Below are 135081 nucleotides of genomic sequence, written 5' to 3'. Positions count from 1 at the left end.
CTCGTAGTTAGGAAGTGTTTGAGGTCAGATTTGAACTCGGGTCCTCCTAACTCCAGAGCCAGTCCTCTGTCCACCGCCCTACCCAGCTGCATCTTTTTTCATTTACATTGATCAGGTCAGAGTGTGTGGGATGGTGGAAGAATCCATTAACCTTCACCTGTAAAATGGAGATAGCAGCAGTGTCTGCCTCTGTTGGAGGATCAAATGAGATGGGGTTTGCAAAGTGCTTTGAAACCCTTAAAATTGTTAACTATTATTATTACAAGTCAAGACAATGAATTAGAGAAACAATTCTAGAATAGGAAAGTGAGATGCGGGTTTGGGCGTTATCTCTCCCTCAAATGAAATAGAACTAGGGAATTTTAAAACAGAAGAGAGGAAATTAAGTCTGTTTTCATGCCAAGAGCTGGAAGCATTTTCCATGCATTTCTAATTTTGCATCTGATATTTCAGAGTAGAAAATGTCACAAATATTGAAATCCTCCCACAAAGGAAACTCCTCTTGGCATCCTGCAAAGCTGTACTTAGGAAGGGTTCAATGGCTTCCACTCCCCGTTACAGATGAGGAAACTGAGACCCAGGAAGGGGAAGGACCTTGATGAGACAGGGACAGAGCTGGGCCTTGGGCCCACGACTCCCAGCCCAAACTCCCTTTTGCTTTCCCCCTCTGCAGGCCTCTTCTTCTTTACCTTCCTCTTCTATGGAATCGCCCTCACTGCCATAGCACTCATGTACATCTACTACACCCATTCGGGGGCCTGTTATGAAGGCAAGGTCTTCATCAGCCTCAACCTGGTCTTCTGCATTTGTGTCTCCATTGTGGCTGTTCTACCCAAGGTCCAGGTGAGCCGTGCTCTACCCCTCCTGGGCTTTAGAACAAAGTTGGGAGGGCCTTAGAACCCGGGAGGTCAGAGGTGAAAGGGCCCTTAGAACCCAGGAGATCAGAGCTGGGAGGGCCCTTAGAACCCAGGAGGTCAGAGCTGGGAGGGCCCTTAGAACCCAGGAGGTTAGAGCTGGGAGGGCCCTTAGAACCCGGGAGGTCAGAGCTGGGAGGGCCCTTAGAACCCGGGATGTCAGAGCTGGGAGGGCCCTTAGAACCCAGGAGGTCAGAGCTGGGAGGGCCCTTAGAACCCAGGAGGTCAGAGCTGGGAGGGCCCTTAGAACCCGGGATGTCAGAGCTGGGAGGGCCCTTAGAACCCAGGAGGTCAGAGCTGGGAGGGCCCTTAGAACCCGGGAGGTCAGAGCTGGGAGGGCCCTTAGAACCCGGGAGGTCAGAGCTGGGAGGGCCCTTAGAACCCGGGAGGTCAGAGCTGGGAGGGCCCTTAGAACCCAGGAGGTCAGAGCTGGGAGGGCCCTTAGAACCCGGGAGGTCAGAGCCGGGAGGGCCCTTAGAACCCGGGAGGTCAGAGCCGGGAGGGCCCTTAGAACCCGGGAGGTCAGAGCTGGGAGGGCCCTTAGAGCCCAGGAGGTCAGAGCTGGGAGAGCCCTTAGAACCCAGGAGGTCAGAGCTGGGAGGGTCCTTAGAACCCGGGAGGTCAGAGCTGGGAGGGCCCTTAGAACCCGGGATGTCAGAGCTGGGAGGGCCCTTAGAACCCAGGAGGTCAGAGCTGGGAGGGCCCTTAGAACCCAGGAGGTCAGAGCTGGGAGGGCCCTTAGAACCCGGGATGTCAGAGCTGGGAGGGCCCTTAGAACCCAGGAGGTCAGAGCTGGGAGGGCCCTTAGAACCCGGGAGGTCAGAGCTGGGAGGGCCCTTAGAACCCGGGAGGTCAGAGCTGGGAGGGCCCTTAGAACGTGCACTGAGAGAGCTAGATGCAAGGCACAGTTGAGATCATGTGTGTATTGGGATTTGGGAAAAGTCTTCATGATGACAGCGACTGGAGCATTACCAGCGTGGTTGTTGATTAACAGGAAGCCCAGCCAAACTCGGGCCTGCTACAAGCCTCTGTCATCACTGTCTACACCATGTTTATCACTTGGTTAGCTCTGAGCAACATCCCCGGTGAGTAAAGAACTGCTGCTGCTTCTCTCCTTCCTTCCCCTCCTCCCCCATTCAGCAGGACGCCATGGTGAGGTGGGCCCCACTGGGTAAAAGCTCGGTCTAAGCTTTGTTGCCGCTCGGCTTCCCCTCTCTGCTGCCCGCCTCCCAGTAACCAGCCCTTCTGTCCTCAGACCAGAAATGCAACCCGAACCTCCCCATGCTGGCCAACACCACTAGCTCAGATCCTTCCCCGGACTACGCTACCCAGTGGTGGGATGCACCCAGCATCATGGGCTTGATCATCTTCATCCTCTGCACCGTCTTCATCAGGTAGGGTCTCTGGTCACTCTGCCCTCCCCACCCAGTAGGTCTGCACGGACATGGGCCTTGCCCCTCGGAGCTCTCGGGCTCCGTTGATTCATCCCTGGACACAGCGTTAGCTCCCCTGACATTAAGCTTTGCTGCCAGCCCCTTTCTGGGGGGACTTCTTTTTCCTTTCCTAATCCAGATTCTTCCAGCTGTTTTTGCAGCTTACTCCCTCCTCCAGCCGTCAATGACAAGCATTCCTGCCTTATGCCTTCCATTTCACAGTGGATCCATTTCCTGTGGATCAAGTCCCTGCTTCTTTTTAAACATTTAGTATTTTTAAAATTTATTCTTAATAGTATTTCATTTTTTCCAAATTCATGTAAAATTAATTTTCAACATTCATTTCTGTAAGACTTTGTTTACTGAATTTTTTTCCTTCCTTCCTTTTCCACTTCCTCAAGACAGCAAGCAACTTGATGTGGGTTAAATATATATACTCCTTTTAACCTATTTCTATACTTATCATGTCATAAAAGAAAAATTAGACCAAACTAGACCACAAGAAAGAAAAACAAACAAAAAAAGGTAAGAATACAATGCTTGGATCCACATTCAGTCTCCATAGTTCTCTATTTAATATTATATTTTAACAAATAATTTCTGTGTTGATCTAGAGTTACAGGAAGCTAGATTCAGGATAATTAGAAAATAATGAAAGTAGGGAAAGCATTGAAGTTAAGAGAAGTTAGGAAAGGCTTTCTGTAGAAGGTGGGATTTTAGCTGGGACTCAAAGGGAGCCAAGGAAGTCATTGCCAGAGTGGAGAGTATTGGAGGCGTGGGAAACAGCAGGGGAAGGTCCTGAGCTCAGAGATGGAGGGGCTTGTTTGTGGAAGACAAATTAAGGAAAGGGCTAGAGGCCAGAGGCGTGGACGTGTATGGGGCGGACTACGGTGGGAAAAGACTGTAAAGTTAGTAGTTTTGGTTGGGAAGGACTTCGAGCATCAAGCTGAGAGTGTTGTGTTTGCTCCTGGAGGTGATGGGAGTTGGGGGGGGGAGGGGAGAGAGAGAGAGACAGAAGGACAGACAGACATGACCAAAGCTGTTCTTTAAGAAAATCACTTGGGGCAGCTCGATGGTGCAGTGAGTAGAGCACTGGCCCTGGAGTCAGGAGGACTTGAGTTCAAATTCAGCCTTTAACATTTAACAATCACTAGCTGTGTGACCCTAGGCAAGGCACTTGATCCCAACTGCCTTACTAAGGAAGGAAGGGAGAAAAGGTGAGGAGGGAAGGGAGGAAGAAAGGAAGGGAAGGAACAAAGACGAAAATCACTTTAGTGGCTGAATAGAGGATAGATTGTGATTTATTGTTTGGGCAGCGGAAATTCTTTATCCCCTTGGCTTTTTCTATGAAAGTGTTAATGCAGCCTTAGCCTTATTAAGCTTGCTAATAAATATGATTAATTAAACCATTAATTCATTTAAATTGTAATAACCTTACCCCATGCTAAGACTTTTGAGATATTTTAGCACTCATACATCATAATATTCATGTTGTTGTTGAATAGTTTCAGCCCTGTTCCACTCTTCTGGACCCCATTTGGGGTTTTCTTGACAGATACCAAACTGGATTTTTTTTTTTTCAGCCCATTTTACAGATGAGGAAACTGAGGCAGACAGGGTTAAGTGAGTTGCTCAGAGTCACGCAGCTAGTAATCGTCTAAAGCAAGACTTGAACTTGGGAACGTGAGACTTTTTGATTCCAATCCCAGGATTCTTTCTTATTATAGAATGTATTCATCCCCTGGGAAACCAAGTAGATGGAGTACAGCAGTAGAAACTGCACCTGTGATTTTGTTGGCCTGAGGAGCTCTGGGGGAGAGCTTCCTTCTCTCCGCACCTTTGGGGGCACTGAGAGCTTGTGTGCCCCAGGTCACCAGCCAGTACAGGGCAGATGTAGAAGCTGTGGGAATGTTATACAAGCATAGAGGCTCACGCTGAAACTTTAACGATTGTCTCTTGTGATCTGGCTTTAGCAGCTTCCAAAACATCCAGGACACTTTACAACCGAGGGACGTTTCATTTGTCTTTTTAGCTGTTCTGTTTGTAATTTGAAATAGCTGTTCTATTCCAGAGGAACACAATGAGCTCCCCCTGCCCTTTTCAGTCAGATCCTGAGGATTCATTTCTAAGGATGTGTTAGAACCCCAAAGGGTATGATTGACTTTATAAAACTCCAAGCGTGCTTCTGAGACAGAACGTGCTTTGTAAGTAGTGGCCATTTACTTAACAAATATTTGTTAAATGGAATTCGGTGATTCCATTTTTCAGGACTACCAATAATGTATATGTGTGACCTTTTCCCTCAAATTTTGTTACTGTTTTTAAAAACCAACTTGATGGGTACAAAGTGTGATATCTCAAGTCGTTTTAAATTTGCATTTGTTTGATACTAGTGTAATTTTTTTAAACATATATTTACATCTTGCACCTTTGCTTCTGTGAATTGTCTGACCCCCTTCTTTGAGCACCCATAGTTGCTATAATAAGTGCATTATGATCACCTTTGTTCTTGCCTTCCTCCCTGCTCAGAAGTGCTCCTCCCTTCCAAGAGGAAATTGGAAATTAAGGCTTGGCCTAGATTTCTCAGGCTCCTGATTACCTGCCCAATCTCAGGACCACCTTCAGGGTCCCATGTCTCAACCCATTCCCCTCTGCCTCCTCTGCAGTATCCGCTCTTCTGACAACAAGCAGGTGAACAACTTGATGCAGACGGAGGAGACCCCCCCAATGATGGAGGACCAGCAGCAGGTGGTTGAGGGCCGAGCCTATGACAACGAACAGGATACGGTCTCCTACAGCTACTCCTTCTTCCACTTCTGCCTCTGCCTAGCCTCCCTGTACATCATGATGACACTCACCAACTTCTACAGGTGAGTGCTCCCAGGAAGGCAGTCCCGACTCAGTATCCCCTCTGAGACTTAAGGCTTACATCCCACATGTATTATCTGCTTTGATCCATACAACAGCCCTCTGGGGTGACTTTTATTTTTATAACCCATTTACAAAAGAGAAGGCAAAGGTAGACTGAAATTAAGTGATTTTTCCAGATGTCACGTAGCTAGTAAATGTCCAGAGCGGGTTGTGGACCCAGACCTTCCTGATTCCCTGTCCAGCTCAGCATGTGCTGTGGCCCCTTTCCGGATGGAAGATAGCTTACCCAGCCTCAGGCTCCCAGACCTGGGGGTGTCCAACCCAGGCTGAGAGGGCAGAGTGAAGGCTAGTGGGAAGGGCCTGGGGACCTTCCCAGGGCTGTTGGGAGAATCAAATGAGAATATTTGTTCAGCTCTGTAAATCTTCAAGTGTTACACTGTTAAGCTGGCTGGCTGTTGAACTGTACTGAGACTTTGGGGAGCTTGTAGTGTGTGTGAGGGTGCATCAGCACCAGGACGAGGTCTCGAGTCTTCCAGCCGTAGCAGCTTCTAACCGTGGTTCTTCCTGGGCTCCATTTCTCTATCTCCCCTGCTTTGTGTCGCATCTTCCCTTCTTTAGCAGTCTCTCAGTCTCCATTCCTTTTTCAGAAGGAGTTGGACCAGGCCAGGGCCTGATGGGGGTTCTTGGGGGTCAGGTACGGGGGACAAGGGCTAGGGAGTCCAGATTTGTGCTCCAGAGGGTGCCTCTCTTTCCAGGCCGGATGATGTCACCAGGAAGATGGTCAGCACCTGGACTGCAGTCTGGGTGAAGATCTGCGCCAGCTGGGCAGGGCTGTTCCTCTACCTATGGACCCTGGTTGCCCCGCTCCTCCTGCCCAACCGAGACTTCAGCTGAGACTGGTCCAGTCCCCAGTGCCATTCTTGCCCAACCAAAGATGCCTTGTCACCAGGGTCAGATGACCTCGGTCCCTCTTCTAGTCTGGCTCCCACAATCCCCCTCGTCTCCCCTCTCCAGACCTCCTGCCATAGAAGTACCCATCCTCCCTTTCTCTCCCCCCTTCCCTAAATCCAGCGCGGAAGGAGGGAGGTGGGGAAAGCGTCCTGAACCTTGGGGCCATTGGACAAGAGGACTTCTATGAATCCTTTCAACTGTAACCTTCTGTGAGTGAGCCTGTGAACCCCCCTGGTTGGGGTTGAGTTGGAACTCAGCTTCTTTCTTCTTGGTGCCTTGGGGGGCTTGGATGGGACCTGGAAGGGCCGGGTGAGGGTTATGGGGGCATCCGCTCTCCTCCTGTCCTGCTGTCCCCTTCTCCCCCTGCCCCCAGACTTCTCCCCCGCTCCATGCCTTGTTACATAACTTTCAGCTCTCCCCCCTCAGAACGGGGCAGGTCAGGAAAGCGCGAGTCTTCCCCTCAGCTCTCGGGCCGGCAGGGAAGCCACTGGGCTGGGAGGAAAGGTTCCCAGGGTGGGGGCGAGATCGTTCTCCATCCCACATTCCCCTCTTCTTCTCTTCCATTCCTGGGCCCAGTGTCTTTTAGAAACCCTCCCCTTTTTAATATTTAAAAACACCATAATAAACATCCAGTGGGTTTGCCTTACTGAGCTGCCTGCCTCTGCCCATTTTCTTGGACTCTTGGGCCTGTGCCTTTTAGGCCCAGTGGGGCCGTGTCTGGCTGGTTCCTCAGCTCTCTGCCTGCCCAAAGCCTCGGTGCTGGAATCGTCCTAGTGCCATCCTGACGGGCTCTTTTCCCCTGATAAGGGGAGGCAGAAGCCCTCAGCTCCCTGGGGACAGCTACCGCTGAGCTGGGAATCCGCCCCGACCATTGCAGATTCCTGGGCCCGGGCCACCTTCCCACCAGCTTCGGCACCCAGGCGGCTGCCCGACCTCAGGGGGCTGGTCTTGGAAAGGGGCACGCTGCCCCCAGACTTCTGTGCTCGTCTTTCATGGGCTCTTAGGGTGGGAAGCGGAGGATGCAACCAAACCTAGCTCCCGGTTCCCATCCCTGGGTTAGCAGGAGAGCGTCTGACAGAGAATAGCTAGCTGCCAGATGTGGAGTCAGTGCTACTAGGAAGATGGAGACCCGCACACGCACCCACAGGGAGCCCTGGGGGCCATGGGGAAAGCAGGGCCGGTTAAAATTCTCCTGAGAGAACCCTCGGCTTCCCTGCTCAGCCTACCAGTGAGCCACCTCCGCGGGGTTCTCCGTTTCATCTTTTGTAAGGTGGACCAGCCAGCGTCCACTCTCCTGGCCCAAGGAGAGATGTACCAGAAATTTAATAATCAGATCCAGTCAATGGAACTAAAAAAGTTACTAACTTGGCATGTGACCCGGGGCAAGTCATTTCTCCCTGGGCCTCAGCTCATTCCCCTATAAAATGGGGATAATAATAATAATAATAAATGTATATATGTATCCCTATATACATACGTATTTTCCCCTGAGGCTGGGGATAAGGGACTTGCCCAGGGTCACACAGCCAGGAGTGTTAAGGGTCTGAGCCAGAAGTCAGGAGGACTCCTGACGTCAGGGCTCGTGCTCTCTCCACTGTCACCTAGCTGCCCTGAGATACTTCACAGAACTGTTGTGATCCTCAGTCTGATAGAAAGTATAGGAGGGTCTCTGCAAACTAAAGTTCTGTATAATTCCTGTTTATTATATATAAATAATTCTTAACACACTGACTAAGGGCACCTCCCTTAGGCCAAGTGGTGTCCAAAATCAGCCCCTAAGTGTTTTCCATCAAAGCTTACTCTATGTCCAACTAAACTTTTACTAAGTACCTGTCAAGAAGCTTACAATCTGTGCCCAGAAAATGTGCTGTGATTTCATTGAGATTGGGCTCTGGCTGCCGGGGAGACGGGAAGATCCGAAAGATCCTGGCGAAGGAGAAGCTCCTGGCTGAGCTTGGGAACGTCCGAGGAGGAGACGAGCGGTGGGGAGGGAGGGGGGCGGACCCGCGTGCCGGCGAGCACATTGGTTTAGATTCTGTGAAGGGAACTTCCTGCAAGATCATACCTGGGTCTCTTTGGACCTTGGATTGTTGACGCTACACTTGGCCCTGTGGGCCCCTCTTTTCCCAGGGTTTTCAGAGCCCTGCTTTCTGCTGGTGCTCACTGAGCTCTTTCAGCCCTCTGTAAGAAGGGAGAGCTGTGATCGACAGATGGCCATAACAAACATTTAATTTTTGTTTTCATCCATCCATCCATCCATAGATCCATTTAGGCTCTAAAAGCCGTGCTCCTATAAATCACCTCTGCCCAATTAGCCGGTGCTCTCAGTACTTATGCTGTATCATCAGTAATCTTCTCCCGGGGTGGATTCAGCCCCTTCTTTCTCCATGATTTCACCCACCAGTTCTATACGAGGTCTATAGAGCCAGCTCTTGCCTTCTGAGATCCAGGCCAGCACCACCACTGCCTTTTGGACATTTCTCAGCGGAGCTCCTACAGACGCTGCAGACCACTTACCCCAGATTACTCATTACCTTTCCCCTAAAGTCCTGCCCAAATTGCCCGTTTTTGTACAAGTTGCTGAATCCTTCTGGTCCCAATTAAAGAAATGTCTTTATCTTTGCCCTCTCCCTTCTTACCCCTAAATATTCTTAGTGATTCCCTCACAGCGGTCCCCTCCTTTCCAGAATCAGGATCGGAGTCTGAGCCCTTCCACTTCTCCCCTTCACCGCTGCCCCATCTTCCCAACTGGTTTCTGCCTTCCAGCGTTTCCATCCTCCTTTCAGCTGCCAAAGTGATGTCCCTAAAACACAGGTCTGACCGTGTCGTTCCTCTGCCCCAGAACCCTCAAGGACCCCATTCTTTCAGCCACAATACAAACTTCTGTCCTTTTAAGCCCTCGGGGCTTCCAGGTTTAATACAGTCTACTTCTCACACACGCTCTGCTCCAGACAAAACTGGTCTGTTAGCTTTTCCTTAATCAGGAAGTTCCATTTACCATCTCTGTGCCTTTGTAAAAGTCCTCCTCCACAGCTGGACTCAATACCCTCCTCACCTCTCCCTGTAGGATCCCGTGCTTCCTTCCAAGCTCACAAGAAGGCCGCCTCCTTCATCCTGACAATTACTTTAATTCCTCCAACTCCACCATTATATTTATAATTTACTTAGTATTTTTTTGTATTTATGTATCTATTCATATTGTTTCTTCCATAAGATTGTAAGCTCATCGAAGCAGGTACTGCTAGATTACTATTAATTTTTTTTTAACTTCAGAGCTTAGCACAGTGCCTGGAATTAAATAAACACCAATAAATGCTTGTTGAATAAATAAATGCAAATTGATTAACTCTTCTGGCCCTCAGTTTCCTCATCTGTAAAACTAGAGGGTTGAATTAGAGCTCTAAGATGCCTTTTATTTCTAAATCTTAGCAACTTGAGCCAGGCCTTGAAGAATGGCTGCAACGTAGATAAGTAGAGGTGAGAATATATCTGTGCTCTGGAAAACAGATTTGTCCGAGGGACGAGAAGTTCAGGGAAGCAGAAAAATGGAAAAAAACCCAGTTTGGAGCGAGAGCATAAAATGCCTTTATTGTCAGGCCAGGAAGTTTGGACTAGTTCCTGGCCATAGAGTGAGTCTGGCAGAATGGGAATCATTAGTTTTCTCAGCAAAGAACTGACATATGGGTCCAATTACTAAAAGTTTTCTGATAGAAATTTGTATGTGTGTGTGTTGGGGGTGGGCAAAAAGTGTTCCTTTAATAGAACAATAACAGTATATAACTTCTTAAGGTTGGAAAATCACTATACACTTTTAAAAATCTCATCCTTACACAACTTTGTGAGGCAGATGCTATTTTCCGTATTTTACAGAGGGGGAAACTGAGGCTTAGAGAAATCAAAAGACTGCCCAATGTCACATAGCTAGGAACTTTCAGGAATGGATTTTGAATCCAAGTCTTCCCTGTTCTAAGTCTACAGCCCTATCCATTACAAATGACTTTTGTGTCTCAAGATTTATGTGGGGGCTTCCCTCAAGCACCTGCTCTCAAGGGGAAGAACTGGGAGCCATGGGGGAAAAGTAGACTTTTGGGGAAGATGCCCTAAGTTTGAGTTGGGGGATTAGAGCGGGGTGTGGAGGCTTCTGACACTTCTTAACTCACTAAGGCTGTTCCTTATCTGAAAAAGATTTGTATTATATGCTTCATAGACTCTTGAAGAAAGGCAATTAAAAATTTCAAAGCACTCCATAAGCCAATTTAAATCAATCCAGCAAATGCTTATTAAATTCCTACTATATACTATGGATGCTTTATACTAGGCACAAGATTTCCAAAGAAAAAGGGGACAGCCTCCATTCCAAGAGCTTGCAATCTGCTGAGTGAGCTGCAATATGTCTGCAGAAAAGTAGGATCAGGATAAAGATTATTGGGTAAGAAAGAAATCTAGACAAAGAGTATTTAAGGAGGCAGAGTTTCCTTTCAGCTGGGTAAATCGGGGAAGGAGGAGGGGGCAGACACCCCAACTCAGTCTTGAAGAAAAAGGTTTCTTGAAGGTGGAGATTAAGGAATGCATTCTAGAAGGTGGAACAGTTGCAAATACGCGGAGACGGGAGATTCAATGTTGAGTCTACTTTAATTAGAACAAAGAATGAATCATACTTAACTCTGACCCTAAGTATGAGTTTTTCCGTCTGTCTGTCTCCTCTCCTCTCCCTTTTTCTCTCCCTCCTTCCTCTCTCTGACCCTCTACCTCTCCAGTTTCACTGTTTCTCTCCCTCTCCTTCCTCTTCTTTCCCACTCTTATATCTCTCTGTTCCTTTGTCTTTCTCTCTATGAGAATATAAATCTACAGAACCATTTCTGCTTAGGGGACTGGCCCTGGATGACATGGGAAGGCAGAACGATCAAGTTGCTGCCAGGAGCTGAAGGAGCTTTAGGGACCCTTAGGAGCCAGAGCATCAGTCAGAAGGGACACCGAATGTCTGACCTGGGAAGAGACTTCCGACCTAGAATGACGGAGCTGGGAGGAATTTTAGAATAGTCAAACTGGAGGGAATCTTGGAGACGACCGTTAAAATTTTATAAAGGGGGAGACTGAGCTTCAGAGAGGGAACTTTCCCAAGCTTACTTGAAGCACATTAAGGGACTAGACCCCAGGTCTCCAATATTTTTTGCACAGCACTGTCCTGTTGTGGGCATCCCAAAAATGGATTTCCCCCCTGGAAAGTAATGGAAAAGGAGGAAGACTAAATTGCAGTCATTATAAAAATGTCCCCACAGATTAGCCCTCTACTCTGTCCAAACCCCCCGCCCTCAGGCTCCCATCTGCCTTTCAGTTGCTTTCTCCACCATCTCCTTCCAGCCTTGCTACCAGGTCAAGCAGAGCAGCTCCTTCCAAGAGTCCCTGCCCTCCAGCTTGGCCCCTGCATCAGAGTCAGGGCGGAAAGGACTCGGCTCCCACATATCACATTGCCAGGAAAAGCTCAGGATCAGGAAGAGGGAGATCTCCGGGCTGACAAGGGTTCTCTCTGACCTGAGAGCACCCGCCCCTTTGGCTGTCGGGGCCCTCGGCCTCCCGCTTCTGCCTGGAGCTTGGGGGTGAGGCGGATACCATTCTCCTGAGGGTATGGGGGCCACACTGTTGACACTGGCAGGTTCCTGGCAATACCCGCTCACCGCCGAGCCCGGCCCACACCTGCTGAGATAAAAACCAGGCAGGTCTGTTCCTGGGAATTCCGGGAGCTGATAGCAGCAGGGGGCTGCCACAGGTGGAAAGCTTCTGTTCCCACCACACCTGGCCCCTCCCTATTCCAGGGACAGCCCCGCTCCTCCCCCCCCCCCCCCAGATCCAGCCTTTTTCTCCAATGTAGGTGAAGCACCTGAGGAGAGGCCCCATCCCCAGGATGTTTGGGACCAGAGGTTAAGGTGAACTGTGAGCAATTTAAACTGAAAATTTGGGAGTCCTGGCAAAAAGACTGTTTTTGTTCTTATTTTTATTTCTATATAGACTGGAATCAGAACTCTTAGAGAATGGGGGGTGGGCGGACAAGGCTACAGCTTCTGGAAAGCCGAGGCCATAGAGGGTGCTCCCATAAGATCCCAGGGCTCCTCCTTGGAAGAAAGGCCTCCAAATCGGTGGGGAGGCACAGGGCTCACAGGGAAGGAGGGGGAAGGGCAGTAAGAACAGAACACAGAGGGGCAGCTAGGTGGTGTAGGGATGGAGCACCCGCCCCGAAGTCGGGAGGACCTGAGTTCAAATCCTGTCTCAGACACTTAACACTTCCTGGCTGTGGGACCCTACACAAGTCACTTAACCCCAGCCTCAGGAAAAACATACAACCCCAGAACACTTCTGGTTTGTGGGGCGTGAGGAAAGAACATTTAGAAAACCCTGGTACAGAGGGCCCAGAGAGGACTTCTAGGGAGCTAAGAGAATATCCAGAGGAACCTGAGGAGCAGGGAGAGAGTATAAGGGGGTGAAAAGGCTTCCCTCAGAGAAGGGACACATCTCAAAGCTGGAAAGGTGAGAGAGGCCCCAGGGCCGAGCTATCGGAGGCACAGGGCAGAGCCTACAGGAACTCACGAGGAGAGAGAGCGCGCAGGGAAATCGCTTTGGCATCTGTGTAACGGATAGACTGGCGAGGATGACCATTGGAAAGAACTGGGAAGACGGGGCTGAGGACTGGATGGGGAACAGAGGCAAGGAGGAAATTCGCGCTGTTGTCGAGTATTTGAAGAGCCATCCCGTGCTCTTAGAATGTCAGATGGGGATACAGGCTAGCTAAGGGATCTTTTGGACCGCATGGAGGAAGCGTCAGTCAGAGCTCTGCAACTGGTAAGAAAGTGACCTCCTTGTTGTAACATGAAGTGGTTTTTCCCATAGCACCGATGCAGTGTTAGGTGTGAGGCAGGCCGTAGCGCTCTCATTGTTGGCACAATAAAACACACTCTACAATGAAAAAAATCTTCCTGCGCTTGGTTCCGGAGGGCCGAAGTAGGAGCCAGAGAGGAAAGCCTGAGCTGTGGGGAAGCTTCCTAACACTTAGAGCTGTGCTAAAGGAAACCCTTATTTCCTTTACATTTTTTTATTATTATTAAAGCTTTTTATTTACAAAACATATACATGGGTAATTTTTCCAACATTAACCCTGGCAAAGCCTTCTGTTCCCCTAGATGGCAAGTAGTCCCATACATGTTAAATATGTTAAAGTATAGGTTAAATCCACTTGAACTTGAACTCAGGTCTACTTGACTCCAGGCCCAGCACTCTATTTGCTATGGCGCCACCTAGCTGCTCTGTGCTGATATTAGGTTGGGGGGGGGGGGGACTCCATCCTAAGATGCTACAAAAATCCTAGAAAGGCATCTCATACAACAAGTAACATTTCAAAGACAAAAAAGAGGAAAAAATTAGCACAACTGATCAATACATTGGGAAAAAATCCGAAAATACATTTATGCACCTGTTTTAACTCTGAGTTGGTTACTGAACTCCTTATGTATGCATTCTTTCTCTTTAGAGGGCCGGCCTTTCCTTACCCTGGGAAATATTTCTCTGCACCTTTGCAGTTTCATTCTTAAATCTTTTCTTTCTCTTTTGATCTAACTTTCCCTAGAAAAATTTAGGCAACATTCTATTATATCCTTTCTTGAAACCCTTGGAAATCCATTCTTTGTAAATCCATGATGTATGGCAGACAGAGGTGCTTTCAGTGATCTTTGAAAAAGTCATAGAGAAGGGGACTGGAGATGGCAAAATGTCCCAATGCTCTCTAAAAGGAGAAAAATAAATCAATTTAGGAGAATCCAGGTTTTTTTCTATTAAATCTGACATTAAAGAAATAGGTAAAAATATTAAAACAAGTCATTTTCACACTAAATTTTTATTTTGGAAAATATAGTTATTTTTCATGAAAAGTTTATGTGAATGTACAATAGGCATGATTTTAAGTGAATTGATATTTTAAAAATTTACCAACTTTAATTTCTGATCAGTATCCATAGATATAATCCATATGACCAAAAGTTCTTTGGGATCCTCGATAATTTTTTTAAGTGTGAAGAGGGGAAACTAAAAAGTTTGAGAAGTACAGTTTTAGAATATACTATAAAAGGGATAGATTATGAGTATTTAGAAAGGGAAGCAGTGATCATGAAGAGCCAGCAAGGCTGGGCTTCATCAACTGCATCAATTAAGGCTGGGGAATGTGTTCATGTGATCATGTGAAAAAGATCTTGGGATTTTAGTTGATCGTAAGTTCTAAATAATATCCATGATTTAGACATAAAGGGTGATACCATAAGCAAATTATGAGAGCAAGGAATATTTTATCTGTCAGGTCTACGAAGAAGGGAAGAAATTACGACCAAATGAGATAGATAACATTACAAAATGCAAAATAGATAATTTTGATTACATTAAATAAAAATATTTTGCACAAAGTCAATGCAATCAAGATTGGAAGAAAAGCAGAAAGTCAGGAAACAATTTTTACAACAGATATTTCTGACAAAGGCCTCATTTTTAAAATATAGAAAAATTGAATCAAATTTATAAGAATACAAGTCATTCCCCAATTGATAAATGGACAAAGGGTATGAGAAGGTCATTTACAGATGGAGAAATTAAATATATTTATAGTCATATTAAAAAATGCTCTAAATCACTATTCATCAGAGAAACTATTGTTCTGTAAGAAATATCCCTATTAATTAGAGAAATGCAAAAAGTCCCACTTCATATCTATCAGATTGGCTAAGATGATAGGAAAAGATAATAATAAATGTTGTAAGGAAGGTATGTGGGAAAACTGGGACATAATGCACTGTAGGTGGAATTGTTGGGAAGTGATCCAGCCATTCTGGAGAACAATTTGGAACTATGCCCAAAGGGCTATCAAACTATGCATCCCTTTAATCTCTACTGGGTTGGTATTCCAGGGAAATCATAAAAAGAGGGAAAAGGACCCACATGTGCAAAAATGCTTGTAGGAGTCTTTTTGTGATGTCAAAGAATTGGAAAATGAGGGGCTGCCATCAGTTGGGTAATGGCTGAATAAGTTGTGGTATAGGAATATAATGGAATATTATTGTTCTTTTTAAAATGATGAACAGGCTGATTTGAGAAAGCCTGGAAAGACCAGTATGTTCACACGCCCAAAAAACTATTACAGTCTCTAGGCTGTATTGAGAGACATAGTAATTACATCGAGGGACATACGTGATCATTGCACTGTATTCTATTTCAGTAGAGAATTGTATTCAATGTCTAGAAGCCACTTTTTAGGAAGAATATTGAAAATCTGGAACTTATCCAGATGAGGATGACTGTATTATATATTGAGGAGCCTTCATTTATTTCAAAGGACCCAGGGAAGAGAAGATGGGAAAGTTGACTTTTTTAAAAAAATTAATATAAATACAGCAAAAATTCTAATAGTGAACAATGGGCTTTCAATGACCAATATCTCCCTTCATACTTTCAATTAACCTGCCCTGGCAAAACAAATATTTACATTTAATTTTGTAACATAATTTTTTCCCCCCAAATTAAAGTTCTTTTTGGAAAGTTAATTCCAATCTGAGAATCCATGATAATAGACCATTTTAGGATCATAAGTTTAAAGTGAGAATAGAAGTCGTTTCTTCTTCACAAGGCTCAAATGAAATATAAAGTTTAGCTGTGGTTGCATTTCTAAATTAGAAAACTTTAACGTATGAGAAACATCCTAAAACAAATTCTAATTTAGCTACTACTTTTCTATATTTTTCAGGACACTATTCTATCCTGGATCTCCTTTTATCTAGTTGACTCCTCTTCTATCATCTCCCTCACCTGGTTCATCATCTATGTCACAGTATCTCAGTGTGAGTCCTTTGCATCCCCCCACTCTCCAAGGCTTTGTCCTGGGCCCCCTTCTCTCTATAGACTCATATAATATCCTCACACTCTTCCTAAGGGCTTATCATCACCAGGCCGATGACTTCCAGCTAGGGCCTGCACCAATCAGCTTGCCTAGAGATAGTTAAATGAACTTGTGAATGGAGCTCCAGGCCTGGTGTCTAAAGATCAGGGTTCAAATTTGCCTCAGACACTCACTAGCTGTGTGACCCTGGACAAGTCTATTTGCTTCAGTTCCTCATCTTTAAAATGAGGTCAAGAATAGCTTAATACATACCCAGCATACAATAGCTGCTAAATAATGTTTATTCTCTCCCTTCTAGTCTCTCCTGAGCTCTAGTCCTGTATCATAATTGATTCTTGGACATTTTGAACTGGATCTTCTGTAGGCATCTCAGACTCATTCTTTTTACACCCAAGTCTCTTCCTTCTTCTGAATTTCCCTATTCGAGAACATCATCATCTTTCCAGTTACCAGTCATCTTCAAACTAGACTCATCATATTTCCCACCAAATATCCAGTACTACTACTACCACCACTTCTTTCTCCTCCTCCTCCTCCTTCTTCTCCTCCCCCTCTTTTTTCTTTCTCCTCCTTTCTTCATTTTTCTCCTCCTCCTTTTCCTCTTTCACTTCTTTCTTCTCCTCCTCCCCCTCTTTTTTCTCTTTCTCCTCTTTCTCCTCCTCCTTTTCTTCATTCTCCTCCTCCTCCTTTTCCTCTTCCACTTCTTTCTCCTCCTCCCCCTCTTTTTTCTCTTTCTCCTCTTTCTCCTCCTCCTTTTCTTCATTCTCCTCCTCCTCCTTTTCCTCTTCCACTTCTTCCTCCTCCTCCTCCTCCTCCCCCTCTTTTTTCTCTTTCTCCTCCTCCTTTTCTTCATTCTCCTCCTCCTCCTTTTCCTCTTCCACTTCTTCCTCCTCCTCCTCCTCCTCCCCCTCTTTTTTCTCTTTCTCCTCCTCCTTTTCTTCATTCTCCTCCTCCTCCTTTTCCTCTTCCACTTCTTCCTCCTCCTCCTCCCCCTCTTTTTTCTCTTTCTCCTCCTCCTTTTCTTCATTCTCCTCCTCCTCCTTTTCCTCTTCCACTTCTTCCTCCTCCTCCTCCCCCTCCCCCTCTTTTTTCTCTTTCTCCTCCTCCTTTTCTTCATTCTCCTCCTCCTCCTTTTCCTCTTCCACTTCTTCCTCCTCCTCCTCCCCCTCTTTTTTCTCTTTCTCCTCCTCCTTTTCTTCATTCTCCTCCTCCTCCTTTTCCTCTTCCACTTCTTCCTCCTCCTCCTCCTCCCCCTCTTTTTTCTCTTTCTCCTCCTCCTTTTCTTCATTCTCCTCCTCCTCCTTTTCCTCTTTCATTTCTTTCTTCTCCTCCTCCCCTTCTTTTTTCTCTTTCTCCTCTTTCTCCTCCTCCTTTTCTTCATTCTCTTCCTCCTCCTTTTCCTCTTCCACTTCTTCCTCCTCCTCCTCCTCTCCCTCTTTTTTCTCTTTCTCCTCCTCCTTTTCTTCATTCTCCTCCTCCTCCTTTTCCTCTTTCACTTCTTTCTTCTCCTCCTCCCCCTCTTTTTTCTCTTTCTCCTCCTCCTTTTCTTCATTCTCCTCCTCCTCCTTTTCCTCTTTCATTTCTTTCTTCTCCTCCTCCCCCTCTTTTTTCTCTTTCTCCTCTTTCTCCTCCTCCTTTTCTTCATTCTCTTCCTCCTCCTTTTCCTCTTCCACTTCTTCCTCCTCCTCCTCCTCTCCCTCTTTTTTCTCTTTCTCCTCCTCCTTTTCTTCATTCTCCTCTTCCTCCTTTTCCTCTTTCACTTCTTTCTTCTCCTCCTCCCCCTCTTTCTCCTCTTTCTCCTCCTCCTTTTCTTCATTCTCCTCCTCCTCCTTTTCCTCTTTCATTTCTTTCTTCTCCTCCTCCTCCTCTTTTTTCTCTTTCTCCTCTTTCTCCTCCTCCTTTTCTTCATTCTCTTCCTCCTCCTTTTCCTCTTCCACTTCTTCCTCCTCCTCCTCTCCCTCTTTTTTCTCTTTCTCCTCCTCCTTTTCTTCATTCTCTTCCTCCTCCTTTTCCTCTTCCACTTCTTCCTCCTCCTCCTCTCCCTCTTTTTTCTCTTTCTCCTCCTCCTTTTCTTCATTCTCCTCTTCCTCCTTTTCCTCTTTCACTTCTTTCTTCTCCTCCTCCCCCTCTTTTTTCTCTTTCTCCTCCTCCTTTTCTTCATTCTCCTCCTCCTCCTTTTCCTCTTCCACTTCTTTCTTCTCCTCCTCTCCCTCTTTTTTCTCTTTCTCCTCCTCCTTTTCTTCATTCTCCTCTTCCTCCTTTTCCTCTTTCACTTCTTTCTTCTCCTCCTCCCCCTCTTTCTCCTCTTTCTCCTCCTCCTTTTCTTCATTCTCCTCCTCCTCCTTTTCCTCTTTCATTTCTTTCTTCTCCTCCTCCTCCTCTTTTTTCTCTTTCTCCTCTTTCTCCTCCTCCTTTTCTTCATTCTCTTCCTCCTCCTTTTCCTCTTCCACTTCTTCCTCCTCCTCCTCTCCCTCTTTTTTCTCTTTCTCCTCCTCCTTTTCTTCATTCTCTTCCTCCTCCTTTTCCTCTTCCACTTCTTCCTCCTCCTCCTCTCCCTCTTTTTCTCTTTCTCCTCCTCCTTTTCTTCATTCTCCTCTTCCTCCTTTTCCTCTTTCACTTCTTTCTTCTCCTCCTCCCCCTCTTTTTTCTCTTTCTCCTCCTCCTTTTCTTCATTCTCCTCCTCCTCCTTTTCCTCTTCCACTTCTTTCTTCTCCTCCTCTCCCTCTTTTTTCTCTTTCTCCTCCTCCTTTTCTTCATTCTCTTCCTCCTCCTTTTCCTCTTCCACTTCTTCCTCCTCCTCCTCTCCCTCTTTTTTCTCTTTCTCCTCCTCCTTTTCTTCATTCTCCTCCTCCTCCTTTTCCTCTTCCACTTCTTCCTCCTCCTCCTCTCCCTCTTTTTTCTCTTTCTCCTCCTCCTTTTCTTCATTCTCCTCCTCCTCCTTTTCCTCTTCCACTTCTTTCTCCTCCTCCCCCTCTTTTTTCTCTTTCTCCTCCTCCTTTTCTTCATTCTCCTCCTCCTCCTTTTCCTCTTTCACTTCTTTCTTCTCCTCCTCCCCCTCTTTTTTCTCTTTCTCCTCCTCCTTTTCTTCATTCTCCTCCTCCTCCTTTTCCTCTTTCATTTCTTTCTTCTCCTCCTCCCCCTCTTTTTTCTCTTTCTCCTCTTTCTCCTCCTCCTTTTCTTCATTCTCTTCCTCCTCCTTTTCCTCTTCCACTTCTTCCTCCTCCTCCTCCTCTCCCTCTTTTTTCTCTTTCTCCTCCTCCTTTTCTTCATTCTCCTCTTCCTCCTTTTCCTCTTTCACTTCTTTCTTCTCCTCCTCCCCCTCTTTCTCCTCTTTCTCCTCCTCCTTTTCTTCATTCTCCTCCTCCTCCTTTTCCTCTTTCATTTCTTTCTTCTCCTCCTCCTCCTCTTTTTTCTCTTTCTCCTCTTTCTCCTCCTCCTTTTCTTCATTCTCTTCCTCCTCCTTTTCCTCTTCCACTTCTTCCTCCTCCTCCTCTCCCTCTTTTTTCTCTTTCTCCTCCTCCTTTTCTTCATTCTCTTCCTCCTCCTTTTCCTCTTCCACTTCTTCCTCCTCCTCCTCTCCCTCTTTTTTCTCTTTCTCCTCCTCCTTTTCTTCATTCTCCTCTTCCTCCTTTTCCTCTTTCACTTCTTTCTTCTCCTCCTCCCCCTCTTTTTTCTCTTTCTCCTCCTCCTTTTCTTCATTCTCCTCCTCCTCCTTTTCCTCTTCCACTTCTTTCTTCTCCTCCTCTCCCTCTTTTTTCTCTTTCTCCTCCTCCTTTTCTTCATTCTCCTCTTCCTCCTTTTCCTCTTTCACTTCTTTCTTCTCCTCCTCCCCCTCTTTCTCCTCTTTCTCCTCCTCCTTTTCTTCATTCTCCTCCTCCTCCTTTTCCTCTTTCATTTCTTTCTTCTCCTCCTCCTCCTCTTTTTTCTCTTTCTCCTCTTTCTCCTCCTCCTTTTCTTCATTCTCTTCCTCCTCCTTTTCCTCTTCCACTTCTTCCTCCTCCTCCTCTCCCTCTTTTTTCTCTTTCTCCTCCTCCTTTTCTTCATTCTCTTCCTCCTCCTTTTCCTCTTCCACTTCTTCCTCCTCCTCCTCTCCCTCTTTTTTCTCTTTCTCCTCCTCCTTTTCTTCATTCTCCTCTTCCTCCTTTTCCTCTTTCACTTCTTTCTTCTCCTCCTCCCCCTCTTTTTTCTCTTTCTCCTCCTCCTTTTCTTCATTCTCCTCCTCCTCCTTTTCCTCTTCCACTTCTTTCTTCTCCTCCTCTCCCTCTTTTTTCTCTTTCTCCTCCTCCTTTTCTTCATTCTCCTCTTCCTCCTTTTCCTCTTTCACTTCTTTCTTCTCCTCCTCCCCCTCTTTCTCCTCTTTCTCCTCCTCCTTTTCTTCATTCTCCTCCTCCTCCTTTTCCTCTTTCATTTCTTTCTTCTCCTCCTCCTCCTCTTTTTTCTCTTTCTCCTCTTTCTCCTCCTCCTTTTCTTCATTCTCTTCCTCCTCCTTTTCCTCTTCCACTTCTTCCTCCTCCTCCTCTCCCTCTTTTTTCTCTTTCTCCTCCTCCTTTTCTTCATTCTCTTCCTCCTCCTTTTCCTCTTCCACTTCTTCCTCCTCCTCCTCTCCCTCTTTTTTCTCTTTCTCCTCCTCCTTTTCTTCATTCTCCTCTTCCTCCTTTTCCTCTTTCACTTCTTTCTTCTCCTCCTCCCCCTCTTTTTTCTCTTTCTCCTCCTCCTTTTCTTCATTCTCCTCCTCCTCCTTTTCCTCTTCCACTTCTTTCTTCTCCTCCTCTCCCTCTTTTTTCTCTTTCTCCTCCTCCTTTTCTTCATTCTCTTCCTCCTCCTTTTCCTCTTCCACTTCTTCCTCCTCCTCCTCTCCCTCTTTTTTCTCTTTCTCCTCCTCCTTTTCTTCATTCTCCTCCTCCTCCTTTTCCTCTTCCACTTCTTCCTCCTCCTCCTCCTCTCCCTCTTTTTTCTCTTTCTCCTCCTCCTTTTCTTCATTCTCCTCCTCCTCCTTTTCCTCTTCCACTTCTTTCTCCTCCTCCCCCTCTTTTTTCTCTTTCTCCTCCTCCTTTTCTTCATTCTCCTCCTCCTCCTTTTCCTCTTCCACTTCTTCCTCCTCCTCCTCTCCCTCTTTTTTCTCTTTCTCCTCCTCCTTTTCTTCATTCTCCTCCTCCTCCTTTTCCTCTTCCACTTCTTCCTCCTCCTCCTCTCCCTCTTTTTTCTCTTTCTCCTCCTCCTTTTCTTCATTCTCCTCCTCCTCCTTTTCCTCTTCCACTTCTTTCTCCTCCTCCCCCTCTTTTTTCTCTTTCTCCTCTTTCTCCTCCTCCTTTTCTTCATTCTCCTCCTCCTCCTTTTCCTCTTCCACTTCTTTCTCCTCCTCCTCCTCTGCAATCAGTATTAAGTAACCTGCCCAGAGTCTCACAACTAAGTGAGGGTCAAGTGTCTGAGGTCAAATTCGAGCTCCTGACCCCAGGTCTCTGTCCATTGGCCACGTTGCTGGTCCCAAAAGGGCCAGAGTCTCTCTATCCAGGACAATTTCCAGTCGTCCTGATCTATACCCTGCCATTGGACGTAGATTTTTACAACGGACAAAATGCAGCTGGTGACTTTGCGTGCCCTCCTTCAGTGAAATTGAATTTGCTTGCATGTCATGGCAGCACTTGCCCAATGTCATGGTCCTCTTCAAGGAGGGAGAACAACAGAACAAAACAGAGCAGATTAGTCAGTTACCAAATCTTGTTTCTATCTCACAGAATCTCTCAGACCCGTTCCCTTCCCTCCATTCACATGGTCCCAACCCTAGTTTAGACTCTTCTCACCTCTCAGGACTATCGCAATAGTCTTCGGATCGGTCTCCTCATCCCACCTCAAACTCTCCCCTTCCAATATTCCCAAATGTTTTCCCTAAAGCACAGTCCTGCTCATGTCACCCCCTTACTCCATTAACTGCAATGGCTCCCTATTACTTCTTGGATAGAATATAAACATCCGTTTGCCCCTAAGGCATTTTTGCTATATTTCATATTCTCCCTCCACAGAGCACGTGGTCCAGCCAGACCTCTCTCTCCTCCCTTCTCTCTGTGTTTCTATTTGCCATTTCCCATCTCTGAGCCTTTGCACAAGCAGTCCCCCATGCCTGCATGCACTCCCTTCTCATCTTTTCCTCTTGGGTTGCCTGATTTCCTTCAGGATTCAATTTAAGTGCCGTCTTCTGTCCAAGATCATTCCGGATTCCTCCAGCTGTTGGTACCTCTAGGCCCCTCCCTCCTGCAATGCCTTAGTGCCTCTTTAGCTGTCTCTGTTGGAATGTAAGTTCCTGTTCTAGTCTGGCTTCAAGCTCCAGCTAAATCCCAGACTCTGTAGAAAACCTTTCCAATCTCCTTTAATTTCCCTATATTGGTTCTTTCCATTTCACCCTGTACATAACTAGTCTGTACATAATGTTAGGTATTGTTTCCTTGAAAGCAGAAAATATCTCGCACCTTTCTCTGCGCCCCCAGACTTAGGCCTGGCACACAGTAGGAGCTTAATAAATGTTTATCGACTGACTAATTGAATAGTGCTCCACCCAGGATGTAGGCTGTATTCAGACTCCTAGCTCCAACCCCTCCTGGCTCTGCAGATGTGGAGGGAGGCCCTGTTAGGGTGAAGTGCCAGAATGAAACTGGATGAGTGGAGATCTTCTATTGGGGAATGATTAAAGAAATTGTGGAACACAAAGGAATATAACTTGTGCTGAGAAATGATAAATACATAAAAGAATAAAGAGGATAGGAGGAAAAATAATGGTACTGATTAATGCAAAGTGAAATTAGTAAAATCAGAAAAATGGTGTACATGATGGGGACCATGTAAATGGAGGGGGGGAGGGGAAGGGAAATTGAATGCCCCCAAAAGCAAAAGGGAAAATTCAATATTAATCTGCTGAATTGGGAAACTATTATGGAATTTTGCAGATACTTCAAGTTCTGGTAGAAAGATTGGTTAGTTTTACCAATTGCTTTTTTTCTTTCATTTGTGTTATTGCCTCTTTCACGAAATTGAATTGGTATTAGGATCTATAACTTACATGAGCAAACTGGGGTTCAGAGATATGACCTTGCTTGTATTTAATAAAATACCGGAGGAGAGATTCGAACTCGTATCTTTTCTACTTCAGAGACTCCCTCCATTGTCCTCTGATTGAAAGGCAAAGGGGCGGGGTTCTTTGTGATCTCTGTTCCCGCCACACCCAGTCTGGAAGCTGAGCACGCGAGACTGGAGTATGGGCGGGGGATCAAGGCAAACGGCTCTTTGTGACGTACGAAGAAAAACAGTAACGCTAAGCCAATAAGCATTGAAGTTTTGAAGGAGGCGCGGCTTTTTGTGGAATCAAAGCTCGACCATCGTGATGGCCGCTGTACTGTGAGCCAATTAGCTCCCAGAATATTACGAGTTGTCCCACCCCGCTGCTACTCCAAGCCAATGAGCATGCCTATAGTCAGAATGGGGCGGGTCCTTCCAGATAAAGGCTGGAGGAGGGGCCGGCTTTGGAATTGAGGAATGCGAGTGTAGGGGGAGTGTTGTGGTACGTGCATTGGCTCGGAGTTAAAGAAAGAAAGAAAGAAAGAAAAAGGGATAGGGTGGAAGATAGTAAATGGGAAGTAGGACAACGGGGGCAACAAAGTCCTCCATCCGAACAAAGTTCCATCTGAAGAAACAGGAAGAACGTCAGCGGAAATAGAGTGCGTATTCCGCACGCCACTTCCGGTCCTCCCAAAGATGGAGACCGAGACACCGGACGTGAGGTGACGTTCGCAGTTTTAGGGAGGTTGGGCCATGGCCCCCCGCTTGTGGCGCTTTAGCTCGTTCTCAGCCTAAGACGCGTCCTTGGGAGAGCCTCAGACTCGTCTTAGGGCACTCCCCCGAGAGAGGGAGAGGAGGAGGTTGGTCGCCTCAGCTCTTCCTCCGCTCCAGACCTGCGCAGTCTCGTTTCTTCTCGCGGCCTTATCAGTTTTTTCATCTGGCGAATGGGGCCGTCTCTGCTCAGCTTTTCAAAAACCCACAAGCATTTATTAAGCTCCCCCTTTTTAAAATTATAGTTTTTATTTTCAAAATATATACATGGATAGTTTTAGACGTTCACTCCTACAAAACTCTTTGTTCTATTTTTTCCCTCCTTTTCCGCCACCCCTCCCCCGATCGGCGAGTGATCCAATATACGTTAAACACATCTATGTGTATTTCCACAAATATGCTGCGCACGCGCACACACAATCAAATCAAAAAGAATTAAAAAATGAGAAAAATGCAAACAACAACAACAAAAAAAAAGTGAAAATACTGTGTCGTGCTCCACAGTCGGTTCCCACAGACCTCTCTCTGGCTCTCTTTAAGAGACTAACGGAACTGGTCTAAATCATCTAGAGACTCGTGAGCAAGAGAACTTTAGAACAAACGTGCTTTACGCGGGAGGCTGGGAAACGAAAATGAAAAACTGCCACTTTTCCAGAAAGGAGAATCAGCCTGGTGCAGGTCCGCCACAAATGCATGTAAAAGCTGCCGCTAGATGGTGAATTGTAATCAAAGATTCCGGCTTCCGATGAAGGAAGGAGGGGATTTGTTTGGCTGGACTACATAGTCATTAAAAGGGTTTTGTTTGTCCAGTGGGGCGGGGGAAGAGTGAGAGGAAAAGAAAATAAACCGAAAAACTGAAAGCACGAAAGCTCTAACTCGCTGCCGAGTCCCCCAACCATCCTTGAACGTTCCACCCGCGTCTGCCTTTCCAAGGGACCAAGAAGGAACGTCTCTCTCTAGATGAGTCCTCAGGGACAAGGCTAACCCTTTATTAAGGGCCTGTTATGTACAAGACACGGGGAGCCAACAAAAACATGCGTCCTGTTCCACGGAAGAAGGGGGAGTTTTGGGGAAAAGCTGAATTCTGACTTTTAGGCCTTGGGGAGTCTGCAGAGATGGGAGAAAGCAAGGGGAGGTTGGGAACAGCTGACTTGACTGGGACTTGGAGGTTTACACAGGACACAGTCCCGAGCAATAATTCTGGAAAAAGTAAGGGCCACAGCTGCAAGTCCTTAAATGCAAAGCCCGGGATAACCTCTCTGAGTAAGGCAGTACTACAGTCACACTTGTGTATTGGGAAGAAGAAAAAAATTTTGATAGCTTTGTGAAAAGTAAAGTGAAAAGGAAAAAATCGGGAGTAAATACCGCTAACAGCATTCACAGAGTGCTTTAAGATTTTAACTTATTTGGTCTTCATAGAACTCTGGGAGAGAAGTGCTCATTTTTACAGATAAGGAAACAGGCTAATAGGTTAAATGAATTAAGCATCTAAAGCATGTTTTGAACACGTCTTCTTGGCTTCTGTTACATTATGACAGGGTTCCAGAAGAAGTTATGAGAACTAGAAATGGGGTGATCTAAATGGAAAGGGAGGAGGGAGGAGATGATGTGTCAGTGTATGGATAAGGCAACTGATGAGATGACGTGGGGGAGGTCCCAGGAGACGAGTTTAGAAGAGAGAATAAATGTTCAGGTTTGCACATGTCCGGTCTGAGGTGCCAGTGAGAAAGACACCCCAGTGGAGACGCTATGGATTTGGATTTCGAGAGAGAAAATAAGGGTTTAGGCATTAGAAGCTTAAAGAGCGCAGCTGAACCTCTGGTTATAATGAAGGCAAAGTCACCAGATTTAGTGGAATGGGGCAGAAGAAGAGATGGAAATTCTGATCAGCTAGGCAAGGGACTGGATGTTTTGTTTATATGCCCATAAAGTATAGGAGAATCTTTTATGAATGTAAAGATTAGAAACGATGTGTTTATCTGGATTTTATTGTTAATCCCCGGTGGGTTAGGTTCCAATAGATCCCTAGCTAAGGTTTACGAGCTCAGTCCAGAGAACCCAAATTGTCCAAACCCAGAGCCACTTTAGTGTAACACTGGGGAGATTTCTTGTATACTTACTGGTAGTTCTCTCCAGGTGTAGCATTTCTGGATTCGTATATATATTTTTAGTTAATAAACTTTATAAAATGTACTCATGCTTTGGAATGTTCAGGTATGGGTTGAAGGGAAGACCCTTAAGAATAACATTGTAATGAAACACATGGTTCTGATAAAGAAGAAAAGGGAGAGGAGTTTAAAGAGACTGAGGAAGTTGCACTAGAAATTTATCAATTTAGATTTACAAATAAGATCTAGAAAATGAAAGGGAAGGACAATAACAGGGTGAAAACACAAGAGTGACACCTTCTTGTCTAAGTATCTGGGTGTGCAATTAGCTGAAGATGGTACAGGAAGTACAGAATAAAAATGAGCAAAACATTAAGATTTCAAGACCAGGGTACACCTTATGCTAAATCACATTGTCTCTCCTATATGGGTGGCACTAAATTAATTTTTTGCTGAGAAAATTAATGCACACATGTAGCATCTTTTGGCGGTAAAGCAAGACCCTCATCAGACTAGGAGAAAAATGCAGAGAGGATAGAGAAGTATGTGAGTGTTGGATAGTAATAGAAAGGACTGGTTTAGCATCCTTTATCAACTCAACAAATGTTTGTTGAAAGCCTAATATATACACACACACATATGGATGTGTGTCTATGTTCTATCTTGCTCAATAAATATTTGTTGCGGTTTACAACTTTTTGCCTTGCCTGCCCCAGGCAGAAAATGAGGGTGGCAGATGCTGATTCTTCAGGATTGTCTCTGTACTTGCTGGTTCACATTTGGGCTGTTAGTCCCGGTGGAAGGAGGTGTTGCTGCTAGGGTCCCATGCTGCTGCCATGATGTAGTAATAGGCCCAAGCTGGGCAAGAAGCAGGCAGGCGGTTCCAAGGAAGCACCAAGCTGTCATCTCAGGCACCTACAGCAAAGGGCAGGCAGGTAAAATTGTAAAACGTTCAGTTCTATACAGGACTCCTGCAGCCATACTCCCTCCTTCCTTTCCTAGCAGCCTTAAGACTTGCTCACTTAGGTTCCTTGTTTAAATGGAGATCAAAGCATATATCCCCTAAAGCTAGAACCATTTTTTTTTAACCTTGTGGGCTATTGGATTTCTGGCTCAGCCAAATGCAGAGAAAAAAGGAAAGTGAGAGGGAGGAAGGCAGCCAGAGAGAATTCAAGGATACTGCTATTTTCTATTTCCTAACCAGGTTTTCCCCCAGTTTCTCTGCTATTAACGGATAATTTGGAAAATGTTTTTTCCAAGATCTTTTTTTCCTTAAGCAAAAGCTTCTTTTATTTTCTCTTCCACCCAAGGGGACCATATTACAGATAGCCTGTCATAATAGGGCACACATGAAAGGCTGAAAGTGGAAGAGGTGGGGCTGAGTGTGGAGGAGTGTTCTCAGCGGATAAACTGACCAGGGTTTTCCCAGTCAAAACTGTAGTGGAAAGAGCCAGAGTTTATGAGCCTGCAGATTTTGTTTCTACTTCCAGGTCTGTGTCTAAATGGGTCTTTGACCTTAGTTAAGTCTCTTCTCCTCATGAGTCTAAATTTCCTTTTTTATAAAAACAAAGGGTTGCATTGGATGGTATTTTAGGTCTTTTGAAATCCTAAATGCTATAATGATTATGATTTGAATACTCAGAAAAAATTTAAACTATAAAAATAGTCTTGAAGGAATAAAGATATCTCAAAATACTCTGAAGGGAAAGCCTAAATTAGAAAGCAGAATCCTGGCATTCGTGGGATTATTTGGGCTGATTGTATGCATAGAAACCAAGGCTCATTTATTATTTTTTAATTGTAACCTGAGTCCCAAAGCCCACTGGTGAGAGACTCTTTCCTCATTGATGACCATCAGTGGTTACCCATATGAGGGGCAGGTGGGAGGAAGAGAGGAATGGAGACATTAGCTTTCTTCTAGTTGCAGCGTCTCTTCAGTCTCTCTGGGGTTTGAGAGAAAAGATGGCACACATCATCTCAATCTTTTTCTTCAGCAAAATGAAGTAGGAATGAGATATTTATTGCTATCGATAAAGTCTCATACTGATGAGCTTTAGGACTATATTCCATCATCAACAAAGGAGTTACCTCTTTATCCAGCCAATTGTGGGTGTCTTTCAAGCTTGAAGTGGGGAGGGCCATCATTTCTCTATTTACACTTATGGCTTTGACTGTGGGATAGGATTAGAACAGGAAGATTGAAGTTCAGGTAGAGATGGAAGAGTGGGACACTGGAAGAACTGAGTGTCACTGAATGACTCTAGAAGGGCCGGTGTACCTCAGGAATGGAGGCAAGATGCCATATTAGAGAAAGGTTGAAAAAATATTGAAATCCAGGAGAGAGCTGGAGGACAGTCCTGATTTTGTCATTAAATAGCTGGGATTGGGAGATGATTAAATGACAAAAAATAACAAAAGCAGGTTATATTTCTTGTGTGTTTTACAGCTTGCAAAAGTTTTTTTTTTTTTTTAAGTCAAAACAGTTCAGTGAGGAGAGGCAATGAAGTACAGTATTTCAAAAAGACCCACAGTTTCATCTTCCTCCTTCAGCAAAAATTCAGATGGCATTCACAGTCTCTGGAGACGGCTTCATCATTTACTCTGGACACCTAGATGCCATGCTCCTGGTTAAGAGCATATGGAGACATAGCTCAGTTGAGGCTCAGGTGATAATTCATTTGAGGCTGTCCTTATAGCCTTCGTAACTTCGTGGGAACTTAAGATAAACTGGCAGAGTTTCCCAGAATTCAAGATTAACTCTATGCCAAAATGATATGATACCTCCCCTTTTACAGATGAAAAAACTGAAGTGCCAGTAAAGCCATGTGGTTCAAGTCACATAGCTAATAAGTGGTGGGTCTAGAAATTAGACATACGTCCTTTGATTCAAACTCCAGTAAAAAGTTTTTTTTTTCTTTTATTTTACATCATGCTTCAGGTAAACCTTTCTCAGCCTCAGTTTCCTCATCTACGGAAGTGAGGAATTGGGAATAATTATCTCTGCCCTATTTATCTCAAAGGGTGGTTATATAGATTATATGAGATAAAAGACATAAAACTGCTTTATTGTAAGCTTTATTATACATGTGAGAGACTGGTGTAAGTTACCAATACTATTACTATTACCTCCAGAGCTGGCCTGGGCTTACCTGTCACTGGGAGGGGGGGCACTCCCCAGTAGTCCTCCACCTCCGGCATGTCTTCCATACGATGCAGGCAACCACAAGCAGGGTGGAGGAGGACAGCAGTGCCGGAATGATGATCACTGGGGCCTGCAGACTAACCACATCTGGAGACCATGGGAAGAGGGGAAAAGTCTATCAGAGAAAGGTGGAATGGCCTCTCTAGAGAGGGAGAGAAACCTTTTTCTATCAGTTAGCAAAGCCTTGTTGGTGTCCATTTGCAGGGCATCAGCTCTAAAGAAGGTAATGATGTGCCTGAGAGGTCACCTATGCTCAGGCCCTTTTTCTTTAAATGCAGTATTCCTCCCACTGCAACTTTCTGTTGTGGAGGATTTATGGAAAGACAGATAGGAATTGCCCATAATGATACGTCATTGCATGTATGTGTGACAATGGTTCACACCAATGGAGAAGGGAGCCACATGGATGAAGTCACAGCAGCATCGCAACAGTGTTGATGTTAAGTGCTAAAGGAGGGAGGAAAGGAGGAATTCTGTCCAAACTGGGATTGTCAGGGCAATCTTCCCAGACATGTACCTGATCAGCCTTGACATAGAATTCAGATAAAGAAATAGAAGGAAAATATCACAGGTGAAGGAACTAGGTATGTGGTAGGAGTTTATTAAGCTGAAGAACAGAAAATATCCTTGGAAAGACAAAAACTACAGAGATAGGATTGACTGCTAGCTGGGTTATGGTTTGTATCTATAGCTCAGGGTTAGATCAGTGGATTTTACTGGTGACCAAGGCCAACTGTACCAGGGACTGTCAATACTTCTTACTTGGGTTACTAAGGCTGGTGCCATATAAACAGTAGCTAATGATTATTTACTGAGAATTCCTCCAAAGTCAATATGGGTCTTGGTGCAGGGAAGGGAGGTCATACCTACCTTCTGAGCCCTCAGCTTCCATGGCCTGAGCTTGAATGGAGCAAATAGGAGCTCCCAGGAGCCTCTGTTTTTCTCTTTACCCTGCCCAAGATCTTGGCATCAGTCCAAGAAAAAATAACTATGGCCTGCATGATCCCATGGGGCCTTTCTTGGTTCCCCTGCTCCATGGCTTTCTGGATTCCTTTCCCTTCTGTTCTCTCGAGATGGGGTCTGGTCCAGTAAAAAGAAGCCCAAGTAGGAATCAGGAGACCTGAGTACCTGCTTGGCTATTAACATGTTGTACAAATTAAGTTAAGTCCCTTAATATAGCTCAGTCTCATTATCCTCTTCTATAAAATGCAGATAATACCTATATTTCTTTTTTTGTGGAGATAAATTTAGACAATGTAGGTAAAAGTACCTTGGGGAAAAAATGAACATGAGCTATAATAATTACTTTCTTAGAGAAGAGAATTTTGGAGTCATTGGGATGGGCATTGAGAAGAAAAAGCCCAAAGAGCTTCAGAATCAGAAGCTTCATTCTTTGTGATGTTTAGAACACACCATTGGTGCTTGCTGATTGACTGATAGAGCTGAGACGATGAAGGGAGGGCAAGGAGTACTATGAATGTTTTATAAAACACATTGGTCAGGGTTATTAGACTTTTGCAGCTGCTATATACCATCTCCTGGATGTCTATTTCCACCAGCTGGGATCCTGGCATGAGAGCCCCCAGGATCCAGAGCCCTCACTTAGATTATTGGTGCCCCCATGCCTAGATACAGTGATGACAGAGGAGGGGAGGTCCTAACCTCTTGCCAACTAGAGCTGGTGCTCTAGAACAGCTGGTGATGGGGACAGAAATGGTCACTGACCCTTGGCCTCACAAGCATAGACTGAGGTAGAGTGAAAACCCCTAGGAAACCTAAACAAGGTGGGGATCCCTACTTACTGCATCGATAGTCGACACTGGAAAAGTTGCATGGATGATAGATGCTCATTAGTAGAGGTGCTCTTCAACAGAATTGTCAGGTACAAGGTGGGGATGAAGCCTGATGTTCTCCACTCCAAGCCTGTGAATGATCCATTAGCCAGAGGCAGAAACCCGATGTTAGGATTACAAGGTGCTAACTCAGGTTGTCTAAACAATTCTCTAGCTCAGAATTCACACCTTTAGTTCAAACTTTTAAAAGGAGTTTACACCTTTAGACTTCTGAAAAGGAGTTTACACATTTAAAGGAGTTTACACCTTTAAAAGGAGCAAGTTCATTGGCTGTAGGAGTTCTCACAAGCCCATTCTCTTCGAGGATAAAAGAAGGCAGCATTGAGTCTGAAGAGCAGTCTAGATTGGGACATTGAGTTGGGAAGACAGTCTGGATTGAGTCAAAGAGAAGACGTCCTGTGGATTCGCAAATCCAGCAATCCCACACTTTTGGAGGGGAAGGCTCCAGAAGCCTCCCAAGAAATCTGCTCACAGAGGAAAAGATTCTACAGAAAAGAAACCTCCCAGAGAAGGATTACAATTGAGAGACAACCGGGCATTACAATTTGGTGCCCGACGTGGGGCAAAGACTTTTGCTTATCCTGACAAGGACTTATTCTGAGCCCTTCAGAGGAGCTAGCCCGGATTTTTACACCCAAGACTTTCCCAGCTCTGGCTTACCCTCACCTTTTTCCATAAAAGCCATCCGAAGCTGGCCTTCCTCTCAAGTCTTCCCAGACCCTACTTAGAATCTGGCTTCCAAAGTCTGATCTTCTTCCTACTGGGCCTTATTTCTCCAATCTCAGATTTGAGAGAGACCAGAGGGATTATCTATTTTAATCTTCCATGGCATTCAAGACCTCTTACAGCATCCTGATGGTGGTTATCCAAGCTGTGTTACAACAAACCCAGTGATGGGGAGCTCATTACCTTATATGGCAGCTCATTCCCTTGCGGGACAGCCAGGTGGGAACGTTGATTCTCCAACTAAAGGCTATCAATGGATCTTGATTGGCATTTTTAAGGCAAAACAAAGTACATTTTGTCTTTGTCATTGTATACAGTGGTGTGTTAGGAGAGGGAATTCATGAGTTTCTGGAAACAGAAATAGCTTCAAAAGAAGTTCAGCTAAATCATTTTGTGGTGCAGAATGATCCCTAATAGGAATTACATGATTTCCTGTGTTCTCAAGAGTGACATCAGGGAGTGCAATCCTGGCTCCCCAAAACTTTCTCCTTATGCTTGAATTCTGAGCTGTAGGGATGTTAGGGCTAACTCTAGGACACAGGCGATGTTTTAGGTATTTTCTATGTGATTCCCTTCATCCTTATACCTATGAGGTATAAGATCAATGAAGATTTTCATGTATGCCATCTTCTTTACTAGGTTTTGAATTCCTTAAAAGAAGAGACTGTCTTTGTTCTCTCTTCCCAACCATACCAAGCACAGATTCCTACCCAGAAAGGGACAGTGCTGTATAGTCAAAAGAATGCTATTTTGGAAGTCAGAAAGCTTACAAACTTCCTAATAACTAGAATTATTCAAAAATGGAGTGGGCTACTGTAGTAGGATTCCCTTCATTGGAGATCTTTAGGCAAAGGTTAGGTATGATGTCGAAGGTTTTTTGGGGGGGTTATGGTTTGGACTTCTGAGGTCCTTTCCAATTTTGATATTCTGTGTCTTGGGTTCCAGATTTAGTTTTATTAGTCATTAACCATGTGACTTTGTGCAAACCACCTTTTCTTTCTACAATTCCCTACATTGCTGTCTCTCTAGTCTATTTTCTTATTCTAGCTCTTATATTCTGTAGGTCTATGATTTTATTCTATTCCCTTCTCAGAGAAAGCCTATGAAAGCAGAAGGCCTGTGAGTTTTGCAAAATCAGTTGCATTTTCTCTCTGCTTTATGAGAGGAAGGAATCTATCTTTTTCATTCCCAAGCTTGGTCGCACAGCAACCTGGATTTTTGGTGGTGTGGAAGAGGGATAGAGTAAGGAGGAGATATAGTCGGGTTGGCCTTGAAAGCTTGCTGAGAATTAGAATTTGATAGTCAAAAAGCAAAGGCAGGTTAAGGTCAGACTGAATGGGACAAGAGAATACATTAGGAAAGCCGTCCCCTTTGGTTTCTCCATGTCCAATTTGTGTGAAACCTCTATTCTAACAACATTAACTACTTCTTTGGATTATGGCAAAACAGGTCCACATTACAGTGGCTATAAGGATGGGCTGAACTCTTCAGAGGGCCTGGATTTGGAAGGGACCTTTAAGATGATCTGATCCAATCCCTTCATTCCCAAGGAGGATAGAACTTTTCCAAAGTAGCTGGGACTTGTACCCTGGTCCTCTGACTCCATAGCAGTTTCTTTGAGACCATTATTCTAATAAGGATAAATGTGAAACTCTTATGTTTTAGGTTCAAAAAATCCACCAAACAGGAAGATTGAGGAAATGGGTCTGGGCAATAGTTCACATGAAAAGACCTAGGGCTTTAATGGCCTGCAAGCTTATTGAATAAATAGTGTTAATGTGGCATCCAGAAATGTTCATACCAGCAGACAATGTTACTAGAAACAGTCTCCAGAATAAGAGAGGGGAAAGCCATACTTTCATCTACCTTAGGCAGATCAACTCGAGTATTATGATCAGTTCTGGCTGCCACCTTCTAGGAAGGACATTGACGACTGGAAGGCATCCAGTGGAAGGTGAACAGGATGTTTAGGGACTCACACAATGAAAGGAACTGGGGATGTTTGGCTTGGACTTGGGGGGAACATGTTAGCTGACTTCAAAAATTGAAAGGGCAACCATGTGGAACACGGATTAGGCTTGTTTTGTTTGGCCCTGTATAGCAGAATTAGGAGCAAAGGGACCTAAGTTGCTTGAGAAGCAGATTTGGGCAGGAAAAAAAAAAAAAACCTCGTAACAATTTGAGCTGTCAGAAAGCAAAAGAAAAATAGGAACTTTGGGAGGCAGCAGCATCCCCCCTCACCACTGGACAGGTCACATAGTAGTTAGCTGAACACTTGTCTGCAATTAGGACACTGGATTAGTAAACTGTGACTGGGGACATTGGGATGGGAGAGGATTACAGGCTAGCCAGGGAAGATAGAGCCAGATGGGGCGCTGTACTGGGAGCTATGGGAAAACATTGGGGATCTGAATGGAAAAGGGAGAAGGACATGGAAAAGAAAGTGGCCTTGAAGATTCTGGAGACCCTTAGGGACCAATGTCTAGTGCCTCTTACCATAATCCTTCTGCTTAAAGGGACAGCTGTTCTGCACTCTATACCTAGTTAGAAAAGAGCGCCTTTGATCCCATAAGGGATAAGGTCTTAGGAGTCGCTGAAATTAGAAAAGGGTCTAATTCTGGCTGCTGGCTCCTTTGTTGGGAAAAAAAAATCCCAGGTTCCAAATCAGTCTTGAGATCCCAGGGCTTACCTACTCCAGGACTATGGACACAAAAAGACTCCAGGGTCTAAATCCACCACTTCTCCTCCATCACCCTAGCTGACCTTATCCCCAAGGTTTCCCAACACTCACCTGGGAATCCCTGAAGCTTCAGTGAGAGGGCCACGCTAGGCTAGGGATGAGAGTGTAGTCCCCTTCTGTGGCCACTGCCTCAAGTTTCTGCTTTTGCTCTGGCTCTAGGCTTGGTTACCAGTGTACCAGGTGTGGGCAGGTACTAATGCTGTCCTTGGGAGGAGGGAGGGGAGGAGGGGCCTCGCTAAGAGTCAGGTCTGCCCTCTGGAGGAGAAGGCTTGGAAGGACCTGGTGTAAGGACCAGTCAGCTCTTAAAAAAAAAATGCAGCAGAGAAGGAAGGACTGGCTGGACCTCTGTGGCGGCGTCCCTCTTGGGAGCCTGGACCATGGGCCTCTTACCTCTTTAGAGGTCTCCTATCTCAGCGCTCTTTCAAGATTTCCCTGGGGTGTGAAAAGAGACTCAAGTGCTCCTAGCACTAGCTGTCAAATCACCTAAGGCCTTAGTGTCCTTCCTTCCCATCCCCACACCCACCTTTTGCCTTTTCTCTGAAACATCACTAGGAGAGGAAACATTGACAATTTCTAACTAAGAATTAGGGTAAATGACTTAAATTAATTAGGGAGGACCTTTATATGGCTACAAACAGCTTGGTTATATCTCTTTTGATCCTTTCTCCCAGCAATCTTATAAGGAAGATAAGGATAAAGATTATATCCCCATTTGTAAATGTAACGGAGAGAGTCATCAAGCTAGATGGTCTCTTAACTGGATAGAACAAAAAGCAGTCCTCTATCATAGCTCATACTGGGCAGGAATTTCCTCCATAATATTCAAGACAAGCAGTCATCTCACCTATATTTGGAAACCCCCATTGACAGGAAACCCAGTACTTCTTGTTAGCAATGTTAAGAAGTTTTTTCTTGTATCGATATGAATTACTTCGACATTCTGCCCATGACAGAACAAGCTTAATCTTTCACTCCCAGCATTTATACTTCCCCAAATATCTGCCTTATTCAACATCCCTAGTTCCTTAGGATGATTCTCAGATCACCTGCTTTTGAGTTACCTTGTCTTCTTCACTCTTCTGAAGATGTGTTCTACTTTGCCAATGAATGTCCTTTCTAAAACATGTTGTTAGTCTATATGTATTACTCTAGTTGGAGTCTGATTATGGAAGAATACAATTCTTGATTAGAGTGAGGGTTCACTGGCATTCATGTGATATCAAAGACCTGTAGCCTTGTGGAAAATTTATGTGAGGACACTAACAAGTTCCAAGGTATGAAAAGGCTGCCATCCATACCGATTGGAGAGAGAACTTGCATCAATGAGATCACAAAAATAAAAACCATTGCAGTATGGAAGTATTCCACTACTCATAGAAGCATTATACTGACCTTTTGGGCTATTCATACCCAATAATGAATAAGCAATTTATTACAACCCTTAGGTCTTTTTCTGTCATGAAAAGTTAGCTGTGTGGTTTAGTATTTGTATGTTTATTTACCTAAGTGTAAATTTTACATTTATATGTAAATATATATAAATATATATATGAAAGGTCATCTTATTGAAGGTTGGTACTTTGCATAAAGTCATATTTAGCTGGAATTTAAACCTAGCATTATGGTCTAATATTCTTTCCATATAACACGCCAATTCTTAATCTCATAGCCTGTCCTGAGAGCAGAGGCTCCCAGGCTCCTGAAGGAGATAAGGAAGGGTAAGAATGCACACCAATGATTTATTGTGATGGGAAGATTACTAGGCTAAGAATGGGTAGACCTGGGTCTTTCCCAAGCCTATGATTTCTGTCTAACTGTAAAAAAAGAGGGTTGTGGTAGAGTTCTAAAATCTTTTTCAGTTCTAATATCCTAAGTGCTATTATCCAATGTACCAGTATCTTCTGTCTCTATATTCTAAGGCTTCTTCTAGCTTTGACAATCTATGTTCAAAGTTCCTGTGACTTTTTGATATTCTATATTCTAATACCCCTTCCAGCTCTGACATTATTCTATGATCTGAGAGCCTTCTCAGTCTGATAAGTTCCCAGTTCTGATATCTTATATTCTAAGGGTCCTTCCAGCTCTGACATTCTGTATTCTAAGAGCTCTCCCAGCTCTGGCATATTATATTCTAAGGGTCTGACAGCCTGTGATCTAAGGTCCCTCTTGGCTCTGACATTTTTCATTCTGAGGTCCTTTCTGGCCCTTTGGCTTCATGCTTTTGCCTCTCAGTCTCACCTATGCCTGGAATTGCAATCCCAATCCTCAGAGCAGCCTAGGGCAGGATCAGGAGGCAGAACACTACATTCACCTTTGCCCTGACTTCAGGCTGGCAAAGTTTTAGAAAGCCCTTTTCCTGACCCGATGAACCCCAAAACCGAGCTTCCTGATTCCAGGTTCATAACTCATAGAAGCAAGTGTGGGAAGTGGGGGAGAGGCACAGAGTTAAGATTCTGGGACAGAGATGAGGGAGCAGGGGAAAGGACCTTAGATCATGAGCAGTCAGCTCCAAGAGAATTGAATTCTCCCCAGTGGGAAGCTTCTTAGTTAACAGCAGAGAGTTCTCTCCCTAGAGTCTGTTTTTGTTTTGCTAGGTGGTTAATATAGGTTGTTTTCTGCACTTGCAGAACCTCCAGAGAGAAAGTCCCAAAGTTCTCTGGCCCTGTCCAGCTCTAAATCTGTATGATCCTAGAATCCCAAAACTTTTGGCAAGATGGTAAAATGATCCCAACTGCTTTGGACTCTTGTTATGCAATCTGAGAAATAGAATCAGCAATGAAATAACGAACAAAGCTAGCCCTCCTCTTCTGGAGGAGGAGGATTGGATGAAACTGGTATAGTTACTTCCCTGGCCCTGCTAAGCATGGAGGCTGAGAGATAAAACAGTTCCATCTCTGCCTGTTTGGCAAAATGGTTGTGGGCTCAAGCTTCTCCAAACCCCATCGGGTAGACTGGGGTGGGGGAAACAGTGATGGTGGATTTTCTTATAGAGCCACCTCTCCTTCTTGGGTCAGTGGATCCCAAATAGATTTCCAGTGCCATCTAATCAATACTTGCAGACAACTAAGGCTTTTCTGCCCTTTCTGATAGGTCCTCTCATCTGTGCCCACCCTCATCACTGTGGCTCCACTCATCTTTCTGAGAGAGGACCTCAAGCCAAGAACAAAGACATTCTTCCCTCTTTGATTTGTTTTTCTCATCACTTCCCCTTTCCCGGCCCCATCCCACCCCTACAAAGACCTTACCAGGAATTACAATAATTTACCTCTTTATCACATATAAACATTAAAGATCCAGATACTGTCTGAGCTGGAAGGGACCTTACCTTGAGATTATCTGGTCCAAGGTAACTCCCCAGGCTGCTGATTAAAATCATCTGAGGCTTTTGTACCTGTGATCAGCTCTATATTCTGCTGGGCAGGAATTTTCTCCTTTGTGACTTTTTATGTTTTGAGGCTATCTTGGCTTTTTCTTGTAACCTATCACTTCGCCATGTTGGAGACACAATATAATTTGCCTCAGCCTTATTCCCTGCCTTTGGGAATGACCTCCCCCACTAATCTATATGTTCATTCGACCTTGAGCTCCCCCAAGAAGCTTTCTCCTACTAACTTTCCTTTGATAGCCTTCCCCTTTGGAGTCTGGTTTGATTGTAATAACACATGAACATAGCAAAAATCTGAGATTTACCAAGTATTTTCCTTTAAGTTAGATGGCATAAGGACCATAATCCTCATCTTATATACTTCAAGAAACTGAGGCATAGAGAGGTAGAAGAGTTTCTTCCAGTATTACAGCTAGTAAATATTGGAACCAGGAACTGAATCTACTTATATCCCCCTGACTCCAAGGCCAGAGGTACCAGAACCATTTTGGATTTGGAAGCTACAAAATCTGAGTTCAAGTTTCAGCTCAGCCACTTAGGAGCTGTGTAACAGCCTAGGCAAGTCACCAACTCAGCCTCCTCTGAAAAATGGAAATGCAAATAACATTCATATCTCAGGATCATTGTAGGGATCAGAATCCTCAATCCCTTCACTGATATTTTGAGATGCTCAACAAAAGAGACTACCCAACTTGATGTTTCAATATTCTTTGCTTCTTAATTGTTTTCAAGTCATTTTGCTTAATTATACTTCACGCACTCCCCTCCCTGTGCCTAAAGTCTGATTCCTCTAATCCCATTTGGGTCTTGTTTCCTTTCCATTCCTCACTCCCCATATTGCACTCCCACACACAATGCTTGGGTCTGGGCTGCCTGCTGGTGGACTTACTTCCCTACTTACCTTGGCAGCTGTGGAAACAGTAGTAGTCAGGACTCATGGTGAGAGGCAATGGGGAAAAGGGCGGGGCAGAGTAAATCATTCATTAGTTGTCAGCTAATCTCACAGAATCTAGATTTTCTCATCTGTAAAATTGGGGCTAAATCCTGCCCTGTCAGGTTCTCCCTGGGAATAGGCCTTTAAATAAGCAACTATTGGGAAGGAAACTATTCATTGAACAAAGCAACTACTGATCTGGGTCCATGTTCCCATGCTTCTCTGCTCATTATACAGCCTTTCACTTGATCATCTGTGTTCATATTGGTCCCTTGGCTTCTACCCATGCGATTCCTATATCACTCTGCTCAGGACTCTTGGCCCCTGTCCTTACCCTGGACTCTCCTTACTTGGTGTTTCTGACCAGTTTTTTGGCTCATTCTGAGACCATTCCATCATTTGGTATCTCTGGAGTTTTGTTTTTAAACTCAAGCTTATTTATTCCTTTCCCAATCTGGCCTCCACTACACTTCCTCCATTCTTTACCTCCTCCTACCTCTGGGCCAGTAAGCTCCCAGGCTTTTTCTGCATGTGGGCATTCTGTGAGGACGACTCCACCATTGTAAGATGTCATACAGATGTCCATTTCTTAATGTGACACAGACTGCTAGGTCCTTCTTCCTGGCTGGGCCCTTTGCCTTCCTGATGGTATCTCCCCTTACATTTCTGAGTTTTCATGTCTTCTATACTATTTTGAAATCTGCTTTCAGAAAAGGATTTGATAAAAGTTCCATTATGCTAAGATGTGAGGAGGAGAAATGTTATGGGGGATCTTCCCAAACCCTTCAAATCCCACTCCAGTTTATTCTAAAAGGCAAGCCAGGGTGCTCTAGGGTGATTTCTAAAGACCTAACTCAACCTTAGGTAGGTGAAAAGTTGCCTTTTTGGGCAGTTGGGACTTCCAAAGCTGGCTGATAACTCTAAAGACTTCCTGGTTATATTTTGGCAGACTGGTCACAGATGGTGAATTTCTGAATTTTAATTCATGGAGGTGAAATCCAATCTAGTCCAACAGGTTATTTATGAAAGTAACCCAGCTCCTAATAGAGTTAGACACAGAATAGGGTAAGGGGACTTAACCCCAGACAGAGAAAGGGAGGAGGGAGCTTCTCTTAAAAGAAATTGGGCAAAGCAAGCAGGAGGGGGGAGAAGGTTAGGAGAATGAGCCCAACCAATGATGCCTATCTATGATCAGAGGTCCCTGCTCATGGAGAAAAACAAACTATAATATGCCATAACTTTAATTTAATATTGTACAAATGTGCCATTAACCACAAAATGGATATAATAACATTTTTTTCCTTTTTTCTTTATTTCCTTCTTTTTTAAAATTATAAATACTGCATTCTGGGAAGTGAAGAAGATCAAAGAATGAGGGGAAGGAGAGAGAGGTTGTACAGGCATTGGGCCCATTTTCCCCAAATATGTCCCTCCAGAGCAGCTCCTTCCATTGGGGAACCCCCGAGCATCCCCAATCTACTCCATTGTTTCATTGCTGCCTTGGGGTCCCGAGGAGACTAAGTGGAACTGCTGATTATTAGGCACACTGGGGTGAGGATATGGGGCTCTGAGCCATGCCATAATTGTTGTTTTCCCATGAGCTAAGATGTTTCAACTCCTGGTCTCACTTTGTGAATACTGGTGATTTGAGAATGAAATCTCAAATTTGCCTGAAAGGATCTGGCCCTGAAGTGACTAACTGGGCAATCAGGGTCTATGCTCACAGCTAGAAACAGTTTCAGGAGTCAGGGAGAAGAAGAAAATCTCAGTTTTGACTTGGGGGGCAGTGCAGCCCCCCTTCCTCCCTGAGAATTCAGAGCTGCCTTGGGTAGAGTGATTTGAGCTAGGGGAACAAGAAATGCTTGGGCCCAGTTCCGATAGCAGCAGGGTTTCGAAATGGACAGAGTCCTTCCTTTCCTGAAATGAACCTCCTTGGAGTCCAGGCTGCTGGGCAGGCCTGCTATGGAAAGTCAGCTGCCGAAGATCAGCCCCTAGAAGTATGGCCCATCCCTCCCATACAAAGCCCCAAACTCCTCAGTCTTATAGGAGACCTGATGCACAGCCTAGACCAGACTACCAGTCAATGATTTCACCAGGCTGCACCGGAGGCCTTTCCCAAGGCTTCTTTTCTTCTTGTTACATGGTTAAAAGTCCTTGATTTGGGCACCAAGAGTTAACTATAAAGAGATCTGCTCCTCCAAAGCCTCCTTTCCTATATCCTCATCAAAGCTAAGCTTAGGGTCAGGTTAAGCGATGAGATAGTTTCTCACCAAAGAAGCAATCCTATACTCAGAGCTAAAGTCCTTACTCCTCCAATCTTGTCCCATCCCACAATGGCATGCTGAGCTCCCTCTGATAGTCCCTGTAGCCCCCATCCTGCCCTTTGGTCGTCCTCCTCCCCAAGCCCCACATCTTCCTCTAAAATCTCTGAGGCTGGGATAGGGGGTCCATCTCACCCACCAGGACTAAACCAATCCAGCATCTTCCTCCAGGGGCCTGGCTCTCACTCCCATGAGGTACTGTTATTTCCCCTCATGTTTGAGAAAAATGCTAGCACTGCTAGCACTGAGGGAACCTGTGGCCTGTGTGGCCAAGAGAGGCTGCTGCTATGAGGGGCTGCGTGAACGACAATGTGCATAGTTCATGGAGAAAGAAAAGGAAAAGCATTGCTTGGGACTCTGGGGCAGGTGGGTGGTTTGAAGCTCCCAGGCCTGGAGAGTGAATAATGGCCATGAGCCAAACGCGGATCAGAATAAGGAAACAACCCCTGTGGTTAAGGGGGACATATCTGATCCCTGAACCGGCCACGGGCAAGCCTCAAGCTGTCCAGGGAGAAGTGACTTCTCTATTTCCCTGAGGCTGCAGACCACCGGGGCAGCTGCCATCTGGCAAGGCCCCAGCGGCACAGGATGCCAGCATGGGTGGATGGGAAGGCAACGTCCTGTCTTTCTCCTTCCGGCTCTGAGGTCTGCCGCCCAATCCCCAGGGCAGCGGTCACTAAATGCGCACCGTGTTAATGCGCAGAGGCTGCACGTTCTTGCCATTGGCGTGGCTCTGACCCGGACTGAAGTAGGAGCAGAGCTTCCCTGGAAACTTCTCCCGGAAGGTGTACAGCCACGACATATCATCCGCATTGTAGAAAATGAGGAGTCCCTTGTCATAGTCCAAGAAGACCCCCACCTTCTCCAATTTGTTCTTGACATTGAGCCGGGTCCAGGGCTCCGTACAAGCGCTGTACTGGTTGCCATCGTGCATGACGATGCAGTAAAAGCCTCGGCTGGGCTGGATCTGGATGCTGCCCTTGCGGCTGACCGCCTCGTGAGCCAGCCCGATCATCCACTGGGTCTTTTCGGAAACCACCACCTCCCAGTAGTGGACGCCGCTGCCAAACGCCTCCGAGCCCAGCACGGACACCTCCACGTCGAAGCGCTTGGGTGAGTCCTGCAGGGGCTGGGGGTGGAGGTTCCCGTAGGCTACAATGGTGCAGTCATCAGAGAGGATGAGCCGCTGATGGGCGGTGACGGGATCCAGGGTGAGAGCAGCCGGCACTGGAAGGAAGAAGAGAGGAGGTGAGGGAGGGGATCCAGCTCTCGGGCCTAACAGATCTGCAGCACAACCAGCCCGGGCACAGCAATCATTCTCAATGTCTACCCGGGACAGCAGGGCGACACTGTAGCGAGCTTGGTAGCTCCCTTTCATCATCTTGCAGAAACATCACTGTTAAATAGTTTTTTCACCGGATGGAACCCGGAACCCAGCAAGGTTCCAAAGCCGGGAGGAAAGGCCATTTTCAAATCAAAACATGGAACTAAGACAGCAAGAGGAAATAAAAATAGTTTGGAATAAAGAGAATTCTAAGCTAGAGATCTTACTACTGGGCATATGTTGCAAGGAGGCCAAAGACAGAAAGCAAAAAAAGACATATATAATAAAATATTAATTGTAACCATTGTTGGTATTTGTGGCAGCAGATCTTCCTTCATGCTAATGCCTTCCTCTAAATTACCTGCAGCTTATCTTGCACATATCTCTTCATACATTCAAACATGTTTGCATGTTGTCTCCCCATGAAACTGCAAAATCCTTAATGATGAAATTGCAAAAAAGCCTTTCTTTGCATTCCTAGGACTTAGCTCAATACCACGGATAGGTCTTAAAGGCTTTTTACTTGATTTGACAATGATGTAAATAATGTAACGTACATTATAATGTAAACTATACATGATGCATACATATTATGTACCATAATGTAAAGAGAATGAAACTGAAATGAAGACAAATGGTCATTGTGATGACCTGTTTTGATTTTGAAGAAGAGAGGTGGCAGCCTATGGATGTGGAATATTGCAATACTGCTGTGGTTTTGCTGAGTTGTTTTTCTTCATTACAAGAGCGAAGAGATGCTAATAAAGAGAATATATCTATAAATTAATATGATATAAAAATGAAAAGCTCCAAAGAAACAACTTCAAACTAATTCAAATTAATTTAAACAAATTAATTGTAAATTAATATCAAATAAGGAGAGAGATCCGTAGATCTGGAAATGGAGGGGAATGCAAAGGTCATCTAGTCCAGCGCCCTGTTGTCTACAGTCGAGGGATGGGAGGTCCAGGTGACACGGGTTGTTAGCGAGCTTTGTTTGGACCAGAGCCTGACGCGGGTCTCAGAGGGGATGCATTCCATTCTCTGTATGCATGAGGAAAGAGCAGTGAGTGAGACGGGGAGAAGGCTTTGATGGGAAAGCGGCAGGGCTGGCAACCAGATGCCCCGCTGCCAAGCAGTGGAGTGCTCCCTGGGGCACGATGGAATTTCACTCACTTGGGCTGGAGCCACAGTCCGGCTCTTAAAAAACAAACAAACAACAACAACAAAACCTGCACCATGGTTTGTGATTCAGCTTCCATTTCAAAGGGACAGTATTAGAGGCTGGAGTGGATATCAGCCTTGGGCCTGGAATCAAGAAGCCCCCTTTTCCAGGATTCGGATCTGGCCCTAGACACTTCCTACCTGTGTGACCCTGGGCAAGTCACTTAACTGCTGTCTGCCTCAGTTTACTCATAGGGATGATGATAATAGCACCTACTACACAGGGTTACTGTGAAGATCAAATGGAATAACATATGTAATATACTTTGCAGACCTTAAAACTTTAAATAAAGGCCAGCGATTGTTATTATTATTACTACTCCTACTAATGCTGCTCTTCATAGCTGATTGCTGCGTCCTAAAATACTAAGTATGTGTCATGGTTAAGTACCAAATTATAACTAATGTCCATTCCAATCCTTATTAGAGTTGGATCTCCATTTCCATGTCTACTTACCACAGGTAACATTTGTTTAAATAAGTTTCTTCCTGGCACACAGTAAATACTTAATGAATGCTTTCATTCATTCGTTCATTCCTTGACCATGACCAATACTAAATTAAAGTGCTAATATTACAGAAGTAAATTTGATTTTCATGAGTTTTGCATTTTGCACCAAAAAGCAGCTTCGGGGAACACTCAACTCTTTCTTGGTCTGGGAACACTCATCAAAGGAGAAAGGCAGCATTAAAACAGTTAGCCTAATCAACAGAAATATAAACAGAAACATGATTCTCCAATCTGCTGTTTTCTCTTCTCATGCTGTGGACATCTGCTGTAGGTCAGTGAAGGACAAGGTCCATCAGATGGACATATTTGAAATATCCTTCTTGATACACCATCCCCAGCACATCAGGAAAAGTGAAGCCCAATGAAAAAGACACAGTCCCTAATTTTCCTGGACCTCAGCTTTTTATTTTTAGAAGAATCCTTGCTTCAGCTCTTTATTTTCCCAAGTTGAGGTGATGATTCATGGGCTGAAGCTGAGATGTGTTTTTGTGTTTCTTGGAGACTGACTCTATACAAAGGTAAAATGCAGTTTTATCACTGCCATTAGGAGTCACCCCTCCCTCCACTTAATAAGCGTGTCTGATTCTCTGTCAGGAGGTGATAGACTAGACCTGACAACTGTGCCCTCTGGCCCATATTTCCCCAAACCTATGCAGTCTCCCACAGTAGCTGGGTTGATGCTTAGATGCCTTCCACTGTTTACCAGGCTCCTTATTAAAAAAACAACAACAAAAATCCCAACTGCCTCAATAATATGTCTGTTCCTGAGACAACCATTAGTTCTAGAAAATGACAAATCAACAGGCATTTATTAGGCTCCTACTATCTGCCTTTGCTATGGCAGCCCTCCTCTGAATAGTCCAGAGGGGCTCTGGCTATGGTCTCTCCAGAGAACCAAGGGCGCGGAGATTGTTTGCAGAGTTGGAAATGCTTCCAGTCACCAGAAAATGCTTTCCAGGCTCCCCACATCCGGTGGGACAAAATCGGACTTCTCTGCAACATTCCAAGCTGCTGAGGAATTCTTGCCCGGAGCCGATGAAGGCCGGGCCCCCAGAGACCGCTCAGAAAGGGACTAAACGGTCTTTGTTTCAGGGCTTGCCGAGTCGGAGGCAGTATGGGAAACGGAAGCATCCCTTGAAGTGGATGGAACTTTGTCTGACCCTGAGATTCCTGGCAAGTCAGCATTTTAATGGGCAAAATGGGGCAGTAGAGAGGAATGGGGAGGAGGAAGAGGAGAGAGTTAGGTTTGGAAATATAGGAGCTTACTGGATGATACTATATCATCTACTCCCTCCCACACTGCTGGCTTGGCAGGAGAGCTCAGGCAAGTAGACAAGCATTTATTAATCACTTATTCTCAGCCAGGTATTGTGCTAATTGATGGAGGTGCTAAGCCCAATGTACGGTTTCCTTCCCGGGACTACTTCCAAACCACTCTTATGTCACCAATCCACTCACATGGAGGGCAGAAGTGGTACAAGGACACTCTCAAGGTCTTTCTTGTGAGACATGGGAGACACTAGCACAGGACCACACGATGTGCCCACATGAAAGTAAACACTGTGCTCTCCGAGCAAAGCAAAATTGTAGTAGCTCAAAAGAAATGTGAGGTGCACAAATTTAGAGACATCTCCACCCCAAATGTTCATATGGACTATTTACGCTTGACCTGTGGCAGAGCCTTCTGAACCTGCATGGGTCTGATCAGCCACAGCTGGACACACAGTACCTTGACCTCAATATAGGGAGGTAATTTTGGTCCTCTCTGAGTACAAAGGACAACAACCAAAGTCACTGACAAGGTTCTCTTTCAAGGTTCACACTAAGTACTTAAGTCATGCTTCTCCATTTTCATTTGCCATCCTCTATGACCCTTCCACCATCCTTGATGGCTTCAGATCCTGACTCATCTTTGTTCTCCACTCAGTCTCCTGCTGTCATCTTCAGTAACCTCAACATCCATCTATCTTCCCAACAACCATCCCACTTCTCAAACATCCACCCAACCTCTTGGCACATCAGCCCAACAATGCCTATAGTCCTTTCCATCCTGGAGACTCCAGGTTTCTATAAACACCTCAATTCTGGATTCTTTCATGCTGACTGTAGAATTGTCAAAAGATCATTTCCAATTCAGGAGGGGAGGCTTCTGAGAAGGCACCAGGGGGAACACTATAATTAGCTGTCTCTATTGAGTGTCTGTTAGTCAGGCTCCAGAAGAAACACTATTCCTGTGGTTATGAGATCTGGTATTTGTCCCCAAGTAAATCCCAGCATATAGAACAAAGCCCAGTCCCTCATAGGAAATGTTTGTTATTATTTGCTCCCAGATCTCACCTGACTATGTGACATTTTCTTCCTTTTTTTCTATCCCTTCTGCCCTTTCACTAGTAATGAATTTCATTTTTGTCCTCCATACTAATGGGAGGCAATGCAACATGGTGGATAGAGTGCTAGACTTGGAGTCGAGATGATCTGAGTTCTGACATTTAATAGCTGTGTGATCCTGGGTAAATAATTTATAATCTCTGAACCTCAGTTTCTTTATCTGTAAAATGAGGGAGAGTTGAATTAAATGGCCCCTAAAATCCCTTTCTGTTCTAAATCTATGGTTATGTGACCTGCTTGTAAATCTAACCTATGTGCCCATTAGATTGTAAACTCCTTGAGGGCTGGATCTATCTTTCACCTCATTTTATATCCCTAGCATTTAGCAGAAAACCTGGCACACAGTAGACACTTAATAAATGTTTACAGATTGATGTGACTATAACTCATTTAGCTTTTCTGGGCCCTCAAAATCCTAACACAAAAATGTGGGGGTTGGTCTAGATAATTCCAGCTTTAAGCCACAATCTTAACTCTTAGACACTGAATCAAGGCCATTTCTGCTACTCTATTACCTCCCTTATGGGTTGGAGCACAGACACTGAAGCTGGAAAAGCTCTCAGAGAAGATGTAGTTTAAGTGTCCTGCATTTTCCTAGCCTCCTGGGGCAGTGTCTAGTGATGTCACAGTGTCAGACCCTTCCCTTTGCAGAATCATGTTTTGAAATGCACAAAATAAAATTCATAGCATTACAAAGAAAGGTAAAGGATAGTGGAAATAAAGATGTGTGTTTTTTTTTCCACATCCACAGAACTGAATCTATCTATGGACCCCTTGGGCATCTGGGGACCCCAGGTTATGAGACTCTGCTTTACATCAACACTGCCATTTTACAAATGAGGAGTGATTTGTTTATAGAAAAAAGTTACTTTGTTCAGAGCACCCAGATAATGAAGTTAGCTAAATGAGGAATCAAACCCCAGTCTTAGAAAGACTGTCTCTTGGTGGAACCCTGGATATCTTAGAATCAGCCGGAGTCAGGATAAGCAAGTCTTTATTCTTGGTCTTTTGCAGCGGAGGTCAGGGGATTAGATGTAGGAATCTCCATACCTCCTTCCTCTCTCTCCACCTCCAAGAGAAAAGACCCTCCTCCTCCTCCTCCCACTGATCTCACTTCCCCTTCTTTGTCCACACCCACCGATCCAGCCAGCAAAGAGCTGAGGAGGGTCATCCTCCAAACATGTTAATAGAGAATTGTCCAATTGGTAATTAGTCTCATGTGCTCCATGAGCCAAGTGCATCTGCTCAGTTCTAGCCCTTTATAGTCTCTCACCCTTCAATCCTATAAAAACAGCAGCAGCAGTAACTGATCAGTCGAAATCCCCAAACTTGGTATGATGGCCAACACTTTTGCACACACTGGTCCCCGCTCTGGTGGATAGAATGCTCTTCCTCATTACCTCCATCTCTTGGAATCTTAACCTTCAAAGTTTGGCTTGTGTGATGCTTCCTAACGGAAGACTTTTCTGATCTCCTTAGTCATTGATGTTCTCTTCTGAAATTGGTTCTTTTCCCATTCTGTATCTTCCCCAATTCTGTATCTTTCCCTATGTACTCTTTCTTCCCGTGTCCAGTAGGATTGAAACTCATTAATTGCAGAGAAAGCTTCATTTCTGTCTTTTTATTCCCAGTGGCTAGCACCATGCTTGGTGTACAAAATGCCAGTACTTATTGGATTAGACTGGAGGCCAATAAAAGTAAGTTTCAACAGTAAGACTACAGAGATTTAGGTTACCAGGTGACTACAATAAAGAAGGGAAACAAAAGGCTCGGAAAGGGCTCCAGTGGGCTATAGGAGTCCCCAAGGGGGTCACTGGCTAATTTTATCTAATACATTAAGGCCCTTTTTTTCAGGGGTCCAGGAAAGGCGAGGAGAGGGAACCTTCCTGTAGAGCATCTCTGGCATCCAGGCCCAGGCTTCCTCTCCAGTCTCACTCTAGAAACAGGAGGCTCATTCTTGGATTGCTAACATCCTACTTGGGGAAATGTCTCTCACACTTAAGTAAACACTTGCAAAGCAAGATGCAAACAAAAGCCAATTAAAATAATTCAAGCAGTGTCAAGGGGACTGGAGAGTAATTGAGGAATCAGTGTGAGTTTATCAGGAAAGACTTCCTAGAATAGGTGAGTCTGAACAAGGGAGGGAGGAACAAGAATTCACAGAAGGGAAAAGAAAGGATATCCCTTGGTTCTTTCCTGAGGAATGGCTGTAAGACATACCTGCAAGAAGGGTGACCAGCAGCTTAGGTTGGTCACAGGAGGAAGAAGTAAGAGAGCTGAGCTTAACAAGCAAGGGGAAAAACCCAGAAGGGTGGGCAGAGGATTAGGGGGCCATGATTGTTTTTTGTTTTGGGGGGTTTTTTTGAGGCTGGGGTTAAGTGACGTGCCCAGGGTCACACACCTAGGAAGTGTTAAGTGTCTGAGACCAGATTTGAACTCTGGTCCTCCTGAATTCAGGACTGGTGCTCTATCCACTGCGCCACCTAGCTGCCCCACCATGATTGTTTTTTGAGCAAGAAGGTGAGAGGTAAGAGGAGTTGACTGGTATACATTAGGTATTTAATAAAGGCTTGCTTGCTGATGTGACATTTCTATAGAGCCTCAAAGTTTAAAAAGCCCCTTTTTTGTGCATCACCCACTGAAGCCTCATAATGACCCAGTGAGATACCACAGGTATTATTGTCCTTATTTTACAGACAGGGAAACCAAGGAGCAGAGACAAGGAGCAACAGCTTGTGGATCACACAGAGGCAAGATTCAAACCCAGACTTTTCTTGACTCCCGAGCTGATAAGTGCCTTGAACAAAGAGCCTGAGGCAGATTGTTGCAGCTGACATGTCTAAAATCATAAAATGATTGGCAGCTTGAGAGTGACTGGCAACTTTCTGGGATACCACCATGGTGGGCAAGGAGGGTCAAGGTCTGGACAAAGCCAGTAACTGAAGAAAAATAAAGGAACATGGTGAATCCACGAAGTCCAGGAAAGATTTCTGAGGTGAGCCATAGAAACTCTTAGCTCTCAGACTATCCCTCTTCTGGGTGTACTTCCCAATAATATTCATCTCAGTCCATACTCACTAAGGATGGCAATTATGCCATCATCCTCAGTGAATGTCTCTTAGATGAACGGACCTTAGTTTCTTTCTCTGGAAAACAAGGATTTATAAAAAGTTTGTAAAGTTAGCTGTGTCGTTCTGTGTTCTAAGGTCCCTACTACTTGTGACATTCTGGGTTCTAAGGTTCTCATCATATCTGACATATAGTATTCTTAGGTCCCTTAGTCGTATTCTGAGGCCCGTATGGCTCTGATATTTTATGTTCTAAGCTCCTTCCTAGCGATGACATTCTATATTCTAAGGACCTTCCAGTCTTAGTGTTCTGACGCTGAAAGTTCCAAGGGTGCTCCCAGATCTAGCATTCTGGGTTCTAGGGCCTCTCCCAGAACTGACAGTCTAAGACTGGAGGTCTATATTTCTCTATAGGTCTAAGTTGAAAGCCCTATTCCTTGGAGAGTAATTTCACCACTAACAATGTTGTTCCTTCAGCCCAGGGCTCTAAGACCCTGGGAATCTCTCTCAGTGCAGGCTGGGCAATGAGCCAGGATGAATAAGGAACAGCCTGACAACTGATGTGACTCCTGTGGCGTCAGCCTAGGGGCTGATCCTGGGAAGGACTAGAGAAGGAGCCCTGATTCTGAAGTCAGTGGAAAGGGCTTGGATTCAGATCTCTATCTGTGTGACCTTGGACAAGTCCCAGCAATCACCTGACTGTGTGACTCCTAAGGAATTTTGGGATTGTTGGATCACAGATTCAGAGTGAAAAGGAGCCTTAGGGACCTTTTTGGGAACCAACCCCCTCCTTTTACAAATGGGGAAACTGAGGCATGGGTGGGGGGGGTGGCTTGTCCAAAGTCACAAAGGTAAGGAGCAGAACTGAGATGTCAGCCCAGCTTCTCTGACTCCAAATTCTACGACATCCATTGCTCTGTGATGCTTCTCCCTTAGCTTTAGCTTTAATTTCTTTATCTGGAAAATGAGAATAATATCAACCCTACCTCCCCTACCCACAGCACTACTTCAGGGTTATGATAACAAACATCACACAGCACAAGGAATCAAGGTAAGTCTTAAACCCACTTTACAGATGAGGATGTCAAGGCTCAAGTAAAGGCAGGGTCTTACCCAGAAAATAAGCAAAGAATTTTCTTTTCTTGCAACCATAAAATTAAATGGCTGATAAGAAACTGGGAGCATGTCCTTCCCCAGTAATGCGGCACCTTTTCATGACCATCCTTGCTAAAGTCAGTGGCCCTGTGAACATATCCCTCAGGGCTTTGGGGAACTGAGGAGAAACTTTGTCCTGGCCTTGGGACACAAATTCCTGAAGCGAGCTGGACGCTCTCATCGCTTTAAATTTTTTTTTGGTGGGTTTCAATTTTCATGAAGAAAAAAAGGCATTAGTGCTTCTTCCCTCTCCTCCATTAAATTTTAACTGGTTTGTGAAATGCCCTTAAAGTATGACTGGATTACTGATGGTGTGTAAGACTGACCGGGGTATCAGGTAACTGGGAAGATGATTCCATGTTCCACGCCAGCTCTGAGGGCTTCTCTCACATACTTCCCTCTTTCCAATTTCCTCTCCCCACACCCTACCTCCACCAGGAAGCCTTCCCTGATTTAAGCACTCCTCTCTGTGCTGACTTTCCCTTTCTCTGAATGCCACTGGCCTCAGAGTCAAAAGAATACACACAAACAACCCACAGTCTGTGGCAGACTTTCCTGAGCATCTGCTGGGATGATCCCCTGAAGGGATCACATGGGTGTCCCACAGCACAGCACGATCCTGGGCCCTCAAAGGAGCTGATAGCCTCCTGGTGGCACTTGCTCCATCGTGTTTCCAGGGAGGACCTGGTGTGTGAATCTCTGCTTTTTGTCCTTTCAGGAGGCAGCTAGGGGGCTCGGTGGGTAAGGGGCTCAGTTTAGAGTTAGTTAGAAAGCTCTAAGTTCAAATCCTACCTCAAGCATTAGCTGGTGACGCTGAGCAAGCTGCATACCCGCCCTTAGCCTCAGCCTCAGTTTCTCCTGCTGTAAAATGCGGATAAGAATAATACCTACCTTCTGGAGTTGTTGTGATGTAATATCTATATCTATACATACATATAGATAGATTTATATTTATATCTAGCACTTGGTAAACCTTCAAAGCACTATGTAATAATAACAACAATCATTATTATTATTATACCCTCCAGAGTGGAAGATTTTTGCCATTTAGATTCTATTTTAGTTACAAGTCTGTCTTCCCTGTTCTTGCACCTTCCTTTGGTGCAAAATGGCTTCTTTGCCTTCTCCGTCCCTTGCATCGGATGCTGCATCATTTCCACTTCTGGGTCCAAATTGTGCCCCAAAGTTCCCCTGCCCCGAGCAGAGAGTCAGAAAACAACACCCCCCTCCCCAGGAGGGGTTACGTCCCTAGATCCCCAAGGAGATCTGGATTGCACCTTACCAGGGTGGATGTCCTGAAAGAGAGACTTCCAGATGGTGTACTGCAAAGGGCCCGTGTACTTGGACGTGGGAAAGTCTTCATAGGTCAGGTTTGTTTCATGAACCTTCCCCTTGAGCCTGGAAGGAGAGTGTTCTGGGTTAGGGGCTAGCTTCCCATTTCATCCCAGGTATTTGCAGCACTGCCCCACCCAAGATGGCATGGATACAAAATGGAGAAGGAGAAGAAGAAAAAAGAAGCTAAAATGATATGGGATTAAGCTAAACTTTCATGGGGCAACCTCACTGCCCATATAGTCTACAGAGACAGTCCTCCAATTCTCCTTGGAGCATGTGCCATGGTCTAGGGCTCTCTCTCCACATCCCCATAAAAATCATTTATCTCTCATCCCATCTCCTTGTGTAACTGGATAACTAGAAGGATTAACTGACATAGAGGTGTCAATGGCTCACACTGGTTTTTTGTTTGCCTTCTTTTCAGAGGGTATTTTTTTCTCTCCTGGGTGGAATAGAATGGTGGAACTTTGTGCACAGTAGCCCTTACCTTGATTCTTCCTATCAAGTTCCATCCTTACCTTGCTCTCTCTTTCCCGGGTCAGTCATTGCCCCTCGATGGAGGACAACCAGCCTCAGTATTTTAGTCACTAGTTCCTACTGTGATCTTGGTCATCAGTGGCTGATGACCACTAAGGATGATGGTCCTTTCAAAGACTTCCCAGCACACTCTGCAGTCTCCCAGGTCACTGAAGAATTCTCAGGGAGAGAAGGGAGCCAGGGAAGAGAGCTACCTTGTTGGTAGCTTTGGCCAAAATGGCTTCCTTAATCTACTCCGTTGTACTGTCTATTCAAACTGCTCATTCTGAACTGCCAACCTGGTTTGGGAATTGCATGGCCTGGGTGCAAGTCCCAGCTCTGCTACTAATAATTGTGGGTAAGTTCCTTACCCTCTCTGTTTCTTCATCATAAGGAGAATACTATTTACTTATTGCTCTGGAAAACTTGAAGAACTGAGGAAATGTCAGCCTCCGATGCCCACTGATGGCCCCTTATTCTGGTATAAGAATGGACCAGGTTTATGTAGCTGTGAATCCTTTTTAAGGGTTGAAGCAGACTTGTTGTTAGCTTCCTGCTCACACCAACTACCTCCCTCACACCTCCCCAGGTCCCCACCAAATGTACGGAACTTGCTGCTCAATTTTTAATCATGGAGGAGATAGCCTCTCTCCCTTCAGGTAGGTGCTAGTATCACCTCCATTTTATAGCTAAGGCTGAGATGTTCAGTCATGTACCCAAGGCTACACAGCCAGCACAGAGAAAAAAAACTCCAATCTTCCTGCCTCCGTGGTCAGTATTTTCTAGCTGCCTCATGGTATGTGATGCTCAATGCATTCTTTGGTTTCATTGACAGCTCTTTTTCTTTTTAATTCTTTGAGTAGGAGAGGAGAAGAGATCTCTTTGGAAGTAAAGGGGATGGAAAAAAAACTTTAAAAAGAAATGATTCCATTTGTGCTTTACATCTGTACAGAACTTTATGATGCACTTTTTTCTAAGTGAAAATCATAGTCAGGTAACTTCTCTTAGCATTCGCTGAGGAGGAGCAAACTCTTGTTGGCTTTTAGTTTAGGGTCAGAGTTAGCTCCTGCCAGTCATCAGAGGGAAGAGGGAAGAGAGAAGAAACTAGCCAGGGTGGATGGATGGAGGAATGGTCCCCTCCTAGCTGGACCCCTCCTCTCCCCAGTACCTCTCAGACAGCGAGGCGACCCCAGCCAGGAAGGCGTGCCTGTCCGCCTCAGCCAGCCGCTCCTGAAGGATCTGGCTGCCCTCCTGGACCCTGCGCAGCTGCTGACTGTAGCGCTGTATCTTCTGCTCAATGTCTGTCAGTGTGCGGGCCGTGTCTGCCTCCAGCTCTTCTAACATGGCCTTCTGGCGCTCGCGTAGCAACCGGTGCAAACGCTCAAAGGCCTCCCCAATGGTGGCCCGCAGGCTCTTGGTGGACGACTGCAGAGAACAGACACAGTGTGAGGCAGGGCATGGGGTACAAGGTGGGGCACGGGGGTACCAGAGGACAAAAATGTAGGGGTAGGATGCTGCCCTGGCTCTTTCACTGACCAGCTCTGTGAACTTGAGCAATCATCTTCCACTCCCTAAGTTTTTATTTCTGTAAAATGGGTATACTACTATTTCCCTTGACCAATCTCACAAAGGACCAGGGGAAAAAAGATTTATAAGTATTTGTAAAGTTTAATATGTTATATAAGTGCAAAGGATAATTCAATTCAACTTAGTGCAAATCCTTCTTGAGTACCTACCATGAGCATAACATTATTAGGTATGAGGGATACAATAAAAGGAGGCCAGTCTCTAACTTTTAGAAGTTACACCCTCCTGGAAGCGCCACATGCAAGGATTGAGAACTAGAAGGTGGGGAATTATGGGAAGAGAGAAAGAACAGACAAAGGGATATATAAAGAGGGAAAGAACATTATCAGCAGAGGGGATGGGAGAGGACATCATAGAAACTTCATGGTCCCTGAGCTGAGCTGTGAAGGAAGAGAAGAAATCTGAAATGCTAAGAGGAAGGAGTCCAATCAAGGCAGGAGGGATGGCAAGTGCAAATATATAGGGGTGAATGATGGCATGTTGAGTCTGAGAAACAAGAAGTAATCTAGTTTTTGTCAGAATGTAGAATGGGCCCAGAGGATACAGCACTAGGCCTGGCATTCAAATCCAGCCTCCACACTTACTAGCTGTGTATTCCTGTATTTCTTAACCCTTTTTGCCTCAGTTTTCTCATCTGTAAGATGAGCTGGAGAAGGAAATGGCAAACCACTTTAGCATCTTTATCAAGAAAACCCTAAATGAGATCACAAACAACTGACACAACCAAACAACAATAGCAAAAGAATATTTAAAAGGGGGTAATGTGAAATAAAACCCAGGAAGGTAGATTGGAGTCAAAACAAAGAAGACCAAACTGAGGGATATGTATTCTGTTCGGTGGTGGGAGCCATTAAAGGTCTCTAAGTAGGAGAAGGATATGGTAGACCTAAGCTAATTTAAGAAGACTATTTTGGCAAGTAAATGGATTGGATGGGGAGGGAAGCAGGATGGAACATGGAGGTAGAGAAACCAATTAATAGGCCATTAGAATATCCCAGTGAGGGACAATGAAGACCAAAATAGGGTGGTGGTGGTGGCTGCCATGTCAGCAATGAGAAGAGGATGTCTGTGAGAAATATCAGAAGTAAAATTCACAGAATTTGGCAACTGACGGACAATGAGGTAGGGCGAGGAGCTGAGTATAATCCAAGAGGAGTCTGAGGTTTCCAGCCTGGGTGGCCGTTTGGACATTTTACAGCAATGGGACATTGAAGGAGTCAGCAGATGAGTTAGGACCCTCTCCCATTAGGACTGCTCCTGCTGCCTGACTCCCTGGCCCCTGGCAGCTCAAGATCAGCGAGAATCTCCCTCAGGTGATGTGAAAATTTTCTTCCCTAAAGAGTCAACACTAGAGGGTAGTGTCATCCCAAACTTTGGAAAGTCCATTTACTTGGAGGGGGCAGGGAGGGGGCAATGCTTTTAATTTTCCCTTGGGTATCTGCTGAAGTGGACAAGTCCATGATAAATAATAACAATGTTAAATGCTTTAAATTTCAGCTCTATCCACTGCACCACCTAGCTGCCCCCTCCCTATAACTCTTTAAATGACACAAGACCCTCTCATCAGAGATACCCTCTCTTCCTTGAGTTTTTGTGACATTGCTCTTTCGTGGCTTTTTATCTGAAGCAGCTAGGTGGTACAGTAGAGACTGTGTAGAGCTGGAATCAGGAAGACTTGATAGCTGTATGATCCATTAGCTTCACTCAGTTTCCTCCTTTGCAAAATGGGGATAATATACAGCACTAATCTCACCATGTTTTTGTGAGGTTCCATATAGAATAAAGCATGCAGAGGGCTATTCAAACCTTATAGCACTATGTAAATACTAGTTACTATTATTGTGAATTATTACTCCTTGTCTGACCATTCCTCAGCCTCATTTGCAGAATCATCATTTATATCAGTATTTCTTAAACTTTTTCCATTCGTGACCCCCTATTTGCCCAAGAAAATTTTATGTGACCTCGGGTATACCATAAATTAAACATTTACTACTAATAAATCATAATTTTGAGCCCTTGTAACACATTCTGTTACAAGAGCACATTTGGAGTCAACAACTGCAGTTTAAGAAGCTGGGCTCTATACCCTGCCCCCTAAGTAGGAGGGTCTTTTAGTTCAGCAGCTACCCTTTTCAGAAGAACCATCCTGATTCTCTAGCTATCCTAAAAAGTCACTTTGTATCTCTATAGTATCCTTTTTCTATTTTTTTATATATTTCTTTTTCTTTGTATCTGTTGTTTCCCTTCAAGAGAATGTAAGCTCAAAAAAAAAAACTATTAAAAATTTAAAAAGAGAGAGAGAATGTAAGCTCAAAAAAAACTATTAAAAATTTTTAAAAAAAGAGAGAGAGAGAGAATGTAAGCTCAAAAAAAACTATTAAAAATTTTAAAAAAGAGAGAGAGAGAGAATGTAAGCTCCATGAGGGCAAGGATTGTTTCATTTTCATTTGTGTCTTTGTATCTCCAATGCTTAGCGTGGCATCTTGCACATAACATCAGGTTTAAAAACACTTGTTGAGTGAGTTCCCTACACCAATGGAAATATAATTTAGGATCATAATCCCACTCTTTTCTTGCCTCCCATATCTCCTGGTGGGGTCCTGTCCTATAGACATAAGGTGCCAATAAGACATATTCAATTTTCATTTATTTATTTATTTTTCTGAAGCAATTGGGGTTAAGTGACTTGCCCAGGGGCACACAGCTAGGATGTGTTAAGTGTAGGAGAGCACATTTGAACTCAGGTCCTCCCAACACTAGGGCTGGGGCTCTATCCACTGCCCCACCATATTCAGTTTTAATCTTCTAGCCAGTCTGGGACCAAAGGCCCAAGAAGCTTATAAGGGATTTCAACATCTGTCCTTGACATCCCCATTTACCTAGTTTCCCATCTTTAAACTCTGGGTTTAATCTTTGATTCTTTTTCCTTCTTGACTTCTGACATTCAATCAGTTTCCAAACCTCATGCCCAATTCTACTCTGCCTTCTCTCTCTAATCCATCCTGCGAAGGCTGAGGTGGCAAGGGTGTGCCTCCAAAAGGGGCATCCTGTGCAGTCACCGAAGTAGGAGTTGGAATGTCCTGAATGGGAAATGGCAAGTGGGGAAATCTGGCTGGAATAGAGAATGACATGAAATAAGTGTGGGAAGGTAGGTGGGAGCCAGATTATGGAGGGCTTTAAATGTCAGGCTGAGTCTAGTTTATCCTGGCAGTAATAACCCAGCTCCAATGCCACCTGTTCCAGTAAGTCTTCTCTGATCCCCTGTGGTTGGTAACAGGAGGCAGCATGGTATCGATCTTGGAATCAAAACCCGGGGTGGATCCAAGTTTGGCCACTTGCTATCAGTGGGCCTTTAAAAATCACTTACGCTCTCTATGACTCAGTTTCCTCTGATGTAAGATTAGGGAAAGACGAAAACTGACACTCTACAAAGCAAGTAAACTCACTTTGTAAACACTGAAGTCCCATGTACATGGGAGCCAGTATTAATCACATTATTCACAATTAATAAGGAGAAAAGGCCACAACTCAGGAATTAGGAGCTCACCAGTGACCTTGGAGAATGCATTTCCTATAAAGCGGTGGGGACGAGAGCTGGAGTATTAGAACTTGAGGGGTGAGTGGGTTCAGAGAAGTAGAGGCAGAGAGGATATGTTTCTAGAAAATTGGCAGCAAATGGAAAAAAAGAATGAATGATAGTTTAAGGGGGTATTAGGGTTAAGGGGAAATTCCATACCATTTGAAGGCTAGAGAGAAAGGGAAAGGATACAGACAGGAGATGATTGGTGAACAAGGAGAGATGGAAGGGGACAGATTGAAATCACATATATCACTGAGGTGATTCAATGGCTATAGTGTTAGATGTAGGAATCTGAAAGATCTAAATCTGAATTCTGCCTAAGACACTTAACCCAAATCATTTAATTCTAATTAACCTCAGTTTTCTCTTGTGTAAAATGGGGATAATAACAGCACTTAATTCACAGGGTTATTATGAGGCTCATATCAGGCTTTACTAACCTTCAAGCATTATCTAAATGCTTTTAATGGTTTTGCAGTCATGTCTGCCCCTTCATGACCCCATTTGGGGTTTTTTAGGCAAAGATATTGGAGTAGTTTGCCATTTCCTTTTCCAGGACACTATGGGGAAACTGATTTGCCCAGGGTCACACAGCTAGTAAATGTCTGAGGCTGGATGAGCTCGGGGAGATGAGTTTTCCTGATTCCAGGCCTGACACCTGGCTGCCTGACATAAAAGCTAGCCACTATTGTTAACAGTGTCATTATCTCTTTTGAAGGATCCAAATGGAGGCCTTGAAGAATTCTCAGGCCAGCCCCTCCATTCCTCAGATTATAAACAGATGTATCCTAAGGGGAACAATCTTGCCTAGGTACTGAGTTTTTAAAGAACTCTAAATGAATTCTGATTTCGAAGCTGTGACCCAGCTCTCTGAGCTCTCTGTTCCCTGAACTGACTCTCCCCACTCCCTGAGCCCTGTGCCCCCTGCCCCAATCCTCATATCTGGATGGCCCAAACTGAGTATCTATTCATTCTCTTCCATTTTCCCCTCTCTCTTTCACGCCCTTTCAAGATACTGAGTTTGCCACTTCCAGAATCTGGTAAAGGAGTCACTCGCAGAAATACAAGTAGAGAGTGAACAGATAATCACCCAGAAGTACATACTGAGAAATCAATCCAGCAGGAACTAGCCAGCTTCCAAGCTTACTCACTTGGTCTATCAAATACCTGCCAGACTTGCCTGCAATTGAGTTCTTGCATCATGTTGTAGGTGGATCATTTTCTCAGAAGAGACACATCAGGTACCATGCTAACTCCCTCTTACCCTCTCACCAGTCAGGGTCTTAGGAATCCTCTCTGTCCAAGGATTAGCTCCACCCAACTCTACCAATTTCCTGGCTGCCTGTCTCATTGATAGCTTGATAACCTGTGCTAATTCTCAATTCATCTCCAAGAGCTATCTGGGAGTAGCCACCACTCACAGACCCATGAGAAATGGCATAATAATGGACTGGAATTTAAAGAACCTGGGTTTGAATCTGGATTTTGCTCCTATTGATCATTGGACAAGTCAGTGAACCTCTGGCTCTCAGTTTCCTTATCTGTAAAAATGAGGGAAAGGGGGGCCTAACTTGATATCTAAGATTTTTTTTAGCTCTAAATCCATGATCCTTATTGGGGACTATAGTTGTCTCCTTCATGCAAGGGGGAAAAGGCAAGAGGAGTCTGACTAAAGGTCCTGAGGGATTAAATAAAGGCTCAGAAAAGAAGACATCCTGAAAGCCAGAGACCATCCCTTCTAGTCGTTAAAGGGAAGTTAGATTTAGTAAAGAAGAAGGCCATGTCATTCTCTAGATTGGGGAGAGGATGCCTTGGTGAGGGGCTATAATAATAGTTAACACTTATATAACAAATTTTTACTTACATTGTCTCATTTAATCCATCTTTGGATGGAAGAGGGGAATAAGTACTGAAGAATTATCATTCCCATTTTATAGGTGAATAAACTGAGGCACCAGTTGGTGCTTCGGTGACTTGGCCTATGGAGTCCTATAGCTAGGATACTAGCTATATTAGGGAGGAAAGTATACTCAGCTTTCCTGCCTCTGATTTCAGGGTTTATCCTACTGTGCTCCAGGCCATTTCATGGCCTTATTCTTCTCAAGAAAAGTAGGAGATAAACTCATTTGGTGGGAGTAGGAGTAGGTGGGAGTGGACTGGGGAAGGAGGGAAGGGAGGAGTTCAGGACTTGAGGGAAAAGAAGAAATGGAATATCTGCTATGAGGAATATGACAGGGTATCCAGAAAAGATGAATGCAAACTGCTATTAATTTTTTCATTAAAGTGCCAAGAAGACAATGAGCTGAGTGAACCTGGAGCTCAGGTCTGCTATTCTTGTCTCCTTGATACGCAGCACAGAGTAGGTGCTTAGAAAACAACCCAACATTGCTCTGCTCCCAGCCCACAATGCTTATCCCCTAACCCTAAGGGTCCTTCACAGTTCTGCTGCTGTTCCGGGCTGCATCTTTCTGCCATCTCCTGACTAGCTATGATCCAATGAGGTTTTAGACTCCTGGGCCAAGGTCAAAGCTGTTTACCTCTAAGAGCAATATTTTAGGACCATGGGAACTTTGCCAGCCTGGAACCCCGGGCTTTCTTGGGAAGCCCTTTTCAGTGGAATAGAATGAAAAAGCATTTATTAAACAGTACAAGAACTGGCTGAGTGCAGGGGATCCAAATTGAAAAGTCAATCTCTGGTCTCTGCTTTCAAAGAGCTAACATTCTAAGTGGGGTATTCAATACTAACAGTTCTTATGTATGGCAGGCCCTAACTCCCTTGGGTGACCTATTAGGAAGGGAGGATTCTAGCAGGATCCGGCTAGGCAGGGCTCAAGTTGGAGCTGCTGAGAAGTAAAAAGGTCATACACATCAGATGGGCTGCATCCTCTGACACCCCTGGGTAACAAAGTGGAATAAGTGGGTTGAGAGGAAATGGAGTCCAAGAGTGTGTTCTAAAAGTGTACCAGAAAATGGGAAAAGAGATACCATAACAAGGAATTGGAAATTGAATAGATACATATAATTTGTGGGATGATTGAATAAATGACGGTGTATGAATGTTATGGAATATTATTGTTCTGTAAGAAATGACCAGCAGGATGGTTTCAGAGAGACCTGGAAAGACTTACATGAACTGATGCTAAGTAAAGTGAATAGAGGCAAGAGAACACTACACAGGAACAACGAGATTATGTGATGATTAACTGCAATGGACTTGGCTCTTTACAACAATGGGGTGATTCAAAGCAATTCTAATAGACTTATGAAAGAAATTTCTATCCATATCCAGAGAGAACTACGGAGACTGAATGTGGATCAAAGCATAGTATTTTTACCTTTTTGATGTTATTTGCTTTTTCCATTTCTTGTATTTTTTTTCTTTTTGATTTGATTTTTTTTTTTGTGCAGCATGGCGAATATGGAAATATATTTAGAAGTCCTGCACATATTTAACCTATATCAGATTGATTGCTATCTTGAGGAGGGGGAAGTGAGAAGGAGATGGAGAAAAATTTGGAACAAAGGTTTTGCAAAGGTGAATGTTGAAAACTATCTTTGCATTAATTTGGAAAAAAAATACTATTTAAAAAAAATGCCATAGGACCTTGTACACAGTAGGTATTAAATACATGTTAGTCAAATTCAATTCAATACAGTTACTAAGGACTTACTATATACAGAGCATTGGCCTGTATTGCATTGAAGAAATTCAAAATTTAGTAAAACAATCCTTGCATTCATAGAGCTCAGATACAACACATATATCTTTACTGTAAAATGACACCATATAGAGCAATTAAAACGTGTGAGGTCTGAGGATGCAGAGGGAGGTCATGATTGGAATGAGGAGTTCAGTTTTGGACATGATTAAGTTGTAAGCACTGGAAGGTCGTGCAGATGGAGAAATCTAGCAGGCAAATGTCAATAGGAGACTGGAGCCCTAGGTTGGAGACAGAGATCTGAGAGCCATCCAAGTAGGGATGGTTACTGAAGCTTCGGGAGCATGTGAGATCATTAAGGAAGAAAATAAAGAGAAGGGAAAGAAGAGGATCAAGGACGAAATACCCATATTTAGGGGACAGAAAGATGAAATCTTTGGTAGGGACCCAAGAGGGCTGACCTATAGAAGAGGGATTAGGTTCTGTTCTGATTGGTAGAACTAGCAACCATATAAAGCTGCAAGGGGGTAATTATATATTCAAAATAGGGGGAAAACTTCCTAATGATCTGAGTGGTCCAAAAGTGAAGTGGGCCACTTCATGGAGCACTGAGGTCTCCTCACTGATTTGTTGTAGTGGTTGTTGTTCACTTGTGTTCAATTCTCCATAATTCCATTTGGTATTTTCTTGGCAGACAAACTGAAGCGATTTGCCATTTTCTTCTCCAGATTTTACAGATGAGGAAACTGAGGCTAATAGGGTTAAGTGACTTTTCCAAGGTCACATGGATAGCAAGTATCTGAGAATTTGAACTCAGGAAAATGAGTTTTCCTGATTCTAGACTCAGTGCTCTAAACACTGCAGCACCTACCTGCTCCTTATCCTCCCTGGAGGAGCAAAATCTGGATGACCACTCATTGGGGAGTTAGTCCAGAGGATTCTTATTTGAGAATAGGATGGACTACATGGCCTCTAAAGTTCTTTCTAATTCTATGATGCTGAAAAACAACAATAACCACAACAAAAAAGACAAAGAAGGTGCAGTTAGGGAGGTAGGAGGATAATTAGAGAACATCCTGGAAGCTGAGGGAGAACATGTATCAGGGGTCTCAGAAGATAAGGATGATATGGAGTTGGCTGTGGGGAGGACTGAAACACATAGCTCACAAAGCACACCTATTATAAAACTGCTAAGAAGGGGTTAATTAGAGGAGTGGGGGCGGAGACAGAATATTTCAGTTTACCATGAATTAGCAGGACAGGTAATATATCAAAAATATTCATAGCAACTCTTTTTGTCGAGGCAATGAAGTGGAAACTTCCATCAACTAGGAATGACTGAACAAAATATGATATATGAATATAATAGAATAATATTATGCTATAATAATAGTTTCTGGCCAGCATTTATAAGGTATTTTAAGCTTTGCAAAGTGCTGTACAGGTTTAATTCTCACCACAACCCAACAGGTGAGTGCTCTTGTTTTCCTTATTTTATTGATGAGAAAACCGAGGTTGAGAAGTTAAATGATTTGCTCAGGGTCATAGAGCTAATAAGTAGCTGAGATAGAATTGGCACTCAATCTCCTGGCCCTATGCCCAGTGTTCTTGCCCACTGCATCACTTATGTAAGAAATGATGAAAGTTTTGGTTTCAGAGAAACCTGGGAAAATGTATATGAGTAAAATGAACAGAACCAAGAAAACAATTTATATGACGACTATATAAAGAAAAACAACTCTGAAAGATTTGATGACTCAGATCCAGTCAACAAAAATCCAGATTAAAGAGCACCATGAGGATGATGAACAAATGGATAGGAAGATGCATTTATTATACACTTGATAGATGCTAATCTTGTGAAAAGTTCAGAGAATACAATTTTGTTATTGTGTCGTTTCAGTCACGTTCAATGTCTTGTAACCTCATATGGGGTTTTCTTGCAGAGATATTGGAGTCATTTGCCATTTCTTTCTCTAACTCATTTTACAGATGAGGAAACTGAGGGAAATAGGGTTAATGACTTGTCCAGGGTCACACAACCAGTAAAGGCATGAGACCAGATTTGAATTCAGGAAGATGAGCCTTTCTGACTCAAGGTCTGGCACACCATTCACGGTCCTACCCAGAGGATACAAATCAGGAGCAAAGGTAACTCTGCCCTCAAGGAGCTTATCTTCTGAGGGGGGTCCAGTGTCTTGGCCCTGGGTCCCCTCTACTTTGTGGTGGTGGCAGGGGCCACAGGAAATGTGCACAGGACTGGTGTTAACCTGACTTGTATTCCATGTTGCTTTTGGGTCTGCCTTTACGCAGTGTAGGGTGCAGCAATAATGGTGACCAATATTGATTTTGTGTTTTAGAGCTTTTCAGAGAGTTCATAAATATTGCGTCCATGGCTCACAATGGGCCCAAAAGATAAGTCTTAGCTCCATTATCCCAATTTTACAGATGAAGAAATCAAGGTTCAGAGAAGTTCTAAATGACTTGTCCAAGGTCATATCAATCGACTAGCATTTATAAAAAGCTTACTATGTGCCAGGCGCTATTCTAGATACTGGGAATAGAAATAAGCAACTAGTATTTATTAAGCACCTACTGCATGCCAGGCACTGTGCTAAGCATTGGCACATAAAAAACTAAAAGATAGAGCCAAACAATGTTAAGAATTTGAATTTAAGATTTTCTGACTTCCAGTCCAGAATTTTGTCTCCTAGGCCACGAAGTTGCTAAGTTATACAATTATAATGCAATCACAATACAAACCCAGGTCCTCTGCCTCCAAGTCTGGTTCCCTCTGCATTCTACCGAGTTCCCTTTTCCAATTGCCCCCCCCCCACAATTTAATGTCTAAAATGGAACTCCTTCTTTGCCTTTCTTCCTGCACATTCTATTGGATGTACTACCATCCTTCCAGCCCCCAAGCTTCAAATTTCCAAGTTAATTCCTTCTCCTTTTTCTCCTCAATTTTTATCCAATTGGCTGCCAAGTTGGCATAATATGGGCAGAAATAGCTCTCGCTTTGGAGCCAAGGGACTCTTATCCTGACTATTCCTTACTTGCTGTGTGACTTTGAGTAAGTGACACTCTTTCTGAACTTCTGACCACTCCTCGATAAAAGGAGAGGGTTGGACTAGAAAGAAAAAGTCCTTCTTGTTTCTAAGCCTTTTAAGTTCCATTGATTTTGTTTCCACAGACTCACAGAGGCCCCCTTCTTTCTACTTTTCCTGCCCTAGAGGAGATTATCAGAACCCAGGCAGTGGAGAGCAATGCCCTATCTCCTTCCTGAGGGCAAAGTTAAGAACTTGGGGTGACGTAGGGATCCCATTGCAAGCCAGGAAGAGCTCTCTTTCTCTCTCAACTGTTCCTTCTAAAGTCTGCCTCAACCTCCAGGCTTGGAGTCCTTAGCCCTGCTTGCCAGTCCCCTTGGAGGGGGCTGGTTGAAGTGAGAATCATCCTCCAGGTGGTGGGATGCCCAAGACTCAGCAGCGTCCTTCTCTCCAGTTGTGTGTACCCTAGGCTGGGAGTTCCTCTGGGCAGAGACCGCCTCGCTCAGTGCTGACATCCCACCGGCAGAGCAGGAGGGGGGGCTGGGGGAAACCTACTGTATGCTGAACAAAGGCTCAATTAAGGCCTATTCCAGGCCCGACACGGCTGCCTGTAAAGAACTGACAGGCTGAATCGAAGCTCTTTTCAAAGACCTCTCTCAAAAGAGCACTGGGGCGTGAGCACTAAGCAGCCCCGCTAAGCTCTGCCAGTGTGCGTTACTGAAGGGACTGGAGAAGAAACTCCCTGCTCCCTGAAGGCTGGTGAGTCAGGAGAGGCAGACAGTAATTAGCGGCTCTTTGGCATCAGTGGCCCATCCAGCCTGACTCTGCCTGGGTGGCGCTGGCCCAGCCAGACCGCAGAAGTTACCCAGAACCTCCAGACAAAAGGGGGATTGGACCCGGGAGATGTCTGGATGTTGTCTGTGTCAACATCCCACTACAGCCCACTCTGTGCATCCAAGGCTCTGGGGACAGGGGGACCACCCCGAACTCCCGAACACTCAAAACAGCACACACTTCCAAAAGGCTTCTACAGCTCTTCCCATCTCATCATTTATCTGAGCCTCAATTTCTTTTGGCTGGGATGGGGAAGGGGACAGCCCAGGTCTAGGGTCTCCCTTCACTCATGCAGACTGTTGACTCAGCAACAGAATCTCAGAAAATTAGTTGCCTGGGGACCCTGAGAGATTAACTCGCCTGAGAAATGTCACAAAGCTGCAGCTTAGGTAGAATTTGAACTCAGCTCTTTCCAACTCCCCAAGGCTGGCCCTTGAGCTAATCTGTCATGCTGCCTCTCCAAGGGGATATGCTAGATATTATTATTCCCATTCTCGTGAAGAAGAGATTGAGACTCAGACAGTCTCATTGCCAGAGCTGGGATTCGAAACCAGGCCCCTCCTAACTCCTTTGTCTTCTTTCATGAATTTAATAATCATGAACATTTTAATATATAAAGAACAGAAAAAGTGGCTTGTGTATGAAGTCGCTGAGCCCTCTTGTTCCTGACCCTCGGTCACCACTCTTCTAGGTCCCATTCAATGGAAACAGTCTATTTTGTCCAACTTTTACAAATTCCTTTTTTTGGTCTTGTCTCAGAGACTCCAACCTCCTTGAGAGGAGAAGCAGAGTTTAGCTTAGAGCTATTGGGTAAAAACTGAAAAAAGTCATTTTCCTGATGGGAGGAGGAGGAATTAACTTGGGAGACTGGAAGTTAACCTTTTACTGAGAAGTATCACCCAATCACCCAGCTTGGTCTCTAGGCAAGGGATCCCCAGAACACCAACCACCCTCACTACTTGCCCTTCTGGCCCATTAACAACTCCAGAATTGGGGCTCCATTGACAAAGCTTTTGAGAGATTAGGGTCAGCTTAATACCATCATGAGCTGCTGCAGAATGACTATAAGGAAAGATTATTCTAGTGATGAAGTGTGTGTGTGTGTGTGTGTGTGTGTGTGTGTGTGCATGTGTGTGTGTGCAAATGCCACAGGAATGCACAGTTGGCTACTAAGTGAAATATGACCTCCAAAGTGTCTGCAGGAAAAAAAGAGGCATTTCTTATATAAACACCAAGGCTGAGGCAGGAAATAGGGTTGGGGGAATGGTAAGGGGCTCTGAGACCCCATGGGCCTACAAGAAGGCCTGGCAGATGGACAAAAAAGTAGGGGGAAGGGAGGAGGAGGTGGGGGAACAGGAAGCTGGGCAAGGATAAAAGGAACACATGGGGAGAGAGAATGGGAGGGCAGAGAAAAGGGGCTGGGGAAAGGGGAGAACAGGGCTTTTTATTTCCCAACTCTACTAGGTGGTCTCAAGGTCCAGGTCAGTCAGGAACAAAAGCTCCAGGTTCCAAGAGTCATCTTATGGGCTTGAAGCCTGACTTTGCTGCCATAGAACACCTCAGATACAGGAACTCATGGGAATGGGGGGGGGGGAAACGCTGACAAGGCAGTCCCACAGAAGAGACACTGAATTCTACTCTCCCCGCCCCTACTTTGATCTCAAGGGATAGGGGAGAGAAGCAGCTGGTGGATGTGGCTATTGTCTCTGGTCCAATCCCTTTGTGTCTGCTCCAGACACACAGTGGTACAGATGGACCTGCCCCCTCCAACGCCTCCTAATACACTGAAGGCCTCAGGTGTGCAGGGGCTCCAGGCTCTCCTGCCCCCACTGGCAGATGGAAGAGCTGGGGCTCCAGTGTGTCACCTTGGCCCCAGGGCTGCCTGCACTTCCTCAGGCTGAGGGGGTGAAGGGCACCGAGGTGCCATCCTCCCCTCCTCCTCCAGACCCCAGGCTCACCTTTGTCTCGGCCAGTTGGCGCTTGAGAAGCTGCAGGGCCTCTGTGTGTTCCCGTTCGCTGTCTTGTAAGGCCTGAAGTTGCTCCTTTAATTCTCGCTAAAACAAAGAAGAACACAGGAGTGAAGCCTCAGACAGAAAGAACCAGATTCCAGGCTGAGGGGCTTCAGCTGTCTACCAGCACCCAGCAGCTGGGAAGGCAACTCTCATGTCCGGGAAAACTCAGCCTCCACCAACTCACCAAAAGTTAATGTTTCAGAGCTGGAAGGGACCCCAGAGATCATCTCATAGAAACTAGCTGAACATCAGGAGACCCTGTAAAGTATCCCTGACAAACAGTCATCAGGACTGGCCAGAAGACCCCATCGAGGAGAAAACTGCTGTCCCGTAAAGCTACTGTCTACTGCAGGTCAGCTCCCATGGTCAGGAAGCTGAAATCTGCCTCTGGGTCCCTTCTGCCTTCCACCCCCTGCCCCTCATTCTGTCCTCTGGGGCTGAGTGGAACCAGGGCAGCCTTCCATGGGAAAGCCCTTCAAATACTTGAAGCCATATGCTTCCTCTACTTTTTCTTTTCTCCTGAATAAACTGATCCAAATTTGGCATTATTCTTGGTCCTTTTTTCATTGTGATCTCTCACTTCCATTGAAAATGCTCAAATTTATCCCCAGCTTACTAAAAAGTGATAGACTCAAACATGGTAATACAGATAAAATCAGGAAGGATGATAGTAAGGTTAACATTTCCCCACCTCTACTTAGTGGGGAGCCACAGAATGTTACTCACATCTCATGGAGTGAAGCCAACAAGCATTTAAGTTCCTACTATATTATGTAGCTAGGTAGCACGGTGGACAGAGGGCAGGACTTTGAGGAAGATTGCAGAAGAGGCAGGAAGATTGAGCTCCCTGATTTCAAACCCAGTCTCAAATATTTCCTAGCTGTGTGACACTAAGCAAATCGGATATCTGTGATTGCCTCAGTTTCCTTATCTAAAAATGAGCTGGAGAAGGAAATGGCCAATCACTAGTATCTTTGCCAAGAACAGTCCAAATGGGGTCATGAGTGAAGCAAATGAATAGCAATAAATGTTACGTGTCTGGCATTGTGCTAAGTGTTAGGGATACAAAGAAAGATAAAAGACAGTCCTTGCCCATTGCATTGAACATGAAACCAATTATGAACAAATCAGATATATATAAGTTAAATAGAGAATAATCTCGGAAGGGGGATTAGGAAGGGCTTCCTTCAGAAGGCTGGATTTTGGCTGAGCTTTGACAGAAGCCAAGGAAAGCAGAGATGAGGAAAAAGAATATTCAGCTATGGGACACAGCCAGAGAAAATGCCTGGAGTTAGGAAATAGAGTATATAGCAAGTGAACCAGTATCAATGAATCACAGAGTAAAGAAAGAGGGATAAAGTGTAAGAAGATCGGAAAGATAGAAAGTAGCCAGACTATGACATGCTCTTCCAGGAGTATGCTGATAGATAGCAAACAACTGCTTCTCTAGGAAAAAAAAAGTCCCTCCCCCCTAAAAATGATATACTTTTAAGTTTAATTTGCATTATTAAATTTTCTCCATCACTTTACGCCTAGACAATCAACAAAACATTTGTAGCATTTGCCCATTTCCAGTATAAATGTTCACCTTGAAAATTTAATAATTTATCAGGTCTGATTTAAAAATCAACTCTTCTACTTCCTTTACTCTCTCCCTTAGAGAATTGGTAACAATATATAGTAATATTCAGGCAAAATAGTACAGTGAAAAAAACTTTGGAGTCAGAGGACTTCCTCTGGCATTCCACCTCTGGTAATCTTGGACAAATCATTGAACTTCTCTTGACCTCAATTTCCTCATCTACAAAATGAGAGATTGTAGTGAATGGCTTCTTGAGTTTCCTTCCAGCTTTAGCTCCAGGAGACCATGCCCCTCTTCAATCCAATGAGCATTACAGAATGGGGCCTAGAAGGATCTAGCCTGGGATATCCCTTCCTTCCTTCCTTCCATCCATCCATTTATTCACTATTTATTATACATGTCTAGGTGCAGCCCTGACCTAGGTACTGGTGAAGATATAAAAACCGCATCGCTGAACTAATAATCTAGTAGTGGGTATAACACATGCAATATGCAGAAATATGCCCCCCTTTCATGTTCTGGCTATACTTTCAATACTTGCTTCCCATCGCAACTTCAAGTTCTTCCTCTTCCTCCATCACTCAGTAACTTTTCTAGCTTTGAGATTCATATTATGCATATTTTCCACCCAATCAAAATCCTGGTAGCTGTTGTCTACGGGTCCCAGATCTATCTTCTTTCCTCAATGAGTTTGATGCAAGATGCAAAATCTTTCTTCCTCCAATTCCTGCCCTCATACTTGAGGACTTCAACATACATACTGACTCTTCTTCAAACACCTTAATTACTTAATCCTTCTCATTTCCCAAAATCTACTCCTCCCTCCCACCTCAGCCTCACACAAAGATCTTCTTGGTCTTGCTATCAAGAACATAGAGACCAAGAAGATCTTGCTATCACCCACAAATGTACCATCTCTATGTTCAAGAATTCTGAAATCTGATCATAATCTAGGTTTCTACCTCTACTTCTGCCTTCCTTCACCGAAGCCTACTCTTTGTTCATATCCAAACTTTCAATTCTTTGACCCTAAGTTTTCTCTCACTTTCCCTTATATTAACTAATTTCTTCTCCTTCCCCCCCCCATTTTGATTCCTTACTGAAGCAATTCAATTCTATACCATCTACCCTGAGTCCCTGGCCTCCTTAACCTGTTGTTGATTGTGCCTGGCCAAGTCTTAGCTTCTGATCATTCCCACCATTCATTACCTTAGCTCTTCCATATGTGCTGCTGAAAGCAGGTACAGAAAATCATGCAACTTTCCTGATTAGGTCCATTGTAGATTTGTATTATGCAATATCAATTGGACCCTCACTGCCACTAGGGAATCCTTCTATATCTCTCTTATCAACTCACTATCCTAATCTCCATAGTAGCTCTTCTAAAGCTTTTCATCCCTTCTCAAACCTTCCATGACTCTCTCTTTCAGCTGAGAACATATTGTTTTACAGAAAAAAAAACCAGAATATATGCTATGGGCCTCCTTCTCTCCCCACCTCCCCCAACATCCCTTCTATTGCTGAGATGTGCCAATTTCATTTTGGTAAAATCTCTTAAACATGCCTTCTCTTACACTGTCACTACCCTGGCATAGGTTCTCATCACCTGAGACCTGATTACCGCAATAACCTTTTGATGGTTCACTTGCCTCAGATGTTTCCCCACTCTAGTTTGTCCTTCACTTAGTCACTAAAGTGACTTTCCTAAGGCACAGATCCAATCATCCATATCTCCTCCTCCTCCTCCTCCTTCTTCTCTCTCTCTCTCTCTCTCTCTCTCTCTCTCTCTCTCTCTCTCTCTCTCTCTCTCTGTCTCACACACACACACACACACACACACACACACACACACACACACACACACACTCCCTATTCAATAAAACTCAGTGGTTCCCTTATCACTTCCTCTGTTGTTCAAAGCCCTTAATAATCTAGGCCTTGTTCTACCTTTCTGATCTTCCTATACTTTACTCCCTGACAAGTACTTTTTTTTCCCCCTGAGGCTGGGGTTAAGTGACTTGCCCAGGGTCACACAGCTAGGAAGTGTTAAGTGTCTGAGATCAAATTTGAACTCGGGTCCTCCTGACTTCAGGGCTGGTGCTCTCTCCACTGCGCCACCTAGCTGCCCCAATACTTTTCAATTCAACGACACTGACGTCCTCACTTTTCTACAAACAAGACACTCCACCTCTTAGCTCTGGCCCTTTTCTCTGGCTGTCCCCCCCATGCCTGGACTATTCTTCCTCCTCTTCATCTCTGCCTTCTGGCTTCCCAGGCTTCCTCTAAACTAAAATCTCATCTCCAGGAAGCCTTTACCAACCCCTTTAATTCTAGTGTCTTTTCTCTCTTAATTATTACCTTTTTATCCTATAAATAGATTTGTTGTGTATAACTACTTGCTTGTTGTCTCTCCCATTAGCTTGTGATCTCTGTGAAGCTAGAAACCCTTTTGAGGCTTTTTGTCTTCCTAACACTAACACAACTCCTGGGGCATTGTAGATACTTAATAAATGCGTATTGACTGATCAACGGTATTATAAAGCAAAGATAGAAAGGAATGGAATAAAAATGGTTCATATTTATAGAGATGGCACCAAAAGGTTCGCAGTGTACTTCACTTATATCATTTCTGGGAGATAGGTATTATTATTATTATTATCCCCATTTTACAAATGAGGAAACTGAGGCAAACAGTGATTGACTTGCCTAGGGTCATATATCTAGTAAGCATCCAAGTTCTGATTCCAAGTCAAGAGCAATAGTGTTTGCTTGTTTGTTTTTAACATGGGGTCCATGAACTCATTAAAAATCATTTTGAGGGGCAGCTAGGTAGCGCAGTGCATAGAGCACCAGCCTTGAATTCAGGAGGACCGAGTTCAAATCTAGTCTCAGACACTTAACACTTCCTAGATGTGTGACCCTGGTCAAGTCACTTAACCCCAGCCTCAGGGGGGGGGAATCATTTTGATCACTATATCTCAGTACAATTGATGACTTTTATAATCCTATGAATTTTATTTAGGGTATTTAAAAACTGAACGATGAGCTGGGTTTTATTAGACTGCTCAAGGTGTGTGTGTACAGATTGGGGAAGAGATTGGTACTTATTAAGCTTATGCCAGGTAATGGACTAATGCACTTTAAATATAATCTCTTAACCAAAAATGGTTAAGAATTGCTGGTCTGGAAGAATGAAAAATGAGACAAAGTTCTTTAGAAGGTCAGAAGAAAGAAATACCATTTTTAACTGGGATTAATGGGAGGGAGATGTGGTGAGGCATCCTGAAGAGATGATACCCGAGCTGGGCCTTGAACTCTGGGTAGAATTTCAAAAGCAGAACTAGACGAGGCTTTCCGGGTATCTGGAATGGCATAACAGATAGATGCTGGATGCCCAGTGGGGACCTTGATGCCTGGTGGGAGCAGGGGGGTAGGGGTCATGGGGTAGGGGTAAGAGGTTAGGGGGAAGGTCACAATGAACAGATTTGTTGGCAACCCAGAGTTAGTAGGCCAGGAAATAAATTGGGGTTTAGGTAAAACAATGAGAAGCTAATGATAATGATATAATAATAATAAAATTTGGCTTCAAAAAAGCACTTATTTTAACCACCTGTGCAAGACACTGTAAAATATTAACTTTAAAAAATATGAATGATTTTTCTATTCTCCAACAATAACCTTGATCGTTTGCAAAATGCTTCAAATACTTTACATATAATCTTTTATTTGAGATAGACACTCTATTTTATTGTAAATCCACTTCACAGGTGAGGAAACTGAGGCTCAGAGAGGGAATATAAATACCCAGGATCACACAGCTAGTAAAGACAGAGGCAAGGTTAAAATCCATGTCCTCTTGACCCCACTCTTTTGATTTTGATTTTGCTGCCCGTGATCTGAGCAATAGAGGATATAGAGCTGGTTATTGTTGTTTGGTCATCTTTGTGACCCCATTTGAGCTGATCGATACAATTCTTTATTATAAGAGATGGCTTTCTGGGAGAAGGGAGAAGGCTATCATGGCAAGTGAAAGTGATTCCTGAATAAAGGATAGCAAGAGAAATTTTAAATAAAATTTTTTAAATAAAACAGAGACTGCTAGATGGTACAATGGATAGAGTATTGGGCCAGGAATCAGAAGAACCTGAGTTCAAATCTAGCCTCAGATACTTCTAATCTATGTCATCTTGGGCAATTTATTTAACCCCAATTGCCTTCCCCTCAAAAAACACAGAGAGAGATTCTGTGTTTTTATATAGCTTCTTATATATAGTGAAACTCAGCTATTCTTTTTAACATCTTATATTTTGTAGAATAAGGATACACATATATACTGTCTTGCTCAAAAGACTTTTGGGAAATCTCTCATGTGAAGAAATCAGAAATTGGTGGGGAGAAGCATGATTGAAAGCAGTTTAGAAAATATCAATGGCAAGGTGTGATGGCACAGCCCTGTAATCCCAGTTTCCGGGATGCCTGAGGCTAGGGGATCACTTGAGCTCAGGAGCTCTAAGCTGAAGTTGGGCTAAAGTCAAGACCCTGTGAGAGAGATATCCAACGACAGATAAAATGGCCCAAGTTGGAACTAAATGGGTCAAAGCTTCTCTGTCAGAGTACAGCAGCCCTGCATGTCCCTTGCACTTAGGAAAAATAAGGAGACCTTAAAAGAAAAGAAAAGAAAAATAAATTATCAATGAAGGGAATAGAGAAATGATATTATGATAGGGATATGATACCGACTTCCTAACTGAAGGAAGGAAGTACCTGTGAATTTCAGTACACAGTTCATAAACCCAGCAAGGAGACGAGGTATCACATTAATGGGGACTTCAACTCTTCATACATCTATGAATGCCAAAAGCTGAGTAAAAGGATAAATTCTTACCTTGCCTTAATGGTTATTTCCAGTTTTAAAAAAGGGAGATGATGAGGGTAACTTAATTCTTCAAGAGAGTCTGAAGCAATAAGGAGGAGCTAGTTTTCACATTATAGTCTGATGCACACCCTGGATTTACAGAGGATGGGTTATGCAGAGAGCAGAGAGAAGATATTGGTCTAAAATACTATAGGAAATATCAGCCCAAGAAAGAAGGAATATTATCATACATGAAACTCAGAAGCTTATGTAGGTTCTTCAATGAAAAATAGAAAGGGGAGACATGAAAAGAAACTGACATGGATGTATAGAAAATTTAGCAACCAACAGATTTTTTTTAAAAGGCATGAATAGAAGATGAAGGAAAAATATGAATATGTGAAGAATACAAGGAACATAAGGTCATTTAGAAGTGTCAGAAGAGGTAATAAGTGCAAGGGTCAGTGAAAAGTATTTTTAAAAATCTACTTAGGAAGAATGGGGGTAGATGAAGAATAAAGTTAAAATATATATTATATATAATATATGTGTATATTACATATATATGTAGAAGAAATAATGACAATGACTATGGGAAGAAAACTATTCACCTCTTATTTTTCTTCCCCTTTCTTTAATTTTTTTGTTTTTATATCACCTTCATTTCCAAATATATCCTTCATTTCTGCCCTGTTAGAAAAGTCATTCCTTGTAACAAAGAATTAAAAAGAACAAAATAAAAAAATCAGTTCAACAAAACTAACACATCAACTGAGTTTGATAATATATGCAGTTCAACTTTTGGCTCACTTTTGCATTCTTTAATAAGGAAAATTATCTTTAGACTGAGAAGGACAGGACAGAAATAATTTCAACTCCTAGTAGAGTGAGATGGTAGGAAGAAAGCACCTAGATACCAGCAATCTGTTCAGGTCACCAAGTAACAATGAACTATATTTCTCAGTACAAATTTTAAAATGGCAGATATTTTTAGTCAGCCAATAAACATTTACCAGTACTTAATATGGACATGCACCATGGTAAGATCCCCAAAACACACAGAAAGACAAAAACAATCTCTGCTCTCAAGGAGCTTCCATTTTAATGGGGAGACAGACATGTAAATTCTTAGGCACACATAAGCTTGCCAACTATCAACCAGTGATCTCTGATAATCATGGAGAATGGAAGAGATGCCCTGAGTTTAAAAAAAAAAATGTTCCAATTTTCAAAACAAGAACAAGTAGAGGCAGGGAGTTTGACTTTGATTCCTGGCAAAGTCTGAGCTACATGATCCAAGAGCTAGTTTGCCAGCATTTAGAAAGGGATGTGGTGGTCACTAAGAGCCAATATGGCTTCATCCAGAACAGGTCATGCCAGACAAATCTTATTTTCTTTTTTGACAGGATTAGTAGAATGGTTGGCAGTGAGTAGGTCAGGGGAATGATATAAGCAGAATTTCCCTGGATTTCAACTAAACATGTGACCAAGTCTATTATGCTATCCTTGAGAACAATATGGAGTAATATGTGGGGGACAATGCTACAATTTGGTAGATTTGTAGTTGAATTACCAGACCTAAGGAATAGTCAATAGTAGGATGATGTCAATTTGGGGGGATGTTTCTAATGGAATGCCCTGGGAATCTGTCCCCAGTCCCATTCTATTCAACAATTTTATCCACTTGAATGAAAAGATGGATGGTATGCTTGTCAGATTTCCAGATGACACAAAACTGAGAGTTAAAAAATACATTGGATAGGAACAATAGGATCTCCTGATACTCAAAGGCTAGAAGAATAGAATAAAGATATGGTGAAGTTTAATACAAATTCATGTAAAAACCTACACTTAGGTTCAAAAAAGTAATTCATTTGAACAGTTTAAATAAAAAAAGACCTATGACTGTAATGGACCGCAAATTTAATGAATTAACAGTATAATGTGTCAGTAAAAAAATAACAACAAATAAAAACACTCTAACTTGAACTTAATCAACATTAACAGAGACACAGTATTCAATATAAGGGAGGTGATAGTCCTATTATCTTCTGTTCTGGTCAAATCATATCAAAAGTGTGCCTTCAGTTGAGGATCCCATATTTTAGTTAGGAGATGAACAAACTTTAACAGATGTAGAGGAAGATAACCAGGAAACCAGGAGCTGGAGACAGTGCCATTCAAGTGTTAATGGAAGGAATTGGGGTGGTACACATGGGGAAGAAAAGCCTTGGGGGGAAGATGAGGAACTTAATAACTCTTCAAATTTTGGAATAGTCATCATGAGAAACAATGAGTAGAGGATGCAGAGAGGCAAATCTGGAGTCTAGTGTAAAGAAAAATCTAATGACAAAAACATATTAGAGTAGAAAGTCTTAGAGGGAAGACAGATCCATATTGCTAGAGGTCTTCAATTGGAAACAGGATGAATATTTGCCAAGTACACTGAAGGGAGGATTGCCACTCAGGTATGGGCTGGTTGGTCCTTAATAATTCTGAGATTCTAAAACCTTGGGATCCAGTGTGAACACAGCTCAGCTTGTTGGTATAAACTGGCCACAAATAACTTTTAGTATTACCCAGTGTACAGGGCTTTTCCCAGGGCATACACCGGTAACACAGAGGAAAGCCAATCATGTCACAGTGGAAAAGCCAGAGCAGCAGACACCAGAGCAATCATAGTCTACAACAATGAGGCTCACTGCACTCTCCAACTTTTTTTTCCTTTCAACATGCAAAGCTTTACATTTGTAATTTTGGGGCCAGTTTAGGGGCCACCAGCTGAGGAGCTCTATCTCTGTTCTTTTGTTTGTTTGTTTTTGCTTTTATTTTGTGGTTTGTTTGTTTGTTTGTTTTTGAGCTGGCAGCCTTAAAACTGGAGAGAAAATGGCATCTTCCATAGTTCCTGGCAGCAGTACTACCTACCTGCTCTTAACAGCTCATTATTCTGTCTTCTTACTGTGGTAACAAAATAACACTTGGCTTGCTCCTCTCCTATACATTGGTATATTACTTTGTGTTATATTTATCTGGGTAAATCTCACAGCCCTTCATCAATCAACACCCATTATTAAGTAATAACAATGTGGCAGGAATAGTGTTAGATTTTTTTTGCTTGATATCAAGGAAAAAAAAACAGTTTCTGGCTTTAAGAAGCTTGCATTCTGCTGGGAAAAACAATACGAGTATGTATCAAAACAATATGTCATTTTGGGAGGGGGAGAGAGAGGAACTAGGATGTAGGGATTATCAGGAAAAGTCTCATGTAAGAGGTGACATCTGAATTTAACTTTGAAAGAAAAACTAGCCAGCCTAAGAAGCAGAGAGAAAGAGGGAATACATCGCAAACACCACATGGAAAAGCAAGGAGATAAGTGATGGAATGGTGTGTGTTAGAAACAGCAATAAGGACAATTTGTCTGGATTGGAGAGTTTGTAAAGGGGGGAGAGGAAGAATGTGCCATAAGGCTGAGAATGTAATTTGCAGCTGACTTATAAAGGACTTTACACGCCAAAAGAAGTTTGTATTTGATTGTAATGATAAATGGGGAGCCAATGCAGTTCAATGAGCAGGAGAGTCATTTGGTCAGGAATAGCACTTTGGCAGTTTCATAAAGGGCAAATTAGAGAGAAGAGAGCAGTAAGGTAGGAAGACCAATTGAGAAGCTATATTTGGAACACTTACAGTGTGAAGTTATAAATGGCACATCGGATAAAGCACTGGCTCTGGATTCAGGGGAACCTTGAGTTCAAATCTAGCCTTAGATGTAATATTCTTCTCGAAAATGTAATGTTCTCTGTTGAGGTTTTCTTGGGGTCTCTGGGAGCAATCTTCATTTCAGTTCAGTAATCGCCATATGAGTAGCCAGGGGTTAAAGTCCAAATCCTTTATTGTCTCCTTCAAAGTCTTGTCTCCTTCACTTGGAGCTTAGCTAGTTTTTCTGCAGGTCTATCTCTCTCCTTGGTTCCGAGAGCTTGAGCTCCCACCTGCCTTCTCTGGCTTCTGAATCTCCCTGACTCCAAAGGTTTGTGCTCTAGCTTTCCGCCTCCAGCATCTGTCCACTTGTCTCTGAATCTCTCTGAATCCAAAGGTTTGTACTTCAGCCTCCAGCCACCACAAAGGTGGGTGATGGAATGAATCTGTCTCAGCCTCCGAGAGCTTCCAGTGGGCTTGTCTGTTTCTGGCCCTGAGAGCTTTTTGCTTATATGCTGTACACTGAGTACAAACCAATCATTACATCACTAGGAAACCATTATTTGTTGTAGGATTAAATCAATGCTAAACTAGATTTAACCATTGTCTCCTCAATTCCACTTAGTACCTTGTTTCAAGTTCTGGCCCATGACATCTCCTTATAGAATCAAATCAATCATACTAAACCATGCTAAATTAGATAACTGTTGTCTCTATCAATTCCACTGACTTAGTACCTTGTAAGAATAATTTGGTTCAAGTTCAGAGTTCTGGACTATAATAACACTTAGACACTAATTAGCTATATGAATTTGGGAAAGTCACTTAACCTTGACTGCCTCAACAACAACAACAAAAAAAGGCTATTTTTCAGTTTGGCTGAGACTGGAAAACTTGAGCATGTTTGTAGGAAACAGAGAAGGAATCAGTAGAAAGGAATGACTGAAAATTAGACAAAATGATGGCACAGTGGAGGGGCAGAGGACATGGAGTCAGGAAGTGTTCAAATCCTGACTCGGACATTTTCTAGCTGTGTGATCCTAGGCAAATAACTTGATTTCCATCTGTTTCATTTTCCTCATCTGTAAAACAGAAAGAATAGTACTCACCTCTCAAAGTTATTGTGTCAAATGATATATAACATGTAAACTTTAAAGTGATATAAATGCTAGCTATTCAGCTTTTTGTGTATGGGGATAGCAAAGAATTGAACATTGAAGAGGTGCCCATCAAGTGGGGAATGGCTAAATAATTTGTGGTACATTATTTGTAATGGAATAGAATTGCAGTATAAGGCAAGATAATTTCAGAATGACTTGGAAAAACATATGTGAACAGATATAGAGTGAAGTGAGCAAAACTAGGAGAACAGAGTATACAGCAACATTGTATAATGAACAACTATGAATGACAGCTATTTTCAGCAATGCAATGATCCAAGACAATTCTGAAGGACTAATAATGAAAAATGCTGTCCACCTCCAGAGAAAGAACTGATGGAGTCTGAATGCAAATTGAAGCATGCTATTTTCACTTTCCTTATTTTTCTTGGGGTATTTTTTTTGGGTCTATTTTCTTTCACAACATGACTAATATGGAAATATATTTTGCATGACCACACATGTATAACCTACATAAAATTGCTTGCTTTTTCAGTGAAGGGAATGGGAAAGAGGAGAACTCAATTTTAAAAAAATGTTAAAAATCACTTTTACATGTCACTGGAAAAACATAAAATGTTAAAAAAAATAAATGTTAGCTATTTTTATAATAACAGTGAGAGTATATTGATGGAGGAGATGGAAAAATGGAACAAAGGAAACATGTAGAGGTGTTTGCTTTGGCAAAGAGAAAGCTCTTCTATTTCTCAAAGCCTGGAGTAAAGGAGGAGAGAATGGGAATGTTGTTAGGGAGTTTTGAGATGAAGAAAAGGGGAGAAAACAAAGATCATGGTGAATGGCCTTTGTGGTCCTGAAAGGGTAGGGTCAGGAAGCCATACAGTAAGCTTGAGAATGGAAGAGAAGGTTTAGAATACCCATTGGAGGGAGTGTGACAATCAATAAGGAAGGTTCCCTGAAATTTAAGTAGGGCCCAGTTAAGATTAGATATTCTTCATACCCACAGTCACCATATTTGGTTGACTCTTCCTTTAATCTTGTTCAGTATCACATGAGTGGGAGTGAAGGATGCATATGGTGGGAGGAATCCAGCCTTAGGGTTTGGCCAGGCATGAGAGCAGTGGTAGGACAAGAGGATTTGAGAAATAAAGAAGATTATAACATTGAACTGATTAATTACAGAATCAAGCCTGGGAAGGGAAGAGAGCAAAATTAGAATGGGGTGATAGCCTGAAGAAACAGAGCATGGAGGGACCAGAGGTCATGTGAAGATGAAAACAATAGGTTTATGAGGAATAAATCAAAGAGAGAGATGGGAAGCTAGAAGATTACAGATTAATAAAGACTTTTCAGAATTCTTGATGATGAAGACAGAACACTTCTTGATAATGGTCACAAGGATGTGATTACCCCCATGTATGCTTGTGGTGGAATGAAGGTGAAAGTACCAGGAATTGAAAAAAGGAACTAGGAGGCCAGGGTGGTTTTTTGTTTTGTTTTGTTTTGTTTTCTTTTTGAGGCTGGAGTTAAGTGACTTGTCCAGGGTCACACAGCTAGGAAGTGTTAAGTGTCTGGAGACCAGATTTGAACTCGGGTCCTCCTGAATTCAAGGCTGGTGCTCTATCCAAGGCCAGGGTGTTTTAAGGGAACATTACTGATAATTGGGCAGGGGTTCAGCAGTGTTGGGAGGGGGGAAGGAATATTGTAAATCAGGAAGAGATATTTGGTTTTTTAAATATTTTATTTTTCCCAATTTCATGTAAAAAGTCACTGATATTCTTTTTCTCTTATCAATAATATTTTATTTTTCCCAAATACATGTAAAGTTTTCAACATTCATTTTTGTACAACTCTGTTTCCAAAAAAAAAAAAAAAAAAAGGAACACACTTCACAAGAGCAAGTAATCTGATATAGGTTAAACTTAAGTCACTGATATTCTTAAGAAAGGAGGGAAAACCAGACTGTAAACAGCAGAGACAGATGTAATCTCAAATCTGTGGTCTCTGTGCTACAACAAAATTCAGTGTCTTGCACACAGTAGGCATATTAAATATCTACTGCATTGGATTGCCAAGTGGACATAACTTGGGTCTAGAATGGTTAGTTCAGGGAGGAGAATCATCAGAGACCCCCTAGAGAGCTCAGGCTGTAGAGGGTAAAGATTCCTTAAAATTTAGAAGCATTTTGGATCCCTTGGTTCTCCAGACATCACCTTCCCATCAGTCATTTAGCTATGGGGACAAGCAATCCCTGAGTGAAATGCTGCCTTATCCTCAGAAGACGGTAAATCACAGCCTTCTTTTAAGAAGATAAGATGGGAGACATTCTCATAAGATGGCCAGGCACTCTGGGACAGACTCTCTAGATAGAGATACCCAGAACTGAAGGGGACTGCTAAGACCAGCCGCTGTGTTTTCAGGAATCCCCCACCTCACCCCAAAATATCCTTGATGAGTAGCCACAAAATTTCCAGAGACAACAAACTCATCTCCCCAGAGGCAGTGTGTTTCATTTTTGAACAGCTTTGACCATTGGGAAATATTTTCTTCTATGGAGCCCAAACCTGCCTCTTGGTAACTTACACCTTCTAGCCCTCCTTCTGCCATTTGGGGCCAAGCAAAACAATCCTAATCCCTCTTCCCCATGACAGCTTTTCAGATATTGGAGATAATTCTTGTGCCTCCCCCAAGCCTTCTCTAAATTGCAGACACATACCTGTGTCTGAGACAATGTGGAAAGTAGAGATACTCTTATTTACAGACACTCAAGAGAAAACAAACAGTGCAGAAGAATGGAGGAAGAAAATCACATTACAAAGAAATCCAATTCAATAGAGTGTCCAGTTTGGACTCCAAGGGGAAGTAGCCAGCTATGCCTGAGTGAAGGGCTATTTAATGATCTGAAAAGTGAACTGAGGGAATCCAGCATATCCGATTGGTCCAGGTCAGAAACAGGAATCAGTTCAGATAAATTTTTGGGCGACAGATCTACCGAATAAGGATAGAACATTGGGGTGAATCTCTCCTTAGAATCTGATAAAGAAAATAACCAATACCTATTTTAGATCTTTTGAATCGCCATCAGAAATAAGGCTGGACCAGATATAGGAATGGTCAGAGAGCAAAATATTTAAAAGGAGGAAGTAAGGAAAAAAGGATATAGAGAGGGGGAGGGAAGGCAGTTCTGATGCTTAGAGAGACATCAGGCCTAGTCTCTGTGGAAGAACACAATTCAATTCATTTGTTTAAATTTAGCCACATTATATAATAATTCCAGTGTATTCTCTCTCCAAGTGATCCTTGTGTGTAGTTTGCTTTATATCTATTTCTTTGCATCTTGTCTCCCCCATTTAATTATAAGTTCCTTGAAGACTATTTTTTTTTGCCTTTTTTAATATTCCCAGTGCTTAGCACATAGTAGGTACTTAATACATGTTTGAGTGTTTCCTTTTTATCTTTTTTATAGCTTGCTTTATACAGGTCTGTGTCTGTCCATCTTTCCATCCAACCATCCATTTTTTGATTGTTGTTTCTTCTATTTGATTCTAAGTTCCTTGAGGGCAGAGACTGTCTTTTGTCTCTTTTTGTATCTCCAGCACTTAGCACAGTGCCAGCATTTAGTAGGTGCTTAACTCATTGATTGATTTGGAGTGTGAGAACCTGGGTTCAAGTCCCAGCTCTGCCACTTGCTATGGAAGAGACATGACCTTTCTAAGCTCAGTTTCATCAGCCATTAAATAAAGAGATTATACTCTGAGGTCCCTTCCAGCTTGCAATTAACACCCTATAGCCAAAACCTGAGTAAGTATTCACTATGTCCTAAGTATTGGAGAGAGAAAGACAAAAATGAGACAATCCTGCTTATATATGGCAACACATACAAAAATAAGCAAATAGAAAATAAAAAATTATTTGGGGTTTCGGTGGGGAGAGTACTCCCAGTGGCGGGGATGGGGGGATGAGACAGAAGGAAAGGGTTCCTATAACTGATGATGTTGGAGCTGAGTCCTAAAATGAACTGCGGGGTCCAGGAAGGGGAAATGAGAAGACCACCAGTACAGGGAGGGCAGACAAAAAAGCCAATCCTCTCTATTCTGCTTTTTTGCTGCTCTGGTAGGGCTGTGGCCCCTGCCCACTGAAACCAGTCCTGCTTCCTAAACTCAATAGTTTTCTCCTAGTCATGGCTCCTGATCCAAAGATCATCAATGCTGCAGCTGCACTGGTGTGGTGTGTGTGTGTGTGTGTGTGTGTGTGTGTGTGTGTGTGTGTGTGTGTGTGTGAATGACCTCAGGAGAGACATTACCTATAGCAGGGAGTCAGGGGACGAAGCCTCTTGAAAGAGTTTCCTCCCTGCGTTCCTGTAACATCATCCTCTCCTGTCTGCCTGCTCAACAGTCCTCTCTGGCCCAGGGACATCTGAAACCCAGCACTTTGAAGATCTGTGATTTCATTGGCGCCAGGGCCCTCCCCCACTATGGTCACTAGCTTGCCGCACCTCAGGAAATGGATGCTGTTTATGAGTTGCTATTTGGGCTTTTGGTATTTTGAGGCTCTGGACAATGTTTTTAGGGACTCCCTGAAAAGAAACTCTCTGCATCATCACATGTGGTCTTAGACTTCTAGAGTTGCCCAACCTTAGAATATAGGTAGACAATAGATAAAGAAATATAACTCTAGAGAATAGAATATGGCTGTATATACATACTAGGAATTTATTTCTCCTGCTAGCAATGCTATATTATATGCTACCTGTTTATTCCCAGTTATTTGTCCAGTACTTCACATCATAAAAGTTGCATGAAATGTTTTGTAGAATGACGTTTTAAAATAAAAACTTGGACAGCTGTGTAAGCTACCTTTGTAGTTAGAAATTTGATCCAATAAAGCAATCTATTATCTATATGTATGTAAAGAAAAAAAATAAACCTCTAATCATTGGGAAATTTGGCCTTTCACTGAGACTAAGATCAGATCTCTAATTACAAAGCCTCTCACTGTCTCTAGGATGAGCTGTAGCTGAAATAAAATCATCTCATGACCTACCATGAAAATCTGAAGCTTAAGAGAGGGAGGCAGTGTGGTGATATATTGGGAGGCAAAGGTCATGGGTTCCACTCCTGCCTCTCTTCTGGGTACACAAGCCCCCAAGTAAGTCAGAAATTCTGTCTAAATCTCTTCAGCTATAAAATGAGGGGATGGGACTAGATGACCTCTAAGGTTTCTGTCAATTACAATCCAGGTCCAAAACTGAACTAATTTCCTTTTCCTCCTCTCCTTTCTTCAAATTAGCTCTTTTTCTCAGATCCTATCTTTACTGTGTGTGATACCACCATCTGTCTATCCCCAGGGCTCACAATCTCTGCCAGTCTTCTGCCGATCCTGTGCTTGCCATCTCCAGGTAGTCAACAATTCTACTTCCAAGTCTTTTAGCTTCACCTCTCTAGGTCAAAAATAATGGGATTGGAAGGAACCTTGGACAATCAAATTTTAACCCTCATTTGACAGAGGAGAGAAGAAAGAGTCAAATAAGGAGAAACTGGAGCAGAGACCCTGTGTCTCCACTCCTGGACCAGGGCTCTTCACACCTAGTGCACTCCCTCATGACCACTTATATAGGAAACGCCTGCCTCACCTCCTGTCTCTCTCCTACTTGGGTCTATTTTGCACACACAACAATTAGAAAAATCTCTCTCAAACACTCCTACTACTTGCCAACATGCTGTGATTTCCCATCACCTACCAGAGCCAATTTAATGCTTCAGCCAGATAGTTAAAGTCTTTCATTCAGTAGGTTCCTTGTGTTTTTAGACTCATCTCTTTCAGACTGGGTTCAACAATTAGTTCTTGCCTCTTACATGCTGGGTGATGTTGGGTAAGACGCTGATCTTCCCTGAGGGTTAATTTTCTCAAATGTTAAAAAGGGGACAATAATTCTTGTTCTACATGCTTCATGGGACTGCTGTGAGGCCCAAATAAAAAGATGTGTATAAGACATTAAGGAGCCATAAAATGACATGTACTGAGGTACACAATTAGATCTGGAATCAAAGGGCCTGGAATTGCATATAGGCTCTGCCACTTTCTATTGATGTGACCTTTGCACAAACCATTTCTCCTCTCTGCCTCAGTTTCCTCTTCTGTTAATAAAGGCTAATATTCACTTTGCAAAGTACTTTACAAATATCTCATTTGAAATTCACCACAACCCGGGAAGTAGGTACTACTATCATCTCTTTTTTACAGATGAGGGAACTGAGGCAAACTGAGGTTAAGTGACTTGTCCAGAGCCCCACAGTTAGTGTCTGAGGCAGGACTTGAACTCATCTTTCTGACTAAAATGCCACCTTGATGTTGTTCAGTTGTTGTCATTCATATCTGATATTTTGTGGCCCCATTTGGGGTTTTCTTGGCAATGATACTGGAGCAGCTTGCTATTTCCTCCACTAGATCATTTTACAGACTTGCTCAGGCTCACTCAACTAGAAAGTTTCTAAGGCTGAATTTGAATTCAGGTCTTCTCAGCTCCAGGCCTGACACTGTATCCACTATCCACCCAGCTTCCCACCTCAATGTCCTTGGAATGAACCCTGGGAAATTGGACTAACTGACCTGAGAGGTCTCTTAGTTCTAAATCTAGGGATCCTAAGATCTTGGCTGCCATGTTCTGGATTTCTTCAGCCTCTCCTGCTCTTCCTTAATGTTAATGTCTTCCCTCTATTATTTATTTCCAATTTATCTAGTTTGTCTGGATTTCAGTATGAGAGAGTCTGTCTTTTTTTTTTTTTTTTCTTTGCCTTTCTTTGTAACCCTGGTACTTAACACACTGCCTGGCACATAGTGACTGTCTCCTATCCTAACCCAAGATTCATTGTGCCTGAATCCTGAGAAGGCCTAGGTCATTTCACTTGGTTATTATCTCTCCTATCTTGCCCCTTCTTTTTACTTCTAACAGAATCTAAGGTGGAGGGTGTGTGTGAGATCACTAAAAAGCAGCCAGTCCAACCCACAAGTTACCTGGAATCCCCTGCCCAATCCGCCAGGCAATTGGCCATCCACCCTGCCCATGAGGGCCTCTAGTGAGGGGGACCCCCTTCCACTGACTTTTCCTCCAAGGAGCCTCAATCTGCCTCAGACATTTTCACTCACTGATTTTTGTTCTGCTCCTTGGGGCCAATCAGAACAAATCAACCCCCACCCCCATTCAGAACTTGGAGGCTTTTGGCCTGGATTAGTCCAACAATCTCGTGACTGTCCTTCTGGCCTCTTAACTCCCTTTACCTATCCAGCCTTCCGACATCCTAAGAGCCAAAATAATTTAAGTTTGGAGTATTTAACCCTTTTGAGTCCTGCACTTGGCAGAGTTCAAGGAGGCCTTCTCAGAATAATACTTTTAAATGCATAAAATAAAAACACATAAGTTAAAAGGAAAACAATTATACTGAAATACAGTTCTCGAAATATTAAAAAAAAAAAAAAAACAAAACAAATTCATGGGTCCCCTGAGGTTTCTCCACAGCATCTTTTGGGAGTTTGTAAACCATAGGTTAATCTCTGACTTAAGATACAGGCTTAACATGGCTCTGCCGTGCTAGCAGATCTTCAGTGACTCCCTATTTCTTTGTGGATAAAATACAATTCTCTTGGCTTGGCTCTCCATTTTGCCAGCCTTGGTTCACACTGTTCTCTTTTACACACACTTATTCTAGTCAAATTAGGCTACCCACATCTCTTATCTTTGTACTTTTGTATCCATCATTCCCCTGGGGCTGGAACATACTCTCTCCTTGTCTCTCCCTCTCAGAATCCTTCTTGTTCCTCAACATTCAGCTCAGTCACCATCTTTTCCCTGAAACCATTCCTGATTGTCCTTCCCATCCTTTCTGTCGCTCCCAAAGTAATCTTTCTCTCCTCAAATTTTATTAGAGGTTCTAGTCAAATATTCCTTTCTGGCTCCAATATTTCTATTCATATTTCAAGCTTCTTGAGGGCAGAGACAAAGGGGAAAGGCTGGAACATAGTAGACACATAGTAGATACTTAAAAAATATACCTTTCCTTCTCCCATTGCCAAGCGTATGGCCTGGCACATAAGAGGCACTGATGTTTTGTTGTCATTTTCCAGCAGTCTCGGTTCTGGCTCTCAAATAAATAACATATCTGAGTCAATTCAGCAAACACTGATTGAATACTGTATATACTAGACATTGGGCTCTGTGCTAGGGAAGCAAAAACAAAAAACAAACTATGCTCTGCTTTCCAGGAGCCACCACAGCTTTAAGTGCTGGAGATACAAATACCACACCATGATAAGCATTTATTAAGAGTTGACAAATCAGGACTACTGGGGGACGCCATATTATACAGAGCGCTGAGCCTGGAGGCAGGAAGCTTTATCTTCCTGAGTTCAAATCCAGCCTCAAACACTTGCTAGCTGGGTGACCGTGGGCAAGTCACTTCACCCTGTCTGGCTCCATTTCCCCATCTGTAAAATGAGCTGGAGGAGATGGCAAAGAAGTCCGGTATCTTTGCCAACATAACCTCAAATGGGCTCACGGAGAGTTGGATACAACTCATGACTGAACAATTCATAAAATTCACTAGGCTTAATGCTATGGCTACAGACACAAAATGAAAAAACAGTTCTTGCCCTCAAAGAGCTTACATTTTACTACAGAAAATTAACATATAAATTGAGAAATATATAATCTGAGGAGGCAAGAGAGACCACAAACCATTAAGAGGAACAGGAAAGGCTTCCTACATGAGTTGAGCTCCGAAGGAAGCAGGGGCTAAACCAGATGGAAATAAGGAGAGAGTGTATTCTAGGCATGACCAACATCCTGTGCAAAGGCTGGCGACGAAATGCTGAGTCTGGAGAACACATGGATTGTACAAAGGGGAATAATATACAGAAAGCCTGGAAAGCAGGTTGGAGCCAGATTGTGAATGGTTTTAAAATGTCTATTTGAAGAGTTCGTATTTCATTCGAGCAGCAACCACCACTGAATGTTTGGGAGTGGCGTGATCAGACTTATGGGTGAGAGAAATCATTTTGCCAGCTATGTGGAGGACTGGGTGGAAAGGGGAGAAACTGGCACCTGGGTGTCCAAGGAGGAAGCTGTTGTAATAGTTCAGGTGACCTAGGGTGGTGGCCATCTGAGTGGAGAACAGAAAGAACAACAGTCTGTCATCTGCCAATTAGGTCTCTGGCTTTCCTACCAGCCAGCTTCCTTTCCCACCTCCGTGTCCTCCTACTCTCCATATGGGAGTGTTAGCACAGGAACCCTTCCTCCATTCCTCCCTGTCCCCAGCAAAGGCGCATCGGAAGCACCTGGCATGAAATCTGCCTTCAGTTTCTGTCTGTCTCCTCGACAAGAGCCAAGCACTGCCCAACAGCATCTGGGGGTGTGTTTGGGGACTCCCTCGGGCTTCTGACACTCTGTCTTCAGGCAGGGGGCAAAGTGGCAGCTTTGGTCTCATGAGAGCAGGAGTGGGTGGTAAGTACCCATTACTATCCACCACTGCTAAGCTAGAGATCACGGCCCCACTGGATATATAAACCTCTGTCTGGCCACCATGACCTCAGGCAACCCACCAGCCTTCTCCCTGTGTCACAAAGGGGAAAACCAAATAACACAGGATTTAACAACCAAAGGGAACCTCAGAATGTCTCTAGTCCCAAATGTCCAAATCCTCTTTTCCAGACATCTTACTGCTAGGAGTACAACTCGATGAGACCAGTGATGAAAAGAACGGCTCTGTTCAAAACCAAATATTTATAGAAGCCCTTTTAGTAGGAGAAAAGAATGGGAAACAAGGCTAATTCTCATCAAATGGGCACTGGTGAGTCAAACATTACTGTGCCATAAGAATCAATGAAAATGAGGAGTCCAAAAAAAAAAAAAATCAGGTCTTATAGGAACTTATGCACAGTGAAGTTAACAGAATACACACTCATATAAACACACCCCCATGCACACATGTGTGTGATAACTATAACCATGTAAATGGGAAGAAGAAAAACAAAACAACTGAATGCTGTAAAATCATAGTAATCAATTTTGGTTCCAAAGAAGGGATGTGAGAAGTACCTCTCCCTGCTTCTTTGCCGAAGCAGGAACCTATGGAGATAAAATATTGTATATGATATTAAGCTCTGTTGTTGCATTACTTCCAGTTTTGAACTCCCCCCTTCTCTTTGTTAGTCTGTGTTATAAGGGAAGGTCTCCAAGAGGGAAGAGAACCAGTGATGAAAAAACAAAAGAAATCAATACATTTTTTAATAAAAAGAAAGCATTTAGCCCAACCCCTTCATTTTTGCAAATGAACAAACTAAGGTCCAGAGAAAAATCAGGATTCAAATTTGAGGAATAGCTGGTATCAAACTCAAGTGTTGTTAATCTCAGGCCTCTTGATACAATACACTGTGCTGTCACTCACTTTACTCTGTCTTTCTCTATCATCACCCCTAGACTCAGATGGTGATGATGGTGGTGATGATAATGATGATAATAGTGATGATGAGGATGACAGTGATGATGGTGACTTTGATGACAGAGGTGATAATGATGGTGATAATATTAACAACTAGCATTTATATATTTTCAAGGGTGAATGTTGCAAACTATCTTTGTATCTATTTTGAAAATAAAAAGCTATTATTTTTAAAGAATTAAAATTTTTGGCTTTGTAAAGGACTTTCACAAATATTTCATTTTATTCTCACTACAACTCTGAGAGATATGTGATGTTATTTCCACTTCATAGATGAGGAAATTGAGGCAGATGGGAATTACCTGACTTCCCCAGGATCACAGAGCTAAAAAATATCTGAAGTTATATTTGAATGTGGGCCCTCTGCTCTAACCATGGTACCACCTAGCTGCCCTGGGTTATTCCAAGGGTCTGATGTTCTGATCTCAGAGATTCTACCAGGCTGGGAACAAAAGAACCAGAGTCCAGGACATAGTCCTGATCTCTATCTCAGAATTTCCACACTCAGAAATTCTGTGTTAAATGTAGTCACTATAATTGGAGAAGATTCTGAACTAATCAGTTTATTTTTAATTCTTTAAAAATAATAGCTTTTTATTTTCAAAATAGATGCAGATAGCTTTCAACAATCACCCTTGCAAAACCTTGTGTTTTAATTTTTTCTTCCTCTGTTCTCCCCACTGCCTCCCCTAGACTGTAAGTAATCCAATATATGTTAAATATGTGTAGTTCTTCTACACATATTTCCACGTTTATTATGCTGCACAAGAAAAATCAGATTAAAAAGGGAAAAAATAGGAAAAACAAAAAGCAAGCAAACAAAACAAAAAAGGTGAAAATTCTATCCACACTCAGTCCATAATCCTCTGTCTGGGTGTACATGGCTCTCTCCATCACAAGTTTATTGGAATTGGCCGAATCACCACATTGTTGGAAAGAGTCACATTCATCAAGTTAATCATCATATAATCTTGTTGCTATGTGTCACGTTCTCTTGGTTCTACTCTCTTCACTTAGCATCAGTTCATGTAAGTCTCTCCAGGCCTTTCTGAAATCATCCTGCTGATTGTTTCTTATAAAACAAAAATATACCATCACTTAGTAATTACTGTCATTCTCCAACTGATGGGCGTCTACACAGTTTCCAGTTTCTTGCCACTACAAAAAGAGCTGCTATAAACATTTTTGCACATGTGGGTCTTTTCCCCTTTTTATGATCTCTCTGTAATACAAACCCAGTAGAGAAACTGCTAGATCAAAGGATATATGCACAATTTGATAGCCCTTTGGGCATAGTTCCAAACTCTAAGCTGATCAGTTTAAATGAAAAAGGGTGGAGCTGGGTAATTATTTTTTGAGATCAAGTTAAAATTAAATAGATCACAACTGCACATGAAGAATTTAAAGAATGGGCAGAAATAGAAGAGCCAATAAAGAGTGAAAAAAGCAGAAGGAAAACCACATCCACAATGGCTGTGACAATCATAAATGGAAACAAACTACAAACCCACAAAACTAAATAATGTGTCATTATAATGACTAAGAAAATGGAGGAAGGGAGCACGCACTTACTCCCCATTTCCAAAAGCTTTCAGAATTGGTTCAATCTCCCCTGCGGGGTTGAATCTTCTCTATAGCATCTCTGAAAGATGGCCATGTAGATTTTGCTTGAATACCTTCAACGATGGGGGCCTCACTACCTCATGCGGCCCCTTGCTTCATGTAAGACATCTATGATTATTAGCAAATCTGCCTCGTCTGCCACCCTGTACCACCACGATGGGGACAGAGAATAATTCTAATCCCTCTTCTATAACACAGCTCTTCAGTTATTTGAAGTCAACAATTAGGTCCCATTTACATTTCTCCCTGCCTCCCAAGTCCACCCTCAGTCCCTTTAATGCTTGTTCATGGGATGTGGAGTCCAGAGCCCTCACCATCCTTAGAATGCTTTTGTTGTTATTGTTAATATCCTTCCTAAAATATGGCAGCCTTAGTTGAGAAGCAGCATGATGGAGTACATAACCGAGCTTGAAGTCAGGATGGCCAATTCTGCTACTTAGTAGCTGTGTGACTCACTTAAACTCTCTCTGCCTTAGTTTCCTCCTGTGAAAATGAAAGAGTTGGACTTGATAGCTTCTAAGGACCTCTCCAGCTCCAAATCTATCGTCCTATGACCACAACATGGTAAACTGGAAGCTCCTTCAGGTCAAGGGTGTTTTCCTGTGTGGGTATGTTTGTAACTCCACTATTTGAGAGGCAATTGGGAGAGAGCTAGCCTTGGAGTGGAGAACCTGGCTTCAGAGTCTACCTCTGATACATAATGGCCTTGGGACCCTAGATAAATCATTCAACCTTTCAAATTACAATCTCCTTACGAGTGACTGCTTCATTTCTGTCTTTCTATCTTCCCCAGCTCCTGCGACAACATCATTTTCACATTATAAGCTCTTAAATGTTTGTTGGTCACTTCCAGGTAATTCTCTAAAATACAGGTTACAGATAAGTCTCTGATCTGTATCTTCAGAGGGAATTTTCAGGTTGGAAGTTCTTAACATGGATGATTCAATTTCTAACACAGAACACAATGCCTTCAGCATACTCCAACTGTAGCCTGATTGGGCAGTGGAATAATGAAGGGAAAGGATAACATTTCGGGGTACATCTGAACCTCTGAGATTGACGTCAGGGAAATCAATCATGTTCTCATTTGAGTGTAATCCAACTGCTCCAGGGAGCCCATGGAACTCACCCAATGGGAGCGTATCAGATGTTCTTTAACATGAGTGGGAAGATGTTCCCCCTCGCCCCCATGCACTGTTACCCTGATCCACCAAGAAAACCAAACTGATATCACGCCACAGCCTTTCATGTTAGGATACACTTCCCCAATTGGCTGCACATCATTGCTGAATTCCCTGGTAAGTTGATCTGAAGTAGCTGTTCCAACAGACAGGCCAGTGGTAAGGCAACTCCTTGCCCTCCGTCCTCATCAGGTAGCAGGACTTAGAATCTGGGTTAAGACAGTTCACATCTTCCTTTAAGGTTTATGAGGCACTTTCTTTACCGCCAACCTGGGAGATGGGTTCTCCCCTATTCCTAAGCTTCATCACACCTGAGATCTCACACATATAGATCAAATGCAACAATGCAGATCAAAGTTTTTCAAGCCTGATCATTCAGTGTGTCTTGTCTAGGCCCTTCCATAAGTACACCTCAAAGGGTCCATTCACCTTGCTCGGGGACTTCTTTTCATTCCCTCTACATTCCATATCCCAATGTACATGCAGGCATTCTCCTCATGTGACTGGATCATCTCTTCTGATCTGATATTGGCAGTACAAGTATTATGATTCCCATATTAAACTGAGACTTGGAAAGAGTAAGGTAACCATCTAGAGTTACACTGCTAGTGTTTTGAACGAGTCTAGGTTTTCTGATTCCCAGTTCTGTATAACCTGGGTCTCAGTTTCCTCTTTTGTAAACCAAAGTTATTGGATTAAAGTAGTTCTTGACTCTTTTTTTTGTGTCACAACTTCCCCCTCTCCCATGCACACACACACAATTGTCAATCCCCCATCTTACAATGAAGTTTTCAAACGCACAAAATAAAATCTATAGGAGTAAAATAAAAATCAATTATGCTGAAATAGCTAACAAAATATTTAAAAACAATAAGTTCAGTGCCCGCAGGTTGAGAACCCTAGCACTTCGTGGTCTCTGAGGGCACTGCCAGCTCTAAATCTGTGATCCTGCCGCTTCCCTCTCTCATCCCATGCCTGGCTCGGGGCTTCTGCTAGCTATTATACACATCATTTCCCAGACACCTCTAAAGGGGAGTCTAGAAGAGCAGCTGCTGGCTGGGGAGGAGGGAGGGAGGGAGGGAGGAAAGGAGGGAAAAGAAGGAGGAGCTAGTGGGAGTCAGGCCCAACTCCTGCCTCCTGCCTCCTGCCCAGGCAAGGGATCAGTTTTACTTCCTAACAATAAACCAGTTCTTCTCATAAATAGCTAATGAGTGCAGGATGTGGCTTTTTGGTCTCCACCCCAGTCAGGAACAAGTGGCAGGTGAGGGAGATGTGCTGACGCCTCACACCCATCACACTTTTATCAGCCTTGGGCGAAGGAGATGTTTCTCCCACCACCTCTTGGCCAAGCCAGGTGCTTTGGAGGCGCCAGGCAAGGGAGGGAGGGCAGGGCAGCTTATCTGGAGAAGAAAGGGCTAATTGGGGTGTCAGTCAGGCTGGGAGATCAAGCACCCAGAGGCCCAGGACAGCTTCAATTCTCTCCCAAATCTCAAGGAAGTCTCATTAAAAACATCCATGGGGATGTGCTGATGCCATTTTGCTTACATTTCCCTCACCCGTACCCCCTGTCCCAGAAGGGGGCATAGATCACTTTATACCAGCATTTCCTCCAATGCATTTAGCCACACGAGACTCTGAGGGTCCGTCCTATCATCGGTCCCTGGTTGGAACATAGGGTATGGAATATCCTTGGGATGAAGGAGGAAGAGATCATAGAAATTGGGTGCATCCGTCAACAAGTATTTAGGAAGGGGGTAGAATTTGGTACTGAGAACAAAATCAAACTTAATTTTTTTTTAAATGCTTACTGCCAGGCACTGCACAATAAGGAGAAATGGCTATATATTCACATTTTTGAAGCATAACTATTTATCTAATATTTTGTGAGAAGCAAGTCTTGGATTTGAAGTTGAGATGGTCTGGATTCAAATCCCACCAATGACACTTTCAGGGGTATAAACACAGACAAGTCTGAATTTTCCTGGGCTTCTGGAAATCGGTAAACGGGGAAAATAAAACCCAGAGGATTTACCTCAAAGGGTAGCTGTGAAGCTCAAACAAGAAAATGGGATGTAAAATCTTTTGGAGATTTTAAAATAACCAGGACAATAATTATTAATGCAATATTCATAGGGTTCTTTAAGGTTTGCAAAATGTTTTGCATCCCTTACTACATCGTAAATACACCAAGTAAAACACTTGCACCATACTGCCTCTCTAAGTGTTATCTCTCTTTGAATGAACCATCTTGTCAGTGTGGACATATTGACTTTAGATGACTCATATTCCCGGGAAGGGGAGAGGAATGAGGTTCCATTTCCTTTGGCCCAGGGTCGCTCAGCTGGAGATTCAGCATTGAGTGGGACAGTATCGGTGTCACAGGACGGAGACCAGGAGAGCCAGTTCTAGTCCTGGGGCTGCCACTAAGTCCCTGGGTAATTTTCGGCAGGCTCCTTTATTGCTCCAGACATCAGTTTCTTTATCAGTAAAATGGGTAGGTTGGAATGGAAGACCTCTCTTGGCTTTCAGTGCTAGTATTCTGTGAGTGCAGGCCTGGCGCCCACCGAACACATATGGGGCTTTATTCTCTCTTGTTACCGGACTGTGCAGTCCGTAAGGATGGAGCACTGCCTCCTGGCACTGGGGGCCAAAGGTATGAGCCCAAAGATGGCATCATGTATTCAGGCTACTGTCCCTCTGCCTGGTCACTCATCCCTTCTGTGGGAAGCCGGCCTGGTGACATCCCGTGACAGACAGCTTTGGCTCAGGGTCCCCTCAGGCAGAAGAAAGGAATGGGAAAGGGGCTCAGGTCACACAGGCCTGGACCACTGCCATGCCCCTGGGTTAGGAACTGCAGTCTGGCAGGGTAGGAAGCTCCTGCCCCGGGCTCTGCCACCCTTGGGGCTAAGGCAGGTGCCAGATGGGGGGAGGGGCAGGAGCCTCAGATGGGAGACAGTCTGGTGTTAAGTGCAAAGGGCCGGGGTCAGTCAGAGGAGAGCTGAAAGGCTGCCAGATGGGGTGGAGGGTAAAGGAGGGGTAAAAGGCCCGGAAAGGAAGCAGTCTGGTGCTAGTGGAAGGGACCCTGACTTTGGGGCTCCCAGAATCTCTGGCTGTTCTGCTCCTCACAACCTTCACGTGATCTTGACCAAGCGGACCAAGTCACTTCTCTCTGGCCTCAGTCTTTCTATCTATAAAAGGGGGGGATGGTATGGAAGGGGGCGTGACTGGTTTAAATGTCAAAATCGCTTCCAGCTCTACATCCTCCCATCTCACCCGCAGCCTCGGGTCCTTGTCCATCGCTCACAGGCACACCCACCTCAGTCCCGGGCTAAGCAACTTGGGCAGATCCCTCCCCTGTTCTGAGCCTCAGTTTCCCTCTCTGTAAAGTGAGCGGGTGGCCCGCTTGCTCTCAGTCCGCGGACGCCGCGCCTCCTGCTCCCCTAGCACCCGGTGACCTTGGTCGGACGTGCCCGCGGAGCCTCAGTTTCCCCGCGTGTGAAAGGAAGGGCCCCCTCGCCCGGCGGCTTTCCCCAGCGCCCGGCCCTCCCCCGCGCACCTGCAGCTCCTCGAAGGCGTCGTCGATGCCGGTGACCTGGTGCTGCTCGTGCAGGGCCGGCTCGTCGCAGAAGAAGCAGACGAGCGCGCGGTCGGTGAGGCAGAAGAGCTTCACCTTCTCGTGGGCCTGGCAGGGCAGCGCGGCGCGCCGGGCGCTCAGGATGGCGTCCAGCGGGAAGGCGCTGTAGCGCTCCACGATGTTGGCCAGCTTGAGGCTGGGCGCCAGCGCCGGCTCGGGGAACGTGCGCCGGCACTCGGGGCAGTCGCGGGCGCCCTGGGCCTCCTGCCGCACCCAGTGCTCGGTGATGCAGCGGCGGCAGAAGTAGTGCTCGCAGCCCAGGCTCACCGGGTCCTGGTAGATGCTCAGGCAGATGGAGCACAGCAGCTCGTCCTTCAGGCTGCACGCCATGGCTGCAGGGCGCCCGGGATGCCGGCCGTCCCCGCTCCGCCGGGACCCTCCGGGGCACCCGCCCGCTCGGGCAAGGCTCGGAGGAGGGCACGCGGGAGGACGCGGCGCGCCCAGGCGCAGCTGCAGCCCCGGCCCCGGCTTCTTCCCAGCGGCCGGCTCCGCGGCCCCGGCTCCCTCCGGCTGCGCTCGGGACCCAGGGGAGCTGCCCAACCCGGAACAGGAGGCGCTGGGGGAGCGGGGACGGCGGCGGCCGGCTGGTCCGTCCCGGGCGGAGCCTGGAGAGCCGAGCTCCGCCCCGGCGGGGGAGGGACCATTAGAGGCAGCTGCTCCGAGCGCCGGCCAGCCCCACGCTGGCTCCTGCCAGTCAGAGCCCCGCGAAGCCTCCAAGGACCCCCAAGGAGCGCTTGACAGCAGGCTCGGCTGAGGGAGGAACTGTCCAGAGCCCAAGCTGACGTTAGCCGTAGAAGCGGGATTCGAACCCGGGACTCTGGATTCGCGCGCCCTTCCTGCCAGCCTCTTCGCCGAGCTGACTCAAACGGCAGTCAGGCGTCGCGGTCTTTAGAGGGAGATCCTCTGGCCCCTTGCCCCTTGCCCAGATGTTCTTAGCACAGAGCGCCCCCTGTTCCGAAAGGCTGCAGCCTTCGGTGTGGTGATTAGGGATGCTGCCCAGGCCCGGCCCCCCATTCTACAATTGGGGAAACTGAGGCCCTGAAAGGTCACACAATCAGGAGCTGAAAGTAGGCCTTTTCCCTCCAAGTCCAGGGCTCCGATTGCGCAGCACGCAACCAGACCGGCCCCGGTGAAGAAGCGGAAACCCAGGCTCCGGCGCAGCTGGAGAGTAAGCTCCGGAGCCTTCCCTTTTCCGTCTGTGATCTCAAAGCACCTTATAGAGACTGGCTTAGGAAAAGAGGTTCATGGCAACTCACCTGGGTGCGTTTGCGGGGAATGTCAGGAGTACGTGCACTGACTCTCCAAAGCCTTTCGGGGGGCTTCTCGTGCGGAGCGGAAGAAGTAGTCATAGTTACTTAGTAACCTAGTTTCCCCTGACCTGTTCATTCATCAAATACTTAGTATAATTAGTACTCAGGGGGATTGGTGATCTTATCTACATCAATTTTCCTTCTGATGATACACACAACTCCCCAGTCCTTCTTACTGCACCTGAACCACGGCTTCCTTTGAGTTTATGACCTCAGCAGATACAATGTTGTCCTCTGGCGGGCCATCTCTTACTCTGGCCCCACGATCAGCAAGGCCTTTCTCTGACGGCAAACTTTACCCCGCTTCTTTTCTGGAGCTTTTTACTCACTGGGAGTCCCAGCTGTTCACTTCAACCACATTCTTCCTCATCACCCTTTGAGGGTTGCTCATTTTGACTTTTTCCGACTGTTGGGTTCCATGATTTGCAGCCAGACAACACTGGGAGCATATTGCTATGAAAAAGACAGACCTTTGTTTTTGTGGAAAGTTGGAAGTCATTAAAAGACCTTTAGTTTCCCAGTGTCAATCTAGCCCAATTTCCTCCTGTTAAATTCTGTACCCATCTCATTCATAGAGATTGTCTGTCAGTCTATCTGTCTAACTCTCTATTTAAATATCCATCTATCCATTCACTCAAATATCTATTCATCCATCCATCCACCTACTGATAGACAAGCTCTAGATACAGACAAGCCCATCTAACTATGTCTGGACAAAAGGCATTCTTCGTCCACTTAGTCTTCCTTGAATGGATGGTGAATGTCGAGGTGAAATCGAATGGTTAAATGGTTCATCCAGAACCATTACAGATTCTGTAATTATTTTGAGTATAATGCAAACTGGCAGTTGTCAATAAAACATCTAGAGGAGCACATATTTTTATAGCTTTTTTATTTTTAAAGCTTTTTATTTTCAAAACATATGTATGGATAATTTTTCAACATTGATCCTTGCGTAGTCTTGTGTTTCAGATTTTCCCTTCCTTTCCCCCCCTCCCCTATAGGGCAAGCAATCCAATATATGTTATACATGTTAAAATATATGTTAAATCCAATATGTGTAAACATATTTATACAATTCCTGCACAAGAAAAATCAGATCAAAAAAGAAAGAAAATGACAGCATTTTATTTTTCCAAATACACATATAGTTTCCAACATTCATTTTTGTAAGATTTTGTGTTCCAAAATTTTCTCCCTTTCTCCCTTACCTACCCTTACCCAAGACAGCAAGAAATCTGATATAGGTTAAATACATACAATCTTTTTAAACATATTTTTAATATTTGTCATGATGTATATGAAAAATCAGATAAGGCGGCATTTTGTAGAAGATAGAGTGCTTGACATGGAGTTAGAAACATCTGGTTTCAGATGCTGTCCTTTGCCTATTACTAACTGCTTGACTCCAGATAAGTCGTTTAATTTCTCTGTGTTGCAGGCAACTCCCCTGCTCTTATCTGCTAACGTCATAGATGGGTCAAGATCTGCATTACTGGAGGCAGTTCCCATATGGAGGGTTTAATATATATATATATATCCTTTGAATACACCAGATTAACAGATTGGGGCTTTCTGTTAATTCTTCCATTTGTCTTGTATCTTTGTAAACATAATGACTGAATGATAATATTGGTCAAATGTACAAATCTCTAAGAGTAGTAAAAAAAATAGACTGATGTTAATCTGGGGGGGGGGGTGGAAGAAGATAGTTTGCCTATAATGGAATTTCATAAAAATTTATTCTTGATCCTCTTTGTTTAATATCCTAAAGGCAAAGATAGCAGTAAACATACAGGTGACACAGTAGGAAGAAATGTAGAACTCTTTAGATGCTAGAATAAGAATCCCAAAAGATAAAGTTGAATTGAGTCCAATCAACCTTACAAATACAGACAGGGAGAAGCAAAAAAGATCTGGGAGTCAGAGTGAATTTCAAGCTCAATATGAACCATCAGTAATGACCTGGTTTCCCAGAAACCTGATACAGTCATTCAGCTTTAATAAAATCATGGCATCCAGCACAAGAGAATGGAGAATTTTAATGTGTTTTGTCTTGGTTAAATCATATCTGGAAATTTATGGTCAATTTTAGGTACCCTATTTTTAAAAGCTTTAAAAGCTTTTAAAAGCATTAATAACCCTGACAAGGATGATCAGATTGGCAAAAGGAACTGGATGTTTTTGATCTGGGTAAGGGAAGACTTGGTAGAGTCATAATGGCTATGTCAAAGGATTTGAAGGACTGTGATAAAGAAGAGGGTTTCAATTTTTGCTTGGCCCCAGAGTACAAAACAAGGAGCAATGGATGCTTATTGAACTGAGAGGCAGATTTCTACGCAATATGTGGTAACACTTCTCAATTTTAAGGATGGAGCACAAGAGATATGTGCTGTCTCAAGAGATATCACTTTCCCTGACACTGGAGATCTTTTTTAGGGAGTGGGGGTGGATGGGGAGGAACAAGGATTTATTAAGCATCTATTTTGTTCCAAGTGCTGTGTCAAGTGTTGTACAAATATTATCTCATTTGATCCTCATAATAACCCTGGGAGATAGATGACCAATTATTGTTCTCCAGGATATTATAGATGAAATTAAGGAAAAGATGGATTATTAAAATGCCTCTGAGGTCCCCTTCAAATCTGAGATTTTAGAGACTATTGAAATAATCCAGTTATAAGATAAGGGATCTTGATTTTTCTTATGCAGCATGACAAATATAGAATTTGTTTAGAAGAACTGCACATGTTTAATGTATATTAGATTGCTTTCTGTCTTGGGGATGGGACAGTAGGGAAGGAGGGCGGAGAAAAATTTGGAAAACGAGGCTTTGCAAGGGTGAATATTAAAAACTATCTTTGTATATATTTGAGAAAACATAATGCTAAATTTTAAAAATAAAAAGTCAATGGCCAAATGACAAAAAGGATAAGGGAATCTGGTCTAGGTAAATGAAAAAATAGTATGATGGAAAGGATCCTTGGAAGAAAGAATTGGCAGGACTGTGGTTATCAGAATAACCAAGAAGAAATGAAAATGTTCTACTTCTTTTTATAAGCTGTTTCACAGGAGAGTTAAGGACCTTTTCATTCCAGATACAGACTGTTAGAATTCAAAGGGAGCTCAGAGACCATCTGGTCTAGCCCACTTCTGAGCAAGAATCCCTGCTACACCATACACAATAAGTGGTCCATCCAGTCTTTGCTGAAAGACCTCCAGTGACAATGCATGTCTAAGGAGGCTCAGGCCACTTTTGAATCCCTTTAATTATGAAGTTTTTCCTGATCTTCAACCCAAATTGACATTTTTGCAAATTGTGCTTGTTGTTTTTAGTTCTTCTTCCTGCGTCCAAGTAGAGAGTTTAATAGTTGTTCTACAAGAAAGTTTTTATGTCTCCCACCACCCCAGCCCCACCAAGTCTTCTCTTCTCCACAAGAAACATCCCTAGACCCATCAACCAATCCACATTTGCCCTTTGGCCCCCTGATTATCCTGCTCTGGATACTTGTTGATTTGTCACCAACCTTTCCAAATTGATAAATTCTTTCATCTAAACCATATTTCTTTATAGCTTATGATCATTCCTATCGTGTCAGGTTAGCCCCTCATCCTCACTGAATCTTTTCATAAAGAATTCCCAATTCCCAGCCTTTTCATGATTTTGCTTAATGATGGAATCTTTTTTATCTAGGATAAAAATATTGTTTGCATATAGCCCCTTGCATATTGTCTTCCCCATTAGCTCCTTGAGGGTTAGGACTGTGTTTTTGCCTTTCTTTGCAGCTCCAGCCTCAATGCCTGACACATAATAGCCACTTAAAAATGTTGACTGGCTCTCTGATAGAGGATTAGGGACTGAAAAATACTGGCTGAATGATCAGACTGCTAGGAAAAGTGAATAATAGACTTTCTTTTTAAAAAATTTTATTAAAGCTTTTTATTCACAAAGCTTATGCATAGGTGATTTTTTAGCACTGACCCTTGCAAAACCTTCTATTCTAAATAATCTCCTTCTTCCCCCTATTCCCTCCCCTAGATGGCAGGTAGCCCAATACATGTTAAATATGTTAAAGTACATGTTAAATCCAATATATGTATACATATTTATACAATTATCTCGCTGCATAAGAAAAATCTGATCAAGAAGGGAATACAACCTGATAAAGAAAACAAAATGCAAGCAAACAACAGAGAGAGTGAAAATGCTATGTTTTAGTCCACACTTAGTTCCCACAGTCCTCCCTCTGGTAGATGGCTCTCTTCATCACTGAACAATTGGAACTGATTTGAATCATCTCATTGTTGAATGGACTTGCTTTCTATGAACATTCTCTGTCTCCTTTAAACCATAGTATTCCTAACCAGACAAAAATAGGGAGTAGAGCTCCTTTATCCTATCAACTATACTTTTCAAAAAACAAACAAATAAACCTTTTTGACATTATAGATATTCTGAGCTAATGACTTGGGATCTCTCCCTATCCCATCTTGCCCCTTCATTCTGGGCTTTCAAACTTTTGGAAATTATAGAATCTTTGCACTAAAAGGTGAGGAAGAGGGAGATTTTGGGAATCTGGATTACTCAAAAGCACTGTCAAAAAATGAAGAAAAGAAGGTTATGTGTTTTAATATAGAGAAAATAGATGAAATTTCAGAAGGAAACATTGAAAATGGGACAGCTTTAAAAATAAAAAAATTGAATTTATTATATATTTTAATGGAAGATTGGCCAATAGGAGCCTCATCCTCAGAGCATGTGCAAGTTGTGTTTTGCCTACCAGTGTAGGGTGTTTTGGATAGCTGCTTCTGGAATTATGTGATGATGAATCATGGAGGCCCTACCCTCCAAGAGAGCATTTGCAGGTTTGACACTTTCTAATCCATTAACCAAGTAGTAAAGAAATGTAATTTTGTTTGGCTGCTAAGAGAGAGGGCATACAAAAGATTCCCAAGGAGGCAATTTGGCTCTCTTTTCGCTTTCCTGGAGTCCAGAAAGGAGGACAAATTGCTATGGGAATCCAGGAGGAAGGGGAAAAGAAATGGAAAAGAAGGAGCCTTGGGTTCTCTCTTTCCTCTAGAACCAGCACGAAGCTATGTCCAATGACCTACGATCCCCAACTGGGACATCATGAAGTCATCAGTATATAACCTTGTTAGGGCTTCCATTCCTATAAAGTCTATTTAGTCCTGCCTTAGGTGAAAAAGTATTGTAGATAGAATGAATTAGACTATAACCTTGTAAGCTTTGAGATATTGGCAGATAAGCAAGCCACTAGAAATCCATTGTTGGGAATCCACGATAGGACTTTAGATACCCAAGCCTGATTAGGCTCAAAACCCCAAGTGACTTATTTGACCCAGTACTGTCAATGGAAGACATGCTAGAGCAATGGAAATTCAGGAGTGAACTTAGTAAGAGTGAATGTTTTATAATATCTCTAAAGGGTCAAAGGATATGAACAGACAATTTTCATATGAAAAAATTAAAATCATTTCTGGTCATATGAAAAAATGCTCTAAATCACTATTAATTAGAGAAGTGCAAGTTAAGACAACTCTGAGTTATCCCTTCACACCTCTCAGATTGGATAAGATGACAGGAAAAGAAAATTATAAATGTTGGAGAGGATGCTGTAAAACTGGAGATATCAATACATTGTTGGTAGAATTGTGAACTGATACAACCATTCTGGAGAGCAATTTGGAACATGTCCAAAGGGCTTTCAAACTGTGCATACTCTTTGATCCATCAATGTCTCTATTGGATCTGTATCCCAAAGGAATCATAAAAAAGGAAAAAGGACCCACATGTGCAAAAATGTTTGCAGAGACCCTTTTTTGTAGTGGCAAAGAACTGGAAACTGAATGATGCTCATCAGTTGGGGAATGGTGAATAAGTGATGATGTATTACTTGGGGGACCAACTCTGTGTGAGTAGGAATTGGAATAAAGACTCCCTGGGGCTTATTATGAGTTCCCCTATTACTTTCTAAAGTAAACAGTTCAACAGAGATTTAGGATTTTACATATAATCCTCTTTTTACCCTGTCTACTTTTTATATGGAAAGTCATTTGGTTTTTGAAAGTTCATTAAATCCAGAATTTTAAAAATTTAATTAAAACCTCCGCTCAAAAGCAGTTTCTCACTCAAATATCAAAGAATCAGGAATATAAAAGGGGAAAATATATGATACCAAAGCAAAAAAAAAAAAAAAAAACAACGATGTGCTTATTTAGTTCCAGAAAGAGTTGGGGGAGGGAGAAGGAGGCCATAGGCTCACCATCCTTAAATATCAGGCTAAAAGGGGATTAGATTTGTTTTCTTTGGCCCCAGGAGACAGAACTAGCTAGGACCAATGAGCAGACTATATAGAGTCAAGTTTCAGTTCAATCTGTGCAAAAATTTCTTAGTGATTGCAGCTGTCCCAGAATGCTCTGGGGCTGCTCCATGAGTTTGTGAGTTCTCTGTCCCTGGAACTGTTTGAGCAGAAGCTGGTCTTGTATTGGTGGGTGAAAAGCCCTTTAAGAGGTCAATTCTTTGCAAGATGCAGGTTGAATTTATTGTATGTTTTTTTTTTTTTTAAAGCAGGCTATACATAAAAGAAACCTGTAACATCATGTGCAAGCCTCTTTTTTCCTCTTCTATTATGCTTATGCAAATATCCCTTCTCTTTGGTGTTTCTTAATTTTAACTACATTAATTATTTTCTAAAAGATTCCTTTTGATTGTAAAGTCTTTGATTCTATTGGTCCAGACAGAAACTAAATGCAAATGGTGACAGACATTTGCCACATAATAATAATAATATTAACTGACATTAGGCTTTAAAGTTTGCAAAATGTTTTACATGTTTTAAGTCATTTGGATCTACACAATCGCCCAGTGAGGTAGGTGCTATGATTATTCTCATTTTACAGACAAGGAAACTGAAGTTAAGAGAGATCAAATGACTTGCTCAGTTGCTAGCAAAGTCTGAGAAGAGTATTTGAACTCAGGTCTTCTTGATTCTTTCCACTTTTTCCACTATCCCATGTTAGTATTTCAAGTACTCCTAAGGATATAAATCCATTTCAGGGTAGTAAGGTTGGGGACCAGTCAGCTGTAAATCAACAATTATTTATTAAAGTGCTTATTATGTATCAGGTACTAAGCTAGATGCTGGGGCTGCAAACAGAAAAATGCAACCTTGCCTGCCATTAAGAATCTGACATTTATTTGGGTGATGAAGGATATAAGAACATTTCTTTCCCTCCCCCTTATATTATTCTGGATCTAGATAACAGTATAATAGATTCTCCACACTTGTACTATCCAGTTTCTGGTTTGGCCACTTGTACCTAAGAATAAATGCACCATTAGGGACCAAACGTAGAAGAGTAATTTAAGGACAAAGGAAAAGAATGGAACCAGATCAATAAATTGTATCCTCACACAAATTTACACCATGGTCACATCTATTCTTACATCAATCCCTTATCTTAAACCTCACTCCATTTCTCCACAAAATGCCAGATTCTCCAACAGAATCCAAGGAAACTGTAACTTTAAGGCTTTTCCCACATTTGAGCCTCAGTTTTCTCAATTATTAATTCACCAGGATAGTGTCTCCTGTAATGTTAACATTCTTGGATTCTATAATTGAAAATTTCTAAATTCTGAAGATTCTTAGGGTTCTGGAACACAGGGTTCTAGAGCAGGGCTTCTTAAGGTTTTTCTACTTATGACTCCTTTTTGCCTGATATGTAAATATGCAAAATGGGTAAACAAATAAAATATTGACTTATAATAAATCATAATTTTGTGACCATCACATTCAGTAATGAGATCCCTTATGTGCTCATGTCCTAAAATTAAAGAATGTGTATGTGTGTGTGGCCTAGAGGATATAGGAATGACCCAGATATCCAAACCAGGAAGAAATAAAGCAGAAAAAGAGACTATAGATCAATTCCCTAAGGAATACTGATGCAAAAAAATTTCAACCAAAATTCTTGTAAGAAGACTAGAGAAGTATAAATTCACTATAGCAAAGTTGGATTCATACTAGAAAAAATCAGTTCCTAGTAAAAGAAGGCAATTGGCACAATCAGTCACATATACAACAAAGAAACAAAAATCATATGATTATTTCAAATGATACATAACAGACTTCCTCAAAAGTAAAACACTTTAAAATATATTATCAACTACAAAGCATAGGAATGGAAGACCTTTGTCTTCTATTGTTCTTTTTATGTCATGCTTCTAGTCTTCTTACGATCTTGGTCATCCTCTTCTGGAAGGTGCTCGATTTGCTTACATTCTCATAGGCAATGAAAATCTCAAGCTTAGACTACAGAATTCTCCAGATATGATCTGACCTATATCAACATCTATTCCACTTATCTCTATCTTGTGTGCAAAAATAGCAAAGAAACCTTTGTCTAGGTAGGCTGTGTCTACTTCATTCCTCAACCTATCTGTTTAGCATTCCTTTCAAAAATGGAAAATGAGGCTAGTCTGGCACAACTTGTTTTTGATGAATGCAGAAACTCTTAGTAATCAACATTTCTCCTTCTAAATGTTCACAAACCATCTATAACCCAAGCTAACCATGACTCTGGGATCATTTACTATTTCTTATGCTCAGTGTCTTCATGTTTTCATGTTTTCATGTTCAATATTTCTGAAGTATTCAGTGGTCATTGTAGCCATACTCAAGGCACATAAATCCAACAAAATGTTTACTCGAAACAGAAAACCTCAAGCAAAGTAAATAACAAAGGAAATGAATCATATAATTAGTATTCTCAGACAGTTGCTGCCTCCCAGCACTCCCCAAGGTAGCCAATGAGTCAGAATCCCATCAATTCCCAAGTGTCCTAATCCCTTGGCAGAAGGAAAATTGTTCAGCTAAATTCATGGATGGGTGTTAGTTCGCTAGAGAGTAATGTCCACAAACAGTCTCTGCTTAATTGTCTGTCTCTCAATCTCAAAGCAGCATCTAGGATGCCCTTGGGTACCAAGGCTCCAAACATAAGAGCTCAATTTTTCTATCTCTATCTCTCTCATTCACTGGTTTTCTTCAGGGTAAATTTCCTTCTCACATTATCAGCTTTCTAGCTTCCCTTCTTGCACCCCAAGAATCTTTTCAGGAGAGTGGCTATTCTCTTGTGTCTTGAAGACTCCAATAGTATTCCTATAAGTTTCTTCTAGCCCTATTTATTAATTCCTATGATCCCTTTAAGTTGGGTTTAAACTGCTGAACTCACACACAAATTTATGGAAAATGTGGTCCTCCAAAGTAAACTTGGAAGCTCTCTTCAACTAACACTTCCTTACATATCTCTTTAAAAGTATACTCTCTAGGGGAAGCTAGGTGGTAGAGCATCGATCCTGGAGTCAGGAGAACCTGAGTTCAAATCTGGCCTTGGAGACTTACTAGTTATGTGACCCTGGACAAGTCACTTAAATCTGATTGCTTTCAAATACACATGCATATATGTGTGTATACACGCATAAGCCGACATACATACACATGTATGTGTATATATATATATATATATATATATATGTATATATATATATTTATGAGAGGGTTTAATTTTGCCAGGAATTATAGTCAAGATCATTAGTCTATGAGCCTGACCATTAACTCTTTCCCCCCCACACCCCAGGCTGGGGTAAGTGACTTGCCCAGGGTCGCACATCTAGGAAGTGTTAAGTGTCTGAGACCAGATTTGAACTCGGGTCCTCCTGAATTCAGGGCTGGTGCTCTATCCACTGCACCACCTAGCTCCCCCCCATTAACTCTTTTTTTGAAAATCTGGATGTGTCCTTCTTTAGTTCTTTAACACCTTTCCCCCTTCTCTTTGAGTTTTCCTTGATAAAAATGTAAATGTTTTATTAGAAGCATTAAATATAAATACATACAAATATATTTTCTTAGTAATTATTTTAATTTAAATTTATCAATTTCAATACATAAAGAACTATAACAGTTTTAAAACTTTTTTTGGTTATATAAATTTTTAAAAAGTTATACTACTTGGCAAATGTAGTTAAAATGAGAATGAATGAAGTTAATCAAGAAAACATCAGGTTTCTCTGATAAGGGTCTAATTTCCAAAATATATAAGACTAATTTATAAAAAAAAGCCCATTCCCCAATTAATAAATGGTCCCCAAATAATACATGAACAATTTTCAATATGTGAGCTATAGTCAGCCATATGAAAAGACATTCCATATCACTATTACAGAAATTAAAGTAAAAGTAAGTATGAGTTTCTACCCCATACCCATCATGTTGACAAAGATGGAAATAAAGGAAAATAACAAATGCTGGAGGGCCTATGGGAAAACAGAAGCACTAATGTGCTATTGGTGGATTTGTGAATTGGTAAAGTCATTCTAGAAAGCAATTTGGAGCTATATTCAAAAAGTCATTAGACTATTTATATCTTTTGACCTAGCAATAACACTACTAAGCTCATACCCTAAAGAGATCAAAAATAAAAAGAAAAGATCTATATGTACTAAAATATTTATGCAAATGTTTTGTAGTGGTAAAGATTTGGAAATCATCCATCCATTAGGAAGTAGCTGAGTAAATTATGCTGTATGAATATAATGGAATATTATTGCACTATAAGAAATGAACAAAGATATTTTTGGAGAAACCTGGGAAGATATATATGATCCAATGCAAAATAAAATGGGCAGAGACAGGAAAATATAAGATAGCAATGACAACATAAAGATAACCAAGTTGGAAAAACATAAGAACTTTGATCACCAAGCATTATTCAAGACCAGTGAAGTATACTACCTACCTTCTAACAAAGATGATGGACTTAAGATGACGTATGAAACAGATTTTTTTTCAAATAGGGCTAAGGAGGGAATTTCTTTTACTTGACTATGCATATTTGTTAAGAAGGTTGTGTTTTCCTATTTTTTCTTTTCAGTGGGCAATGGGCAGTGGGGTGTGAAAAAAGATGAAGGGAGGAGACTCGGGAAAGGTTTGCCAAAAAACAACAGAAGAATAAGAAGAGCACAGAAAAACAGCCAAAGGGGATCACATAAAAGCAGGACAGCTTTGAAAGTTATGCTCTGAATTCATTACATACTGAAAAAAGAAAATCAAGATCAACATAACAGGAATTCACAGTTTCATGTATAATTCCTTTCTTCTGTTCCACAACACATAAGAAAATGCTCATTTCATTTAGTGTTTTTAACTTCAGAATAAAAAAAATGAAAGTAATTTAGTAGTTCATGAATATGAAAACAGATTTATGGATGACGGATGACAAGATAAAAAGGATAATCCTTTGTCTTTATGTCTGAAGATCAGTAGAAATATTAGTAGTTGGAGAGAATTGAGTCAGAAGTTAGGAGAGCATCAATATGTATATCAAAGCCCCCTAGTATGAGGGCAGGAGATGTATTTACAATGACTTTTTCTAATTCCATTTAAAAAATCTCTTGGTCTTTTGATTGGAATTATGTTAAATATATAAATCAATTTGGGGAATAATATTATTTTTACTCTGTGATTTTGATCTATTTATAAACATTGAATGTTACTCCAGTTGTTTGAGTTCTCTTTTATTTTGGTAATTATAGTTTTATGTCTTTCCATATACATGTCTTGGGCTTTCCTAGGCAGACTAATTGCCAAATATTAGATGATTTTTATTCTTATAAATGAAATGGGGCTTCTTTTTTATTATGTTTTCTTCATCTTTATTCCTAATAAGAATGCAAATTTTTATAGGTTAATCTAATATTCCAAGATGTTGCCAAACTATTTATTGCCCTCATTAACTTTTTTTTTGGTGGAAGTGTTGGATTTTCTAGATATGCCATCATGTCATCTGCGAATAATCATATATTTAACTCTTTATTTCCAATACTAATCTTGCTAATATTTTCATTTTTTATTATAATAGCTAGAATTTCTAATACTGTGACAAATAGTATTGAAATATTCGAACTTGGGGTAGCTAGATGGCGCAGTGGATAGAGCATCAGTCCTGGAGTCAAGAGGACCTGAAATATTGAAACTTAAAACAATTTGAGAAGCAGCATAGCATCATGGATAGGGCTTTGGCCTTGGGATTATGAAGGTCTCAGTTCCAATTCCCTTTCCCACACTTAGTAAATGTGTGACACTTGATAAGAACTTAAATTTTCCATGTCTCAGTTTCCTCATCTGTAAAATCAAGGGGATGGACTCCACAATCCCTCACATCTTTAAATCCATAATTCTATGAATAAAAATGTCAATAGTTCCATGAGTTTTCAAGGAAAGCTGAGGATGACTTGGCCATTGTATTTACAACTCATTTAAACGCCTTAAGTTGTAGGTATTTTGGACCTAGTAGCTTGAATTCATTGAGTGCTACCAGATAAACTCTTCCAATCTAATCTCCCTGTTGGTCGTTATTATTCAGTCAATTCCAGTCCAAAGATCATTCTCTTTGTCACAGGAAAAAAGGAAACAGGAAAAGATTTGAGTAGTTCTAACTTCTCTTCAACCATTATCATTGTCCTTTTCATCCTGAACAGTGTTTCTATCCTTACTTTGATCCCTGTCTTTCCCAAAATGGAGCTTTTACAAAGCCCTTTCATTTTTTCACTCACCTTGGCTCACTCTAAGCTTTAGCATTTTTTGACACGTCTTCCAAGTTTGTGCCTCACTTTCACTTTCATTATCAATTATCTGCCCTGGTTTATCTTCTCCAGATAATTCTTTTTAAAAATGTTTGTTAGTGAATTACTGGGCATTCTCTTCAAGTGGGTTCTCCTTTGCTTCTTTTTTAAAAGAATAGGTTTTTTTGGAATTGTTTTGCTTTTCATAAAAATCAGTGAAGGGAGAATTTGCTGACAGTTCTCTGATTGGCAGCCACAAACAGATGTATGCCCTTATTGACTTCCAAACCCCCCCCACCACCTTAATCCCATTCTTTGACTTTAAAAGCATAGACAATTGAGGTCAGAATTTTTAAAATGTATTTTTTATTGACATAAATTGTTTTTATTCCCTTCACCCCATCCTTACCTGAGAGCCAATTCCTTATAACAAAGTCCTTTTTTTTTTTTAAGAAAAAAGAAAAAACAATCAGCAAAACCAATCAATAACATTATATGCAATGTTCCACGTCTACAGAATTTCAGGTTCTGCAAAGCAAAGTGTATGGGGGTATGTGTGTAAGAGAGAGGCAGAGAGAGGGAGACAGAAAAACAGAGACAGATACAGAAAGAGACAGGCAGAGAGAAAGAGAAAGACAGAGACAGTAAAAAGAAAGAAAGGAGAGAGACAGGGGAGAGGGAGGGAGGGAAGAAAGGAGACAGAGGGAGAGAGAAACAGAGAGAGAGAACAGAGAGACACACATAGAGGAGGAGAGGGAGGGAAAGAGAGAGAGAGAGAGAGAAAGAGAGAGAGAGAGACAGAGAGAGAGAGAGAGAGAGAGAGAGAGAGAGAGAGAGAGAGAGAGAGAGAGAGAGAGAAGGAGAGAGAGACAGAGAGAGAGAGAAAGAGAGAAGGAGAGAGAGACAGAGAGACAGAGAGAGACACAGAGAGAGACAGAGAGAGAGACAGAGACAGAGGACAGAGAGGAGAGAGAGAGAGAGAGAGAGAGAGAGAGAGAGAGAGAGAGACAGAGACAGAGAGACAGAGACAGAGACAGAGAGACAGAGAGAGAGGAGAGAATATCTCATATTTATGCTTTGGAGTCAAGCTTGTTTTTCATAATTTTGTAGCATTCATTTTCAATTGTTATGTGGTCATTCTTTCTATTTACCTTGTTGTTGACATTGTGTACAGACATACCTTGGAAATTCTGTAGGTTCAGTTCTAGACCAATAAAGCGAATATCTCAATAAAATGAGTCACAATTTTTTTGGCTTCCCAGTACATATAAAAGTTATGTTTATACTACATGTAGTCTATTAACTGAGCAATATTGTTATGCCTAAAAACCCACTGCATATACCTTAATTAAAAATACTTTATTGCTAAAAATGCTAACCATCATCTGGCCTTCAGTGAGTCATACTCATTTTGCTGGTCTTGCCTCCATGGTGGTGGTTGCTGATTGAACAGGGTAGTGGTTACTAAAGCAGTGGCTGTTGTAATTTCTTAAAATAAGACAAAATGAAGTTTTCCATATGGGTTGATCCTTCCTTTCACTTAACCACTTAGAGTCCATTGTGGGGTTATTAACTGGACTAATTTTAATACATTGTGTCTTAGGGAATAGGGAGACCCAAGGACTGGAGGAGAGATGAGGTCAGTAGACCAGACAGAGCACAGACAATATTTGTCAATTAAGTTTGCTGTCTTATATCAGCTCTGTTCATGGGTTCAAAACAATTACAATATTATTGTAATTGTAAGATCATCAATCACAGATCACAGTAACAGGTATAATAATAATGAAAAAGTTTGGGATATTGTGAGAATTATCAAAATATGACACAGAAAAATGATATGAGCACATGCTTGGAAAAATAGCACCAATAGACTTGATCAGGGTTGCCACAAACCTTCAACTTGTTAAAAAATAAATAAATAAGAAAAAAAGCAATATTTTCAAAGTACAATTAAACAAAGCACCCCAAAGGAGGGATAGCCAGTTACTGTTTTCTTGGCTCTACTTCATTCTGCATTAGTTCATGTAGGAGTTTCCATCAATCTCTGTTTTCATAGAATTCATAATTTGTTACAACACAGTACTAATTCTATTATATTCATGTATCACAATTTGTTTAGCCATTCCCCCACTCAACAGGCATCTACTTTGTTTTCAATTCTTTGCTATTGCAAAAAGTTCTGCTATAAATATATTGGTTGCTATGAAACCTGTCTTTTTTTGTTTTGTTTTGTTTTTTTGCCAGTGCCAGCCTTGGAGTATATATACCTACGAATAGAATAGAGTCCTTGGGTCAAAAGGTCTTTTAGCCGCTTTATTTACATAATTCCAAATTGCTTTTCAGAGCAGGTCTAATAAATCCATAGCTGTGCTAGCAATTCATCAGTGTGCCATTCTTTCCACAACTTCAACATTGATTACTCCCATCTTTTGTCATTTTTACCAATTTTCTGGGTGTAGGGCCAAACCTCAGGGTTTTTCTCATTTGTTCTTCTCTTATTATTGGTGACTTGGAGCATTCTTTCATATTGCTTGTTAATAGTGTGTAATTCTTTTGAGACAAGGTCACAGACTTTTATTGTTAGCTTTTTTCTTAGATTTTGACTTTGGGGAATTTGAGGGGAACTTAAAAACATGCTTGTTAATATACTTTAGTTTTCAATTTCTATAATACCTAGTTTCAAATGTCTATCCATAGGCATAGTGCACATATGTACACATATATATCTGTATATACATTTGGGTATATATATTATATATATATATATATATATATATATATATATATATACACATAAATAGACACACACACACACACACACACACACACACACACACACACATATATAGACACGCATATAGATATATCCCTAGGGATCACCACATTAGACTCATGTCTCATGTAGTGGATTTAAAAGGTCCCGAGTTCATGCTAATTCTGTCTTTAGAGACATAGTTATGAAACGTAATTCATGATGAACGCTCCTCCCTTCACAAGTTAGAGAGAAAAAAAACTTTCAGGGTAGTTAAAGGAAATCCTATTCAAGTACTGGTCAAGGGAACATTAAACTCCCATTTAAGGGGGTGAGCGTATGTGTAGAACCTCTGATGGCACATGATGGAACCCCACCTGGAGGACCCTCGGGAACTTACTTCCTGGAGAGCTGTGATGAGTCTTTCCAAGGAGAGTCTTGGAGAGATATGGGAACATGCATAGGTGTTCTGTAGCCAGTCCCAGTTTGCTAACAATGTGATCAAAAAAAATCTTTTTAATTGGTTGTATAAGATAGAACTAGGGCATCATAAAAAAGGTCTTAGTTGTCCCTTTCTCTTCAGCTGTACTCTGGTGTTTGGACTCTTTCACTGATGTCATCCAGTGAGAAATAAAGCTGAAAGGAGGGGGACCTTGTCGTCTAAGGTTACATGAACCTCTGAAATGGGTCTCTGATTATTTTTTTCTATTCTAGGTAAAGGAATTAGAGCAACCAATTTGGTGAGTCTTTTTTAAAAGTCAGGAGAATGACTGTGAGCTTCTGGGCATCTCATTGTCCCAGTCTCCAGGTTTTGCAGCCAGAGCAGCATTGGTGCCCAGAGAATCAAAGAGTGACCTTTAGGAATGACCTTTAGGATTGAGGACCTTAAAGGAACAGCATTATATAGTAACTATGCTAAGAATGAGGCTACTCTCTGGAGACTGCGACCCTGAAATGCTAGGGGGAAATGTTGATGTTTTTCTTATTGCTATAACTTTGAAGTAAATATCCCTTTGGGAAAGCTAATTGATATTAAGTGGCTAAATGGAACTAGAGTGCTAGTTGGTAACTGGTATCCAACAATAGGGAACTCAACTAGTAAGGTCTTAATTAAGCCAATGGCATTACAGAGGAGATAACCCCAAGTACCTCAGAGAACCTTTAGACGTCTCGGAGGCAATTGTAACATTCCTTGCTCTGAGAGACTGAGGCCAAAACTTATTTGCTCTACATGTGAGTGTTCATATCAATATAAATGTATACATAAAATATAAATGTGTGTATATTACATATACATGCCTATATGTGTATATACATATACACCCACCCACACATACATAGAAATATATATATAGAATGTGTGTATATATGTAAACAAATATAAATATATTATACATAATGCATATTATATAATTATTATAATTATACAAATATATATACATACATATATAATATATATAGTAAATATATTTTATATAATATAAATATATATAATTTAGATATACATATCTATATATATTATGTATAATATATATGGATATATCTTTTCAGTTCTTTGGTCACATAGTTTATTCTAGTGGAGTCAGGAAGCTAGAAAAGATTTCTAAGCAGAAAGAACAGAACAAATGTAACTATATATGTATATATATATATATATATATATCTTTATTTTTCAGTTTAAACCTTCTTTGGTCAGATTTGCAAGACTCCAGAAAAAATAATCTTTTACAACTCTTAATATGTATATTCCATCTTTGTCCAACAGTCCATCAATCCCAAATTTTAAAGTGTTGTCCAAAAATCTTTTTTTCCAGGCACCATTTTCTTAGCCACGTTTTCAAAACCTTTTTTCTTCTGAAGTTCTTGTATTCATTTGGCAGCTGTGTTAGCAGTACCACCAATTCCCCTAAAGTCTTTAGTTTCTTACCTAGGACTTCATAATCCCTAGAAAGCCATTTGGGTTTCTTCTTATTTGTCTCTACTTGAATTACTAGAAGTGAGTAAGGGTCATCAGATTTAGAAAGCCTTCTGTCAGATACCAGAACAATGCCCCAGGAAGACTGCAGACCTCGCTACTATTTATGTCAGGGAGAAAAATAGTTGACTTGGTTTCCCTCAGGAGTCACCACTACTTGTCTGGTTTTCCCCTGACCTAGTGGATTACATCTGTACTGAAGACAGGGGAGGCTATAGGAGCACATCATTGTTCCCAGAGTGTAAGGAATTGTTTCCTCTTCTGTCCAGCTTCCCTTTTTAAGGTAACATTCATACCTGTATTTATCTCCAAGTATTTAGTGGTTCTTGTCCCTTCCTTCCGTGTCACAGCCTTTCTTCTGTGTCACAGCCTTCCTTCCACACTCCAATCTCCTGGTATAAGTCAGATTTTCCCTCTGGCTCTTCAGGTCTTTTTTCTTCTTAGATTTTTACTTAGAAGCCCTTTTTCATTTTTTCAAGGGACATTTTATCCTTCCTGTAACCCTGAGAGTGAAGAAGCAGTCTTCAAACCTCTTGCCTTATTCATCCAAGAGGAATACCAACCTTTGCTCTGTGCACATGGAGCTATTCTTGGCTCTGGAATACAAACAGGCAAGCCAATTTGGTGAAGGTCAATGAAACAGTGCAGCCTTCCATAATACTAGACCAGAGGTCTCTTTACTTGCCTGTTCTCCCCCCAAGCCCTCAGCTCCTGTGGACCCACTGATTGCTAGCCATCTGACCACCCACCTTGATTGGCTCCCTCACTTCTTGCAGATATTCCTGGTTGTTTTCTGGACTTTGAATGTCCCATTTGGTTTAATGCCCCTTTCCCCTCCTTTTATGTCTTCCTGATTTCTGATTCTTATCTGATCTCTGATTCATTGCTGCTTGGGGCCTTGGATCTGATCCTGCAGTTACACAGCAGAAACCCAGAGAGTAAAGGAAATTAACCCGTTTTGAGACTTTTCTCTGGCCACATAGTTTTATCCCAGTGGAGTCAGGAAGTTGAAAAAGATTTCTAAGTAGAAAGAACAGAATAAATATAAAAAGGCAGCTGGATGATGCAGTGGACTGGCACTTAAATCTAGGGTCAAGACATCCTGATTTCTAAAGACATTTAATTTCTGTCTGCCTCAGTTTCTTTAATCTTAAAATGGGGATAATAATAGCATGTACCTCCCTGGGTGGTTATGAGAATTAAATGAGATATTGTTTGCAAACATGAGATATTATCATCATTGTTTTTTTTATTGTTATTTTTATACAGGGGAAGGAAAGTATGAGGTTGGTATGGGAAAAGCAAGTAGACCAGTTGGGCTAGTTTTCCATGTTTGTAACCTTGCTGGCCCCAGACCTTGCTTCACATCCCATTCAGTCACTTAGCAGGGCCAACCTGTTACAGGCATCTTGCCATCATTGACACCTGCAGGAATGATCTTCCTCCTCACCTCTGAGATCTCTTAGAATCTCTAGCTCCCTTCAAGAGTCAGCTCAATATTATGTTCTGTAGGGGTTCTTTCCCACTCTCCCTTGGCCCTTCCCAGGGCCATCTTCTTAAGCTTTGAGTCTTATTTTTACCCATGAACATACCTCTGCCCCATTAGAATGTAAGCTCCCTGAGAACAGAACCTCTTTCACTGTTTTCTTTCATGTAAACATGATTTTTCCCTTGTACTCCCAGAACTTAGCACGATAAGGTCCTAGCCTCTTGTAGATACTTAATAAGTGCTTATTGATTGATTGATTTCCACTGGATGCTCTACTACAGTGGTCCTCAAACTTTTTAAATAGGGGCCAGTTCACTGTACCTCAGACTGTTGGAGGCCGGACTATAGTAAAAACAAAAGTTCACACTCTGTCTCCGCCCCTCAGCCCATTTGCCATAACCCGGCAGGCCCATAAATGTCCTCAGTGGGCCGCATGGGGCGGTAGTTTGAGAACCCGTGCTCTACTATATAACATGTCTGAGACCCAAGTCAATGATTTGTTCCCATGTATCTTCCATCCTGCTCTTCTTTCTGGCATACTGCCATTGACGTCTCTAGAAACTCCACAGATGCAGGAATGTAGGTTAGTTCAATATTAGGAAAACTATCAGCCATAATTAACCATAGCAATAACAAAACAACAAAAATCATATGAATATCTTACTAGATACCAAAAAAAAAAAACTTTTGACAAAACACAACACCCATTCTTATTCAAAACACTTGAAAGCATAGGAATAAATGGATCTTTCCTTAAAATAAATAGTGCCTCTCTAAAACTATCACCAAGCATATTCTGCAATGGAAATTGGTGAAACAAGGATGTCCATTACCATCATTATTATTCAGTATTGTACTAGAAATGCTAACTACAGCAATAAGACAAATAAAGGAATCTGAAGAAATTGGAACAGGCAATGAAGAAACAAAACTATCACTCTGCAGATGATATGATGGTATACTTAGAAAATCCTAGTTGCTGTTGTTGAAGTGTTTTTAGGCTGTGGCCAACTCTTTATGACTCCATTTGAATGTTTCTTGGCAAAGATACTGGAGTGATTTTTAAATTTTCATTTTACAGCTGAGGAAACTGAGGCAAACAGCTAACAAAGCTACAAGTATCTGAGGCCAGATTTGGACTCAGGAAGATTCACTCATCTTCCTGAGTTCAGGCTCAGCATACTATCCAAATACAAAATATTTGGGAATTCTCTCTGCCAAGACAAAAACCAGGAACTATCTTTGAGCACAATTACAAAACACTTTTCACATAAATAACAGTCAGATCTAAACAATTGAAAAAAATAGTGATTACTCATAAGCAGGTTGAGCCAATAAAAATAAAAATGACACTTCTACTTAAGTTAATTTACTTATTCAATGACTATACCAATCAAATGACCAAAATTATTTTTATATTGCTGGAAAAAAAGTCATTACAAAAATTCATCCAAAAGAAGAAAAAGTCAAGAGTATAAAGGGAATTAATTCAAATAAATGGAAGAAAGATAGCCTAGCCATAGTAGATCTCAAAATGTATCATAAAATGGCAAGTATCAAAGCAGAGAGGTTCAGAAAACCTGGAAAAACATATTAAATTGTCCAAAGTGAAATGATCAGAACAAGATGAACATTCAACACAGTAACAGCAATATTATATGACAAATTACTGAAAACGCCTTGGTTATTCTCAGCAATACAATGACTTGAGACAATTCTGAAAAACTTATGATTAAGAAATGTTATTTACCTCCAGAGAAAGAACTGAAGGAGTCTGAATGCAGATCAGTACTTTTTAAACTTTCTTTCTCCCCCCGCCTTTTTTGGTCTATTTTTTCCACAACATGACTAATATGGAAATATAGTTTGCATGACTGCACATATATATCAAATTACTTCTTAATGAGGCAGGGAGGGGACAGGAGAAAAACTATAACTCAAAAATTTTTAAATTAATGTTAAAAAATTTTACATGTAATTGAAAAATTAAACTACTTTATGCGAACTATAAAAAGTTAGAAGACAATATAATAGTTTGTCTCAACTGAGGAATTTACTTTTTTCTATTAAACAAAGAAAATATATTATTAAAAACAAGGCAGATGTGGTTGATTATATATTTTTTCTTTCTTTCTTTCTTTCCTTTTTTTTGGAAGGCAATGGAATTATGTGACTTGCTCAAGATTACATAGCCAGTAAGTGTCTGAAATTGATTGACTGTATTTGAAATTTTCCTGTTTGACAAGAAAACATAATGAAAATCAAAGTAATGGATGAGAAAAATTCTTATGGCAAATGAAAATTCAGTAAGTTCCCATATGTATATCCCATAGATATATGTATATATTCATATATACATCTCTTTATATATCAAAAATATATAAAGAACTGTTGAAATTTTACAAAAATAATGTATGAGAAGAGACAAGGAATGACAATTAGGGAATCAGCATTGAAGTCAGGGAGACTACCTGAGTTTGAATCCTTTCTCTGACAGGTTCTAGCTGTGGGACCTAGGAAAAACCACTTGCTCAAGTCCCCAGGCAACTCCTTCAGATAAAAGATTAAAGGAAACTTTTAATTCTGCATCACTGGGGAGAGTTCTGGATACTGAGAATTCTAATGAAATAATAGGTTCAGATTACTCAAACCAGTCCCCTCACCCTAAATAACAAGTGAAATGTTTCCAGCTTATAATGGAAAATGGCAGAAACTAAGAAAGGAGAATTTCAAAAGAGGAAACATAATGATCATTTTTTCCTTTAAAAATAATTGGCGGTTTTTGTAGGAGTGGGGAGAAGAGGGAGTAAATCTAGGTTTCAATATTTAAACATCTTATCTTCAGGACTTTATCCCTCTATAAAGTAAAATTTCCATTCCTGAAAAGCATCATATTTCTCTTTATTATTATGGAATGTAACAGTTAAAATCACTTGAAAATTACTCAAACTTCCTAATGATCAATGTGATATCAATTAAATAATTTTACAGTACTACCTTATCCTCATCAAATTAGGAAAATTAAAAGCAACAAGAGAGTGAGATGAGATCTCATAGCCCTTCAGAGTTGAAAGAGATCTGAGCCATCCCTTCCTTCACATCCTTCCCCTCTTTTTAATGTTCCTGAAATTGACCTTTCAGTTGAGAGCATAATGATATCTTTTCTTGATAATGGTCATTTCATCCTTCAAAAACCAGAGGGACCATCAAGAGGGAGTCTCACCAACAGGGAGAAATAATAATAATAATAATAATAATAATAATAATAATAATAATAATAATAACTTACATTTATAGAGTGGCCATGGTTGAAATCGTGCTTGAAAATTTCTTGAAGCAATTCATTCCATTTTTGGACAACTCTAATGCTTCCTGACATTAAATCTAATTTTACCTCTTTTGAACATCCATTCATTTAACCTACTTCTATTCTCTGGGATCAAGCAAGCAAGTCAGAGCCTTCTTCCACTTAATAGATATTCAAGGAGTTGATAACAGTTCTCATGTCACATTATGTCTCTTCTCCAGACCAAACATCCCCATTTCCTTCATCCTTTCTTCTTATGACTGGTAGACACGTCATCTTTCAGGTTTCCCTCCTCAAAGAGCCTTGGTGTCTTCACTCAGTTGTTCATCTTGCTTTTACTTTGATTCTATGGCTGACTTCATTTCCTGGCCCTCCCAACAGTTATTATTACAAGAAAATGCTACATTTCTGTCTTCTCTTAATCTATCCTCACTTCGATCTTTCATATCTATTTCTTAAAAATCTAAGGTGGCTAATGGATTCTCTTTGTACCCACCTTGACCTTAAAGACAATTACTCTTTCCTTCTTAGAAGTTTTTGTTTTCCTTTGATGTTTTCAGAGTCTTGTTCTTAAGTTCCTCAGCCTTTCTGGGTTCACACCTCTCTACCTTATACCCTGTACAATTTTTAGTTTATGGGAATCTATCTAATTCTCCTCTGAACCCTTTCAAATCCATTCTCTCAAAATCTAGGGAACATTTTAGTCGATACTGATCTTTCCTTTCCGTTATCTATCAGAAGCTCTAAGAGAGAAATGTTTATTTCTCCTTATGCCTTAACTATGGTATTCATCCCTGTTCTAACCATAGTTTTCATCATTTCTACCTAAGGACCAGTTTCTAGGAGCTAGTCAGCATAGTATAATATATAATATAATATAATATAATATAATATAATATAATATAATATAATATAATATAATATAATATAATATAATATAATACAATACAATACAATACAATACAATACAATATAATATAATATAATATAATATAATATAATATAATATAATATAATATAATATAATATAATATAATATAATATAATATAATATAATATAATATAATATAATATGTAATATAATTCAGTGCTGTAGCTAGAGTCAGGGAGACCTGAGTTCAAATATAGCCTCAGACATTAGCTGTGTGACCCGTAGGGACAAATCATTTAACCAATGTTTCCCTCAGTTTCCCCATCTGCAAAATGGGGATAACAATAGCATCTATCTCTTAGAGTTATTGTGAGGATCAAATGAAATAACAACTTAGCACAGAACCTGTCAGATAGTAAACACTTTATAAACTAGTTATTATTATTATTCCCTATGGCTATGAATCAAATAATCGAATCCCCTCTTGGTTCTCCCAGTTTTTGAAGGATATAATGGCCATTATCAATGCAAGATGTCATATGCTGTTCTGCTTTTGACTAAAAAAGTACTCCCAAAGATGCCTGGATAGTTGAAGTCTACAGTATCATGCTTTGGGGCAAGGCCTGTGATTGTTTCTTCTATTTCTTCTTTCTGTTCCGGTGGTATGTAGTATACTCTGAAGGCAAAACCACTTGTTTCTCATCCCATTAATCTTCATCCAAATGCTCTCCACCCTGGTTCCCCCTCCTGATTCTTTCATTTCCTCACATGAGTTTTTCATAATAATATACAAAGCTCCCTTGTCCACTCCTTTTTTTATCCAATTTCTTTTGAGTAAGGTTTACCCCAGATCTATATTACTGGCATAGGTCTCATCCCTTTCCAGTTCTCAAAGATTATTATGAAGTCAAACTCAAGAACTAAGAGGTCCTTAAACTAGGACCTCTAGTGCATCTCCTTTGTTGAGCAAGTTTGGGGCAATTATGTCTAAATCATACCATCATTTTTTCTTTTCTTGAATTTTTTTCTCCCACAAGTTTTTGGTGTCTTGGTATCTTTTTTTTTCTGCTTATAGTATAGAATCAAGTGAATAAGTACACTCACTCATTGCTGGTAGAATTGCAAAATAATAGAATCTTTTCAGAAGAAAAATCTAGCTGTTTGTTGCAAAAATTACCAAACTATCTGTGATCTAATAATTTCATTGTTCAGAATATGACTAGAAGCAACATAAAACAACAATAAAATGAATTATGTGTTCACAGTTTTCAACACAGCAGCATCACTTGTCATTTTAAAACAAACAAATGAAACAAAACTGGAAGTTATCTAAGTGTTCAACAAGAGGATTGTTGAAAAACCAGTAATTTTGTGGTTAGTAGGAATGTTTTAAAAAGGCAGGAATATAAATCAAAGAAACCAAATCAGTTTCATCCTTGGCACAAGTTTGAATGACAACCATGGACATTATGAAGGCTCAGAAGGACCCTATCACCCTGGTACACTACAACTCCTTTTCTGTTTTTCCAAGTAGAATATCCAGGATGTTTTGAAAGGATACTGACTAACATGGAGGCATGACAAGAGTATGAAGGAATTTTCTAACCACAAGTCGGATAGGTGACTGGTGTAAATGTAATAAAGAATTAACATGTCAATCAAGTTTTCGTACCTATCATAAAATCCACTGATGACAGAAATGCTGGAAATGTGATTAGTGCAGCAAAGGTTCAATCAGAAAAGCTCATCTCACTTGTCATCACATGTGGAAAACTATTTTTATCATTGTAGTTAGGTAACAAACGTTTCATCCAGAGAGTAACCCTGAACATTCATAAAAGTCTATTCAGAAGGGAAAACCCTGTATGTGTGGTGACTATAGAAAAGGATATAGTCTGCACTCATATTTTTTCTAGACATCAGGAAATATGGCATTAGCACAGAACAGCAAGAAGAGTTCATTTCAAAACCAAAATAATAAAAAGCACATGATAACATCAATTGACAGAAAAAGCTTTCAACACAATATATCACTTATTTTTAAAATTAAAGCTTTTTATTTTCAAAATATATACATAGATAACGATCAACGTTCACCTTTATGAAATCTTGTGTTCTAAACTTTTCTCTCCCTTCCCATCACCTCCTCCCCTAAGCAACAAGTAATCCAATATTTATTAAATATGTATAATTCTTTTATACCAATTTCCACAGAAATCATGCTGCATAAAAAATCAGATCAAAAAGGAAAAATGAGAAAGAAAACACAATGCAAGCAAACAACAACAAAAAGGGTGAAAATACTATGTTGAGCACTTTTTAAAAAACATAGGCATAAAACTTAACATTTTTACTTAACATAATTAAATGTATCAAGACTATGATTATTTGTAATTAAGAATAGGCTGCAGTGCATGATGGAGATGATGGGTATCTGATATTAACCAGCCTATACTCCCAAGCAGGACCCTTGCTTCTGTTTACCTCATAGACAGAGGACCAGCTTGAGCTAGTCCCTTGCAGGGAGACATCAATCTCCTTCCTATCCTTGTTTCCTAATCAAAATTAGGGGTGATTTGGTCTAAGTAGAGGAGACAAACAGGGGGAACCTGATTGAGATTATTAGAGCTATAAGCAGATGGGTCTCATAAAGCAATTAGCATTCCTTACATGTCAGAAAGATGTCTGATCATCCATACCTGAAGACCAACCCACATACCAACAGGGATTGCTTTACCATCAGGGAAGGTCCAAATGATCTCCTGCCCACATCAATCAGGGGAAGACACACCTAGGTTTAAAACGCCCTATTGTCTGACACTCTGGGTCTTTAATAATTAAGACAAGCCAATGGCTGAATATATTGATTATTGTTGTAGGAGTTAATTTATAAAATTAGAGAAAGTTTTAACAAAATTAATTTGAAGGTATACAAGGTCAAGCATCTCTTCCTGAAATAAAACAATAGGAGGAATGAAGGTGACTTAGTAATATAGCATATTAAACTATCACAAAGCAGTAATGATTTTTTTCCAAAAGCTTTTTGGTTCCAACAAAAGGACAGAAAAGTGGATTACTAGAACAAACTGTTAAGTAAGACCCCAAAACAATTGAAAACGATAGTGCAGAGATCAATAAATCCCAAAGCACAACTACTGAGAAGGCCTGCTTGCTCTACAACAAACTGAGAAAACTGGAAAGTAGTTTGGCAGAAATTAGGTTTTTACCAAGAGTTTGCACCATATACCAGAACAGGGTCTAAAAGAAGATGTAACTTTTTTGAAAGAGCTCAAATTATAAGACAAAATTTAGTGAGAAATAGAAAGTAGCACCTTTTATGTCTCTGGTTTTGAGGAGATCATAAAAGACAAAACAGATCACTTTAATTATATAAAATTGAAATGGTTTTGCAAAATAAAACCAGCATAGCTATAATAAGAAAAGAATATTGGCTGGGGAAAAGAACTCTTTCAACTCTGAGATTATATGTGCTTCTGAATCTTTGTATGCACACTCATGTGCATACACACACACACACACACACACACACACACACACACACACACTCCTGTATGTATTCTCTGTAGGTCTTGCTTTCTCTTATCTGTGTGTATATGTATATTTGTGCCTAGTCTTGGGTATAGATGAGCAAGCATAGCGATAATTAAGAATATTAAAGAAGAGGTTTCCTTTCAAAGGAGTGGCTAGGTGGTGCAGTGGTATTCAGACATAGAATCAGGAAAACCTAAACTCAAATCTGGCCTCAGACACTTCCTAGTTGTGTTGTCCTGAGCAAGTTGCTCAACCCCATTTGCCTCTGTTTCCTCATATGTAAAATGAGTTGGAGAAGGAAATGGCAAACCATTCCAGTATCTTTGCCAGGAAAACCCCAAATGAGGTCATGAATGACTAAAACAACTAAACAATAACAATTTCTCAAATCTGCTCTCAGAAACTTAACATTGCCTAGATGTGTGACCCTGGGCAAGTTACTTAACCCCAATTGCCTCAAGAAAAAAAAAGTTATGTAAATATTTTCTCACTTTACACTTTACAGATGGGAAAACTGAGGTGAAACAATTATTGATATTAATGGAAAGAAACCTATAGCTATGGGCTCACCCCACACACCCTCACAAACTGCATGCCAAATTTTGTGGCCCCATATGTACTTACCTACAACAGATTTATACATTTTGGGAGAGTTTCTGTGTGTATACCACCTTCTCCATTCTCTGGGGAGCTATTCAAACTTCACTATTATAGGACCTTGATGTCCAGTTTCTTTCTTAAATTTGTGGTGCAGTGGGCAGGTGGGAATATATTCTGTTTTAATTAGATCTATCTTTTCTTTTATTTGATCTGAGAACAGGATGGCTACCCCTGTATGTATCACTATGTTTTAAATGTGTTTTTTGTAAACAACATATTGTAATGGGAAAATATTCTGCATAGGAAGGCACTAAAGGCTTTTCAGTAGGAGAAAGAATCATTCTAATCCTAGGCTATAAAATGTGGTGAAATGGGTTTGAAGTCAAGGATTTGAGTGATCCTGATTTCTGATCCTGAGTGAACTATTTAATTTCTCTGGGTCTCAGTTTTTTTCCTCTGGAAAAATGAATATTGGATTAGATGGCCTTTAAGAATCCTCCTAGTTCCAGGATCTAGGATCCTAGGATTCTAGCCACAGCCCTTTGGGCAGGAGCTACTCTTGACCCCAAGAACTGGCTGGTCACCAGATGGGTATGGGAACCTCTCAGTGCCAAGGTTTTTGGGTGAGCCCATGCTCCTATCTAATACATTACATTTCATAAACCAGAACTAATCCAGAGGAATCCAGAGAACTGAATCCAGAGTTGTACTGCCCTGGAACTCAGCTACCTGACTAAATAAACCAGAAAATTGTATTTCCAATGAACTAGTGCCAGTTGTTTCCTGAGGCTGGCTTATTCATGGTTAGGGAGGGGTTAACCCTTCTCCAAGAGCATGCAATGAAAAGGCTTTGAATCTCTGGCGAGAAACTCAAGCTCCTTTGGAAAAGGAAAAGAGGGAGGGTCCTTGAGCTTCCAACTACACCAGGGGTCATGGGGTCTTGAGTCCATGACTCTGAGTGCCACTTATGAGAGGTGGGGAGTTGTGCAAGGAGTGAACAGAGAATATGATTGGGTGCCAGGTGAATGTGTAAATTCACATGCCATAAAGTGTCTCAAAATGTATATAAAAGTCAAGTGAGCAGCTTTGTGTATTTTGGAATGCCTTGGAAAATGCCTTAAACATGTGTATGCGTGTTATCAGAATGTGTGTATTTTTGAATGATCATAATAGCTCCAGTTTCTTTGAGGCTGATAAAGCATGTTCCTCACTCCTGTCCTGTGAGGAGCAATAACAAGTGTACCAAGTGTTAACAAGCTCACTTTGACAGAGTGGGAAGCTGAGGCTCAGGGAGCAGAAACAACACAGCCAGCAAGGATAAAAAAAGCAGGGATATGGATCTGGATTTTTCCCAGATTAAGTCCAGCAGTTTCTTTACTATGACATACATACAACTGGCTAAAGCCAGACTGATCCTTTGGACTAACCTGATTGTCACAAGGAAGCCCCATGGATAGGCACCTACATCATTGCTGTCAATATTGCTGTCAACTGCAAGATGACCCTGCAAATATCCCTTTCCCCAAACCAGGTACCTCTTGCCTCCTTCTTCATCTCCCCAAAGCCTCATATTTCTGTAATACTGTAATTGTAATAGTTTCTAAATTGCTTTTATATCAATTATCTCATTGGGAATAAACTCTAGGAGAGCAGTGATGATTAGCCCCATTATATAGCTGAGAAGACTGAGACACAGAAAGGGCCCAAGGGAAAAATGAAACACTAACACATTGTTGTTGGAATTGTGAACTGATCCAACAATTCTGGAGAGCAATTTGGAACTAGGTCCAAAGATCTATAAATCTGTGCATAGCCTTTGATCCAGCAATACTACTACTAGGTCTGTATCCCAATGAGATCATAAAAAAGGGACAAGGACCCACATGTATAAAAATGTTAATAACAATTCTTTTTGTGATAACAAAGAATTGGATATTGAAGATGTGCTTCTCAATGGGGCAATGGCTGAAAAAGTTATGATATATAAATATAATGGAATATTATTATGCTTCAAGAAATGATGAGCAGGCAGATTTTAGAAAAATCTGGAAATATTTTAACGAATTGTTGCTGAATGAAATGAGCACAGTTCACACTGATAGCCATTGTTCAGTGATCAACCATGATAGACTTAGCTCTTCTCAGCAATACAATGATCAAAGTCAATTCCAAAAGACTCATGACTGCTATTGACATCTAGAGAATGCATTGATGGAGTCTGAATATAGCTATTTCTACTTTGTTTCTTGCTTTTTCTTTCTCGTGTTTTTTCTTTTTTGTTCTTATTTCTTTTTCATAACAAGACTAATATGGAAATTATGTGTAACATGATTGTACATGTTGAAGCTATATCAGATTGTTTACTGTCTTGGGAAAGGAAAGAGAGAGAGGAAAAAATTTTAGAATTCAAAATCTTAAAAAAATAAATGTTAAAGACTATTTTTACATACAGTTGGAAAAAAATCTATTAAATGGAGGGGGGAAGCAAAGAAAGGGGTCAGAGTTAGAATCACAGAATTTCAGAGCTGGCAAAAAGTTACCAAAATGTGCATACTCTTTGATCCAGCAGTGTTACTACTGGGCTTATATCCCAAAGAGATCTTAAAGAAGGGAAAGGGGCCTGTATGTGCAGGAATGTTTGTGGCAGCCCTCTTTGTGGTGGCCAGAAACTGGAAACTGAGTGGATGCCCATCAATTGGAGAATGGCTGAATAAATTGTGGTATATTATTGTTCTGTATGACCAGCAAGAAAATTTTAGAGAGGCCTGGAGAGACTTACATGAACTGATGCTGAGTGAAATGAGCAGGACCAGGAGATCGTTGTGTACTTCAACAACAATACTGTGTGAGGATCAATTCTGATGGATGTGGCCATTTTCAACAATGAGATGAACCAAATCAGTTTCAATAGAGCAGTAATGAACTGAACCAGCTACACCCAGCGAAAGAACTCTGGGAGATGACTAAGACTACATAGAATTTCCAATCCCTCTAATTTTGTCTGCCTGCAATTTTGATTTCCTTCACAGGTTAATTGTACACTATTTCAAAGTCTGATTCTTTTTGTATAGCAAAATAGGTGTCTGGACATGTATACATATATTGTATTTAATTTATACTTTAACATATTTAACATGTATTGGTCAACCTGCCATCTGAGGGAGGGGGTAGGGAAAAGGAGGGGAAAAATTGGAACAAAAGGTTTGGCAATTATCAATGCTGTAAAATTACCCATGCATATATCTTGTAAATAAAAAGCTATATTAAAAAAATGAATTTCAGAGCTGGAAGGAGCAGTAGAGTTCTAATCCAACTACACCTGAAAAAAGGTTCCCTGGGATAAAGTATCTGACAAGCGGTCTTCCTTGCTTTCAAGCACTCTGCATGAAGGCCACCAATGAAGGGAGCACATTATGTCTGTCCTGAGTCAGCCTGTTCCACTTTTGGACAGCTCTAATTGGTAGGAAGTTTTACCTTACTAAATTTGTCTTTTTGCAGCTTCCACCCAGTGCTTCTAGTAATTGCCAGGAAAATTTCCCTGAAGCCTAAAATTACCTTTTTTTTTTTTTTTGGTAACTTTCACTCATTGCTTCTACCCACTGGGGCCAAAAGAAATATGCCTAGTCACTTTTCCAGACAATATCCTTTTAAATATTTTTAAATAGTTGCTTTTTAAATCATGTCCCTCCCTGAACCCTTTCTTTTCCAGACTACATAGCCCCATTTCCTTCAATTGATCTTCATAATGGCATGACCTTGAATTCTTTTACTATTTTGGTTGACTTCCTTTGGATAATTCCCATAATTTCTGACTTCCAGATTTGCATTTTACTTTCTACATAAGACACAGTTCCAGAGAAGTCACAATCAATTGGGTACATAGGGGATCAGACATAAAGAAAGCTATGAGCAAGGAGAGATGGTGCACACCTATAAACCCTACCACTAGAGGAGACTGAGGTTCACGGATTCTTTGAGTGCAGGCGTTCTGAGCTTCAGTAGGGCTAAGATTAATCAGATGTCTATACTAAGTCAGGCCCCAATACCGGGAACTCTAGGTAAGAGAGATGGGAAATGTGGGAAAGGGGTAAAGGAAGGATAAACCCACCTACCTCAGAAATGGATCAGATCAAAGTTTTTGAGCTGATCAGCAGTGGTCACTGCTAGATGAAATAAAGAATCCCAATCTCAAGAGAGAGACAGACAGAAAAAAGAGAGACAGAGACAGACAGACAGACCGAGACAGAGTTAAAGACAGATAGATTAAGAGATGGAGAGACAGAGGACAGAGAGTCAGAAACAGAGACAGAGAGAGACTAAGACAATGATAATCACAGAGAGAGATAGAGAAGAAAGGAAGGAGGGAAAGATGGGTGTAGGGAAGGAGGGAGACGAAAGGAGAGAGAGACAAACAAGAGACAGAGACAGTGAGAGAGGAAGGTAGATAAGCAAGAGAATGCTATGAGACCATCTGTGTTGTTCCCAATGACTACATGAATAATGCAGGATAGATACAAAGATTAAGAGATCTCTGACTCTTCATGTTGGCTCCATTTCAAGAAAAGCAAGGACATTTTGTCTAAACAAGTCTTTGCCAAAGGATAATATCTTTTGTCAGACCACGTGTCCCAATATTTCATTAACAAACTTGTAGACATTCAGAGGAGGGAGAGCTTAGTCAGACTTAGGATGGGTGGGGAAGGATTCTTGAAGGAAATGGGACCTAACCCAAAGGTTGAAAAAAAGGATATGGGTAAATAGGATATATGGGTAAAGGGAGAGGAGAGGATGTAGGGGAAATGTCATAAGCAAAAATATAGACTTATGGAATGGTGCAAAGTGTGGTTAGGAGATAATTAAGAGAGCAGTCTGGATGAAAAGGAGAATCATTCTAGGGAATAATTATGTTGGGTCAGCTGAGATCAGAATGGAAAGAGCCTCGAATGAGATCCTGAAAAGTTGAACTTGATCTTCTAAGCACTGGATTGACAGTGGAAGGGTTGCTCTCAAACTGTCAAATGGACCTATGATCTCACTGATTTGGGCGTCATCTCCAATGATGCATGTCACAACCCATTCACCCTTCCATCCTCTCTAAGTCTAAGGTGTTTCTTCCCATAAATTTGTTACAGAGGGATCCACCCAAAATATTAGAGGTCTTCCTTCCTGTCTCCTGACACAGTAAAGGTCCTGTAGAGCACATAAGCTGTCTACCTGTCATCCCTTATTTCTGCCATCTGACCAAACTGGCTTCTCTTCTTTTCATACCATTCCCTGATGATGTCTTTCCTCCTGTTCTTCAGAGTTCTTCCTTGATTCTGTGTTGCCATGTGTTCATACCTACCACATGGCTTTCTATTGTTTCTGCATAGTATGCATTTTCAACTCTGTGGAGAGGATTTCTTAACTTAATGAAATATTATAATACAATTCTATAATATTAGTAGTGAAAAAGATGGTTCTTTGCTTTCATGTAAAGTTTGAGGATTAATAGAAAAGCTTTGTAAATTTCCTGTCAGGAATATCAAACTCAAATAGAAAGGATTTTCAGTGGGCTGCATATTGACTTTAAAAACCATGAATATTATCTATGTTATATTGTATTTTTTTTACTTAGTTAGCTAAGAATTTTTAGTTATATTTTAGTCTGGTTCAGGCTGCATTTCAGAGTTTAGTTTAATATTTCTGCCCTAAGGTATACCATCCCCTATAAAACTGTGAATACCCTTTGATCCTACAATCCCACTTTGAGATTTATATCTCAAAGAGATTTCTAAAGGGGGAGAGGATCTATTTGCAAAAATATTTATAGCAGCTCTCTTTGTGGTGGCTAAGAATTGGAAATTGAAGGGATACCCATTAATTAGGGAATGCCTAAACATGTTGTGGTATATTATTGTGATGAAATATTATTGTACCATAAGATATAAGAAGTAGGATGATTTTAGAAAAACCTAGAAAAACTTACATGAATTGATGCAAAGTGAAGTGAGGAGAACCAGGAGAACATTGTATACAACAGCATCAGTATTGTATAATGAAGAACTGTGAATGGCTTAGCTAATCTCAGCAATACAATGACTCAAGACAATCCCAAAGGACTGATGATGAAATATGTTATCTGCCTCCAGAGAAAGAATTGATAGTGACTGAATACTGACTGAAGCACACTATTTTTCATTTTCTTTTTTTATTCATGTCTTCTTGTACAAATTATTAATATGTAAATGTTTTACCTGGAAAAAAATATATATATACCAGCCCTCTCTTTTACTCCTGTTCAACTCTGGGCCTGTGTCATTATCCATTTGTACTCACCATCCAAAACCAGGATGTACAGGACATTTTTCCAAATGAATTTTTAATTCTAAGCAATAGACATTTTTCATTCACTTGGTCTTTCCTGTGTAGCTGAACAGTTCACACTCCTTGTTCTCTTCCAATGGGCTCTGCAGTGTCCTGGGGCTTGATATTATCTGGATAATCTCTCATGCAAATGAACATTTCACTATTGACAGGGACTTCCTCTTGAAGTTGAATCTATGCTGGATCTCTTGCATCACAGTGGCAAATATCTCTTGCAAGTATGTATCCCCCATTTTGTGTCTCATCTGATATTTTGTATCATCTGATATTTCTGTTATTATATCTTCCAAGGAGTTGTCAGAAATTTGGATATATTGGAAATGGCCCGATGTTCAGAATGGAAGTTGGGACAAAATAAGGTATTCACACGTCAATGAAAAGTTGACAAAAGGTTTAGTTTGTCCTAACTAGGAAGGATATGCAACAAAGATGCAGCAACATCCTGGACACAGTCTTCCTTAACATCATAGGGAAACATGTCTGATCATTAGGATGTGGTTAGTATATGGCAGTATATGGTTAAGGACATGGCTTAACCATGACATGAACTTCAAAAAATATCGAATTCCAGGGCTCACAACTGCCTATGACTGGGACTTTACATACCTTTGGGTGGCCATGAAGCTGTGACTAGGAAATCAGGGGTAAATTGGAAAACAACCTTGGTTTTTGTTGTTGTTGTTGTTTGGTTTTTTGTGGAAAGCTAATCCTAAAGACAAGGAAGGCGGAAGGACATCATGTTGTGGATAGGGAAAAATAAATGGCATCATAGAGAAGATGGTAAATATTAGCCCTGTCACAGGATGATAGATGCATATTTTTTAAAAAATGTAAGTTCTAGATAGATAGAGCATTTATTATGCGCCTACTTTGTACCAGGCACTATACTAAGTGCTGATTGGTTCTTTTCTTTCATTCTCTTAGAGGATCAAAAGGACATAACTATCTTAGAATGGAGTTACCGTGTGTTTGATTGTGGCTGATCAGATCAAAATGAGCTCAGATTGCTCAAGATACAAAACCAAGCAAATGAGATATTCTGTATACTCAAGGACCTTACATTCTAAAAAGGAAGATAAAAAGTAAAGGGATCTAGAAAGGTGGGATAAGATTGAAAGGGGAATGGGCAAGTCTGCTGAGAGTAAGCTGAGAGTATGACTGAGCTCCCTCAGGAAATGGCAATCCCAGCCAGAGACTCAGCAATCAAGGATGCAGACACTGTGTTTGGAGGTATCCTGAGGTAGGTAAGGCTGTACCAAATCAAATGGCTTCCCTCCCATTCTTAATAGTATTTTATTGTTTCAATCACTCAAGATAGTTTTCAACATTAATTTTTGTCAGATTTTGAGTCCCAAATTTTTTCCAACCTTCCCTTACCTCTCCCCTCTCCAAGACAGTAAGCCATCTAATATAAGTTACATGTATAAAACTCTTAAACATATTTCAATCCTTGTAATAACATGAAGTAAAAATTAAAACAAAAAGAAAAAAACACGAGAAAGAAAAATCAAACAAAAGAAGAAAAAGTAAAAATATTACATTTTGATCTGCATTCAGTCTCCATAGTTTTCCTTCTGCCTGCAAATAGCATTTTCTATCCCAATCTATTAGAATTGTTTTGGATCACCACGTAGCTGAGAAGAGCCAAGACTGTCCTAGTTGATAATCACATAATCTTGTTATTACTGCATACAATTTTCTTCTGGTTCTGTTCGTTTCACTTAGCATCAGTTCATGAAAATCTTTCCAGACTTTTTTGAAATCAGCCTGCTCATTATTTCTTATAAAATAATAGTGTTCCATTAGTTTAATATATCATAACTTATTCAGTCATTCTCTAACTGATGGACATCCACTCAATTTGCAGTTCCTTGCCACTACAAAAAGAGTTGCTACAAACATTTTTACACAAGTGAGTACTTTTCCCTCTTTTATCATCTTTTTGGGATATAGACTCAGTAATAATGCTGATGGATAAATGGGTATGCATAGTTTTATAGCATTTGGGGCATAGTTCCAAACTGTTCCCCAGAATGTTCACCAACAATGCATTAGTGTCCCAGTTTTCCTATATCCCCTCTAATACTAATCATTATCTTTCCCTATATTCTTAAACAATCTGATAGGTGTCAGATGATACTGCTGAGTTGTTTTGATTTGCATTTCTCTAATCAAGAGTGCAGTTCAAATGCTTTTTTTTAATCCACAAAAAATAAGCATTATCAGAACTTATATTCTTTGCATCTTCTAGTTAATTATGAAATTGTGAGGATGTGACCTACTATTGAATCCATTAAAGATGTCCTCAATTCATAAAGATTTTGAATGGATGGAAGAATAAATATATAGATCAATGGTGATTGATGCTTTCTTGGAAGAGTAACTGAAAGAAAAATAGAGTATCCCATTCTACCCTTTCTGGTCAGAATTCTCATGGAGTGGGGCAGATCAGAAGTGACTTAGAGGATATAGGATGATGGAAATGGGGTAGGTGGGGAAACTTTTGCCAGTCATTGATCATTTATCAGCTAATCTCTGAGTCAAACAAGCTTACTCTAAGTCCACAGTGCCTTGGCAGGCAAGAAAGCTGTCATGTTGTTGGACTTCAATAAGACAGGAATAACTTCCAGGAATAAGATGATAGTACTTCTATTCTCTGTTCCAGTCAGATCTCATGTGGCTATTGTGTTCATTTCAGGATATTATAATTTTAGACATCCTGGAGAGGAGGGAGCAGGCAGGATAGTGAGGGGTCTTGAATATATGTCATTCAAAGGTTATTTAAAGCAACTGAGAAGGAGGGGAAGGACATAGTTGTTATCTGCAAGTATTTGAAGAACTGTCATGTCTCAGGCACTGTATTCTAAATGCTTTACAAATATTAGGAGAACAGATTAAGCGTGTTCTATCTGGCCCATAACCAGGAAACAATCAGAATAGAAATTAAAAAGAGAAAAATTAGTTTCCAATGTCAGATAAGACATCCTAGCAATGGGGACTGTCCAGAAGAGAAATGAGGACTGCCTTGGAAAGCTCCCCCACCATCAGATTCTGGAGGTATGAGCTGGAGATTACTTATAGGTCATGGGAGGATAGAATTCTTTTCTGGGCAAGAGTTGGAATAAACAGGCCCTGAAGTTCATCCCAACTCGGAGATTCTGTGATTATCATAGGGTTTATAGCCTACTGGTGATATGAAACAGAAATTCAGGGTCAGATCCTGTGCAACGCGCACGTGTGTGTGTGTGTGTGTGTGTGTGTGTGTGTGTGTGTGTTTGTGTGTGTGTGTTTGTGTGTATGGGGGGGGGGAGGGAGGGAGGAAGGGAAGCAGGAAGGGAAGGAAGAGGACAGAGAGAAAAGGAGGGAAAAAGAGAGAGTAAGAGGGGGAGGTAGGGAGAGGCTGTGTATAGATCCAGACATTATGTGGTTGGGAATGTGGATGAAGGTGTGTCTAATTGGGTGTGTGAGGCTGACACACACACAAGATGGTGTGTGGGTGGTCATTCATCAAATGGATGGATGAATATACCCTCTACATAAGAGGTTAGGTGGGCAGAATAGCAAGTCCTAGATGCCACTTGAGCTGGTGGGGATGAAGGCAGGTGTGGTAGTTGCTGGATTCATTTGCTGTGTACATGGAGCCCACCCTGCTCCCTCTGAGCGCCCCGGAGGGGTGAGGCAGCCAGGCCAGGGGGAATGACTTTCTCATTTCCTTTATCAATTCCACAGGAATGTTTCCTGCCCAAGCAAAACTTGATCCCTTAGGCAAGGGGAAGGGAGGTCGAAACCAGCCAGGACCTGCCCCACTGTGTGATGGCTGCTTCTCTGCTGCTTCCAGAAACAGTTCTGCAGAAGGAGAGGGCTCTGGAAGCATAGCTGGAGGGAATCAGGAGGGTGGTAGAGGCCATCTAATTCAAGTCATCTCAGCTACTTGCACCCTCTCTGCCAACATGGTCAGGCTAGAGCTCCTCTCTTTCCCCTGCTTCCTACATCTGGCCTCTTGGCCCTTTCTTGGGTTCTGAAGGGCACCGAGACCCTGACCAGCTCAAGATGAGAGGAAGTTATGGAGAAAGGACTAAGGTGGGAATTTCTAGGAAAGCTGTTACCGTGAAGGAACTGCTGGATTTTAAGAGGAGAATTGTAGAGGCTTTTTGGTGTCAAAAATATTAACATTTGTAGCCTATTTCAGAAACTTAGTAGCTATGCAACTAGGGGCAAATCAATTAACCTCTTTCAGCCTCAGTCTACTCAATTTTAAAATGGAGTTAATAGTGCCTACCTCTCAAAAGTTTATTTGAGGATCAAATGACATATTTATAAAGTACTTTACACATGGAATCTACATTAGTATTATTACTTGACCTGTAATAGCTTATATTTATCATTACTTGGTCTATAGTAGGTTACATTTATGGATATTTAAGGTTTGCAAAGTGCTTGCAATGATTATTTCATTTGATATTCACAATATGTGAGGGAGACATTATTATCCCCATTTTACAGATGAGGAAAATGAGATTGTCAAGTACTTTACTCAGGAGTCATACAGCTATGTTTGTATCTGAAGCTATACCCTGGGGTTCTTGGTGGCCAATTAGGACCTAGAGCT

General features: G+C 42.0%; 2 protein-coding genes and 1 long non-coding RNA gene across 3 annotated transcripts in view; 1 reads left to right on the top strand and 2 right to left on the bottom strand.

Annotated features, from left to right (window-relative positions):
- Positions 1–6815, top strand: part of SERINC2 (serine incorporator 2) — a 23720-nt gene extending 16905 nt beyond the window's left edge. Inside the window, exons 6-10 of the mRNA XM_074305526.1 lie at positions 674–843; positions 1909–1999; positions 2170–2308; positions 5014–5217; positions 5974–6815. Coding sequence (XP_074161627.1) covers positions 674–843; positions 1909–1999; positions 2170–2308; positions 5014–5217; positions 5974–6112 — 743 coding nt within the window. The 3' untranslated portion in view covers positions 6113–6815. The remainder of the gene's footprint in view (positions 1–673; positions 844–1908; positions 2000–2169; positions 2309–5013; positions 5218–5973) is intronic.
- A 22355-nt stretch (positions 6816–29170) lies between these two features.
- Positions 29171–34818, bottom strand: LOC141563851 (uncharacterized). Its single transcript, XR_012488526.1, has 3 exons — positions 34593–34818; positions 31025–31145; positions 29171–29309 (listed from the first exon to the last, which is right to left on the bottom strand). It is a non-coding gene; the product is annotated as an uncharacterized LOC141563851 (long non-coding RNA).
- Positions 34819–40085: 5267 nt separating this feature from the next.
- On the bottom strand, positions 40086–96214 carry TRIM62 (tripartite motif containing 62). Its single transcript, XM_074305525.1, has 5 exons — positions 95527–96214; positions 67371–67466; positions 53871–54127; positions 52134–52249; positions 40086–42408 (listed from the first exon to the last, which is right to left on the bottom strand). Exons 1-5 carry the CDS (start codon positions 95932–95934, stop codon positions 41858–41860), a joined length of 1428 nt encoding a protein of 475 aa, XP_074161626.1. The 5' UTR covers positions 95935–96214; the 3' UTR covers positions 40086–41857.
- Positions 96215–135081: the final 38867 nt, after the last annotated feature.

This window comes from Sminthopsis crassicaudata, chromosome 3 (genome assembly GCF_048593235.1).
Source record: "Sminthopsis crassicaudata isolate SCR6 chromosome 3, ASM4859323v1, whole genome shotgun sequence".
In the NCBI taxonomy this organism is placed as follows: Eukaryota; Metazoa; Chordata; class Mammalia; order Dasyuromorphia; family Dasyuridae; genus Sminthopsis; species Sminthopsis crassicaudata.
The sequence above is the reverse complement of the archived record's forward strand: the minus strand, read 5'-3'. Positions and strand labels throughout refer to the sequence as shown.

Coding starts and splice junctions, on each gene's coding strand:
- TRIM62 (XM_074305525.1), bottom strand. CDS start 95,934: ATGGCGTGCAGCCTGAAGGACGAGCTGCTGTGCTCCATCTGCCTGAGC. Junction 54,128..67,370: donor GCCAACTGGCCGAGACAAAG/GTGAGCCTGGGG, acceptor TGTTCTCTGCAG/TCGTCCACCAAGAGCCTGCG. Junction 52,250..53,870: donor GTCGCCTCGCTGTCTGAGAG/GTACTGGGGAGA, acceptor CTCTCCTTCCAG/GCTCAAGGGGAAGGTTCATG.